Genomic DNA, 144,179 nt, shown 5'->3' with positions numbered 1-144,179 from the left:
ATAGGACAAGGGGTAACGGGTTAAAACTTAAACAGGGGAAGTTTAGATTGGATGTAAGGAAGAAATTCTTGACTGTGAGGGTGGTGAGGCACTGGGATGGGTTGCCCAAGAATGTTCTGAATGCTCCATCCCTGGCAGTGTTCAAGGCCAGGTTGGACAAAGCCTTGGTTGACATGGTTTAGTGTGAGGTGTCCCTGCCCATGGCAGGGGGGTTGGAACTAAATGATCTTAAGGTCCTTTCTCACCCTCACTATTCTATGATTCTATGATTATAATTCCAGTAAAGTCAACAGAGATACATATATATGGTATCAGGAGCAGTGCAGGGTTGTTCAAGAATAGATCTGGACATGCTTGTCCGTCCATAGTGATGTAAATTAAATCAGTATTTCTAAAGACTGGATAGCACATGGTGAGTTGAAAGTAAAATGGCTATTGACTTGGGTCTGGGGAGACTGGAGGTATTGATAGCCAAATACTATTTTATTGTTTCTGTGGGCAAGACTATTAACTTATGACCATTTTTCACTGTTACATTGTGTGAGGCTATGGACTAAAACGGTCACTTGATGCTAAATTGACATGTAACCCAGGGCACTGGCTCTGATTCTGAGACCAGTTCATAAAATCTGGCTACCTTCTCAATTTTAAAATCTTTTTGCTTCCAGTTTAGAGGGACTACATCTAAACTGTGTATTGAATTGGCCAATTAAAAAACTGAAGGTGTGAATTGTTTGTAAAGAGCCCTAATTTGCCTAGGCTAAAAGTGTATCATGAATCACTGTAATAACAGCACTACAAATGATAGCCCTTCAGTGCCCAGCTCTGCCTTGATGTTTTCCTTTTACTATGTGGATGTCTCAGGAGTATAAAGAAGTATATTGGAAGGACTGTATGGAATTTATAAGCATGTCTCATAAAGAAGATTTTGGTAACCAGAAGTTAAGGCATTCACCACAGAAAATTATCAAAGGTCTTTCCAGGTGAAAATATTCTGTTTGATGCTTTGTGCCTATGTATCTCATTTCGCCCTAGAGAATCATAGAGCATTCAGCAAACTTTGCACTGAAATAGCAGTGTCCATCAAAGAGGAGTAGTCTCTTCTAGAGTGGAATGCAACAGCTATTTACCAGGGAAAATAGCATTGCAGGTCTGTGTAGATGTGGGACCAGGGAAGAATCCTGCATGCAAGTGAAAATTCAGAGAGACTGGAAGGAGATAAAAGGAGGAAAGAAACCTGATGTTACTTAGATTGCAGAAAGTAAGATTAAAAAAAAATCTCACTTTGCGTCTTTTGCTAATATATCTGGTCTTTAATAAAAGCTGGTCACCTGAATGCAGCATCTTCAAGAACACCATACCCTGAAATGTCATTTTAAGGCTTAGGTGACGTAGAAATCAATTCAATGAATCAATCCCTGATGCAATTGCAGTCAGCGTTCTCTGATATATCCTATCCAAGTACTGATCAGGATGAATCTTTGCATACTGCTTCCATCTTTGAGAAGGCTTTATGTGAGCGCAGTGGCTTTCCTGCACAGAATAATTACCAAGACTCTTCAAATTGTGAACTGCAGGTCTTGTCCTCATAAGAAATTGCGCTGACTTAAATAAAGGGATTATTATCAAAGGCTTTAATTATATTCCTCTATGAATACTTTCCTTTTCATGTAGAAGTAGGGGTGAATGGAAGCTTTCAGACAGGATAATCTTAATGAGACATTGGTGGGAGTAGAGAGTGCTGACAGTAGGGTAGCACACTGTTAATCTGAAAAGGAGACAGACTGACTTGGACAGTCCATGAAAGATGACTGTGTCAGATAAAATGAAAAATGCATTTTCAATATAAGATTAGCAGCATGCAGGATGCAAGAGTTACTCTTGGCCTAATGACAAATTGGCAAGTGGCAAACTATTCAGACTGCTGCTTAACTACATAGAATCATAGAATGGCTAGGGTTAGAAAAGACCTTAAGATCATCTAGTTCCAACCCCCCTGCCATGGGCAAGGACACCTCACACTAAACCATGTCACCCAAGGCTCTGGTCCAACCTGGCCTTGAACACCGGCAACCCATTCCAGTGTCTCACCACCCTCACAGGAAAGAACTTCCTTATATCCAATCTAAACTTCCCCTGTTTAACCTGTTACCCCTTGTCCTATCACTACAGTACCTAATGAAGAGTCCCTTCCCAGCAGCCTTATAGGCCCCCTTCAGATACTGGAAGGCTGCTATGAGGTCTCCACGCAGCCTTCTCTTCTCCAGGCTGAACAGCCCCAACTTTCTCAGCTGTCTTCATACGGGAGGTGCTCCAGTCCCCTGATCATCCTCGTGGCCCTTCTCTGGACTTATTCCAACAGTTCCGTGTCCTTTTGATGTTGAGGACACTAGAACTGTACACAATACTTCAAGTGAGGTCTCACGAGAACAGAGTAGAGGAGCAGGAATGCTGCCAAATGCTTTACACTGCTACTTAATTTCTATTCTGCAATGAATGTATATATTATAGCTATAACTGATTCAAATGAAAAAGAATTTTACCCACATTTTTAAACACTTTTCCTTCTACTGAGAGAAATAATACTGGCATTAATATAAACGGAGCTTTAAGTAGCTCTGTGTCTGCACTGCTATGACAATGCAGGCCCCCGAAACCAGTTGCCAACCATAGCTGCTACCATTTTACAGGGTAAGCAAGTTAAAATAATTGTTTCTCCTTTAGCACCACTTTCCTGGGTTTATGCAGTTCAAACTTCAAAAGCCAAATAACTTTTGTAGCATGTTACCATATGTTAAACAACAGTGTGTGCATTTTTTAGTTAGTTCTTTGGAAAATGTGTTTCTCTAGGAATCCCTGGGAAGCCTTTGCCCACACAAAACTTTTCCTTTACAGTTCAAGATGGTAGAAAATGTTTTTTTCTGAGGACCTAGGTAGAATACCTTTGATATGTATGGTAGATGAGAATGGAGAAGCAAAAGGAAAACATTAGCTTTCCCTGAAAAGCATTAGTATAGTCCTCTGCTAGAGGGAATTTACTTGCTCTGAATTCCATATGCAAAACAGCTGTGCAACATGGGGGAGAAGGCTGGAGTTGACTGAACTGGAACTGTTCCAGTAGTTAGAAACACTTCTTGACAAACCGAATGGAAAAAAATAATCTAGTATATAAAATAGCTTTACGCGAGGAGTACAAATATCTCAGACGTTACATGACAATGACCTTGATATTACATGAGGTGTTACATGACTGTGTGGTCTAATATCACATTATGGATCCCTCCAATAGCCAGCCTTATGCTTTCAGACTTCCTCATCACTTGGCTCCAGTTGCCCTGGAATCCCTTGCTTCATATTCAGACAAACACACACACACAAACTGATCTTTCAGTTGTCTCACAGGTTCCATCATCTCCCCAGGAGCTGTCTGGGACCTCCTGGCCCATCCAGTAGCCAATCCACGTATCCTCTGGTCTCTCCACTATCCACGTTTGATACTTGCTTTTATTTGTTGCCATTTTCAGCTTACCTGCAAATAAACAAAACATTATTTTGCCATTTATTTATATAATAAGGCTAAACTTTCACAAACATCTTCTGTAGAGCCACACAAATATAGATGGGAGGCTCACAAATGCTAACTCTTGCCTCCTAGGATAACAAACTGGTCTTAATCTCTGTCCAGAGAATAGCTATAACCAAAACCACCTGAAAATCCTCCTCTGAATAAAGCTTCTTTTTGAAGAAGTTTGTGTTGTGAAATTTTTATGGTATCCCTCAGACAAATTAAACACGCATTTGTGCGTAAATAGAAAAATGTAACAAACAATGCATTGGGCAGAGTCATAGAATGATAAAATCATAGAATAGTTAGGGTTGGAAAGGACCTTAAGATCATCTAATTCCAACTCCATGGGCAGGGACACCTCACACTAAACCATGTCATCCAAGGCTCTGTCCAACCTGGCCTTGAACACTGCCAGGGATGGAACATTCACAACTTCCTTGGGCAACCTATTCCAATGCCTCACCACCTTACAGTAAAGCACTTCTTCCTTATATCCAATCTAAACTGCACCTGTTTAAGTTTAAACCCATTACCCCTTGTCCTATCACTACAGTCCCTAATGAAGACTCCCTCCCCAGCATCCCTATAGGTCCCTTTTAGATACTGGAAGGCTGCTATGAGGTCTCCACGCAGCCTTCTCCAGGCTGAACAGCTCCCACAGAGTCCTACCACAATACATGGTTCCACATGGAGTCTGCAGAGATGTGTTGCAAGCAGATTTCTTATATACACTTGCACCAGCACCAGTTGCATGAGACACTTGAGCCCAGCTGTGGGTCCAACCCCTGGCCCAGTTCTGCTGCCCAAAGGTGGCCCCTGAGCTTTGGCACTTGAGCACTCCTTTTCCAGGATGGTTACAAGACAATGATGAGGGTTTTTCTCATCTCATCACCAAGGGAAACTTCACTCCCTTGCCAGGAGTCTGTTGTGTCCCTGGAATTCCTGCTTCCAGTTTAACCCCTCCTTGTAGATGGGCCTTCTTGCTCTCCATCCCAGATCATTCATGGTCACATATTACCACTGCTGAGCAGTTACAATTACAATTTCCCCTTCGCTTGTCTTTTCCCTTTATCTTTAGAGGAAGCCTAGACATGCTTTTCACTACTTAAAATAGTAGACTTGATGAATATTCATCCATTTGAATGGTGAATATCATATCCCTATCATTTGCTCATCAGTTTGAGAGATCTAAGTCCCATAGTCGTAAAAAAAAATATTATTATATGTCCATACATATCTACAAAGATAAAGGTTTTTACCAGAAAGAATGAATCAAAGATTCCCTGGTGTTCATCAATAATGAAAAAATTACTCTGACTTTTGAAGTATTTCTTCAGCCCCAAGTACAGAGTGCTTAGATGCTTTTATCTATCTGCTGCAAATCTTGAGATTATGGAAGTGTTTCTTAGAAAAATAAAGAAGAAACATTAGATTTTAAGAGAAACAAGGGTTTTTTTTTTTGGTTTTGTTTTTTTTTTTCTAAAGAAGCTACCTCTGTGCTACGGCAGATTATTAATAGATGTCTTCTGATGGCCTGTGCTTCATGCTACCTTCTGAAACAATTGTGATCATTATACATTTTTAATAAAGTTCTTTTGATTACTCATGTGTTTTAGGAATTAATCTTGTGGAAATACGAGCAACTTCAACTAGAACTGGAGAGGAATGCAGAGCTTCTGCTCACCTAAGTGAGGACACAGAAATACCCATCACCAGCTGAGGAGCTTTTAGTTACCTTTCATATGCATTGGAGAAATATATGTACCTCCAAAAGACCAGAGTGAATTTTACTCCACTGGTTGTGTAGATACTGTTTTCTAACTCAGGTAGTTTAGTTATCACCCCAATTGTATGGGGTAAATTGGGGCTGAAAGGGTTTTAATATTAAACTGATAAGGTTTAATACTCAAAAATTGTCATATTATAGTGATATTTTACTGGAAGTTTCCTCATTTTCTTTATGCCAGCTTCCAGAGAAGCAAGTGCTTAAGCGCCCACACTGTGGTCATGGTACACGGCAGTTACCAGGACAGCAGGTATACCACTGTATATGACATGCTCTGACCTTGGGGGGTGGTTATCATTACAGCATTTACAATTAGCAGTCCTGCACTTTGCTGTTTTCAAGTTAGTCTCAAAAAGTATACAAAATAACTGTGGTATGTTGGCCGTTTGAACTCATGGTGGTGAAGGCAGCCTGAATAAGCTGCCCAGTAAATTGGCTAACTGCACTTGTGAATGCTGACCTCTAACACCTATTGCAAAAGCTTAATTTTAGTTGCAGCACCACCCCTGCTGTAGCAAGGCTTTTATAAACCCCTGCGCTGGGTTAGCTAACACTGTGCAAAATCAGCGTTTCCAGTGCACTTTGTCCTCTTCTTTTCTTCTGTAATTATTTGTTGCCACCTTCCACATTTTGTCCTCTCTCTGTGGCTGACAAATTGATTTTCATAATCTCAGCTTCAGGTTTCTCACATTTTAGTTTTTATTCATGTGAAAATGAATTTCTTAATTGCTGCCTGGTTCCAAACCAACATCACTATTTCTCTGTTTTCTACTCCTTTCTTTCCTTCCCCCACCCCATCACCTTGCCTCATGTGCTTTCACGTTGTTATTTTCAGAGTCACACTAGAACCCTTCTTTCTCGTGGAGGGCTCAGGGTGGTCTACACTGTTTTATGAGGGCAGTGTAATGTCCTGGGTATTGTACCTGCCTGTCACTGAACCCTGGAACAGAATCACAGATATTCAGACTTAGAATTTGCCAAAACTCAACATTGGTGCCTGGTAATTTTTATCTTCCAAATCCCAACTTGACAAAAGAATGAAAACTCAACAGTTTTTTTTTAAAGGAATGCAATTTTACAAAATAATATTGCCTTGAAAGCATACATTGTTTAATGCTGATAATCTCAAATTCCTTATACTTCATGATGGAAATATAATGTAAAATTGTTAAACTTTAAAACAACAGAAGGGTTTAAGTAAAATGAAAATGTACTAAATGTGAACCTGTTAAAGTGGTGTATTTAAATATCCTCAGCCACTTGAAGAATTAAAAAAGCACTGTTCCCAAATGTTATCAAAATGGACACAATCCTGAAAAAACTGCTGATTAGACATTACTTTTGATTGAAAACATAAGGTTTCATTTCATCTAGTTCTCTGTGACACATTCCAAAAATTGCTGTACTTCCATAAACAGGAACCTCTCTTACCCCGAGCAAGGAGAGTTGGTTTTGTTCTGCTGCCATCAGAATTCCTGAATGACTGAATGCAAAGATGACTTGGAGATACTAAATGAGAAGTGCTCTGTTGTAACATGTAGCATGGTTTTCTTTTTTCTTTTTAACATTTTTTTCCATCAGACAACTTTCAGCTGAATGTTCAGCATGTTTTTCTCAACAGAACAATAAGAAGCAGCTCCCAATAGTCTCTCTCTGTTTGTTTTTTCCATTTTTAAATGTTAGCACAGAGGCTTCTTGGAGCTGCATCTTCAGTTTCCTCTTTGGAAATGCACATAAAGAATGCTTTTTATGTTGCTTAGGATGGCAAAAATATAAATAAAACATATGAAGTGCTTTTAGGTAAAAAACCAAAACAAAACAAGCAAAAAAAAAAAAACAAACCCCAAACCGTGGGGAGGGACCAACCCTGTTCTGGTTCTGGTATTATTTTATTGTTTTGCTGGCAGGCAGGAAAATACTGCACTTTGGGAACTGTGGGTGAATAACTTATTCAGGAGCTCAATAACTAGAGAAGGGAAATCGAGCACTAACTAGAGAAGGGAAATTGAGCACATACTGGAACAGGCAGGGTTTTTTTGTTGGAGGGTTTGTTGTTTTTTTTTTTGCTTGGTTTTAAAGTTATAACACTTTATAGATAAATTTAGTATTCATTCCCCATATATTGAGGATTAAGGGTGCAATTTGATACAAGCATTTTACACCATGGTTTTTCTCATTTCTGATGGCCATTAATATGAACAAAAAATTTAGCATTCTTAGTTTTCATGATGAAATGAGGTTAATTTGAACTCTATTACACTTATTCGTGTGCCAGCCCATATTTGATAATTTTGAAATACACTGGCTAATTTTAGTCTCACCAAGAGGTCGGTAGAGCTCTTGAAGATAATTCTGTCCCTACAAATTTACTGAAAGGGAGAAAGGCTCCAAATAGTGCCTCTGTTGAGGCCAAATGAGAGTGAAACCAGCCATTACACATTTTCTTTGGTAGCAGGCAGGCATTTCAACGTGCATGTAATGCATATTTTCCTTATCTTGTATGTGTATTTCTTAAAGGATCATCTGGTGAGAAGAGTAATTTTACCTGAGTGACATAAAGGAAATAAGACTCAAATATTAAAGAAAGCAGGTTTCACTGAAGACAATGTGATACTTTTGTCTTCAGGAGGAACCAGTACGAATATTTCTTACTCCATTTTTTTTTTTTTACAAATTAAAACTACAGTTCAACATTGTACGCATGGCCACGAGTGGGATTCAAGTGCTGTAGAAATCAAACACTGCTCATCTGTGAATTTCATTTTGTGTGAAAATTCCGTGTGCACAAAGATAATTGCTTCTGTCAAAGGACATTTAGCTCTCAGCATTTTGAAAACATCACCTCTTAGCAGTGAGAAGTAAAGAAATTGTACAGAATGTACTTCTAAGTTGCTCTGACCATAGTATCTATTTTAGTCTATTAGTCTATTACAGATGAAGAGTCATCTGCACTTCAGACTGTAACGCTGTATAAATGTGAACGGGTATAAACATTTAAACCATAGCAGCACAGTGGTCTGCAAAGACTAGTTTAATAGATGGGGAATAAATGAGCCTTGGTGGATCTTTGTGCAGCTTTCAGGGCAGTTCATCTGTACAGACATTCACTAAGTGACTCTGCAGCTTGTGCTGCATTTTTAAATCTGCTGCAGGCACTTCAGCAGCCTAGTCTAATTGCAAGACAATGGGATTTGATATTGCAAGTGCTGAAGTACTTTAGAACCTGAATCTGATACACATTTTAACTTTACCCTTAACAAAACCTCAGAATACTTCAAAATGTGAAAAGTTTTTCTTAACAGTTTTGCCTAACTTTTAAAAATCTTCTAAGAGACTTTTTTAGCCTTTGGCACAAAAAATGCAAACCTGAATATCAAGGCTGAAAATCAAAATAAAAGGATAGAGCATGTAAAGAGCAGACATGCAAGAAACAAATAGTGAACACAAATTAATAATAAAAAAAAATAAATTTAAACTTCAATGTACCGCATGTGATTTTTCAATATATTCTCCAGGTGAACGTGCTTTAGCAGGGTTGTTGGTCCAGATTATCTCCAGAGATCCCTTCCAACCCAGCTATTCTGTGATTCTCTGATTATGTAATATAGAGTACAGACCTCTGGCCATAAGATTAGAAACAGAATTTTCAAAATGCCATTGAGTTTTGTATATCTGCCTAATGGTCTGTCAGTATCAGTATTAGGGATACAGACAGAAAACTCACAGAAATTCCCAAAACAGAGACCTTTGGAAGTATGGTCTACTAGTCTACATTGCTTTTTGTGCTACCATAAGGAGTAAATGAAAAAAAAGAAAAAGGAAAAAAAAATCCCCAAACAACCCAAACAAACAAAAAAACCCACAAAAAAAAACCACAAAAAGAAAAAAGGAAAATTCTCTAGATTTTCAGCCACTGTGAAGCATAAGCAAAAATTCTCAATAACTTCAGAAAAATTTATGTCACTCACAGCTGTCAGGTACTATAAACCTCAAAAACTAAGGGAACTGTTGTTGGGAGCTATGGTTGGGAGCTACAGTAGAGGCAGAAAATTGAAATGGAGACTATATAGGAAGGAGTAAAGGACTAGTGGAAGGAGACTGTGTGAGAAAGACTCATGGAATTTTAAACTTGGAACAGGCTAAGGACAAATAGACATGCATATATGGATATAGAGCATGAAGAGAGCCAGAAGGGTGATTATTATCTGCAAGCCCTTTAAGAACTTAGGAAACCATTGCAAAGATGGTCCTGAAACTGAGCTGTTACCTAGGAGATGTCAGCCCATGTTGGTCAGGGGAAGGAGCTCACCTAGAGAGATTAATCAGATGGCTGAATGACTTCTTTTGAGGAAGAAATGTGGAGACCTAAAAGTAGTTAAAAATTCTGAAGTTGTAATTTTACTGACATTATTACCCAAAACATGACTCACAGGGCAATGAGAGCTCAGTGGTGACATACAAGGCAAGCTCTGACCTCACCAAAATGAAGAGCAAGTACTAAGAAATATTCTCGGGCACTGCAGTAAGTCACTTGAAATTAAGATGCTACTTCTTGAGTAACAGACTAGATTTACCAAGGTTAGGCCATTTTTTGCATCTTCCTAGCTATAAAGCTAAGGAGATGACAGAAATAGAAAGAACTCCTGAACGCGTGCATGCGTTCTTCAACATGGCTTTCCATTTGTGTCTTTATGTATCTAGATTGAGACTAGGGATTAAAACTTTTATATCACTGTTCAGATAACCTTCTACAGAAAAGTTAAACAGTGATAATTTCCCTAAAAAATGCCCAGATACAATATGGGAGTTTGCAGGAGCTAAGGATTTTTCTCAATGAAAAGATTGATTGTGGCCACAGTTCTGGAGGGTGAAAGTATGAATATAGATAGACTATGCCAGTTTGTCTGGGGCAAAAAATAAGTGTGAGCACTACCTAGGTAGGTACAGGTGTAATGATAGTACTCATTCCACGTATTACCCCATAAATATTTTGTTCTTAGAACTCATGTCTAAACCAACTTTACTTTTCTAAATGCAACCTTTGTGATATCTGGAAATAGAATTTTGACTTTGAAATTAGAAGACATTCTTCATGACTAATAGGTTGGGAATAGGGTATAATTTTGTTAGTCATACAGGATCTTTTCTAGGTTTACAGACTGATGACACAAAACTTTTTTATTAGAGTTCAAGCCATCAAATATTATTGCATATACAGAGACATTTGAAATACATCTAGTAGCTTTAAAGACAGACATCAAAAGGCTGATTTTTAACATGTTTCAAATCATCTTAAAAAAACAAAGTTGGAAAAGTAACAGATGCATGTAAGATGTTTAATATTCTTGTAAAAATACCCTCTGCAAAGCAGAGGTATTGTTTAACACATATACGTGGATGTTGATGTTATTTTTGGATTTTGATCTTGATTTTAAAGGGTGCGCGAATAGATTTTTATATGAACTAAAAGGAATATCATCATTCTCTTAAATTTGATGGCTTCTAAGTGTTCCATCAGCAATTTAAAGTATAACAATGCCCATGCAACATCAAGTGTGTCCACATTACTATTTATTTAGACCAGATGAAGAATAAATCACCTAATCTTCCTTTTCGCTTCACATGGACTTGCATTGCAGAGCAGTTTGCAATAGAGAGTTTGCATTGGGGTACTCAATCTGGATTAATTTTGGATGAAGATAAACTCGATAAAATGTGCCAGTAGCACAGCTAATGCAATCCAATTGCTGATGGTCGTTCACTCTGTAGGGCCAGACAGGAACTAGAACAAGGTAAACCTTTCTTAAATATGTATGATGAAGACTTTGAGGCCTCAGCTCCTGCTCTTTCATCCTACAGACCCACCCTTAGTTTGATGCACTAATGCAGATATAGAATCTGGGTTTGATCCTCAGAAATAAGAAAATGATGCAGTCATTTCTATTTAGAAGACAACCACAAACTGCCCAGTAGAAGTTTGTGCTTCCAAGAGGCTTAAGACACAAAGGGGACTGGCTCTAGCAAAAAGTCACTGAAGGTCACCAGAAGACAACTTCAGCATGGAACACTGTTGCCCTGTTTCTGCAGAGCTGCCTGACTGTAGGCTGTAGAGCTGTGTCATTAATACTTTTATCTTAGCACATGCACAGTGATATGCATGCCTGCATGTCAATAGAGATTGATAAAAAAAAGACGTGTCTATTCTGTTTCATTGTTTAAACCACATTTTACAAATGGAATCTGGTTTTACTGAGGATTTTGTCTCCTTTGATAGGTTATTTTGTTGATCCAGACTCTAGGGTCTTGACTCATGTCTACCACCATGATGTAGACTTGTGTCAACTAGTCATCATCTACAGGATAGGCATTTGCACTCATGCTCTAGGCTCATTCTGTATTCACTGGAACTAAGTCATTTCTGGAAGATGATTCATCTCAACAATCTTAGAAAGGGATGATGTAGCTGTTTCTCTCCATTAAGTACAGCAGAAGCCTGAAGTTACAAAACATCTAGCTTATAGATGGATAAAATGGTAAAATGAGTTTTGACCCATCTCTATCCTGGCTTAAGTAAAAGTGCACTGACATAAAGCAATGAAGATCTATCCTATTCTTAATACAAGACTAACATGAAAACAAAGATTTATCCTTTTTCTTTTGGAATCATAGAATAATTAGGTTTGGAAAGGACCTCTAAAATCATCAAAAGTGCACTGACATAAAGCAATGAAGATCTATCCTATTCTTAATACAAGACTAACATGAGAACAAAGATTTATCCTTTTTCTTTTGGAATCATAGAATAATTAGGTTTGGAAAGGACCTCTAAGATCATCTAGTTCCAAACTCTCTGCCATGGGCAGGGACATCTCACACTAAACCATGTCATCCAAGGCTCTGTCCAACCTGGCCTTGAACACCGCCAGGGATGGAGCATTCACAACTTTCTTTTTCTTTTTTCAACTTTGCTTTTTTTTTCTCATACTTTTTAAGTACATGTGATTACCAAAAATTTATGTAAGATACTCTGTAGTTCTTTAGCTGAAAATTTTCCAGGAATTTATTTCTAATAAAATGTAAACCAAAGTACTCTGAATACTTGCCATGTTTTCATGATCAATTAATCGTAGGTTTACAATTTTCATGAGCATAAAGCATCACTCATTTTGCAAATAAACCTTTGTTTTAAAAAATCTACTCGTGATTTAGTAAAAAATGCTTTCAGTTTTCATAAGCTGGTGTTTTTATACCAGTGCTAAAAAACAAGCTGTGGGATTTTCAAGAAGTATGTGTATAATTCAATTAGCCTTGTAAAACATACTTCATTAAGAAAAAAATCCTTGAAGTGAAAGTGTGAATATTATATGTAGAAGATAATCTTACTAATCACTGTAGAAAAAAGAAAGTAAAGCTTAGAAAATAAAGGAGACCACAATTACCTCTTCTATGGCTAAAACAGTTCCTTTCTTTGCTCACTGGAGAGCACTGTTTCCCTATGAAGCAATTTGTTTTAGAAGTACAGCTAGGCAGAAGAGGTTTGATGTAGCAAATTATATAACATATATTATGAATACAGAGTTATGGAAGTAGAAATGTTAGTCTCCTGAAGAAAAAAAAAAATATGTTTTATGGGATTCCATTCTTCTATCCCCAAATTTATACTGATACTATTGTACTCTAAGAATGCCTGTAACTTCATCAGGTTCAAAGATGTATTGTACTAGGTAGAACATGTTTATATCTGAAAGATTAGTGGTGATTTTTCTAATACATCTGTTTACCGTAAAAGTAAAAAGAATTGTGTGACATCTAGAGTCAACACACATAAGCAGTCACCCCGGGCAGATGATAATAAAATCACCTACATCATTTGTTGCCTGAATAGGAAAGACTAACAACATATCTGTCCAGACCTTGAATCATTTCAGTTAAATATAAAATTAGATTTCCAGAACAGGATGCAAAGATAGTTACCGTGCTGCAGCTCAGAACTAGAAGTATTTTGTGATTAACACGGAGACTTACTCAGTAATTCTGAGCCTTCTCTGTTGGGTTTGAGTATCGGGGCATAAACAAAACCTTGCAAATCCTTGGATGATTTTCTTTTTACATCTCAGATTTCAAACTCTAGCCAGGGGTTAAAAATAGCCCCTTCCAGCTTCTCTTTGGTGCTCCTGCCTTTGAGATTTAGTGCTTTGTGCCAATACAGTTTCTTATCGTACAGTTTAATTTGATTTAGCAGAGTGTGACCTTAGGTCAGACTTCTCTGACTTACTTGTATAAAATCAAAGTTGCTAGCATTCAGTTTGTATGTTAATTATGGGACATGTAATTGGAATGCAGTGAAATGCATATTTTAAATCTTTATTTTAAGAAATTGCCTTTGCTGTATCAAAGCAGAAACACAGAGAGAAAATAATACCTTGCTTTCAGCTTTACCCTTTTTCTGGTGTAATAAATGCTTTATTTAGTTTTTAGGTAATCATGTATCTAAAAAGGGAGCTCTTAATCCTACACTGTTTTCTGTTACATATAGAACATACTAATTATGAACACAGAAGGAGGGCTTTCAGGTTCCTGATCCAAGGACAGCAATGAGGTCTGCTGGATGTCATAATCCACAATGAGAGCTGGAGCTCTATGCACTGAAGAGGATCTGAGCCTGTAGGTCACTGACCAAATCTCATCTGCACTCTATGACCATGTCAAATGTCTTGTTTACCTGTTATGTATAACTCATTGTACTGTATTAATTGAAATGTGCACAGAAAAGACCTGATTTGTTGAAATAGCCTTTCCATTTCAGAGCAGTAAAGCTCCATTGATTTCCAGTCAGAGGATGACATGAGCAGAACATTTAATATTTAAATCAACTGAGCATAGCACTAACCTCTCTCAGCTTCATAAGGGCCTTCACTAATAAGCAGCAAACACTTGCATGTCAGAAGCCCATCCTGCAAAGGATCACTGATCACATCAATTCAAATTCTTTTATGGGGCCATACGCAAAAGGAGATTATGACTGGCAACATGAATGATATGAAGCTGACAGGAAGCATTCTTCAATGTGTAGAAACAGGAATTGATGCTGTGTTTATTAACACTACCTTTATTTTATTGTTCTGGGCTTTGGCTTACTGAGTATCTTGAGCAATCAAGCAAGCTATGGCTTTTAAATAATTATCTGAGAACATCTCTTACTTGCATATCTGAACAGGAAAGAGAATGTAGATGTAGTCAGAACCTGCTTTAGCTTATTAACACTGTCGTATGCCATGATTTCCTCTTCACCTCACTTCATAATGAGGTTCAGGGTAGCTACCACAGTTCTGAGTGACTGTGTATGCAGGAGCACAGGTGGGGAAATGGGAGAAGAGGAAAGATATCTAGAAGCTTCAGCCTAAAACCTGTCCCAGAACAGAGCTCCAGTGTGATTGGCACCAAAACAGTACCATGGAGCTTACATGAAAGAAGAAAACAAATACTTTAGAAGCTTTGGAGCAGTCTGAGTTTGCATGGAAAAGTATCAAAAATTCTCTCTAAAGAGTCATTGAGGAATCCTCAATGGAGCATGTTCCAAGTTTGATGAACTCAGTCATGTCAAATGAATGTTAGCTTCTACCTCCAGGACTCTTTAGACCCAAGAGGATATCCAGGAAGTTGCAGCCTTGGGATGTTGTCTGGTTCTTATTAACCAGTCATTAATCTGACCACAAATGAACAGACCACTCAGGTTTCAGCTTGTGGTCTATAAAACCAATGTCAAAAGCTATCACTTGTCAAACGTCACCAGATGTCATGAATGACTATATGGATGATGACAAATGTCATCACTTGATTTGTGGCTGACTGAAACATAAACCTATTTTTGATGTGCTCAGAAATGGGATTTTCATGTTTTATGATACTAGTGTCATAATGTAGCATGCTGGTATCTTTCTAAATGGCCGCAATAAATCTCGTTCCTTCTCCAGACTCTCACTCATCTTACTGTCTGGCAACTTTGACCATTTTCCCATCCTGTTCTTTCGAATACCAAAGTCCTCCATTCCAGGATATTTTAAATAACTAAAGTAATATAATGAAGATTTGAAACATCTAAATTCTCTGTCCTGCCCTATCATTCAAGTACCTAGTGGAAAATGTCCCTCTCTTTGTTATTCCATTTCTAATAAAAAAATAAGAAGAATGTCCTCTGTTTTCTTTTTCTCTAAAAAACTTCTTTACTTTTTGACTATTCCTTTCTTCTTCTTTATTATGATAGTCTGATATAGCAAAACATTATATGAACAATTAGAATTTTTTATCAGATAGCAGATATTAGGCTCATTTCTATCCTAACTTACCCTTTCTTATCTAAGGGTAAGTTAGGATCATCTTTTTACTGAAAAAAAAATAAACTATTCTGTATTAAAAAAAAATATATGAAATCTTTACTGATTGGACTCAGAATTTATTAGATTATTGATATGCAGGTGGCTCATATTCAGGCCCTGTAGGAAGCAAGAAACAATACCAAAAAAAAAACAAAACTAGATAATAGTAATAGATAAATGCTGACAAAATTTTTATTTAAAATAAAAAAAATCATTTATATATGACTGGGGAAGGGGAGGGGAAAAAGGTTCAGTATAAATTTTGTTTCTTTCCAGATCAATCAATAATTTTTCTTCTTTTAGCTTAATATATCAAGAATAACCATTTTTTACTTCCTAGAAGTCTCCCTGGTGGTATAAAATAATCAAAGTGAAAATTTTATTTTCAGTCTCTAGTTAACATGCACAATCTTTTTACCAAGAAGACTGAACAAGTCGAAGGAGGTGATCCTGCCCCTCTGCTCTGCTCTCATGAGACCTCACCTGGAGTATTGTGTGCAGTTCTGGTGTCCTCAACATCAAAAGGACATGGAACTGTTGGAACAAGTCCAGAGAAGGGCCACGAGGATGATCAGGGGACTGGAGCACCTCCCGTATGAAGACAGGATGAGAAAGCTGGGGCTGTTCAGCCTGGAGAAGAGAAGGCTGCGTGGAGACCTCCTAGCAGCCTTCCAGTATCTGAAGGGGGCCTATAGGGATGCTGGGGAGGGACCATTCATTAGGTACTGTAGTGACAGGGCAAGGGGTAAATGGTTAAAACTTAAACAGGGGAAGTTTAGGTTGGATATAAGACAGAAATTCTTTCCTGTTAGGGTGGTGAGGCACTGGAATAGGCTGCCCAGGGAGGTTGTGAATGCTCCATCCCTGGCAGTGTTCAAGGCCCGGTTGGACGAGGCCTTGGGTGACATGGTTTAGTGTAAGGTGTCCCAGCCCACGGCAGGGGTGTTGGAACTAGATGATCTTAAGGTCCTTTACAACCCTAATGATTCTACGATTCTATGATTCTAAGTTATGCAAAATAGATAGGAATAAATTAAATATTACTGTGAAATTTTGTGTTGAATGTCTGTTTGCATTTGCCCTAGAAATCTTATGGTTTTTGGTGTGTGGTCTAAATCATACTATATTTCAGGTGGAAAATTATGCAGGCAAAACCTGTATATGCAGAGGAAAAGCAGAATCTAAAAAGATCATACAATATGAAATTCTGTGAAAAAAGCATCCTCGCATTTATCATAACCTATACCAAATCTCTGTATCTGAATGTTTTTTTCATGTGTCATTAAGATGGATATATGCACATCAAAGCTTTTATTTGCTATTCCAGTCCTCATTGAAGACATGTTTTTGTTCGAATTATTTCACTTGAAAGGTGGTTTTGGAGCTTTTTGTATCTCATTTTGCCTTCCCTTATGCATTTTTTCATCATATTTTTTTAATTCCTGGGAAAATCACTGATGCATACCTATAAAGAGTCTATTTTCAATGAAAAACAAACGTGTGAAAAAGCTAGTTCAGCACAAGCTTTCGATCTGAAATGTTTTCTATTGGGAAAATGCATTGTGCCCTCAAATGATCTAAATTTAGGAATGTTGAAATGTTTTGTAAATGGACACATATTATCAGACAGATAGTCCTCTGAATCACATAGCCATTTGCTCATGGTGCCCATGTCATCTACTAACCCATTCATGAAGACCAGTATGTTCTCTTCCATTTACTGCTGTGTAACATCCTGGTGTCAATTACAGCAATAGCTAACATACGAAATTACCATCAGGGAACCACAGGCATACTGTTTTTTTTATAGAAAAAAAGAGAATACTGCTTTTTTTCCCCGCCTCCATTTTATTTTACTTTCTGTTTCTGCTCTGTTTATCTTCTGGAAACAAGGCTATGGCATATTACCATATGCCATCTGTACACCTAATAATTTCACTAAGAAACACTAATGAGGCTGGGGATTTCTGACCCAGCAGATCATCACTATCTGTCACCTAACTGATCATCCCTTAAATATACTAGGAATTAATACAAAATCAACTAAGGTCAGCAGATGCCTTTCCATATACTTTGGAACCAAAACAAAAAAATCCGAAATTGATGGCCCATTTTGAAATGGAGAGGCTGATTAAGAAAAGAATCCCATGACAGTCACAGTGCTATTTTAATAAGCAATCTGTAAGCAGAGCAGCATTAAGAATGATATTCCAGTGATTTTCACAAGTTCAAAGCATTCAACAACTTTGAGGTACTCTTGGAATTTGATATTTCCCTTCTGTGGTTCCCACTTTGGTCTTTTATGTGTCTTAAGTTTACTAATATTGTACTTCTCTGCTTTTGAACTTCTGTGGTATAAGTGGATTATTTAAAATGGCTTTAAGCTTAAAAGGAAATTTCTTCATCCTAAGTGCCACCAGTTTTGGCAGTACAGATTGTGTAAGGGCAAAATAGAGTCATGATGAAAACTGTAGTTTAAAAACCATTTAGTTGCTGGTGGCCCATGGCTAACTACTAATTGGTCCCTTTAGGTGCTTCTCCATCTTATTTTTCACTTCAGCTCTTATTCCCATTTTTTTGTTTTCTAAATCCAACAATCTAAAAATCTTGTGATAAAGCTCTTGCTAATTTACATAGCAGAGGTTGCCATAGCAACCTGGCGGAACATTTCCACAGGCAACATACTAGTGGTGGCCTTTATCTTTATGTGAGAAATATGGTTTAAATGTTTGTGATAGTCCTGTATTAGCTCTGGTTTTAATTCAAGACATTTAATCATGCAGTGAAGTCAAAATATTTCAAATCTGATATCACAGTCCTCAGCTTGGAGAGCACTGTTGTCATAAACACACATTATGACCTCATTGCATATCAAAGCATCTAGAACCGGAGAATCACAGAGTTAAAAGCTTTAAGTTGTGTTGTGTTGGACATGTACAGCTGAGGCTTTTGAATGCTGTCAAAATGGTTTCCCAAGCATAGTTTGTGGCACCAGGTTCATTAACAACTCACCTTCTCTTCTACACTAGCAGTACTGAATGCTAGTCTGCTGCTCCCAGCTTTGGACTCCTAGCTTTGGACTCCCAGCTTTGGACTCCCAGCTTTGGACTCCCAGATATGGACTCCCAGCTGCCTCCCAGCTTTGGACTCCTCACACTAGGAAACAGAGTATTGCACAGACCAAAGAGTTTGAGCAAAATGTGGCCAAATGTCAGGTGTTATGGTGATATTAATCAGCAGGTCTAATGTCCACCTCTGATAGTGGATTCCTAATGGATCCATTAAGTAGTCTCAGAAAATGTTTGCCATAATTTGCTTTAGTGTTCTATTTTTGAAACTACAACAGCAATATTATATTCCCATAAATGCATACCTATATGAGTGATATGTTATTAATAGTTCAGAAAAGGAAGAGAATGTGCCTTTCTATTGCTGTGAAACTCTTCCTGTGACCTTCAGATTTGAGTTGTATTTTCCACTACTTTATCACATCCCAGGGAGCCTGGGAGTTGGGAATCACCGACAGTGGAAAGTGTCCCTGCCTTTCCCACCCCAGCCATGGGCTGGCCATGCTGTTGGAGGACTGTGGTATGTCATAATGTGTCTGTGGGTCCAGGTACTTAGCTGGTTACTTATCACACTTGACTCAAGTGGGGTAAGTGTAATGGGCAATACAGACTAAACAACATCCTATAGTGGATGTGGGTACTGGGATTTATTCAAGAACCAATAAGATTAGAACTTCTACTCAACTGTCTCTCACACTCACTTGCTCCCTCCTACCATTGCATTCAGTAAGTACCTTCCCTTCCCAGACAGGAGGCCACTGCTAGCCCAGGAGTGCGGGGGACGAAGTTGTGTTTCTTCATGCTGTGCTGCTATGTGCAGTTATCAGCACTGGGTGTTACTGACCAAGGTGCTGGGACATCCCCTTGGACATGTCTCATTATATCTCTCCTTCTTTAAGGTCTTTCCCATCTATCTTTGCTGCAGTGAACACCTTCACCATCTTTGGACCCCTTTCTTTTTAGCAAGCCCGTATCTTCTTTTCAGGAACCCTTCTTTCAGCCCCAAGCCTGTTTATGCCAGTCTCAGTAGCTTATGTGCAGAAGCTCAATCGCTGATTAGCCTCCTAACTGTGGCCGTTCTGTCCCATCTCTATTAGTAGGCGGATTCAGGATACATCACTTTTCTTTAGTCCAGGCATTATCAAAGTTTTCAACCAGGCAATACCCATTTTATCTAACAGGTAGCAGGCCTCGGCTTGGGAATGCAAAAGTTCATATTCAAACATTAAATTGCAGACAGATACACACCCAATTATCTGCTGTCTGTTTGCATTTACAATTTAAGTTATTTTTGCCCATTAAAGCCAGGTAAAATCTAAATACAATACTTACTTTTGCAGCATCCAAAGCATTTAAAAATTTGCTGATTTCCTCTCTTCTAGCAAAGAGCTGTGGCTTTTTCCTTGCCATATATTTCAAGACACACTGTCACGGTTTAAGCCCAAAAGCATGAAAAGAGTTTTTTTTCACAAAGGAGTTCACCTGTATAAAAGAGCTTCAATCAGAGCTCTGCAATCACGCCATCTGACAGATTTAGAGTCTGCATCACCCTCAGAAGCCATTCATTCCCTCCCGAGCTGAAAGGTTGTCAAGCTTCACATTGCTTTAGACTAAGAGTCTTATCCCAAGTTCACCGGCTAATGAACAGTTCTTTTCTTTAAAAGATAGAAACTGCTTTGCCATATGTCTTGGTTGCTGCTTATCTTAAATCATTGTGCAATCTGTCTTTCAGTGGAACTTGCATTATGTTATATTATAATTGAATGTTAAAAGCACACCCGAAATAGCCACCTGAATATGATGACTGTATGTAGCTCATTACTGCTTCTGGAATTAGATGGACACTTGGAATGAGTTTAGGGTGACTGATCTTGAGCAACTCCACTCTGAGTTTACGGTAACAATTAGACAAGACCATTGAAATAGGAAATAATTTAATCCTAAAAAGTAGGGAGATTGTTATCAATCAGACTGTGACTCCAAGATAAATCTGGTTTAAAATATGTGAATCTAAACTAAGGCAGTTACATCAGAAGAAATGCTCGGTCAAATCCGTTAGCACTACATTAAAGTTAGTACCAGTGGGACAGTATTTCCAAAGGAGATAACCTGCTAACAGATTTGTTCTCATGTCCTCTCCCTGCACACTGTCATGCATCTGCTGCATCTCAACAGCAGAGATGACATGTAGCAGCAGTGCAGTGCCTGGAGACAGTCAGACCAACACAGAAGATTTCTAACCCTGTTTCCTGTTTTCAAGCAGACTTGCTGTTGCAAAACCATCAGCTTTTGAGATGGTATTTTCTAGGTTTGAATGTTGCTCAGAAGTTATATGTGTCTTTCACTGGTGTGGGAGAGAAAGAACATTGCTGAGGCAGGACAGTGAGAACAGTGCTGGACTGGTGCATAAAGACTGGCCACAGACCTACACCATTCTGATCACTCCTCATTGCTTCATAGGTTAACCAAGAGTTTGGTGTACTATATGACACAGGCCATACCACATCCCTCAGCTCTATAGTGAATTCACTGACTTGTCCTTGCCCAATGTATAACGTGTTTTTGGGTGCATCTTCTGAAACCATCCTGTCTTACTCTGAAGATACCAGATCAAATATACACCATTTTCTATGTCAGGTATCTCAATGAGTTGGTCAGCTCAATGGGTAGCTCAACTTTTGAATATCTGCATCACCTACTGGATGTGCTCCTACTGGCACTGCCTACATAAAGACTCAGAGACCAACTTTACTTTTTGGCAATTCAGACAGAAGGCTGAAGCTACAAAGGATAAATCTGGGTCCTAAGTCAGCCCTTTTGACAGAAGAGTATTCCAAAAGTCCATATTTTGATAGTTTTTAATTTAGATGCTAACACATCTCTTGTTTAATTAATTCTAGGATGTATTTGCCAATTCTGTAGGTATTCCTTACTCCTAAGTATGTGAATTTGCATTTAAAATCCATTTTGTTTGAAAGACCCCAGCTTACCAAGTGGTTGGGCTCATTATACTTTCTAGGGAATAGCCTTTGTTTGAGATATGTAGCAATAATTGTCCAATTTAAATTGCATTTTTTGCTTTGTACAGTATTTCAGCTGTTTTTTTTTTTGATCTCAACAGAAGCATATTGAAAATGATTTCACATGGAAAAACTTGATTAAAAACTGAAGAGCAGGGTTATATAATTCAAGCAAAGGCTGTAGCTAATTTAACAGCTGTAAATTCCTAGGGGTTGTTATTTATATAAAACACTTACAACTTTTATTACACCTTTGGTGTGGCATTTAGTTAATGAATTTGGCATTTCCAAAGCACATGTTCTGCTTCTGAGTGGTGGATGCTTCATATGTCATCTGAAACAGACAAAGGATTTGTGGCTATCCAAATAAAGTCATTCCAAAATTTACAAAAGGGCTCCTTTGCGTTCAGACATCAGTAGAGATGACTACTGGGTATTGAAATAAGCACATGCCACACTGAAGTCAGAGTCTGTAATACTGTCCAGATCTAAACACTTGATGGACTTCACAAAAATTTAACTTTGTGTGTCTGTTCTTGGTATGTCCCTGCCATGCCTACTCCAGACATGAGTGCTTTTCACTGCTGAAGGAAGAGATGTCTCATAGAAAAGCCTGTAGATCAACACCAAACTAGGGCAATTTTCACTTTTTTTGTAGCTGCCTTCAGGGTATAACAAACACGAGGATTAATAAACAAGAAGTCAGCATGTTCCACAGAAACAGGAAGAATTTGATCTAAAAATGGAGACCCACAGTGTGCAATGCACATTTTTCAGAATGCTGGCAGGGAGAAGGCAAAAAATCAGCCAGGCTGTTCCCCTCCATTGTTTTAAAGCTGAATAATCTGTGGTTGCGAAGTTCAATGTGAAAAATGTATGACAGTTTAACTCACTTTTTTTTGGTGCATGGAATGAAGAGAAGAAAGACTTATTACAATTCCTCATTACAAAAATATCTATAATTTTTTTTTTCAATATAAACTGAACTTACACTATTGTCAGCATGCAATCTTTACTTACTTGCCTGAAGCTAACTGTTTCAGCTAGGCATAATACTGAATGATGAGGCTGACCATTTTAAAATACTTCATTAATTGTTTAGCCTCTGTGGATAATGGAAGAAAAAAAAACAAAACAGGCACATAATTATTATATGGGAAGGTAGTTATATAATGACATCTCAATACTTATGTTTTCATTTTAGCAACATAGAAAAGTTAGGAAAACAGAACAGTAAGAAACATAAACTCTTGCTTGCCAGGAAAAGGTATGTTTCGTATTCACTATACAGCTCTGCAGTACAGTGGAGCAAGGTGCCATTCAGGCTGCGTACTCTGTGGATGACTGGGCAATAGCTACTTTTCTTCTGGGCTTGAGGATCTGGAAAATACTCTTAGTCTTCTGCTCCTAAAACATGCACAGTGTTGGAACCTCTGGCCTGCCTAAATGCCTGCCTGCTGTCCCTCTTCTCCTCTTTTTTCCTGGTTTTGTCTTGCTTTATTCTGCCATCTTCCTACTGCTGCTGCCAGTCAGTTAATCTGGGTCAAGACAGCATCACCTATGGCACTGCTGTGCTTATCTTTATTTATGCACCACTTACTGTTCTCAAGCAGCCCTCTGAAGATACAGGATTTGTCCCATACTAAGCCTATTAGCATGAAGAAAAATGCACATGTACAATGTTCCACTTGAGCATTTTAAGATTAATGTTTTATCACTATCTCTTGGATATCTGGCTTTTATTCAAAGACAAGATTAACAGTCTGCAAGTGATTTTTCTGATGTGAAAAGGTGCTGAAGAGGAAAAAGCAAAATTGAATCTAAAATACAAACTTGCTTATTAACATGACTATAACTCAGTAAAACATCTGATTTTCAGTGTCAACTAATATGAATGGATACAGTTTCTAACAAAATGCTTTAATGAAATATGTTTTATGATATACTGTGACCCGTGCTTTTTTTGTATACCAGATCTATTTTGTTAATTTGGAAATTAGACTCATGCAGGGTCTCCTTTTCCAAGTCTCTCTTTTCCTATGGTTTGAGAGATGTCTTTCTACCCCAGTTTAAACTATTTTAAAAACATTAAAGATATATGTTTTGAGATCAGCCATATATTTTACAGTACATTTGCAAATCCAGAAGAAATAACACCTATGCTAATACTCCATGCAATTATACAGTGGCCTTTTCCACCTCCTTTTCCACTTCCTAACCTGAAAGCTGTACAACCTTTCCCCTTGCTTTGCCAGGTATCCCATCTGCTTTATAAGATTTCACACTGTTCCTGAGAAAATGTTTAACTGAATTTGGATAAAAAGCATACTTTACCCTCTCTGATGAAAATTTTAACATTTTCTATTCTGTTAATAACTGGAGCAGTAAAAGTGGAAGTTTCAGACTTCATGGGGAGTAACAAGTATTGGAAGGTAAATGCCATAGAGGTTCCTTGCTCAGCTGCTGAATGTAGCAGCTTAGGTCACACAAACTCATGAAATGGTATTTACAGTCAAAAAGTATTAGTGATGTTTTCAGTCATCTTAACACTTGGCTGATCCCTCTCTGATTAACTATAAATGAGTAAGATTAGTTCCATTAATGTTGAAATGGACAATAGCTATGGGAGCTTACACAGCTCAGTGGACTGAACCTGAAAAGAAAACTAAGGGAGAGAAAATAATTTTATTTCCATTTAATGCTTTTGCACTAAGTGCCTGACTATCGTGCCAATGGCACAAATCCTACTCTCTTTGGTGTAAGATTGTAGCACCTTGTCTCTGGGCAAGGGCAGTGCATAATTCTCCATAAGGAACACAGTCTGAAGCACGGTGGTCTACAGAGAAATTTGGACCAGTGGGCTGGGGCAAGTGGGTGATTTACTCTTTCCAGTCTTACAGCATCTGTTGTCTTGTACAGGTCTACTGCTTAGAAGATAAGGCTGATGAAACTTAGCTCCCCACATTTTGATGCCTCCTTTCAGGGAAAGCCACAGCCAGTTGTCCTTCCATTATGTTTAAATGTGAGTAAGATGCTAGAAAAATAAGAGGAAGAAAAAGTATGCACTTACATTCTAACAAATGATGGTTTCCTGTAGTTCAACAGCTTAGTGGAGGAAAGTGTAAACCAGTTTCTTTCTTGTCTCTAAAGCTTAGGGGTTTGGAGGAGATTTTGTCCTTCTGCCTGAGACATCTTCACCTTGTGACTTTCTTGATAAGAAGAGCTTCAGACCCCCACAGAGAGCTGAAGTGATCTGGAGGATGCCTGGTACAAGAATGGGTCCTCTGGGAAGGAGACACTGGGGTGGGAGAAGTTGCATTTGCAGCATGTTTGGACAACAGCAAGTGTGAGAGAATAAATGGAACTAGGAAAATTCTACAGGTTATGGAAATATAAAGCAGATAAGCAGCGGGATTGAGTATGCATATTGTAACTGATGAAAGAAGAAGGTGACTATAACAGAACTTGAAGAAAGGTTGAAGAGGGCACAGACCAAGCAGAGACATATTAGACACGTAAGAAGGAGGACCAAGTGAGACGCCGAAGCTTTCTGATGTTTATTTCTATTGGCTTCCATCTCTTCTACAGGCTCAATCACATGAACTAAGGGAATACTAACATCAAATGTAGGTACAGAAAAACACAATAATTGCAGAAAAAGGTAACATACCTGTAATGAGAAAAATGAACATTATTCAAGATTTAAAAGAAACTGTTGTGAGCAGAAAGAAGCTGTGAAGTAGAAGAGTGTAAATGAAAACAAGAGAATATTTCAAATATTTATCAGGTCTTGTGTGCCATGACCTTGGCTCCATGACAGCTAGATAATTCATTTTTAAAATATGTATTATACACTTTTTTTTAACAGAGAATACTTGCACATTCTACCATTAGTGTCCAAATACTGCCCATTGTAAACTAAAGAAGCATAAAAAGCATATATCAAACTCAAAACAGCAGTGGGTGTCAAGGGTGAGCAACCTGAGGGATGCCTCCTTTCAAATGCCAATCGCTATGAATTTGGGGCGTCCTGTTTCTGCCATGCAGTGGGAAGGAGAACACAGGTATATACAGTTTCTGTGACAAGGTTTTGGCTGGGGGAGGTGGGCTGCAGTGGTGGCTTCTGTGAGAAGCTGCCAGAAGTTTCCCCCATGTCTGATAGAGCCAATGCTAACTGTCTCCAAGACGGACTCACCCCTGGGCAAGTCCGAGCCCATCAGTGATGGTGGCAGTGCCTCTGGAGTAACATAGTTAAGAAGGGGAAAATGTTACTGCACAGGAGCAATCACAGCTGGAGAGAGGAGTGAGACAGCAGGTCAGTGAAGGAAGAGGGTAAGAAGTGCTCCAGACACCAGAGCAGAGATTCCTCTGCAGTCCGTGGTGGTCCATGATGGAGCAGATACCTACCTGCAGCCCATGGCAGACCCCATGCCAGAGCAAGGGAATGCCTGAAGGAGGCTGTGATCTTGTGGACAGCCCATGCTGGAGCAGGGTCCTAGCAGGACCTTGTGGTCTCAAGGAAGATGGAAGGGACCCATTCTGGAGCAGTTCATGAAGGAATGCAGCTCGTGGGAAGGACTCACTTTGGAGAAGTTAATGAAGAACTGTCTTCTGTGGGAGGGACCCCGTGCTGGAGCAAGAGAAGCGTGAGGAGTCCTCCCCTGAGGAGGAAGGAACAGCAAGAAACAACATGTGATGAACTGATCACAATGCCCATTCCCCATCACCCTTTGCTATGGAGGAGGAGGTAGAGAATTTGGGAGTGAAGCTGATTATGGGTAGAACGAAATGGTGGGCCAAGTGTTGTTAAATTTGGTTTTAATTTTCATTTTCCTACTCTAATTTGATTGGTAGTAAATCACACTAACTTTCCCAAGTCAAGTCTGTTTTGCCCATGACAGTAACTGGTGAGTGAACTCTCCCTGTTCTTATCTCTACCCAAGAGCCGTTAAGCTGAAGAGAGCAGTGATAGAGCAGCTTTGGTGGGCATCTGGTGTCCAGCCAGGGTCAAACCACCACCGCAGGTGCTTGCGGTTTTTTAGTTCCAGAAAGATTAAAGATTTACTCTTCATATGGCAAATATTTTAACAAGTGTGATTATATTCCCAACACAGTTGCATTCGTGTTTGTCATATTTGCATGCTAATAGCTTGTGATATTTTTGGACTTTATGGACTTCATGCAATATACTTTTTAATATACTTTACTTGTGACTAAAGGTAGTTTCTATGGTTACAAATACAGTTTCATTTTTTGTCTTTAAAAAGATAACGATTTTTCATATTGAAACAAAAGGAAGGCAAAAGCAATTTAGCAGGAATAAGAATTTCATGTCACTTCCTTTTAATTTTTTTATAGTTTAGTTAATTTTTGTACCTTATAGGATTGGTCACAAAGTTTTAGTTGGAAGAGTTTTCTTGTCATAGAAATGCAGATGGTTGAGATTTTTCAGAATATTGTAATTTTTGTAGCATTTTACTTTATTTGTTTAACTATGCCCTTTCTGATGACTTTAAATTATGAAATACAAAAAGCCATTATACTGCATGGGTGGATACATGTGGTAATTGTACTGTGTCTCACTAAAGAAAAAGAATGCTGTGCCTCAGCTGTCAGCTGGATGCAATATTGACCATGAGTCAATAGCAGGTTATCAGACTAAGATACTGGACTTTATTACAGTTCATTAAATTTTGAAAGGTGGCAGCTGTGAAAAGACATGCAGAACAACTTTCAGGGGGTTGTAAACCAGGAAGCAGCTTGACTCTTCATTCGTCCCTTCTTGAGGGCAACAAACCACAGAAAGGACCAAGCAGCTAGCAGTTGTATTCTGGGAATTTAATCAGTGGTAACAAAGTGTTGAGCCAACGGTGATGAAAGTAATGCACAGAATATTTCAGGTATGATTATACATAAAATATCTTGAAAGAAGGGGTTTTAATACCATGCATTTAATTATTTCTTTGGTGAGAGGGAAATCAGAAAGTAGATAAAAAATACCAGAAGACTGTAACTGATGAACAACTGATGGGCAACTTGTGCTGTGAAAAGAGTGTACTTGCACTGCTGGAGCTGGTGTGAGAAGGAAAAAAAATCACTCTTCCCAAGCTCTGTAGTCTCAAAAAGTGTTAAGATCGTGTTAAATGTTAAGATTGTGAAAATCAGAATTGCATGGTCTGATATGAGCTACAGGCATTTTAACCTTGTTGCAGAACAAGGCTTTATTTCACATAGTCAATGTTTGCTGGTTTTGCCAGGCACAGACTACCTTTTAGATCACTTGGCTTCTTTAGTTGATATTGCTGGAGGCTGTGAGCACAGATACACAGTTAATATTCCCTTTAATAAGTCAATTTCCTAGCAGAAAGAAATCCATATTATAAGCTCACCTGAACTGACCTCTGCTCTCAAAGCCCTTTTGGCAATAGTTGTGTATCCACAAATTCTTTGACTTTTTAGTACTGCATAAATATATGGATCAGCTGTAAATATCACTACCCCAAAGTTTATGCTTGGAGTGTAATGTCCAAAAAAAAAACAAAAAAAAAAACCACAAAAAAAAAACAAAACAAAAAAACCCCAAACCCTAACCAAACCAATAAGAATAATCCCTACCTGTAAGATGTACAATGCAATGCAATTTGTGAGAAACTAAATCTTTTCAGATGACACAAAGACTGTTGATTTTGGTACCACTTCATTGAGAGTGTGAGCTGAGGACCTGTGTATTTTATCTTGTTTTCACAGTAAGAAATATATAAAGACTCTTATCAAGTCACACATTGTCCTGTATGTAGTCTAACCACATAGCTGCATATGTTGCATGTTATCCAGGTTTTCTTGAACATTACTAAGAGTAGTGTCCAAGAGAGAGGTTTCCTTCTTATTAAAAGAGAGGTTTCCTTCTTATCCTATTCTGTTTAACACATCATAATATACTAGTTTATAATCTCGAAGGTTATATGTGCTTCCAGTATAGTATTGAGTAATCAGCTGCCATAAGGAAGCATAGACTATGAAAAATAAGACAAATTTTTCTATCTAACACTGATTATTACTAAAATATATTTTAATAAAAATTAAGTATAGTATGTAAAAATGAATATATCACGTTAATTTTGGTATATAAAATATTGAAAATATATAAGAAGTGCTTATACTATAATCAATTTCTGTTGGATTTTAACCTTATGGTCTTCAATCCTGCTTTGCTGTAATGCCTGTGCTAACTAATGGTACTTCAGCTGATAGGTATATATCTTTTACAGCAATTTTATTTATGAGCTCAGTATTGATTTTACAGTAATGAGGACCAGAGAGTTCTGAATCTGTGTGAATGGGTTTGGACTGAAATCTGTGACAAGTCTGGTGACATTTAGAATGCATTCTTTGCAAAGCATTTTAATTTGCAGTAATTCTATTAAATCTAATTAGTGCAATGTCAGGATGGCAGATGAGAGTATTACACCATGTTTGGCCTATTCACATTTTGTTAACGTTTATAAGTATTTGAGTCTCTTTTTAATATCCAGGGTATCAAATAAATATTCAAGTAGATACTAATGAGACACAACTCCCCTTCCAAACACCTCCTTTATTTTGTGAGCATCTAAATTGCTCAAAAATCTCATGTTTAGAAGTAATAAACATCAAAATATGACAAAGGCAAGCAAGAATGAAATATATGCTTGTGTTATTCTCTCATGTGATTTATCATAAGGACCATAGTTGAAATGTTTCCTATAGTTACAAAAGTATGGATAATGAGTGGTAATGATCTGTCAATAGCAAAAACCTGGTAAGTGCTGACCTGTGTTATAATGGAGATTGAATAAGTGGCCTGAAGGACCTTTTGGACCCTGAAGGTGGAAATATTTACAAGAGATAAAGTGTGCTAATTCCTAGTAATTTAAGCATGCAAGTGCATACATAATGACATATGAACTCAAAGCCCATGCAAAACTTAACAGATACGTACTAGCTGCAAGACAGGACATGAAAAGGTCTTTTTGCAATTCTTTAAACAGCTTTATAGGATTTAAGAATAGACTTCAGATCTGGGTATCTTGGCTCTGTGCCCCAGGTCTGACACATAATTTTGCTCTGCGTTTGGAGAAGTTGTTTGAATTGCCATTCATCACAGTTTTCCATCTGCAGAAGGAGATAAAAACAGCTGAGTTTTTATAGAAATCCATCCGCGGGTCCTGAAGGAGCTGGCAAATGAAGTTGCTAACCCACTGTCTGTCATATTTGAGAAATCATGGCAGTCAGGTGAAGTTCCCAACAACTGGAAAAAGGGAACTATAACCCCCATTTTCAAGAAGGGGAAAATGGATGACCCTGGGAATTACAGACCAGTCAGTTTCACCTCTGTGCCTGGCAAAATCTTGGAGCAGATTCTCCTGGAAGGCATGCTAAAGCGCATGAAAATCAACAAGGTGCTTGGTGACAGCCAGCATGGCTTCACTAAGGGGCAATCCTGCCTGACCAATTTGGTGGCCTTCTATGATGGGGCTACGGAACTGATGGACAGGGGTAGAGCAGTTGATGTCATCTACCTGGACTTGTGTAAAGCGTTCGACACTGTCCCACACGACATCCTTCTCTCTAAATTAGGGAGACATCAATTTGATGGATGGCCAACTCGGTGGATAAAGAACTGGCTGGATGGCTGCACGCAAAGAGTTGTGGTAAATGGCTCAATGTCCGGCTGGAGACCAGTAACGAGGGGTGTCCCTCAGGGATGGGTGTTGGGATCGGTCTTGTTCAACATCTTTGTCGCTGACATGGACAGTGGGATTGAGTTTGCTGATGACACCAAGCTGTGTGGTTTAGTTGATACGCTGGAGGGAAGGAATGCCATCCAGAGGGACCTTGACACTCTTGTGAGGTGGGCGGATGCCAACCTCATGAAGTTTAACCATGCCAAGTGCAAGGTCCTACACCTGGGTTGGAGCAATCCCAGGCACAGCTACAGGTTGGGCAGAGAACAGATTCAGAGCAGCCCTGCAGGGAAGGATTTGGGTGTGTTGGTCGATGACAAAATGAACATGAGCAGGCAGTGTGTTCTTGCAGCCCAGAAAGCCAACCGTATCCTGGGCTGCATCAAAAGGAACGTGACCAGCAGGTCGAAGGAGGTGATCCTGCCCCTCTACTCTGCTCCTGTGAGACCTCACTTGGAGTATTGTGTGCAGTTCTGGTGTCCTCAACATCAAAAGGACATGGAACTGTTGGAACAAGTCCAGAGGAGGGCCACGAGAATGATCAGGGGACTGGAGCACCTCCCGTATGAAGAGAGGCTGAGAAAGTTGGGGCTGTTCAGCCTGGAGAAGTCTGTGTGGAGACCTCCTAGCAGCCTTCCAGTATCTGAAGGGGTCCTATAGGGATGCTGGTAAGGGACTCTTCTTTAGGGACTGTAGCGACAGGACAGGGGTTAACGGGTTAAAACTTAAACAGGGGAAGTTTAGATTGGATATAAGACAGAAATTCTTTCCTGTTAGGGTGGTGAGGCACTGGAATCGGTTGCCCAGGGAGGTTGTGAATGCTCCGTCCCTGGCAGTGTGCAAGACCAGGTTGGATGAGGCTTTGGGTGATATTATTTAGTGTGAGGTGTCCCTGCCCATGGCAGGGGGGTTGGATCTAAATGATCTTAAGGTCCTTTCTAGCTCTCACTATTCTATGACTCTATGTTTGGTTGGTTGGTTGGTTGATTAATTTGGCTTGTTTTTTCCTATAGAGATGAAACAAATATAACCCATGATAACTTACTCAACATAAATGAAAGTTTCACAAAAAAAAAACATCATTTACCAGACCATTTAAGCCAAAAACCTTAAAGTTTTGTGGAAGTTTAAGTTCTATTTTTGTTTTGTTTTGTTTTTATTTGAAAGTACTGCCAGGAGCAGTAGCAAAAACAAATTCAAGGAAAGAAATTTCTATGCCATCATTATTACTTCACATACATGGAAGCTTTTCAAACATATGAAAAAATTACTCTGTTGAAATTAGTAACCTTTTTGGTCTCTAAAAAAAATAAAACTTGCATGGTTCCCAGGATTTCAAGCCAACTTTTGACACTTAACTTTAGGAGAATAAATCAAGAGTATAACTGATGCAAGACCATCTTGAGAGTCAAGCTGGAGAGTCAGTAGGTTCCTAACATCACATCAGACCTGAATCACGTCTTTCTCCCTACTTTAGCATTGTAGAGAAAAGAGGTAGTCTGAATCCAGACCTCAGTGTCTATTCTCTCTCTTTAAAGGGGCTGTTAAAATATTTACTCTTTTTCACAAGAGTTAATGATGCTCATTTATTTCATACAGTTTATTCCACAAACTGCAAAGCCAATCAACAGTTTCAATATCAGACAGCTCTTCTCTTTGCCTGGCTCCTTTGCTCCTGCTTTCAGGCTGACTATAGGGAAACAAGCAGATGTTTGGGACTCTTTAGTCTCCAACCACTATCAGTCCTCAGGCCAAAAGCTCTGTAGATCTGTTAATATCTTTCGCTTCTGCAGTCACAGCCTGTTTGTCCTTAGCTCTGATGTATTACATCCTTGGAGCTATCTTGTCTCTCTGAGGCAGAAATCCACCCAAGTTATTCTGAGAAATGGATACATTTTAGAGGTTGTATCAATTCAAACATGAACTTCGTTTTTTGTTTTAATTTACAGGGTCTGCATTACAAGTTTGATTTCTCAGCTTTCTGGGAAGCTCTTTAAAGCAATAATCAGCTCAACTTTAAGAAGAAAGGTAATTAGCATTACTGTACTGGGGCTTCCCACTGCATTAAAGTAAGTGAAATAAATAAGGACCATAACATGCAGTAAAATTACAAGACACATTTTTACACCATCTCCTACCCCTTCCCAAACTTGCTAATTAGTCATATAGGAAATTACTTAGAATAGACTTTCTACCTGATCACTCTGTACGTTGATATTTGCTCCCTAGTCAAGTTTAAAAGTTTTGGGGGTTTTATCTCCATCATTTCTATCGTTCTTTGCATCCCGAAGTTTACATCAGGCTTATGAATAAGGTCACCATCTATATTGCATCTTTTTATTCCTTCACTCTTTCTCCATCTTTTGCAAAGTTCCATATTGTTTCCTGCTCAGCTGTAGTTACCCAGGAAGCAGCTCTCTTTGTGCCCAAATTCACACTTCCTCTTTAAATACCTCTGCCTATCCCTATCTTTAAATCTCAATCCCTCTCTCATTTGCTTAATGATTAGGCAAAAGTCCAAGAATTTGTCTTTTATCAACTGGACAGCCACATCCCCCAGAGCAAGAGCTCCAGAACAAATAAAATTTAAGTCTCAGCCTCTGGAACCCTACCACAAGGCTGAGGAGTGGAAAGGGCTTTAGATCTTTGCAAGCTGGATGGAATTTCTGGCTGCATCCAATAAATGTTGTGGAAACTCTTTAAACTCAGGTCCTTATTTTGTTAAAGTAACTCTTTGGAAAGGAAAGGAAAAGTAAGATACACTTTTTGGGCTGCTTTTTTCACAATAAAATTAAACCTTTATTTTGCTTCATGTTTTATAGCAGTATTAGTAACAGAAGAGAGTGCATTTACTGCTGCTGTCCATTCTGAAAGCATACCTATAATTTTGAAACATGCTGGCTGTAGTGAGTGCAGACACTGCTGTCAAACTGTCAAACTGGATTACTTGTATTTGACTGATTTCATTGAAGCTACTGTAATTTAGATAGGAATGATCTATACTGATTTACTTATGCGACTTAAGTATCCAATCTAATATGTGGCCCAAGTTAAATTAGATGGCTTCTTTCAGATCTCTTCATCTGTATATTTTGAATCAAATCACATTGCCTGCAAATCTTATAAAAGGATTAAGCCTGTCTGTTTTCAGTAAAATTAGGCCTTTGAATGAAAGTAACATAAGAGCTACTGTAGCTTCCATCCAACCTGGTTTATAGGTTCACAGAGAACTTGTTTTTCCAGAGCTGACAAATGTATTTTCACAAAAAATGAATAAAGGCAAAGACAAAGAGAAAAGAAGATCTGAATCCCTCTAAGGAACAGAAATTCTTTTTTTTATAAATATAATTTCTAATAATTTTATCTAAAGAATAAAATAATCTGTTTATTTTTATTCAGAAAAAAAGTTTTTATTTCTGCAATAAATTCATCATGCGTTGTCCATTTCTTTCAGCATGTTAGGTAGATGTCTTTCCAAAGGCCTTGAAAACTTCCTTTTTGGCTTGAAGAAGGTAGAACATACTATACTGATTCCCAGCTCTGCACTGCAGTAGTTACCACTGTCTGAAAAGAAATTCCTTAGTATTCTTCTTCCTTCAGGTTACACAGATATCTTTACTTTTCTTTAACAAATTTTTGAGACATCTATAACTGCTCTAATTCTAAGAACGTAGAAGAGTTTCATAGATGGGATAAACAAAATAAACATTACCAACACCTTGGATTTTTTTTAACTAGGATTTGGGCAATTCTGGGTGCAATGAGTTCATGAAAAGCCACCCTCCCAAACTTTCCCAAACTTTTCCCAAGCAAACACTTCCCTAACAAATAAGAATCACAGTATCGTTTAGGATTGAAAAGCCTTTAAGATCATTGAGTCCTATTGTTATCTGCAAACTGCCAAGTCCAGCAAACCATGTCCCTAAGTGCAACATCTGCACATCTTTTAAATTTCTCCAGGGATGGTGACTCCTCTGCTTCCCTGGAAGCCTGTTACAACGCTTAATAACCCTTTGAGTGAAGAGTTTTTTCCTAATATCCGATCTAAACCTCCTCTAATGCAACTTGAGACCATTTTCTCTTGTCCTATCACTTGTTACTTGGGAAAAAAACTGACACCCACCTCCCTAGAACTTCCTTTCAGGTAGCTGTAGACAGCAATAAGGTCTCCCTGAGCCTTCTCCAGGCTAAACAACCCCAGTTCCCTCAGCTGATACTCACAAGACTTGTGCTCTAGACCCTTCACCAAATCCAATGCTCTTCTTTGGATGCAGTCCTGAAACACAGTATCTCTCTTGTAGTTACGGGCCCAAAACTGAACGTGGGATTTGAGGTGCAGCCTCACTAGTGCCTTCCCGAGACCTGCTGGCCACAGTATTCCTGATACAAGCCAGGATGCTCTTGGCCTTCTTGGCTGCCTGGGTACAAGATGGCTCTTTTTTGGCCAGCTACCGATCAATAGTCCCAGGGCAAGAATTTTCAGGTTCTGACTTTAAATATTAAACCTCAGAATACTGCAATTGCCTAAAGTTCAGAGTGCTATATTGTGGACAAATATGCTTAGACAGGGTTAAACTGAAAAAAAGAAGTGTTCCCTTTATGGACCTTATGATTATTTTCCAATAAAAGATGTCCCAGTCTCAGACATGCAATACCTATTGTTGTAAAGGTGGTACTGTTGGAGAAGAAAAAATACTTTTCAGTCCCAGGTGCAGCAGTGCTAATAATGTAGCACTGAAACTATTGAATTTAGCTGTTTGGCAGCATTAGAAGTTTTTCTTCAGACTGGGTTTAGGACTGAAATCCAAATCCTCACAACACTGAAAAATAATAAGATATTTGTATCTAATTGTTCAAATAGATAGTAAAGTTCACCTTGAGGTCACTTTGCAATATTGCATAGCAAAAAAAAGCAATCTAAAAAGAAAAACAGTTCACTTTAGAATAATAATCCTTCTCGCAAATAAGAATAAAAATATTGGACTTTGGGGTATATTTATTTGTTCATGCTTGTGCGGTCTAGAATTCCAATTTCTGACTAGTTTGGTCAAAAAAATATCCAGAAATTAAATTTTTTGTGTAAAATAGACATAAATAATATGGGTGGCACTTTTGTTTTAGGAAGAAAAGAAACACCAGTTTTAGGATCATTCCTTCAAAGGCTGAGAAACTGTTTTAATGCAACATTTTAACGCATATTCACCTTTTATTTTCCTGAAGTAGGATGGGAGCACTGAGCTAAAAAACATGGCTCTGCTCTCTCTGACAGATCAAGATAATTTCAAAAACTAAAATGAATTAATTTATAATTAAAAAATGAAAAATTAATGGAAAGAGCAGATGGCTATTTAATCTTTAATAATATAACAGCAACAATAAGACTACTCATGGATAACGTGTGATTGAATATCTTTAATATGTGTTCTCCATTCAAAAACTACCAATGAGAGAAGATTAATTTGTCCAAGAGACAGAACTCATGATTTTGGAATACTCTGGAATTTAAGAATATTTCGCAGAGCTGAACTGATGGTGTTTTAACAGTGCAGGGTTATTAATTTGTGAACTGCCTTCTAGTAAGAAGTACTAACAACTTTCCAAAAGTTAACTCATCAAAATTAGAGCAAAAGTAAGTGATTGCATTGTCACTTTATTTTATCATGACATAGTAGTCATCTTCACGAAGTTTGTGTGAAGTTACCAGCTTTTAATGTTCAAACTTTGCGCAGTCAGAATATTTTTCAGATTTTCCTTTTCACATCCTTAGCAATAGGTTATCCTTTTTCTTGAACTCATGTATCTGTCTAGCTATTATTCAAAGTAAACCACTTGTGTTTCTGTCCAGGGATTCACTGGAATTGCTTTTTCTTCAGAAAATATACTTTCATTGGTATTTTTTGCTTTTCTCCCATATTTAAGCATTTGATCCAGCATCTTCTACAAACATGGAATCTAAATTTTAGCTTCTACATGATGTTTTTTTTAGCCTTAAATGTTTACTGCTTGGTGCAATTTGAAGGTCCTGGATTAGGGACACCAGACATCTAAAGTCAAGTTTAGCTGTGAAACCACTATACTGAATCTCTTCACACTATTTCTCATCTCATCATATGAAATACCCATCTAATACTTCCTCTGAAGAAAACTGCTTGTGGGTTGTTAGTTTAAGAGGCAGTGAGTGGCAAATACAGAATGTGGTGGTAGATTTTTGGCCTTTGAAAGCTAGAAAAAATGATGGCAACTTTTTAATTTTACTTCTTTTTCTACCATGGAAGTGATTTTTCGAGATGCTGTAATGAAACTTGTGAGTGATTTCACATGCTTTATCTGTACATGCTGATACGTCTGCTCCCTGCTTGGCTGCCCATCCACAGTCATTAGAAGCGTAAGTGGTTACTAAAGATAATGACTCTTTCTGAAAGGAAGCTGGAGGCTTTGGAAAGTGTACCTGAGGCTACCAATGGGAATTACAGAGCAATGAGATATCTTAGCAAATGAAGTGTAAATTTATTATTTTTCCTCTAGTCACCAACAAAACCAAAGCTGTGGGTTTGCATCTTATCAGATCTAAGAGGAAGTTTAAAACTGCTTTGATTTAATTTAAAATATGTTTAATTCAGATATGCCTCCACACACATAGCTGTGGGTTTTCTTTCCAGTGCCAGTCCAACTGCTGCCCTTCAGAGAATCATGGCCAGAGGCTTAGGTTCATTACACGTGATCTCTTCATGTGCCTGAATGTGAAGTAATATGGCCTTAGAAGTTTGAGAGGATGACAAGGTTGGAGTTAAATGAAAACCTAAGCATACATTGGAAAGAATAGAGGGGTGCATCGCCTTAAAATTTATCTCCTTTTCCACTTAGAGAAAACATGACTTGGATTGTCTTCAGGGCAAACTCTGAACACCTTCCAGGGTAGTCACCTATTAGATAGGTGTAGTCAGCTGTAAGGGAAGCTGCAAAGCTGATGTGTCCCAGAGATGAAGGATCACACCTTTTAGCAGCTTAGCAGAATCAGTTGGGTATCCTCTTGAGTCTAAATAATAGTTAAATGCCAGAGGACTGCCAGGGGCTCATTAGCCACAGTGGTCCATGTGAACAGAAGCCTTCTGGACATCTCATCCTATGTGATACTTTAAAGGATGCTTCTTGATATCACACACTCAGACTTTTCCAATAAAGCTTTGTCTCTGTTCATTGATGTTTGGTTCAGGAGGCATGACATACTATGCTTTTATATCTGAGAAAAAGAAACTGCTGAAATTATACAAAAGTAGCATTGAAGAATCACCAAGTGAACAACAACAACAAAAATTTTTAATACCTTCCATTCTTTGATTATGAACATTTCCATGTGGCTGGTAAGATAATTGCCCAAAGCAGGGAAGACAGTGACTGCTATCACTCACCATATCTGCTGCAGTTGAAAGAAGTCAGACAATATTAACTAGAAATACCTAGGGGGATGAATTGGCAAGTGAATTATTAGTCTTTATTTTCTGGGCAAAAAAGGAAGACAACTCTTAGTCTAAAGAGATCAATATTGATAAATGTTGATTTCACACTAAAGTTGTTTCAGAGTTTAGGAGATCAAAGACAAGAAAAATATATTCATTAAAAATACACAGTGAAACATATAAAACTACTGAAGATAGAAAACAGAACAATATACTAAATGCAGGACAAGCAGCTAGTTATCCATTTGAAATATAGTGTTTTTTTTCCCATTATCGCATTCTCAATGGTTTAACTTTCTTCAAAGGATAATGTGTATAATATTTCACTTTTGAAAATAAAATTGCTTTCCATCTCCTTTTTGAAAAACAAGCTTATAAAATATAGAATGGAAAAAACAATGCTTCTTAATCTTCCCTATAAATAATTTGGGTTTATTTCATACTGTGAGATTTGTTTCATATGCAGTAGACTGTATAAAAAGTATCAAGTTTATGTTTCCTGTAATCATAGAATGGTTTGGGTTGGGAGGGACCATAAAGATCATCCAGTTCCAACCCCCCTGGCCTGGGCACACCTTCCACTAGACCAGGTTGTTAAAAGCCCTGACCAAATTGGCCTTGAACAGTGCCAGGGATGGGGCAGCCACAGCTTCTCTGGGAAGCCTGTATCCATGCCTAAGCACTCTCATGGCAAAGAACTTCTTCATAATGCATAATCTAAATCTCCCCTCTGTCAGCTTAAAGCCATTCCCCCTTGTTCTGTCAATACATGTGCTTGCAAAAAGTCCCTCTCCAGATTTCTTATAGCCCCCTTTAGGTACTGGCAGGCTGCTATAAGGCCTTCTCTTCTCCAGGCTGAACAAGCCCAATTCTCTCAGTCTTTCCTCACAGGAGAGGTGTTCCATCCTCCTGATCATTTTGGTGACCCTCCTCTTGACCATCTTGAACAGGTCCATGTTTTACCTGTGCTGAGGACTACAGAGCTGGACGCAGTACTCCAGGTGGAGTCTCACAAGAGCAGAGTAAAGGGAGAGAATCACCTCCTTTGACCTTCTGGCCACATTCCTTTTAATGCAGCTCAAGATATGGCTGTCTTTCTGGGCTGCAATTGCACACTGCTGGTTCATGTTGAGCTTCTTGTCAGTCAACACCCCCAAGTCCTTCTTAGGGCTGTTCTCAAACCACTTTCTGCCCAGCCAGTATTTGTGCTTGGGATTGCCCCAAACCAAGTGCAGAACCTTGCACTTGGCCTTGTCTGTTGAACTTCACAAGGTTTGTGCTTTTCCACCACTCAGGCATGTCAAGGTTCCTCTGGATGGCATCCCTTCCCTCCAGAGTGTTGACCAGTTCCTTATCCACTGAGGGGTCCATCAGTCAAATTTTCATCTCTCCATCTTAGAGACAAGGATGTCATGTGGGACAGTGTGAAATGCTTTGCACAAGTCCAGTTAGATGGCGTCAGTTGCTCTTCCCTTCTCTACCAATGCCATTAATCTAATGGCCACCAAATTTGTCAGGCACAATTTGCCCTTAGTGAAGCCACGTGGTCTGTCACCAACCACCTCCTTATTTTCCTTAAATGGTTTTGAACCTGTTCTTTCCCTATGGTGAATGGTTCTTTGTTTCCCCAGTCCCTGCCTTTGCCTTCTGCAGCTTGAGCAGTGTGGCTGATCCACTGGCTGGTGAAGACAGAGGAAAAACGTCATGGAGTACCTTGGCCTTCTCTGTGTCCCGGGTAACCAGGTCTCCTATTTCCTTATGGTGATGCCCATTTCGTCCCTCGTCTTTATCACCAACATACTTATAAAAGCTTTTATTGTTGCACTTGATGTCCCTGTCCAGATTTAATTCTATCAGGGCTTTGACCTTCCTAACCTGTTCCCTGTCTGCTCAGACAACTTCTCTGTGTTCCTCCCAGGCTGCCTGTCCTTGCTTTCGCACTCTGTAGGCTTCCTTTTTATGTTGGAGTCAGTCCAGGAGCTCCTTCTTCATCCCTGCAGGCCTACTGGTGTTTTTGCCTGACTTCCTCTTTGTCAGAATGCAGCTCTATTAGGATGAATCTTTTATGTATTAATATGCAATTATTGCTGAAAACAGCCACTTTTCTCTCTCCTCCCTCCTAAAAGGAGGCTAATCATAAGAGCTCATTGCTATTATTTTGAATCTGTCTTTTTAAAAAATTTTCCTCCCTCCCCAGGAGAAGAGCTTTTTGGGGGCCTGATAAAAAAATGCATTTAATCTTTTTACTGAAAGTTACCCAAGAAAAATGTTATAAAGAGAAGAGGATAAACAAATGTTTCAATTCTGTGCACTTGTATCTGACAGGTCTTACTGTAGAGGTTAATGGTGGGGCAAAATGTCTACTCATGCATGACTGTTCAGACAAACTGCCATATTCAGACAAAGAAAGTTTGAGTAGAGACTTGAGAGTATGCCTAAGATGAAGGCACCATATCACTGTTTTCAGGTATCAGTAGTGAATGTAGACTTATTCAATTATCTAAAGCAGACTAATACGGCAAATGGTAGGGTAAACTCGCTTGGTGAAACACCTTGTTTCTCACCTTGATTTTTTCTATTCCTGATGATGCAACATGCCTCAGAGGTGGTGAATCCCTATTACACAACTGAACAGTAAAAAAAAACCAAAACCTTAAAAGCTGCAAGTACACATCTGAACTTCTCTTATTTGCAAGGTTTCAGAAGATTTACTTGGACAGCAGATACTTCATTCAACGTACAGCAACACCAGATAAAAAACACTTTTGCTGTTTTTCTGATCATAGAATCATAGAATAGTTAGGGTTGGAAAGGACCTTAAGATCATCTAGGTCCAACACCCCTGCCATGGGCAGGGACACCTCACACTAAACCATGTCACCCAAGGCTCTGTCCAACCTGTCCTTGAATACCCCAGGGATGGAGCATTCACAACTTCCTTGGGCAATCCATTCCAGCGCCTCACCACCCTCACAGTAAAGGACTTCTTCCTTATATCTAACCTGAACTTCCCCTGTTTAAGTTTGGGAAATTGTTTTTAATTGTTTTTCATTTTAGTACTATCTGTCATTCTCTTCCCTTGAAATTAATAGCCTCTTACCACCATCTAAGATGAAATGATTTCTTTCTGATTATTTCTTGAAATGCCCTCACTGAATTTGTATTGCTATTGCTCCCTTTTCAAAGATGACTGTTCTTCTTTTTAATAAAAATTAGAACTTATATCTGAGCTGGTTTGCATTTGTCTGACATAGCCTGACCTTTCACATATATTGTATATAGGGAAAACTCTTTACCTCAGATGTACTTACAGAGTTGCTGCTGATCTGTTGGACTTTGGGTAGCAATTTGAAGAGCTGACTAAATACAGCACCCTTATAGTTTCTGCCATGTGTGTACTTCAACCAGTTGATATGATTTGCTCAGGATATTGTTAAGGACAGTACAGACACTAGTATGTGAGATACCTGCTATCCTTGCATTCAGGTAGCCACCAGTAAGACTCCAAAGAAAACTGGTGTAGTGATTAATTAATTAATCGAATGAAGGGCACTTGTACTGCTCTTTGATATTCTTCCAATGTATTTGGTAAAGATATGTACATACTAAATGTTCATACTCCATGATCTGCCAAGGTATAATATTCTTAAACAGTCCACATCTCAGCTGTTCCTGCTGTTGTATCTCCTGCAGGTTGTACTTAGAATCATAGAATCATAGAACAGTTGAGGTTGGAAAGGACCTTAAGATCATCTAGTTCCAGCCCCCCTGCCATGGGTAGGGACACCTCACACTAAACCATGTCACCCAAGGCTCTGGTCCAACCTGGCCTTGAACACCACCAGGGATGGAGCATTCACAACTTCCCTGGGCAACCCATTCCAGTGCCTCACCACCCTCACAATAAAGAACTTCTTCCTTATATCCAATCTAAACTTCCCCTGTTTAAGTTTTAACCCGTTACCCCCTGTCCTATCACTACAGTCCCTAATGAAGAGTCCCTCCCCAGCATCCTTATAGGCCCTCAGACACTGGAAGGCTGCTAGGAGGTCTATTTGATCATGAAACTGTTAGTGCATGTTAGGATTTTTCCATATGGCTTCTTGCCAGAACTGTAATTTGGTATCATTGATTCAGGTTATTTTCCAGACTATTTTTATTTTGCTATTTTGTCAAATTTCACTGTTTGTGTTAATTTTGCCCCCACTAGCAGATGCATTTTTTTTCCTATTTAAAGACATTTTTAACTAATATTAACCTTCTTTCATTCAATTATTGAAGAAAATATAAAAGAAAGGTGACATATGTGGTACAAGTAGATGTAAAAAGAAATTCTGGCCTTTGAGACTGCCAGTTGCTCAAATGAAGGAAAAACTGTTAAAATATCTGCCTGCTTCAGAATAGATTTAATGGACATGGAAAAATAATTCTAAATGTTCAGTGCAGAAGTTAGAGCTGCCTTGGAGTACTTGTAACTTTTGCAACTTCTTTTTACAATCTACATTAACCTTTTGTAATGAATACATTTATCTAATTGTGTCTTGTAAATTCCCGGCCCATACCGTGCTCGTTGGTTTGTTGGTTTCCTTTCCTGTTTGGTCTCATTTTTGTAATGCACTACGGAAATAACCTGTGTAGGTTGAACAAAATACATTATTTGCCAATTTTGCTCCGCATTTATCCTCATTATTTGCAATATAGATTTATTCTTAGTGTGTGTTAGATTCTTATATCTCTGGAACTGCATTTATTGGAATAGGTTACTGACAATTATAAAATTAAGTAATGAAAATAATACTCACTAAATGAGTATAAAACCAAGATATTGTTGCACAGGATTAACAAAATCAGTGTTTACTGTAATATTTCAAGTTATCATATTTTTAACCTTTTCCTTAAAAAAAATGTATTTTTTTTTTTGTGAGGTGTTGCAAAGAAATATATTGGTCAATGTTATTTATTTTTATTTTTATTGTTTCTTGAGAACTGTTGAAAAATTTATTTCTTTCCTTTTCCTGCAAACTTTCTGTCTGATCTGGGTTGAAATAAATATTTACTTATTTCTCTGGATCTTTTTCCGATAATTGGATTATGAGTTTAAAATCACTAACAACAACCCAGAGTCTATGCAAACCTATGGAGGAATTTTCAAGGAGCCTGATGCTGTTCAGAGCATCATTTGGTTCCTAGTCACCACTCAGAAACATTTTTTTTCTGTCTTTATCAATATGAGCATATTGAGATTTAAATAAATTTTCATGTCATATATTTGTGTTGTGGTACCAGATTGGAGCCCACTTAGGGTTGAGTAGGTTTTCAATAAACCTAAACCAAAAAAGATGTCCAAGGCTGTGTTAAAGATGCAAAATTCTACATATCTCTTTTTTGACTTTTAACTAATATTGTGCATAATTTTAAGAGCTTCCAAAGATGAGGCTAATTTTTCAGTTTTCAAGTATAAGCATACTGGGTCTAGCTGGGATGAAGTTAATTTTCTTCATAGCCTGTATGATGCTGTGTTTTGTATTTGTGAGTAAAATAGAGTTAATAACACACAAGTGGTGACTCTTGCTGAGTCTGCTTGAACAGTGTCAAGGCTTCCTCTTTTCCCACCCTACTCCTGTAGTGAATGGGCCAGGTGGGCAAGAACATGGGAGCAGATACAGCCAGAACAACTGACCCCAATGACCAAAGGGATATCCCATTCATATGGTGCTGTGCTTACTAATGAAAGTTCACAGAAAGGAAGATGAAGCAGGACATTTAGGGGTTATGGTCTTTGACTTCTCAAGCAGCCATTACAGACACTGAGGCCCTGCTTTCCTGGAGATGGCCAAGCATCTGGCCTAATAATGATAAGTAGTCAATGAATTCCTTGGGTTTACTTTGCTTCTGCACATAGCTTTCCTTCACCTGTTAAACTGTCTTTATCTCAACTCATGATTTTTCTTGCTTTTTCTGTTCTATTTTCTCTCCCATCTCCTTGGGAGAGTGAACAATTGGTTTGGTGGGGATTTATCTGCCAGCTGGCATCAGACCACCACAATAACCTAATGAATATCAGTGAATAAAGCTGTAATGCCCATATACAGCATGTACAGAAATCAGATTATTTAATGGATACTGAAATTCCAAAGTCTGTCATGCCCAGGCAGAGCTTATCTTCTGGCCTTCCTGACCAAATAAATAATATAAAATTACTGACACCCTCCCCCCCCCCCCCAACTATATCAATACCTATTGAAACTCTCAGCAATGACAATTACAATAACTACAAGAAAAATATGAAAAATAGCCTATTTCCTAATTTGAGCTGAGTTAATAGTGAAGTTTTAAGGTTAAATTTACTTTTCTGATATCTTTTCCAGGGATTATATGACAGGTATTTTCCCCATGGTTTGATTTTTGCTGTCATTTTTGCATTTTTAAATATCTTGCCTATTGAACTGATTTTTTTTCCTTTGTTGCTTACTAATTTTAGCCAAGATTTTACTTCACTTAAGTAGAAATCCAGTCAATAGGCAATGGAAAAGAAAGTTCATGAAAAATAATGCTGCCAGCTTAAAAAAAAAAACAAACACCAAAACCACCAATATTCAGCTTCCTAAAGCATTCTTATGCAGCTGTTTCTTATACAGCAGTTGGAATACAACTTCTATTTGTTGATATTGCAATATTGGTTGAATTGTAATTACAAAGCTTTCCATAGCAGCCTTGCTGAACACATGCATAGATAAATATCATAAAGAATTTATACTGAGGTGTTAGAAGAGATTTGTGAATCCCATTAAAAGAAATAGCCTAAATCATCCACAATAACATTGTATTAATTATTAACAGAGCTAATCAGTAATCTGAAATTGCTCACATCAAATATTAATCATAGAGGTAGATTAATTCGTAGTTTGTGACAGGCATACTATCCCTACTTTTTAATACCTTTAGAGTGTTATTATTTACCTGCCAAAAGTGATTTCAGTATTTCTTCATAAAAACATGCTTCAAAATATTCACTTCAGAGATTGTGTCTTACTTAAAAAAACCTACTCATCAGCTATCATGCAATATTATGGGAAAGGCAATAAACTTCATTTAAGATAAAGATCTGTGATTTCCAAATTCAGGCTTCATGCAAGCTGACAGACACAACTGTCTTTCTGACATTCGTAACAGACTTTACACATACGTTCTCCATTCAGTTGAGCCTCTGTTTCTTAGGGTGTACGTGATACTCCTGCTTTATCTGACAAACGAGATGGGCTCAGCCATCTGGGCTGAATATATCTAATCTGGCAGTGTCTTTTTGAAAGTCTAGGAAAGCAGGGTTTACCAACTTTCATGTGACTGTTTGTGAAAATGCAGGGCAATGGCATGGTACTACCTTGGAGTCATATCTTTCTTAAATCCCACCTGAGTTGTCACTGATGAGGCAAAGTCATAAGTTCAGGGAACAAAACCAGAATTTTTTTGTTGTTGCTTGGTAGAAGTAGGACTAGTGAAGGAATATATCTTGATATCCACATAAGAATTGCTAGATTTTTCTCATTCTAATGAATTTGCTGAGCCTGTGGGTATCAAACATATATCAACATTAGTATCAAACATATATCAACATTAATATTTAAATACATAAAAATATCCTTGTGGCATGCCTGTAATAGCAACTTTAACATGTATAATTCTACTCATAAATTATAAATATGGCATATATTAAATTGAAATTAACCATATGTATCAGACTCTAAGAAACAACTCTGGTTCTTGTGGCTTTATAGGTTAATTCAACAGAAGATAAATATTGTAATAATTATTGTGAGCATAATCTAATGGCCACTGAAATGAATAGGAGCATTTAAATTATTTTCAATGGCTTTTGGAGCCGCTAGGAATCCTGCAACTAAGCATGTCTGTGCTCTATTTGGTGGTGCTACAAGCTTCATAAAATCATAGAATCGTTAGTGTTGGAAAGGACCCCAACATCATCTAGTTCCAACCCCCCTGCTGTGGGCAGGGACACCTCACACTAAACCATGCCACACAAGGCTCTGTCCAACCTGGCCTTGAATACCGCCAGGGATGGAGCATTCACAACTTCTGTAGGCATCCCATTCCAGTGCCTCACCACCCTAACAGGAAAGAATTTCCTCCTTATATCCAATCTAAACTTCCCCTGTTTAAGTTTGAACCCCTTACCCCTTGTCCTATCACTACAGTCCCTAATGAAGAGTCCCTCTCCAGCATCCCTATAGGCCCCCTTCAGATACTGGAAGGCTGCTATGAGGTCTCCACGCAGACTTCTCTTCTCCAGGCTGAACAGCCCCAACTTTCTCAGCCTGTCTTCATACGGGAGGTGCTCCAGCCCCCTCATCATCCTCATGGCCCTCCTCTGGACTTGTTCCAACAGTTCCATGTCCTTTTGATGTTGAGGACACCAGAACTGCACGCAATACTCCAGGTGAGGTCTCACGAGAGCAGAGGGGCAGGATCACCTCCTTTGACCTGCTGGTCACGCTCCTTTTGATGCAGCCCAGGATACGGTTGGCTTTCTGGGCTGCAAGTGCACACTGTTGGCTCATGTTCATTTTCTCATTGACCAACATCCCCAAGTCCTTTACGAGCAAACTTACCTATTTTCTCAGGCTTCTAAATGATTTGTTTTCATTCAGTATAGCACACAGTTGAAAAAGTGGAGTAATTGAATATAGGTAAAATGCTAATAACATTGGAATCTACATATTTCTAAAATTCATAATGTTTCCTCTTACACAACACTTCATGAAAGAAAACAAAACAATGATCATGACAGGTATACTATTGCAGATCTAAATTTGCAAACTTTTTCATCAATTCTATGATATTTTAAAACCATAAATGTGGCAGGTCACATTTCAGAAATAAAATTAATAGTATTAACAGGCTAAAACAAAACTCCACAAGCTCTGTGCTTAAGATGAGTTTACAAATGTGAAATATATGAACATTGATCACATTTGATTTAAAGAATGTTACAATAATGTGGTAATTAGTTTCTGTAAAGTTTTTAATAGATCTGTGCCTTATAATCCTGTATAGGCTAGAGTAAATAAATAAATAAATAAATAATGCATATAAATATATATATTACACAAATGTGCATATATATATATTATGTGTAATTTTATACGCATAGTATAAAATTACTTTTTGCAGTTTAATTATACTGTTCTTTCAGGACAGGAAAACAATCCTCAAATTAAAGCAAATTATTAAAACAAATGTAAGGCAACTTTGACTCTAACGTGGTCTAAGGCAACAAGCTACTGTGCTTTGTCTGACCCCTGTATGGACTGCTCTGTGATTTATGAATTAAGGGGTAAAAACTGAGGTGCAGTGGCTAGGAATTGTCAAGCAGTCATGCAAAAGGACCTGAACAAATACTCAGAAGCTGAAAGAAATGGGGCAATATCTTTGTATCCTCTTCCACTGTTTTCCTCTGGCTTTTGTTTACATGCATGTTCTTAAATAAAGCACATCAGGGGTTGACATGAATAATTCATTCAAGGTGATATTGATATGAATGTATTTATATTGCTAGTAATCATATATGAATGAATTTCTTCAGCTGCTATCTATGTGTGGTGTCTGTCAAATCAAATTGCATAATCAGAGAAAAATTGGAACAATTATGTAAAACATGCTGAGAATAATGAAGGTAAATAGAATAATAAAAAAATCTCGGTAGCAACAGAGCATCTAAGGTAGAATTTAAAAAAAAAGTAGCTGTCAAACACCCACAGGTAACTATTGTAGAGCACTAAATGTTTTATCAACTTCAAGACAGCACTAAAACACGTCAAGTAGAAGCTGAAGAAACTAATTTTCTAGAACTGCAAGGGCAGAAATTTTTGGCGTCAACAGTAGAGGCAGCAATTCAGATTAACACAGAATATGTTTACACAGAGTTTAAGATATTGCCAGTAGTTAAGAGAAAATGTCTTGTTGGTTCTTTCTTGCATAAGAAATGTTGGTTCCATCTCTTGCTGGTCTGTTGGAATTTTGGAACAGTTTCAAATTCACAAATGAACAGAAAAGAAGGACTGATACAGTCTGGCTATAAACAGACACTACTCTGTAGCTACCAGGGTGACATCTGAGCACCTTTCCTTTAAGCATTTTAAATGCACTTGTCTTAAACCAGTGTTGTTCCCTTACTAGTTCTGGGCACTTCTTATAAACATTTAATTTAAATAAATAACACAATACAGTGGAAAAGTCAAAGAAGCAAAATACTTCTAATGCTAAGACTTTACAATATGTCCTAGAGGATTTCCAGATCATCACAAAAGTCATTCTTCAGCATGCTTGGTCTCCTTTCTCTTCGAGCCCCTGTCCATTGAATAGAAGGGTCTGTAAAAGCTAAGAATCAGCTGTCATAGCTGAATACATCTCTCCTATTTCATCACTTCGTCCCAGGCTGGATGTGGACTTCTGTAGCACTTCAATAGTTGCATTGTTTCTAGGTGGTTTGAATTTTCTTGCTGTGTTAATTGGCTTCCAAGCTTCCTGACTCTTGCAGCTCTGTCATTTTGTAAGTTTGCTCTGCAGTCTGTACAAGACAAATAGGCTCCTTTGGGAACTCGGGTACCTCATATGTATGTGATTTCTTCAGACGTAGTTCAGAGAAGTCTATGCAGGCAAGAGAGGTACTAGAAGCTGTAGACAGAGCCGAGTACCTGGCCCTCATCTGAATTTTTCTCGAAGAAATCTGCAGACTACCTGGATGGTTATTGATTGTAAATGATATCCAAAAAGAGGAATAACTTCTGCCAAATTAGAAAAAAAGAAAATGCCTCCTTTACACACAAGAAGCAAAATACTTTAGATGAGGAACAAGGACCACGTGTGCTACATTAACAGAGAGCACTCAAAGCATCAGGATGTAGAAATTAATTTCTCTGGCCACAAGAAACATTTGTAAAATTTACAGAAACTAGAATGGTTCAGAAAGTCTGACTGACAGAAACCCTACATAAATGTTCAGGATTCTGAGGGAAGAGAGTTATTTGGGGATTTGGAGCATGTAGTTCTTAAATCTTTTATTTGAAAACAAAAACCCAACAAAACAACAACAACAACAAAATCCTGAACAAATCCCGAACAGTATAGTAGATTTGATACTATAAGAGATTGCTCTAATTAATGCACAGCAATTAGTTCCTCTCAACTTTCCTCTGTATTTGTAAATATCCTTTTTAGTGAAGAAAAAACCACTTTTTAAACTCAAAATACTTTGCTTTCAAAATTTTTAACTATCTTAATGTAGTGTAATAAAAAAAACCCAAACAAACCTTTAATAACAACAAAGCATTTTGGATTCTCCAGATCCTACAGTTGTTTTTTTGGTGCTTTCTTTTTTTGTTTTTTTTTTTTTTGGTTGGTTTTTAATTTGTCAGTATCATAAAAATATCAGTTATTTCTACATTTCCACCTCTGTGGCACCATTGCCTAGTGTTGCTAGTAATAAACCTGTTTTCCTTTCATAACGTGATATCTTAACTTTCTACCCTGGTAACTATATATCCTGTTCACAGCAGATCACCCTCTCTTTCCTACCCAAGTCACAGAATTGACTACTTAATTAATTCATTAATAATTCCTATCTGACTAATTTCATAACTTAATTAATTTTCTTCTAGCTTAATTAATCTTTATTTCAATGGCTTGTCTGATGATCAGATTAATCGCTGGGCTAACTTTGAGTGACTTTACCTACTGGTCTAATTTTCCTCAATTAAAAATACTCTTAATTCATTTTTTAACTATGTAATCTGTGTAATTCACTCCTAAAAAGTTTATTTGCTTCCCTGAGTTTTACCCACCAAACTGAATTTTTAAAATCTGTTTATAGCTCTAGTCACACTTTGCAGAATTTAGAATAGAGAAAAATAGGACAGTAAACAAACCTTGGGGGATGAAGAACCTTTCCCTTTGCTGACAACCAAATAAAATATCTATGATCACATGGTATTTTATGTATAAACACACTATCTATCATTACCTAACATGTGCTGTCCTGCATATGAACTGAAGTCACAAACCTCATCTAAGTCTGAGGCTTTAGGTGCAGCACTGCTGGTTTAATTTATCCTGAATATGGAGGTAGGATCACAATTTCATAGTTAAGTGACATTTATTTTTAAAACTGCAAAGGAAGAAAAATACATGACATTCCTTCAAAGTCTGTCTCTGTTTCAGCTGTACAACATTTGGACATCTTACCCTAATAACAAACCCATGTTTTCTGCAGATAGGGTTAACAACTCCTTGTTTTTTTCAATATTGTTGGTAGAGAAAAAATGATTACCATCCTCTTTCTGCCAGCATTTTACATAGTATACTGTTTATCATATCTACACTCAACCATCTCTTTTTTAAGGCTAAAGGAACCCATCAGCTTTAACCTTTCTTCTCAGGCAAGCCATGATTCCTAATTTTTTTTTAGCATTCTTTCTTATTTCCTATGAATCCTTTCCAGCTTGCTATCATCAGTCCTATCATTTGTTCTATAAACTCTTTCATAATGCAACTCACTAAATAAAACACTAATGGGACAAAGACAGACATCTATGGGATGTCATGTTCAGTGAACTCACAGTATGGTGATGAATAATTAAAAAGCATTCTTTGACTGTAGCTTTTAGATGTACACCTACTACATCTAAATCAAATTTCTTAGTTTTCTAATGAGGCTATTGCACAGCAGTCATCAAAGTTCTAAATTTGTTATATCTACAGCTTTTCCCTTTATATACCGTGGCACTTATCTTGGTCCAAGAAATAAAACATACTGATTTACAGCATATGGTTTTGACAACTCCAGGTTGTCTGGTTTATAAAAAACATTTTTTCTTCAAGCTATTTCCAGACTTATTGCATTTGAATGTTTTCCAGTATCTCCCCACATATTTTCTTAGATTGCTCAGATTTTCCTCCCATCCTATTACATGATTTTTAAATGAAAGATGCTACAAGTATTTTTCTCACAATTCTACTTTCCACATGTTTGCAAAAGATTGGTCTTAGTGTTTAAAATATTATTCTGGCCAGTTTCATTAATACTTTACATTGAAAGCTGCAAAGCCAGCTTTCACTTACACAGAAACATAGACTTAATGTAATTTAGATTGGAAGTAGCTTTCAGAAGTCTTCTGTCAGTTCCAGATTGTTTGATCTTGTTCATGGCCTTATCTAGTTGAATTTTGATTATCTCCAAGTTTAGCCTGTTCTGACTTTGGACTACCCTCATACTGACCATTTTTTACTAAAATCTAATTGAGTTTTTCATACTGGAAAACATATCTGTTACCTCTCACCTTGCTGTGCACCTCTGAGAAGAGTTAGACTCCAATTTGGTTACTCTCCCATGATGTAGCTGCAGATAGGAGCTACCCAAAAACTGATTGCAGTTCATTGACTTCTAATTCAATAAGTACATAATTGTCTTATTCTTCCATTTCCTAATTAGCTTGCCAATTGATCTTGACAGTTTCTGAATTTTCAGCTATATTATGTAGCTTAACATAATCTTTATTCTTGATTTATATCTCATAGGGAGCTGTTATGCATCTCTGAGTATCTCCTAGTTTCAGTAGATCTATTTTATTTTTCCATTTTTCATTCACTTATTTTTTGCTGTCCTGCAGGTGGAACTTTCACCTTTTTACTTTATTCCCAGTTAAGGTTTGCTAAAATACAGTCCATTACCATTTTCCTCTCATGCACTTTTTTCAGTATCATCATGCCCTGATTAGCAGTCCTGTACTTCTCTTGTGTTGAACAAACACATTGTATAGGACTGACTCTCACTGAACAAGATGTAGTCCCATAGGTTTAAATTGTGGATTTAAACTAACAATAGTGTGTGTATTAAAACTAACATAGTAGAATACAGCAATCGTAGAATACAACTGTTTTAACTTGCTAACGTGTAGAGAGAAAGGAATGTTTGGCTGACAAGGGAAGGAACATCATGGGACTGATAACAACTAAGGAGACAGTAAATAAGACCAAGGATGCCAACCTTCAAGGTAGCAGAGTGGAACAGCACTAGGACCTTGTGAACATGCATAAGCACTGAGGTCATTCTGTAAACACAGTAAGACTATCATCAACCACCAGAGACCCCCACTCCGCAAGAAAGCGCATGCTTAATTAGGAAGCAAGTAATTATTGTCGGAAAAATCTCATGAATATGTAAATAGTTTCCTGGAAACACTGTAAATATGCATGAGTATGCTAAAAATATAGCTGCTGCAGGCAAGTAATGGGTTCCCCCACCTTTGTGAAACTATTTGAGTGTGAGCCCAGCACTGCAATAAAGAATGTCTGGTTTCTAAAACTCCAAATTGAATCTTAGAGAGTTTCTCCAACTGACTTTTACAGTAACTCTCCCTTCTTACTCAGTGACATGTGCTCCTTAACAGGATCTTCCAAAAAACTTCCTGCTTATTCTGTAAACTTCCAGGTCTGTTAACACTGATTGAGATTTTACTGCTCAGGCACTGGCACTGAAAACTATTAATTTCAGATGGACTTTTCTGTTGTGCTTTTGTTTGACATGAAAATAAATTCAGTGGGACTGCACTATTAGTGTGGCTGCTATAAATAAGGATGACAAAATCTTGACCTGTTAATGACAGTAGACATTTCAACATACAGATCAGCTAAACGCCATAACAACGTTTTGACATCTCTTTTAAAGACAGATTTGTGTACAAGAAGCCCCAGACTTTGGATATTTATTCTTTGATGTGACAGGTTATGCCACGTATGTAGAAACATCTGTTTCTACTGAGTTCTATCTTCCCTTGCTTGCTAACTTGTATTCAGCTGTCTGGAAGCTTCCAATCTGCATTCTTTTGTTTTATTGTTAGGTTACTCTTCAGTCACAGGTTATCTTTTTCTTCTATCTTTATACAACAGTAACACCAAGATATTTTTGAAAGTGACTTATTTCTAGGTGCAGTGTAATGAAGATGTAAGTACGAATGACTCATATGCTCTGTTCCTTTATACTTTGAAAGATATTCATTCTGCATCATATGTTATAACAAATAAATATATTTTGGAAATACATCCAGCAAGACAACAAGATATGTTTACATATTTTCAGAGAAGGATGTCAGACCTCAGGCTCTTTTCCATAGCATTTTTAGATTACTTTGATCTAATTAACTTCGACAAATCTAAGTTTTGCATTTACTAAACTGATGTCGTATGGAATTTAACATTTATAGTACATAATGTTTTATATTTTACTATAAAGTGAGCCACAGAAGGTCCCAAAATAATGAAATTACTTCTCCTTAAAGTATAATTAATTTTCCAGAGTAGGCAATTATCAATGTTTTGCTTCTAGAACTGTAATAAAAAATTACATATGCCTCATTTTCAGTCCTTTTAAATATCTAAATGAATGGACAGCTCTCTGATTTTATTAAACAAAATATATTTCAGCTGCCTTCTGTGGAATATTCTTAAATTCTTTTACTGGCTACCAGGTCTCAGGCAGTTCTTTTCAGTCTGTATTTCCATTCTAATCCTGTAATGAGTTATGACTGGGCAGATATAATATTTAACCCATGCATTTGATTTGCAGAATCAAAGCTTAATGAGAGATAGGTGGGAATGGTTCCTCTTTCTCACAGAAATTGCCAGTATTCCTCATGTCCTCACATGCCTTTTTGAGTAGATCATCTGAAATTCTTAAGCAGGAAGACAAAGCAGAGAAAGATCAGAATAGGTAAAACAACAGTGTCAAGGCACACTGTTGGGGTCTGAGAGCACACATTCAAATAATGAAGTGCTATGAAATGAAAACACAGGCAACACCCCCCAGCAACAACAATAAACCTCCCCAAAACCGCATAAAACTCAATAGCCAGCTCTTCAATCCCCCTCAATTTTTGCACAGTTTCCTATGAAAAGACTGGTTTGCTGCAGAGACACTTAGACATATCATCCTATTTTACATTATCTACAGATTGATGACTAGAATTTCCATGATTATTTTATGTAGCGTATTGCAAAACCAGAAAAACAAATCAGGAAGAAACCACAAATGTTTTAAATTAAAATTTATATCTAACAACATTTTTTTTGCTGCAATCAGAGATAGATGTTTAAGCTAACGTAACTCCAGAGGTTTGAATTCTGTGGAGCAGCTGAACAGAGGCACAGTTGAATTTCGTCTTTCGAAGTTGCATAATATTGTCTGTATTTTCATATCAAAACATAGAAGGGAAACTAGAAGTAATAGTTGCTAGGTTTCTCTGGTCAGAAAAAGCAATGGTTGTAACATATACTTAAACCCAAAAGTTTTCTGAGCTACTTGCATCTAATTACCTGTTGAGACTGAGATGCACAGCTGACAAAGGTTATAAAGTAATGGTAGTTACTGTACAAGGCAGTTCTGTTTGTTAGGAATCATTCAGGTTACTTTAAGAACATGGACATACCAACAGCAAAAATATTTGGATAGAGAGATAAAAACACAGACAAAAACTTAAGAATAATTCAAGATAACTGTAAGAGACTTAAAACCCCAACACCCTCACAGAAACTGAATTGCCATATATGATAGCATAACCCTAAATTAGAAAGTATGACTATTATTATATAATAATTATATAATAGCCATTATTATACAATAATTCTTATATGATTATTTTTATGTTATTATTCTAGTAATCCAGAAGCTTCAGCCAACCTAGTTAATACAAAGACACTCTCCTCTCCTAATGTCTGCCATTTAATTTAAGGCTAGTTAGACATCTTCCTTCAGCCCCATAAGCCAACGGAGAGACTCAGCAATCTCCAGAGTTTAATGCACTCTACCTGTCATCAAACTGAACCTTAAAATGAGCTGAAGGTGGTGAGCTTAGAATAGATGCTTATACTTTGGGCAGATAAAATTAAGAAAGAATGGAATGAAACAGAACAGAACAGAATAATAGATAGTTCAGTTGGAAGTTATCTACAATGATCATCTAGTCCAACTGCCTGACCAGTCCAAGTGTTAAAGCATGTTATTAAGGACATTGTCCAACTACCTCAACTGACAGGCTTGAGGAATTGACCACCTCTCTAGGAAACATGTTGCAGTGTTTGACCAGCCTCTGAGTAAAAAAATGCTTCCTAATGTCCAGTCTTAACCTCCCTTGGCAGAGCTTGGAACCATCCCCATGTATCCTATCACTGGATCCCAGGGAGAAAAGATCAGCACTTCCCTCTGCACTTTACCACCTCAGGAAACTGTAGAAAGCAATGAGGCTGCCTCTCAGCCTCCTTTTCTCCAAACTAGACAAGCCCAAAGTCCTTAGTCTCTCTGCATAAGACGTTCCTTCCAGCCCTTTCATCATCTTTGTTGACACCCTCTGGATGCATTTAAGTGTCTTCACATCCTTCTTAAATGGTGGGGCCCAGAAGTGCACACAGTATTCAAGGTGGGGCTGCACTAACACTAAATACAGGGGGATAGTCACTTCTTGAGTGGCTGGCTATGCTGTATCTGATGCCCCCCTAGATGTGGTTTGCTCTCTTGGCCGACAGGGTTCACTGCTGTCTCCTATTGAACCTGCTGCCAGTCAACATCTTCAGAGCTCTTTCTGCAGGGCTGCTCTCAGCCACTTCTCCCCCAGTTTATACTTGTGCCTGGCCTTAGTCTCTCCTAGGTGAAGAATCTAGCATTTGGACTTGTAAATTCATCCCATTAATAATAGCCCAATGCTCCAATATATCTAGATGCTTGTGCAAGACTTCTTGTCCCAGGAAGAATCCCACTCCACTAAAATATATGAACAGAGGGACAGTTTTCCCTTTACGGGTTTGTAATCTAAATGAACAAGATAAACAACAAATGAAAGCAGAAGGGAATGTTATGTCCCCTGCATAAACATTAGCAACTGACTGATAATGAGAATTCTGCCCTTCTGTGTCAGGTGTTATGACTCAGGTGCAACCTCTCAGCAGAGCCACTGACATTGAGACTAGTAAGTGGTTTTAAACTTACATCTTCTCCATTTTAAAACACTGTTTGGCATACATTTGAAGAATATCCTATTGTCATATCAGCATTACAGAAAAAAAAAAATGTGTGAAAGAGAATGCCAGGAGTTAAACAAAGTGGTTAAGTGGATGATTTTGGAAGATTTGTTTTGCCATTTCAATTCAAAAATATTCAGAAGGGCTTTTCTGAGGGCTAAAAATACCCAGATCTATTATTTTAATCTTCATTTTTAAGAAGGGAATTACTGAAAAAGGTGGCTGTAGTCAATATGATTAGCTACACACAAGAATGTGGTCACAATAACACATCAGAGAGGAAAAGATTTTGTTAAGATGTGTATAATGAAGCTTGGGCTGGATATCTTTACTGTGTTACATTCTACTGACTCCCTAATTAACAGATGCTTTAAAGGGCTAACGGAGAAACAAGGAAAATAACCCTAGAGCCCTGTGTTATCAGTACTCTCCTGCTGGCTAATTTAAAGCTGGCCTGGTTTATGTCTGTGTCACTACTGTGCCTACAGAGCGGGATACTCTAAATAGGCATGTGACTGATGCCGTGTTACAATGTGCTCCTTTGGCCAGGAGTCGGGTAGTATAACTCAGCTTAGGTTGACTGACTTAAAGAATTGTATAGTATTGAATATGGCATTAAGTGAAATTAAATTATCAGGCGTAAAGGCTAAACCCATTACGCCTTAGTACAGGCCACACTGGAGTTGAGTACACATAATGAGTAGGTATGTGAGCACTTTTGTGACTGGAAAGAGGTACTTGCAAAGTGACCAGGCAGTGATTTCTGCAACTGAGAGACATATAACAGCTGAATCATACAGTATGTTACAAGAAACATACAGCTGTTCCACCTGTGCTACATAAAATGAATTCCTTCTTAAAGGCAGGATATGAGATTAGAATTTCTGATGACTTCTTTATATAATTTCAGAGCAGGATGTTCAAGTGTTACCCTTCAGAATGACTAAGAACAACCATTGCTATTTCCTGTGGAGCGTTACATTTAAGGACTTTTTTTAGGCTGACAGAGAGGTTCATATAATTTGAAACATTTCTAAGGTGCGTATGTTTTTTTATGCATCTTAGAGCACAGAGTCTCAGAGCTTGCAGGCTGTTAATAAACAGGCTATTTGTTAAAGTCAGTCTAACATTATAATGCCTCTCGTGTCATGATGTTGCTGTATATTTGCAAGATCATGATACTTTTGCTGAATTATTTATATTTAAAAATTTAAAACCTTTTATGACCACCTCGCCAGTAAAAAAATGGATGATTATTAAAAACCCCCACATACCTATAGCTATTAAACCCAACATTTCTGTTATTTATAAATTGTTTATTTAGTATTAGCAAAAGTTTAATACTGTCTTTAAGAAATAAACTTCCCCAAGTAGTCTTCCTGATTTCTTTATTCTCCTCTGTCAACTATTAATATTATTAATATTATGGTTATCAGTGCAGAATGGGCTTTTCATAAGGCTTCTAAAACTGCTATTTTCCTATCCAAGTGGAAAGGGCCTGGGGAGAGCACAAACTGGTTATACTTTCCAATATTTTTGTTGGATTTTGTCCGACTTTTTGGTGAGCTAAAAAGAAATATGCTTGCATAGACAGGAACTTTTAGTTAATTACTTTATTCACAATTTACATGAAATTCTATTCACTTATTCAGATATTGAGAAAAAGAAATCATAAAAGGTTAAACATTTAAGTAAAGATCTTTCCTTTTCATTCCCAATGCTCACTTTCAGCCAGACACTTTTGTCAGCCCCAGCTTCCCTTACTTTCAGTCGCTTCATCCCAGTTCTTTTGGGGAGGCAAAGGAGATTGAAGTCACAAGTATATTCGCTTCTTTCTGCCACTGACTCTTTCTTCTCCTTCATCACTGATCCATTTATCTTAGCATCTCTGCATGGGTCACCCACGGCTGCAGTCCCTGAGGCATGTCCCTGTCTGGATCACATGTGAGCTGGATGTGGCTGTGACCTGCATCCAGCAACTGATGGCCTTTCCCACACAGGTCAACACTGCATCCCACTTTGACTTTAACCCTGACATTTATTGCCCGATACAAGGAGTTCATCCATCTCATATTTAGAGCTCTTTAACATGGCTGCCAGAAGCTGGAAAGGTTTATTTGACAAAAGGTAAATCTCTGATGGGTCTGTTCTCTAAGACTCTCTCAGAGTCTCCTGTGCCATTCCTATAATCAAGATATGAGGTAAAATGGACCTTCCTCTGCCCCAAAGTGGCAACTCCTATGTAGAACTAAAAATCATGATGCAATTCTCCAACCCTTTTTAAAGAAAAACAAATGCTACTTGGACAGACTGTAATTTTTTTTCCTACCTAGATCTTTAACATTGTTTTTCTTACGTTCTCTGAATATTTTCTGCACTGTTTTTTCTTTTTGAAATTTCATAAACTCCTTATTGATACATAGCTGTAAAATAACAACAGTAAACAACAGACTTGATTTTAGTAGAAAGACTTCAGATGGATTAAAAATAACTTCTTTCAAACATATTAGAGACATAGAAAACCTGATTCTCAATAATGGGTCTTAAAATACTTGTTTGTGGAATGAAACATGAAACAGAATATGATTAAGGAATCTTCTTTAGGCATTTCAGTAAAATTATTTCAGTGTATTAAAGTTATGCCAAGAGCTCAGACACTGATTTTGGTGAACATCTATGGTTACACACATAACCCCATACAGATCCAGTTTCTGCTGGAGAAAACATTTTCATTTAACTCTTTTTAACACAGGAAGTGTCTTCCATGAGGAAGATAGATATAATGAGAGGGTGAATCTAAAATGCTATTCAGGTTAATAACAACACCGCAGTAAAAGTAAGGCCACCAAATACTGAAAAAGCAAATTTTCAAAGTGTGTACAACATTCTTGTTATACCAGTGAAATAAATGCACCAATCTCATTAAACTGTCTAGACTTCCAATCCGAATTGAAAGTTTATTCAAAACCTAAAAAAAATAAAGATTTATATAATTTTTAAAAGTTCATTTTGTTCACAGGGGGTTGCGGGCTACCCAGCTTAGTGGATAATTGTTTTCCTGGGGTTTTCAGATGCCAACAGAATAAATATGCATTTAATCAATTATAGACCAGTGTACAAAGAAAATACTAATATCAAAAAGACAAATACTAGTAGAAACACAAATAGATTTTTCCCTTGGATATCGTAACTGATTTTTGTTTAAGATATAATTGACATTAAAATATAAAGCTGCTACTTAATCAAAAGCACTTTTTAATGTCCTAATAATAGAAACTAATTTCTAGCATTTTGTGGATTTGTTCATAACTAAGTTTATAACACTAAAATTTGCCTCCAGTATGTGAGAGGAAAAATCAGAGCACTAGAGTCAAGATGACAGTTTTTTTTTCTCTTTTCTGTTAAGAAAGCAAAAATGACTGTTTGAAAGCATACCAAGTACTTCCAAAATCAAAAGATTTTTACAGTTTTTTATTTAACACATATGTACTATGTTTGTTTAGGTTCATAGGCAAACAAAACAACATTCACTGTTTCTTTTGCTCATTCTTGCTCTCTCACCCTCAATCTTCTGCTTTTCCTTCAAATATGAATACTGAGGAGTAGTTGTTTAATGACAAGTTCCTACGTACCTTAATGGGATCAATGCCTGGTGCTTTGTGCCTTTCCTGATAGTTGTGTTTTAAGCATAAATGGATTATCTAAATCCAATAGATTAACACTGGAAGAGCTTCTCCTTCCTGATGAAGAGAAATATGACATTATCTCCAATATATTTTATCTCTACACCCACTCTACAGTGATCCAGCATTCAGACACAGATAGGGCTTCAGCTAGTGGAGAAACACATTGTTCTATTATTAGGACAACTGCAGGTAGCTTAAGATCTAAAATGCACTTTATGTATTGAAAGAGAAAACAGAACTGATGGAGAAATGTTCAGAGGCTGATCAGTTCATGTACACCAACAGGAGGAAGTGAGGAAGAAAATGCTTGTTTACTGGAAGTTGTAGTGGGTTAGCCCCTGCTGGCAGCCAAACACCCACCCAACTGCTTGCTCACTCCAGCCCCGCCAGCAGGATGGGGGAGAGAATAGGAAGGATGAGGGTGAGAAAATCACGAATCAAAATAAAAAACAGGGGAATACTTTACAAGTACTGTACTGTTGTGGGTAAAACAGACTTGGGGATTTTGATTGAATTCATTGCCAGTTAGCCTAAGTATTGAATTACTGGTTTGGGTATTGTGAAGCAAACAAGCTAGAAAGACAAACATTTAAATCACTTGAGAAAAAAACACCTTTATTCCCCTTTTTCTGGCCTCCACTTCAGACTCCTCTCCTCCTTCCTTCCCAATGGCCATCCAGTTCACTACTTTGCTCCAGACACCTACCTCCTTGTTATTATGGCAGGATAAACTCAGTACCTTCACACAGACAACAGTTGTACAGATGGTTGGGCTCAGGCATGGATCCTTCCTGGGCCACAGTCCCTGCTGGGCAGTATCTGCTCCGGTGTCAGATTATACACAGGCTGCAGTCCCTTCAGGGTGCCTTCTGCACCATGGAACTCTTCTTTCTCCTCTGACATTGGTGTTCTCGCTGTTGTTTCATGTTGTTGTCCCCACCTCCCATCATGGTGTTTTCCTCTATTTCTTAGATATTTTTTCTCAGAGGCACCATCAGTTTTGCTGATAGGCACAACCATGTCCTGTGGTGGATCCATTGCAGAGCCGGACAGAACTGGCTCTTTTTGCCTGCGACAGTCCCTGGTTTCTTCTCACAGACATCAGCCCTGCAACCCCCCCCATTACCAAAGTATTGTCATGGGCACTCAATAACAAAGTCTATAAAAATATATGGTTAGAAAGATGTGATCATATGATGTTCAGATCAAGAGATTTGACTGGCATTTTTACAAATAAATAAATAAATAAATAAATACATTGAAAACTGACCCCCCTCCATAGATTGAAGCAAAAAATGGTGCTTGATGTGCCAAATAATGTGTGATGAGCAATGGAAGGAAATAAAGTTGTACGAGGACTGCTGTACCATCAGCAAAAACTTCTAAATGAAAGATGGGTGATTCATACAAGTAAGATGGAGAAATATAATTTATTTAAATTTGTAGAGCGTTTATTGTAGTGTTAAGATGTTCCATCACTTCATACATCTGAGGCGATGGGAGAGGAAGAATCAGAAAACCAGATTAATGATGTTCAAACTGAGAAAGAGGCACTAATTATTTCTGGATAGTAAGCTATCTACTCCACTCTGGATGTGTGCCACAGCATAGAATTATTTGGAATGTATATTTAAAACCAGATAAAAGATTTTGAGTGCTGCTATTTAATGACATTCTTAAATCCACTTTTTATAGCTGTGAATATGATATACCTTTCCACTGCTATGAGTTACTCATTCTTATAACATTATTTATTACATTTACAGTTTGTTGCAATTTTTTAAAGTAAAATTTGGACACTAGTTACATACAATATACCAACAGAGTACTGAGATACATGTACAAATTTCTATTTATGAGCATTTTGTAGTGCATTCTATTTTTTTTCATGGTTAGTCATGCCCATTTTGTATAACTTTTCTCCTCTCAAATTCCATTTTTGTGCATCACTCTCAGTGTAAATCTGGGTATATGAAATTTGGCCCTCTGGACTTCCAACTGCTTCACCAGGGCCAAAATTCTGCCCCTCACTTTATTGCAAAGACTGTTAACAAGGCCAGAATGTTTAGGCTTTAAAAAGACTGAGCTGAAATTTTATCACTAAAAAAATAAATAAATAAATAAAGTGAATATATGGGGTTCTTTAAGTTTATTACATCTTTAAGTGTGAATTCGGGGAAATTGTGAGAAATAAAGCTTCTAAATAATAAAATATTGACACATCTTTATTTGCCACTCATGTTTTGATTCTCCCTAGGAAGTTCCGTCTCCCCAGATTGTTACCTTCAACTATTGTTATCTGTTCAAAGGAGTCTATCTCACCGCAAACTATAAGAAAATGATAAATTAAAGTTTGTAGGATCAGTGTGTTTCCTGGATAAAAGCTTGGTGAACAAAGGGTAATGCTACAAAGTGGGTACAAGCTAGCATTTTGAGTATGTGCGTAGGCTGTCTCAGGTAAATGAATCATTATGCTGAAATTCAATAACACAGAGGTAGGTCAGTGACCTGCTATCACATACAGCACATAACAGAGAAAATGAGTATTTTTAAATGAAATCATTTGATTAGTGAAGCAGTAACCTGTAGATAAATGGGGTACAAGAAAGGTGTATGGGACTTTTCAATTAGCAAGTATTCATTACAAAGCCATCTTGCTACTCAATAATAAAAACTGAATTGTAAGAGCAAAATATATTTTTAATTTTCATACTACTTGTTTTTTTTTTTTTTTGCATGAGAGTATAGTATTTGTGAAATTATGGAGCCAGGTGCATAGTTTGACAGGATTTAATGTGTAGCATTACTAGGAAACTTCACTACAAAGCTTTGAACAAAAACAATCTGACCCACACTGTGGCGCCCCTTCCAATCATCATTTACATTCACAGTAGGGCAAATGTGAACATCCACTTTAGGCACACAAGCAGTACACAGATTTGATTCACCCAACACTTCTGTTGACTGATATTGATCCAAACCAGAATGAAATCTGTGGAAACAGTTGTACTTACTTCAGGGTACATTTGGTCAGCTTCTGAGCTTCTGACTGCTGCCTTCCAAACAAGAAGGCTGTTTTGTGCTAATGGCAGTCCACCAGTTAGGATTGTTTCCTGCGCATCTAGAGAAGGTTGTGCTCCACAGTGTCCTGGGCTGGAATGTGTGTAATCAGGCCAGAGGAGGGGTGTGATCTAATTGGAGCATATCAAGCACAGAATGTCCCTCTCTGCTACTGGCCCATATGTCACATGCCTGTTCCTTCACAACAGCCAAAACACATAGGGGTAAAACACCACTGGTGATGACTTTCAGCCTAGCTGCAAGTACATTTTGCCCCTTTGACACTTTTTGGAGACCCTGGGACAATGCCCCTCCTCAAACATCTAAAGTTTGCTGTATTTTATTTGGGGCACCACACAAACTCCACTATTTCAATGTGCCATGTTAAACATTGTGGAATTTGGGCACCCAAGAATTGAACGTGCCATTATCCCTTTACCTCCTAAACCACCTTATTCTAGCTGCTGTTCAAGACATGATAGTGCATCAGTCTGGGCTCCTGTGAATTGCTATTACTTGTGTTCCCAAAATTCTGCACAGAATGATAAATCTTTGCTTCTGAGTCCTCAGAAAACTGAGGTCCATTCCCACAAAAAAAAAAACATATAGCTGTCCCATTCACATTGGTGTTGGAGGAATTTAAGCACTAATACGTGTTTGTGCAGCAAGACATGAAAATTTCAGATCTCATTGAAATCAGAAAAAATACCCTAAGAACTTAATTCTAATAAATGTTTCATGGAAATGTCATCCTCCCTGTGACACGAAGGTGCTAAGGAGATGAAGCTAATCTTCTATAGATGTTCAACTCTGAAATGGCAGCAGACTTAAAATTGGATTGTTTTTGGTGAGGTGTGAGGAATTACTGCAAAATATTGTGTATGTGCTGTACAGAAAATGTTAGTGAAAGGTAAATTGTAAAACCAGACAAATATTACAGACAGTGAAATCACTTCAGAAAGTTGATACAGATAAAACGTGTCATTACCATCTAGGATCTTTCCAATAGGTCTTTCCCTCCCATAGCTCTCAACACTGTCCAATTTCAAGTCTCCTGAGAGTGATTTCAGGCTCTTTGCTTCATTTCAAAATTCAGCTTGAGAAATGTTCTCTACAGGGGACTTCATAGAGATCTGAAAAAAGCTCTTATCTGTACAAGCAATCACTCACAAAAATAGCATAACCATTTAAAAAATGTGGTAGAAACAAACGGATACAGCTAAAGCAAGAATTTAATTGTCCCCTAAAGGTTAATGTATGTTCAGAACTGGTGAAAGGAGAAAAAAAAACCTCAAGCCCTAGTTTTCCCAGTCTTTTAACTAGGACACTTCTACCTATGATATCGTAAAATTCTTAACCTGTTAGAGTCTAGTTGTAGTAATGCTGCTTTAATAATATGGCTTAAGTCTTGAGCTTGTAGAAAAGAGCCATTATTTTCTAGGGGACTTAAATGATTGAATTTTGGATTTTTTTTTCTGTCCTTCAAAATAGCTAAATAAGAAAGATGGAAGTTTCTGATAAAATTAAAAAAACAAAACAACACAAAACCAAACCAAACCACCCAATAAAATAATAATTTTGTGTTTAAAAAGAAAACGAATATCTATTATTCATTACCTGTTTTAATTTAAGAAATCTGTAAGAAATTTTTCACTTGACTTACTTCTATCATGATCCATGTTATATACAATAAATTAATGAAGGATAAGATTTTACAGAGTCTTTGTCTTATGTGTCTTTGGTAGAAAGGAAATTATATCCTCATCCCTCTCTCCTACCCTTAAAATCCTATATTAAAAATGCCTTGAAGTGTTATTCACTTGAGCTCAGGGAGAGCCATGCTGCTGACCCTGTGCAAGCTACAGAAAGGTAGTCTGCACCTTGCCCACTGGTTTCCCAATTCTCGTTTAAAGTTTGAAGATGTAGAGCTGGAATACAGAGCAGGTAAAAGCTGAGAGCTGGCCCATGAAGTCCATACACAAGCACCACATAGACTTTCATTGAGAAAATTATTTGAATATTATGTCCAATATAGTTAGAAAAAATCCCAGCTGTGTTTAATTACTGCTGAAGTTGTAGCCTCAGTGTATCTGGAACTGTTTGTTGGCATGAAGGCCAAATGGCATGGAGCAGCTGCGTACACAGTATTAAGTTCCATAGTACTAATTCCTACAATGTGCCCACTGCTTGTTCATGCTGACTCCAAACCCTGCCTGAGATCTTACTTCGCAAGATTGCTAGCTAAGATGTGTCAAACTATGTCAGGGATCATTCCAGCAGTGCAGATCAAACTCCATTGTCTGGAAACATTCCCTGACATAGTTTACTACAAGTGAATAGACATATCCACTTAGGCTTTGTTAAAATACTTTTTTCCCCTGTTTAAAAGACATCATTAGGTGAAGTATTTCCTTTTCATGTTTCTACTAAGTAGCAAAGGGCCATTGAATTAATAGTATTCTTGCAACATTTATTTTAATGCCATTTTGGATAATAAGAATACTATGTGAAAAAATCATTGCCTAATATTTTTTAAAAAGGATAATTGAATATTTGTTACTGTGTTTTATGCAAAACCAATATAATTTTCTGATTAAGTCTTACAATTGTAAAATAAAGCTAATGATGTATAGAGTGATATTTTTGCAGAATAACGATGTTATACTGTTCTCTTGTGTAAATATCCATGCTGCATCACATAAAAAAGGTATGATTTAGGTGAAAATAATGTCTTTCTATAAGTAATTACACAGAAGCCTAAGGAAGACATTATTAGGCTGAGTTCAACTGCAAAATAGGCTTTTGTACCACTGGTAAGTATCCATGATGTCCCTACCACTGGGATTTTCTGTTGTTTGGGTTTTTTGTAAACTTAGACACCTAATTTTTTTTAACTTAGATACCTAATCGTCCTCCCTGATTAACTCCAGTAACGGGCTAGGACTGGGCAATTTGAACAGAAAACCAACTAGAAATGGACTGAAACAGAAGAACAGAAACCACTAGTAGCATCACTTGAAGTTTCTTTCATATGAAGACAGGAAACAACTGAGTAAAAAGTAGCAGGGTACAATGACTCAGAGTTCTTGTGGAGTTTGGGCTGGGAGTCATGGCACAGGTCTCCATAGTATGACTTCAAAAGGACCTCATGCTGTAATTAACTATGAACGATGTGTAACACAGAACAAGAGAAATAACTGTATTCTTTGTAGGTATTTGCTGGAAATTAGTATAAAAAATGAAGCTTCAGGTCCTGATGCTAGCACTGTGGTATGAAACTGATATATTTACAAGAATACTATCACTCTAGTCATTTATGTGCTAGTGTTAATACTGATCACTCAAAGACCATGCAGTTTAGTAAGGGGAAAAGTTTGAAAGTTTATTTTCATTTTAAGAAACAAACATTCTCTATTTATGCTGCCATAGTTCTGCTCAGTGCCTTCTTGTTAAGGGAATTAAAAAAAATCTAACACCTTAGGTATCCTCTCCATTTCTGTTCTAAATACATTTTCAGTGGGAAAATGTGATGTTTGCAACAGAGACAGATTAAGAATATTGTATTCTTTGCTTTAGTGATTACTTCCAATCTAAAACAAATTTTCTGCAGCCATTAAAAACAAGTACTATCTGTCTTTGTTTCTTTTATCATGCCCTCCAAATATCTTTTAATTGCATTTCATCTAACTTGGAATGCCAGAATTAAAAGTGTCCCCCTTTAGAAGAGCAGGACTAACCTCTCACATTAATAGAGCTTGATTTTTGTTGAAATTTCTGTCTTTCAACAAACTACCCAAACAGATTTGGCAACTAAAAGGAAGAATAGTGAACAGATGTTACCACTGCAGGCCACTGTGCAAGGGTACCTCCCAGGCTGACATTTACCAAATAACTGCAATTATTAATACATCCAAATATATAGATGTGTGGACATTAATTTATTATGAAAAGACACAGAAAAAAAAGTGACTTAAATTGTTGAAAAATTACCTATGTTCAAGTTACTTTCCTTCCTTGAGTCTTCTTACATTAACAAGCCACTTCCTGTTCAGCATGATCCAACAATTCTGATCTCTGCATATCTGCACTGTTGCAGCATCTGTGAGCCCTAGTGTCGGACGTTGGCATTGACAGTGCTGTTTGCTGCACAATAAGAGCAAGAAGTGCTCTCGTGGTATTACAATATTGTAAATGTATATGCTTCAATGCCCATGAATGTCTTATAATTGTAATAGCTGCTAGAAGCCTTCGTAGGAGAAAAAGTTTTAGGCTTTATAAGTTTTATGTTTTAAAAGTTGGATTCTTTTAGTGTGCAGATGCCAAAAAGAGGCAAGAAGAATATCCTGGGTTCAGCAGTGGCAGTCATTTTTCTCCTTCTTGGTAGCTGGTGCAGTGCTGTGTTTTGACTTTTGGCCTGATGCTTTGGTCTGGACAAGGACTTTGTGAGCTTCATGCTCTGCCAGGGAGGAGGGGAAGCCGGAAGGAAGCAGAGACAGGACACCTGACCCAAACTAGCCAAAGAGGTATTCCATACCACAGCACGTCATGCCCAGGATGTAACTAGGAGTTAGCTGGAAGGGCTGGGAGTCTGCAGGGTTGGAGGAGGTATGGGTCGGTGCTTGGTCAGGCTGGGGGGGCGAGTTATCGGTCGGCTGGTGCTGAGATGTTGTATTCTCTTCCCTTGTTATTTCCTTTATCATTATCGTTATTGGTGGTAGCAGTAGTGATTTGTGTTATACCTTAGTTACTGAACTGTTCTTATCTCAACCCGTGGGAGTTGCATTCTTTTCAATTCTCCTCTCCGTCCCTTCGGGAGCAGGGGGAGGGAAAGAAGGGGGGGAGTGAGCGAATGAGTTGCCTGACTGGGTTTAAACCATGACAAAGAATCAAACAAAGTGTTCATAGAAAAGAATCAGTGTAAAATAAAGTTTTCACCTGCAATACTTGATTCTGGCTTTAGTCACTAGCCTCCAAATCAACCTGCAGGTGTTTATTTCTGGCGAGAATTAGCTTTCAAAATTTGCTAAATTAAAAAAAAAAAACAAAACAACATAGAACATATGCATATGCATTATTTTCTTTCTGTTAAGTTTACATCAGCTGTATTCTATACATTTCTTATACATAGCACTTGATTTTCTGAATTTATTCGCTTCCCTCTCATACAGAATTCTCAGTAAAAATTTTAACTCAGTACATGTTTATTTGGGGTAAACTGCTTGAACCCTCTTGGTCCACAGCTCACGATTGTTGTAATGTTAATGGAGCTAATGAAAATGGGAATAATGGTGCTTTTTAGTACAATTCAAGCTTATTAGTACCTGGTATAATATAGAGCGCCCTAAAGGCTACTGTAATTTGTGCCTGTCGGGGGCTTACAGGAGGTCTTCTAGCATCTAGAAGACAGGAAAAAGCAGAGTAATTAACACAGCTGCTCTACTCAGGAACCCTTTCATGTAGCAACTTCACATGGTAGCCAGTTAAGTCAATTTTAGTGTCGTTTCTTCTATGCAAGCCATAGAGCATACTTGGTGCAGATCATAATTTAACACTACAGATCCTTTCCCTTAATATTCACAGGCAGGAATTTCTTTCAGCTTGCACTAAAGGAAATGGTTCTGTGTGTGAGGCAGAAAAGATTGTGTTCCAAGCCACCTACTTCAATTATACTCTGAGTGTTTGGAGACAAAATTAGTTACCCAGCGTATTGTCGTATTCTAGCATTCATATCTTTCAGAGAGGTCTCAGTGCCTACGAATAGTTGATAAATTAATAAGTTAATGATGTCTTCAGTTAGCTATGGTATTACATCATTATGAATTTGTGAATCTGGATTCCTCTTTCTCTTAATTTAAACTTAATTTTTCCCCATGGGCAAAAAAATGAAAACAAATATCAAACCACTAAATCATAATTATTCTGTAAATGAAGTGAATGAAGGTTAATTGGAACTTCTTTTCACAAAATATAATGTAGTATCTCCTTACAAGACACAGTATGAATCAGTTTGTTAAGTTACTTAAAATGGGACTTAATGTGATACGCATTGAAGAAAGCAATGAGAAAAGCTACCTCATCTTTGCTAAATACTCTCCCCTCAGACTGAAGTTTCCCTTTACACACCTGCATGAATAAAGAAAGTATTTCAAAGAAAGTATTTCAGCCTGAAAAGCTGGGTGTCATCTTCTCAACTAAGCTACAGTAAGATTGCCAGCTGAGGCAGAGGGATGTTTAAGATGTGCCTGCCCACTGACAGCTGCTGCTGATTATTTCTTTTTAGATAAAATGCTGTTTTATCTAAAATGTATTTATATAAAGCAGTTACAGTATCCCTCTAGGAATGCGGAGGTCTTGAATAATTTCTCTGCTTAAGTCTCAGGCAGATCAAACCTGGAATGTCCTACTCAAAAGACGATACAATACTGTAGAGGGAGGACAGACTGGGAGTGGAGTAGGAAAGAAGACTTGCCCTAACAACCTATACCAGAGGAAAAGCAGGAGCCTGAATTCTGTTATCTGATGACCAGGACATTTATCTTCAAAAGGGAAGGAAGTCACACACTCCCTGGGTTGCTCTGATTTTTCTGTTTATCTTTTCTCTGGTCCATTTTTTCTTTTTTTTTTTTTCTTTGACAAAATAGTATTTGCAAGCAGTCCTGGGAATAAATACCAAATCCTAGATTTTTTCTCCTTCTCTCTTTTTGCAGTTTAACCCTGGTAAGCAACTCAGCCCCCATAGCCACTCACACACACAATGTGATGGGGGAGAGAATGTGAAGGGTAAATGTGAGAATACTCATGGGCTGAGTTAAAGCAGTTTAACAGGTAAATCAAAAGCTTTATGCACAAGCAGAGCAAAACAAAGAATTCATTCACCACTTCCCATGAACAGGCAGGTGTTCAGCCATCTCCAGGAAATCAGAGCTCCATCATGCATAACAGTTGCTTGGGAAAACAACCATCACCAAGCCGATTGTGCCTCTTCCTTCTCCCAGCTTTTCATGCTAAGCATGACACCACATGGTGTGGAATACTTCTCTGGTCAGTTGGGATCAGCTGTCCCAGCTGTGTTGCCTCCCAGCTTCTTGTGCACCCCCAGTCTACTGATGGGTGGGTGAGGAGCAGAAAAGGCCTTGTAAGCACTTCTCAGCAGTAACTAAAGCATTGGTGTGTTATGAACCTTATTTTCTCCACAAATCTAAAACACAGCACTATGCAAGCTGCTATGAAGAAAATTGACTGTCCTAGTCAAAACCAGAGCACCTCCAGCCAACCTAACTACTAATGAGCAGGAATCATAGTTAGGGTTGGAAATAGAATAGTTAGGGTTGGAAAGGACCTTAACACCATCTAGTTTCAACCCCACTGCCATAAGCAGGGACACCACCCACTAAACCATATCACCCAAGGCCTCGTCCAACCTGGTCTTGAACACTGCCAGAGATGGAGCATTCAGAACCTCCAGGGGCAACCTATTCCAGTGCCTCACCACCCTAACAGGAAAGAATTTCCTTCTTATATCCAATCTAAACTTCCCCTGTTTAAGTTTTAACCCCTTACCCCCTGTCCTGTCACTACAGTCCCCAATGAAGAGTCCCTCCCCAGCATCCCTATAGGCCCCCTTCAGATACTGGCAGGCTGCTAGGAGGTCTCCACACAGACTTCTCTCCTCCAGGCTGAACAGCCCCAACTTCCTCAGCCAGTTTTCATACAGGAGGTGCTCCCTGATCATCCTTGTGGCCCTCCTCTGGACTTGTTCCAACAGTTCCATGTCCTTTTTATGTTGAGGACACCAGAACTGTACACAATACTCCAAGTGAGGTCTCACAAGAGCAGCGTAGAGGGGCAGGATCACCTCCTTCGACCTGCTGGTCACGCTCCTTTTGATGCAGCCCAGGATACGGCTGGCTTTCTGGGCTGTGAGCACACACTGCCTGCTCATGTTCATTTTCTCATTGATCAACACCCCCAAGTCCTTCCCCGCAGGGCTGCTCTGAATCTGTTCTCTGCCCAACCTGTAGCTGTGCCTCTGATTGCTCCGACCCAGGTGTAGGGCCTTGCACTTGGCATGTTTAAACTTGAGGAAGACTCATTGTTTGATATCACATGTAGCCTGGAACGTCTTAGCAATATCAGCCGAGGCTCTTCTGATAAACCTGGCAGCCCAGATTTTTGCTGTTATTAATGGAATTCACCTTTCTTGAAAGATGATGGCCACAGATATACACAGGTTTTCAGATATGGTCTTTTCTTTTACTAATGCCTATTGATACTTTGATACTTGGTCCCCTGTACTTGGATTTTCCCTACCTGGCTATCATACTGGGGATCAGTCATACTGATTAGCATAGGAGGCGTTTCTCTTGTGCTTTAATGCAATGATCCTTAAGTGCCAAGAAAAGCTCTTGTGAAATAAGAACTCACTCCTCTAAACAAGATAACAAGGTTTTCTTGAGGGACAAAGTCAATAAAGCAAAAGCAACAGCGCTGGGAGCACGACTGTAGCCAGAGGCGTGAGTGATTAGCATTTGTTACAGGTTTATATACTTTCAGTATTACATTAGTTATGTACATATTCATAATTCCCGCATATGGGCGGAGAATATTATAACTAACTCCCAGAACTTATGATCATAAATCCCCTCCCCTTGGCATCTGCGCACTGCTCTGCGTTGATTGTGGGCAGGGGTCTTGAGGATGAAGTAAACAGTCTTCCTCTTGTGAGTAGGGGTCTTCAAGATGAAGTAAGCAGTCTTCCTCACAGTGTACTTTTCACCTTTGGCACAGATGGACGCCCCAGTAATCACATAACTAGCTGAAACCAGCTATATCTGTAATTCTTCTGGTAACTAGGAAAGATTTAAAACAGTGTGACTTTCCTGCAAAATTTATTGCAAGATAGGCAGACAAGGAGTATCCAAAGCTAGCAGATGTTTGGGAGGCTCTCCCTCTAAACTAACTGATAAGTAGAAGGATGGTCTGAAATAACTCATGCATGTTTAGTGGGGCCACTAAATCCTGTTATCTCACCACAGACTTACAACACAAACATTGTTCTTTAAAACTAAAGATATTTAGAAGACTAGTGTGAAACAATTAACTCATGTTTAGTGCAGCCATTACATTCCACAGACTTACAACATAAACATTGTTCTCTTTCTACAACCTAAGTTAAGCTAAAAAGTACCTTAACTCTTATGTTTTTCAGGCACTAGCTTTTTATATCAAGCCGCCCCCCCCCCATCTTTTACCCTTACAAATTCTTTTGCTATGTGACTCTGTTTTGCTCAAGAGTTCTGGTCCTTTTTAACTCGTTGCCTAATCTTGTGTCTTTAGCAAGCTTTGTTTCTGTGTTTCTGTTATTGTAAACTCCTACAGTTATATCCACATAACCACACCTATGATTTGCGAAAGCCAATACATTTATGTGTTTATCACACTCTTTTTAACGCTCTTTACATCTGTGACATTGTAAATTCTAATGATTTATTTAATCTCATTTCTATTTTTTCATTCTTTAAAATTATCCACGTTTTAGTGTCTCATTTATCCTGAACTATATTGACTATGTTTTCTATTATCTTCTTTAATGGGCAAATTAATTTAATCAGGATATTCCTATTTTAAGTCACTCTACTTTGGTAAACAGTTTAGTTTTATATTTATGATTTATCAGGCAATAAAATAATGTGGCTTGGTTTTCTGTGTGCTTTAGGCTTGGTTGGTTGTTTAGCTGGCTTGGACTTTCTTACTATAATACTTTTATTTACTGTATTGAAGTACTAAGAAGCAGTATGCATGGAAAATGCCTAGAATATTTGAAGACCTCTTTCTAAACAGAATACACTGTTCTCAAATAAAAATCACTGAGTAAAGGCAAAACAATGAAGTCCGGAAAGATGGAGCTGAGAATTCTGCCAGTGCTTTGGAGAGTCTTTTTCCCTACCATACACAACAACACTACTGAGCCTGGGAGCTGGAGCATGTATGTTTAAACACACATCTACTGGATAAATAAAATATCCAGATTACAAGTATTTGTCTATCTTTTAGCAGTTTGTTCCAAGGTTCAATCAAATTACTCTTAAAATGTTACCTCTCATATCCACTAATTGTATCTATAGTCAGCTCACATTTTTTTTATTAATACAGCTTACATGTATTCTAGAACAGTTGTTTTTTTTTTTTAAATCAGCCTTACAAAGGCTTTTACAGGCCCTCTGTTAAGAATTCTGAAATAAAAGCAAGAGATATTAAAAGCAGTTTTAGCACCAGCAAATCTTTGAGGATAAGAAGTTACACTTTCTACCAAGACAGAATTATTTATTGCACAGCCTTTTGATTTCTTCCTTTTTTTTTTTCTTAATTGTTTCTGTAGGCTGACCAAAACCTCCTTGTGTTTCTCTGAGGTTTATTAATCATTGTTTGACACTGTTGTTTTCCTGTAACTCTAAACAGAAAAATTCCTTCTCATCATGATTAAGTTCTTGCTGTTTATTTGCTGTGGAGTTGTAGAATGCCTTTTACAATTTTTCTGCTGTCTAAATAAAAGTGTGACTTTCTTCACGGAATGAAGAAAAACAGCAGACAAATAAACTCCATCTGGACCAAGAGTCTTTACATATTATAGAATCATAGAATAGTTTGGGTTGGTAGGGGCATTTTAAGATCATCTAGTTCAAGACCTCCGCCATGGGCAGGGACACCTTCCACTAGACCAAGTTGTCTGAAGCCCCATCCAACCTGGCTTTGCCCCAGGGATGGGGCAGCCACAGCTTCTCTGGGCAAAAAGTTCCAGTGTCTCACCAACTTCACTGTAAAAAGTTTCTTCCTTATATCCAATGTAAATTTACCCTTTTTCAGTTTAAAACCACTGCCCCTTGTCCGATCACTACAGACTCTGGCAAAAGGTCTCTCCCCATCTTTCTTATAAGCCCTTTGGAAGCTCATATGTACTGAGAGGCCACAGTAAGGTCTCTCTGGAGCCCTCTCCAGGCTGAACAAGCCCAACTCTCTCAGCCTGTCTCCATAGGACAGGTGCTTCAGCCCTTTGGTGATTTTTGTTGCCTTTCTCTGGACTCACCTCAACAGGTCCATGTCCTTGCACTGTAAGCTTCATAGCTGGACAGTGTGCTGCACGTGGGGTCTCATGAGAGCAGAGTGGAGGGGAAGAATCACCTCCCTTCACCTACTGGTCACATTTATCGCGGTGCAGTTCAGGATATCTGGATATGGGTGGCTTTCTGGGCTGCATGTGCACATTACCTGCTCATGTCCAATTTTTCATTCACCAAGATTAGATTTAAAAATCCTCAACTCAAATATAATTTCAGATTTCACTTACAAATTTTTTGGGTTTGTCTTTCTTTGAGAGGAGACTAAACATGTCTGGCAAAGAATGGATCAGAATTTGTGGTAAGAAAATTATTTGTACAAGTCTAAAAATATTCTTACTTGGACTTTCTTTCAAATAATTACATTTTATAGTAGAGAAAAATTGTGACCTGTAGAGAACTGGAGAGGAGATGTTTGATGCAAGTGCCATTTTCAGGATTATGTTACAGTACTGGCAGAAAAAATAATAGCAGAACACTTTTATTTTTGAGCACATAAGGGAAAGCTGCATTTCAGGTTAAAAAGTTTGAGCTAAGAAAATTGTAACTCACAGACTTGAAGGAGAACCTCTTTATCTTTGGTTATGCTTTTTCTCAGTCAGGCCTACTAAAGAAGAAACATCAAATCATATATAGGTGAGGATTTGCTGTTAAATCAGAATGAGGAAAAGCATATATCTGTGTCAGCATTTTGATGACCATAATGTTTCTTATCCATTACTCATTCCAAATTCACTGGAAGAATCTGAATATGGTGAATTCCTCAGACAAAGAAGAGCTATTGCACTGAGACTGTGTAATACTCAAATAATGAAACTGTATCAGGTATCTTCAGGTGTCTAAAACCCTTATCAGACATCAATAATGTACGTCTCTCAGGTTTTCATTTTTGATTGGTGCCGTCCTCTCATGTGCTTTAATCACACACTCACATTTACTAACTGTAATGGTACTAGCAAGCTTGATATTTTTTCTCCTTTTGTAAGTAAGCACATGTAGCATTTCAATGGCCATGTCATTGTACCTAATTAGGATACTGATAAATCAAGACTTACCAGGTTTGAAGTAATGAAGACATTTCACTGTTAAATGCCATCAAAAAGTAGCTTACGTGTTCACTTTCCCTTGTGGATGGTACCAGTTGTGCATTCCATTGCAAGTCCACATACCCAGGATCCAATTCTGCTTCCCACTTCCTTTGGGTCCACCTTCAGACACATTCTAACACCTCTGCCTTAATGCGTCCCTAAAGAACACTACAAAAGCCCTTATTTGCCTTAGGCATCTTGCATTCATCAGTGATTACAGTTGTGCTACTTCTCCACTCCACAAATGCCTTTCAACCCTACCAACCATAGCTTATACATGTCAACAGAACTAAAACAAATCCTGGCATTACTCTCATGTTAAATTATAAAGCTTTCAAGAGCATCTTCTGTTGAAATATCTCCTGGGCTAAACCAGAAGGACATTTTAGATTCACTCATGTTCTCTTATCTACAGCACTGCTGTGTTATTTTAAATATGAAGTGATATCCCCCGGTATCAATACAGGCTGGGCAATAAAGGAATTGAGAGAAGCCCTAAGGAGAAGGACTTGAAGTACTGGTGGAAGAAAAGGTGGAAATGACCTGGCAGTGTGCCATTGCAGCCCAGAAAGCCACCTATATCCTGGGCTGCATCAAAAGGAGCATGACCAACAGGTGGAAGGAGGTGATCCTGCCCCTCTACTCTGCTCTCGCGAGACCTCGCTTGGAGTATTGTGTTCAGCTCTGGGGCCCCCAGCATTAGAATGACGTTGGAGTGGGTCGAGAGGAGGACCTCAAAAATGATCAGAGTCCTGGAGCACCTCTCCTATGAAGAAAGACTGAGAGAGTTGGGCTTGTTTGGCCTGGAGAAGAGAAGGCCCTAGGAAGAACTTATGGCAGCCTTCCAGTACCTAAAGGGGGCCTAGAAGAAAGATGGGGACAGACTTTAGCAGAGCCTGTAATGATAGTATAAGGGGTAATGATATAACACTAAAAAACAACAGGTTCAGACTAGATGTTAGGAAGACATTCTTTACTGTGAGGGTGGTGAAACACTGGAACAGGTTGACCTGAGATGTGGTAGATGCCTCAACACTGGAGATATTCAAGGCCAGTCTCAGTGTGGTTCTGAGCAACTTGATCTAGTTGCAGATGTCCCTGCTCATTGCACAGGGGGTTGGACTAGATGATCATTAAAGGTCCCTTCGAACCTAAACTACTCTATGCTTCTATGATTCTATAATAAAACTGGTTAATAATTAAGCCATACTGAGATTCCATCCTTGCTATACAATTGCCAGTGTTAGTGCATTATCTCCACAAAGAAAAATATTTTAATATTCTAATCAAATACATTTTAAAAAGCAATGTAAAAACACCCTGTTACTATTTCACACTTGTTACATACTAATCCGACAAGATACGTATTTATAGCACCCCTCTAAGAACAAATCCACAAAAGCACTGAAATCAGTATAACCTCTTTGATTGAATTTTGGGCTTTGGAGCAAGTCCTAAATGAATTGCTGATAGAGAGGTAGAGGTGAGGAGAAAAAAAAAAAATATTATTCTCTACCTCAAGACTATTTATCAAGACTGTTAAATGTAGTGCTCAGACTGCTTCACTACAATAGTAACAAAATGTCACTGTCAAATAATAATGAATTATGTGACCAACTTGTTCCATAGCAAAGCTTGCAACAGTGTACATGATCAAGTGAGTCACACTGATTGTCTGATTTCCTTGTTGTGAAACTAGTTTCTTTGAACTTACACCAAAGAATGGCATTTGCCTAATATCTGTACAGAGTAAGACTCTTAATTCATCATGTAAACAGGACATATTTTGGAAGCAAACAAATAACAATAAAGCAGATACATGTGTAAGTAGACTACATAGAAGTAAATCAGCGGGTATTTCTAGTGGAACTGAAATTCACATTAATTTGGACAAAATATTCCAAAATATTTCAACTGAAATGTATAATGTTACTTTGTTGATGCATTTTATGATGCCTTATATTTTTCTTATATAGTTACCTATAATACCTCAGAAAAGCAAGATGAAATAATAGATTAAAATAAAACAAACAAAAAGCTAGATAAAAAATTTAATTATTTCCCATCAGAAATGATGGAAAAATAGCAATTTCTAAGAAATGCTTTGATTCTCTATAATTCTACTGTTTTATAAAACTTTGACTAGCTTTAGTCTGCAGCTGTTTATCTTTGGGAAATCTGTGTATTATTGAATTTTGTATACTTTACAAGGGTATTAAAAATAAATGTAGTTCACTTCTAAGAGGGAACTGACTTGGTCTTGAGCTCTTAAAATGTGTGTTTATCTGGCTAGTGTGCCTATTATATCACCTTAAGACCAATTTATAGCTAGATCACCTTGCATTAAAACACTTTATGACAGCATATAATTTGGTTATTTATAAGCATTATACAAAGTCAATGTAATGAAAATACTGCAGTGCTTTTCCCATAGGTTTTAGAACAACATATATTATTCACACTTTATAGAAAGATAGCTAGGTGGATAGTTAGTTTTTAAATAAATCTAAATCAGCACCTTCCTTAGAGTAAGTATAAAATTTTGTCTAGACAGGATGATCTAGCTCTGCATTATAATTTTGCTCTAGATTTTGAATGGGCTGTGTTCATGAACATTTAAATGTGGGTACATTTAAATGCTTTTTTTTCCTCATTTTCAGAATCTCACTCCTGACTCCTAAGTTATTTAAACACCTGCCATACTGTGGGACACTTGGTCTCTTTTGGCTTTCTGAAACAACACTGCTCTCAGTCTTAAGAACAATTTTTTTAGTGTGTGTCCAGACCGTTTTTTAGTGTTTCTCAGCCATTGTAGACTGGTCACACAGGTACAGAAGTCTGTGGTAGACTGAAGTACTCAACCTGTGTTTTTCATTGGCTAGTAGGTTTTTCTACATTTTCTTTAGACCTAAACTTCCCAATAATGTTATTCACTGCTCATAAACTTTTTACCGTTTAGGGAAAATGGAAAACAGGGATCCAGTAAGGTAAGCACAGACAAAATTAGGGGAGTCCCTGTCTGTGGCATTTCCTGACATGGACTCAAGTTGATGCAGAGTCAAATCCTCGTTTATTACCACCAAGCCCTTTTTATCCCCTTGTTCCTCACTTTCCCGACCTGCACATACATACAACGTTCAATCTCATTGGCCACTGTGAAACTCTCCAGGTAAATAGTCCAATCACAATGTTGCAGACCCTCTCACAACCCCCACATCCTCTGGCCTACAACTGAGATTCCTGCCACAACTACATCCTGGCCCATCCTTCCAAGGCTTGCTTGTTTACCTTCCCTGTTCTTCAATGTTCCAACTCATCACCCCAGGGCTTGTCAAGCACCAAGGCCTCAGAGCTCATTCACAAACTCTTTTTCATGCAAATCTTATTGCATTCACTCCCCACACCTGTCCTAAAACCTTATCATATTGGTGGTCTTAGCAGTGTTAGATTTATGGGCTCGATGATCTGACAGGCCTTTTCCAACTGAAATGATTCTATGATCTACTTTCACTCAGTGTGTTAAATCTTGCAAGTCTCTATAATCCTTCTGGAATTTTTTGGTATGTCAAATACATAAATATATAAAATCAGAAATAGTGTCTGTTCTGGTTTGGGCTGGAAGAGAGTTAATTTTCTTCCTAGTAGCTAGTGCAGTGCCGTATTTTGGCTTTAGTCTGAGAACAATGCTGATAACACACCAATGTTTTAGTTGTTGCTCAGTAGCACTTACCCTGATCAAGGACTTTTCAGTCTCATGATCTGCCACTGAGGAGGGGCACAGGAAGCAGGGTGGGAGCAGAGCCAGGGCACCTGACCCAAACTAGCCATAGGGGTATTCCATACCACAGCACCTCATGCCCAGTATATAAACTGGGGAGAGTTACCTGGAAGGGACCGATTGCTGCTTGGGTCAGGCTGGGCTTCACTTGGGGTTCTTTGGTTTTATCCTCTCTCTCACTCTCTTTTCTCTGTTATTATTGTTGTTGCTGCTGCTATCACAGTATTTTATTTTTATTTCAATTAAACTGTTCTCATCTTAACCCACAACAGATAGCTCGTTTTTTTCCAGTTCTCTTTCCCATCCCCCTGGGGCAGGACACCAGCTGCCCATCAAGCCACTCTATCACTCCCCTTCCTCAACTGGACAGAGGAACTAAATATAAGAAAAGGCTCATGGATTGAGACAAGGTTAGAGAGAGATCACTCAGCATTTACCATCATGGGCAAAACAGAACTGACTTGGAGAAATTAGTTTAATTTATTACCAATCAAATCAGACTAGGATAATGAGAAATAAAAACAAATATTAAAAACAACTTCCCCCTTCTCCCCACCCTTCCCTTCTTCCTGGGTTCAATTTCATTGCTTACTTCTCTACCTCCTCCCTCTGAGCAACACAGGGAGATGAGGAACGGGGTTTGTGTCCAAGTTCCTGTTCTCCAGACATATACAGCTTTTAGCTTTTATTTTTAACTTGAGCTATGCTTGCTAGCATATATGGAGCTAAGCCATGCCAGACGTTTTTGCTGTTTCTTTCTTATTGCTGTTTCAATACGTTCCTGTTGGGAAAACCATGGTTGTTCTTTTAGTTGTTGACCAGGTCATTGGTCTGTCAGTTCCTCTGACACCTTCTTTTGAGAGTGTATACAGACTGGAGAGAGGTAAAAAGAGCTTGTTAACCCAGCAGAAGTGACCCAGCAGCATGTGACCCAATGTGCATGTTGTGAGGATGATGAGAACTGAAATAGTGGTAGAAAAAAACGGAGAGTGTCAGTAGGGCCAGCTGTGCCTGTTTCATTCACTAAGGCTCTTTGCCATTGATTCAGAGCTGCTGCAGGGCTTCAGACAGCTCAGTTTCCTGAAAGTCAGTGCCAAGTATTGAAAGGTTGGTGTATTATATTGTACTATTGAAAGAATTTTACTCTATGAAGTTTGTAAAGGACCTAGTATTCTGCTGAATACTCAAAAATGCAGGGGGAATCTGTGTTGAGACCATTTTCATGTTTGTAGTTCCCTGTGCAGCATAACTAATGGAATCCTGTACTTTATAGATTTTTCTGCTTTATATTTCTAGCCCAGCATGGTAATTAGATGTTTCTGCTAATGGTGTTTCCTGTATCTTATCTTTTCCTCCTCTAATACTTTATAAACCCCTCCTCATGATTTCTTCTCAAACTTATTCCTATATAATAGATTACTCTTAGGTCACTGCAGACTTCTGCTCACTAAAACCACCACACAATATCCCTTAGCCCAACTGTAAGAAAACCCCTACTGTGGGAAACTATCTAGCGTTTCCAGAAATCTCTTAGGATGAGATGACTAGAGACAGACATGACTATTTCTTTTTAGGGAGAAGCCAGGTTCTCTTTATTGACTATAAATGTATTCTAGACCACCAGCTTAAGATTTCAGTGTACAATTTCACATTTCTAAATTTGGTGAGAAGGAGCACACTGTGGCTTGAGAATATACATATTGTCTGCTGAATACATTTGCTTTCATTAATTTTGTACATCTCATTGTCTTTGGTGAGATTCTTCAGTGCTCTGCAAAGCAAGCAACCATCTCTTTTGTTACAGGCTCCTGTGGGCCTGTTTATGACTGAGTTCATGAGGTGCAGCTTGACCACCCAGGCACAGGTTTTTAAGGAGATAAAGGAAGTGATCAAGAGTTCCAGTTCTGTCAGATGGCATTTTTGTAGTTTGGAATAATAGCTGTGATAATTTAATATTCCCTTCAACAAAAAGATAAAAAGAACATGGAACAAACATTTCTTAATGGGATTCTTGAAATTAAAATAATACAATCATAGAATAGTTAGGTTTGGAAGGGACCTTAAGATCATCAAGTTCCAACCCCCCTGCCATGGACAGGGACACCTCACACCAAACCATGTCACTCAAAAAAAGCACAGAAATATCATAGTGCATAGCACAATGCTGTAAACTATACGAAACAGATGAAAAATTACTCTGTATTGCAGATGAATAACCTCTAATGAAGGGAAAGTAGGTAATTCTATTTGGCTGACTGGATGAATAAGGTGGTAGAAGTCTAGTTGCCAGATATAATTTTACCTGACACTTCTGTTTTGTTATAAAATCACTGCTGTGGAGACCAGTTCCCTGTCTGCCAGCCAGATTTTTTTAAAGTTAAATTGAAGTGACTGACTCTGTTGCACATAGCTGTAGGCTGCATTTCTACTTCCTACTAAAGGACTGAGAAGTAGAGCACTACCATGGCAAATCAGCAGATTGATTACACTGGCAAAGAAGTTGCTAGACTGTCATTTGTTCTTGGGCCATTCCCTCTTAAGTAAGTTGAAGGATTTAATCTGGATTTCAGCTTCATTTGATACTGTAGTTTATCTGTATGAAATTGATGCAATGAGTCACAATTCTCAATCTTTCAATATTTAAATCAAATAATAATTTTTTTTTCCCTGTGATTTTATGACCTGAAGATCAAAGAGCAACAGCAAGTAACCTACACCGCTATTAATATGAAGGCACATACTCATTAGGTCTATTACCATTACTGACAATGAATTCTAATGCACCTACGACCACAGTATTTTTATGATAAAATTTCTTTCTAATTTTGGCTCCAGGTATAATCTGATTATTTATTAACTCTGGTATTGATCTAAAGTTCATAGCAGTAGTAAGCGGAATATTTTCACCGGTGTGATAAGTATCTGATATCAACAACTGTGGCTCCACTGACTTCCCTGAAGTCAGGGGGAATCATCTGGCAGAGGATGTGCTCATCAACTTTTATAGGCACTGAATGAGTGACACATTCTGCAGCTGACAATAAGCAAATGGTCAATAAGGAAGACAATATTAACTATGAGATCACATTTTGGTACTTAGAGATTAAATATGCTCCCAGTCTTTTCTCTGGTTCAACTGTTCCAGATGCTATGAACATTCTTATCAAAACCTCTTTACATCAGAGCAGGCCTGAAAATCTAAACTATGTGAAAGTACTTAACTCTATCCATAAATTCGAGTACCTGAAGTCCACTGGGAGTGGCAGAAGCTATCTCATTAATGATAGAAGGACAACAAATAAAGATTAAAAAAAAAGCATAGAGGTATTATCATAGTGCTTGGCAATGTAAGTATCAATAGCAACAGAAAACACAAAGGGTCATAAGCATTAGAAGCAGGGAAACTCAAATTTGTAGCTTTAGGAGATAATACGATCCAAGATTCAGAAGGGAAACACCTATGAACTGTAGGGTCAGGAAAATTCCTGAAGCAATTGAGACTATCAAGTTACGCATAGGTTGAAGGAACAATGATCTTTATAGGCAGAGAAACAATATCAGAATCATAGAATCATAGAATAGTGACGGTTAGAAAGGACCTTAAGGTCATCTAGTTCCAACCCCACTGCCATGGGCAGGGACACCACCCACTAAACCATATCACCCAAGGCTTCGTCCAACCTGGTCTTGAACACTGCCAGGGATGGAGCATTCAGAACCTCCAGGGGCAACCTATTCCAGTGCCTCACCACCCTCACAGTCAAGAATTTCCTCCTAATATCCAATCTAAACTTCCCCTGTTTAAGTTTTAACCTGTTACCCCTTGTCCTATCACTACAGTCCCTAATGAAGAGTCCCTTCCCAGCATCCCTATAGGCCCCCTTCAGATACTGGAAGGCTGCTAGGAGGTCTCCACGTAGCCTTCTCTTCTCCAGGCTGAACAGCCCCAACTTTCTCAGCCTGTCTTCATATGGAAGGTGCTCCAGTCCCCTGAATATCCTTGTGGCCCTTCTGTGGACTTGTTCCAACAGTTCCATGTCCTTTTTATGTTGAGGACACCAGAACTGTACACAATACTCCAAGTGAGGTCTCACAAGAGCAGAGTAGAGGGGCAGGATCACCTCCTTTGACCTGCTGGTCACGCTCCCTTCGATGCAGCCCAGGATAAGGTTGGCTTTCTGGGCTGCGAGAGCACACTGCCTGCTCATGTTCATTTTCTCATTGACCAACACCCCCAAGTCCTTCCCCGCAGGGCTGCTCTGAAGGTGTTCTTTGCCCAACCTGTAGCTGTGCCTGGGATTGCTCCAACCCAGGTGTAGGACCTTGCACTTGGCATGGTTAAACTTCATAAGGTTGGCATCAGCCCACCTCACAAGCATGTCAAAGTCCCTCTGGATGGCATTGCTTCCCTCCAGGGTATCAACCAAACCACACAGCTTGGTGTCATCGGCAAACTTGCTGAGGGTGCACTCAATCCCACTGTCCATGTCAGCGACAAATATGTTAAACAAGACCGGTCCCAACACCGATCCCTAAGGGACACCACTCATTACTGGTCTCCAGCTGGACACTGAGCCATTGACCACAACTCTTTGTGTGCAGCCATCCAGCCAGTTCTTTGTCCACCAAGTGGTCCACGTATCACATTCATGTCCCTCCAATTTAGAGACAAGGATGTCATGTGGCACAGTGTCAAAGGCTTTACACAAGTCCAGGTAGATGACATCAACTGCTCTACCCCTGTCCATCAGTTCTGTAGCCCCATCATAGAAGGCCACCAAATTGGTCAGGGAGGATTTCCCCTTAGTGAAGCCATGCTGGCTGTCACCAAGCACCTTGTTGTTTTTCATGTGCCTTAGCATGCCTTCCAGGAGAATGTGCTCCAAGATTTTGCCAGGCACAGAGGTGAGACTGACTGGTCTGTAATTCCCTGGGTCATCCATTTTCCCCTTCTTGAAAATGGGGGTTATATTTCCCTTTTTCCAGTCATTGGGAACTTCACCTGACTGCCATGATTTCTCAAATATGACGGCCAGCGGCTTAGCAACTTCATTCGCGAGCTCCATCAGGACCCATGAACTTGTGCACATTCAGATTTTTAAGATGGTCTCAAACCAGATCCTCTTCTACAGTGGGCGCAAGGTCTTCATTCTCACAGTCCCTGCATCTGCCTTCCAAGTCGTGGGTGGTTTGGTCAGAGCCTTTGCCAGTGAAGACCAAGGCAAAGAAGTAATTCAGAACCTCAGCCTTCTCCAAATCCTGTATAGCTATTTCTCCCAAGAGCTTCCTGAGGGGGCCTACGTTCTCCCTAGTCTATTTTTTACTTGCTATGTACCTGTAGAATCCCTTCCTGTTATCCTTAATATCCATAGCCATGTTTAATTCTAAGTGGGCCTTAGCTTTCCTAACCTGGTCCCTAGCTTCTCGGACAACATCCCTGTACTCTTCGCGTGCCACCTGTCTTTGCTTCCACCTTCTATAAGCTTCTTTTTTCAATTGAATTTTCCTCAGCAACTCCTTATCCATCCAAGGAGGTCTCCTGGCCCTCCTGCTGCACTTCCTTCTAGTTGGGATGCAACACTCCTGAGCTTATAGCAGGTGATCCTTGAATATCAATCAAGACTCCTGGCCCCCCCCGCCTTCTAGGGCTATATCCCATGGAACCTTCCTAAGCAGGTTCCTGAAGAGGCCAAAGTCTGCTCTTTTGAAGTCCAGGGCAGTGAGCTTGCTGCACACTCTTCTCACTGTCCTGAAGATCTCAAATTCGAGCATCTCATGATCGCTGCATCCAAGGTTGCCCTTGAGTGTCACGTTTCCAACGAGCCCTTCCCTGTTGGTGAGCACGAGGTCAAGCACGGCACCTCTCCTTGTCGGCTCCTCTGTTACTTGCAGAAGGAAGTTATCTTCCACACAATCAAGGAACCTCCTGGATTGCTTGTGCCAGGCCATACTGTCCTCCCAACAGATGTCAGGGTGGTTGAAGTCACCCATGAGAACAAGGGCCTGTGAGCGTGTTCGCCTGCCAGGCCTGTCTTTTCTAAAGAGCCTGTAACCTTCCATTCCAACACTCCTGTCATAGGAGCCATCCCACCATGTTTCTGCGATGCCTATTATATCATACCCCCGTAGATGTGCACACATCTCTAATTCGTCTTGTTTGTTCCGCATGCTACAGGCATTTGTATAGAGGCATCTGAGCCGAGCTCCAGATGAAGCTGGCTCATTGGCTGGAGCTGCTGGAATATCTCTACATTGCTCCGAGCATTTATTATAGGTTCTGGCAACTGACTGGGTGTGTTGGAATGGAATGATGCCCCCCTCCCCCAACACATCTAGTTTAAAGCCTCCTTGACCAGTCTGGCAAGCCTCCTACCAAAACTGCTCTTTCCCTTCTTTATCAGATCAGCTCCACCAGCCACTAGACCTGGCCTACAAACTTGGGTCCCATGTTCAAGACACCCAAACCCCTGACTATGACACCACCCTTTGAACCATTTATTAACCTGGCCAATCCTCCTAGCTTTTTTTAGGTCCTCCCCTGTATCCTGGAGAATTGATGAAAAAACTATTTGAGCTCCAGAGCCCCTAACCACCTCTCCCAGGGCTCTGTAGTCCTTCTTTATGTTCCCCAGGCTACTACTTTCTATATCCCTAGCCCCCACATGGATCACCAGAAGTGGGTAATAGTCTGTGGGACTTACTAGAGCAGGCAGCCTCTCTGCCACATCCCTGATCCGTGCCCCTGGTAGGCAACACTCCTCCCTTGAGACCGGCTCAGGCCGACAAACAAGTGCTTCTGCCCCTTTCAAAGTAGAGTCCCCTACTACTACGCTCCGCCGCTTTTTCCTGGCAGCACCAGTAGAGATCTTCTTTACCCGTGCATCAGCCGGCTGTTTCTGGCTCGAGTGCGTTTCCTCATTAGCCCCCTGCAGGACAGCAAAGCGGTTCTGTGTGGGGACAACAGATTTAGGAGGAAGCCCCTTGCTTTTGGTTGTCCTTTTTTTGTTTGTTTACTTTTTTTTTTGTTTTTTTTTTTTTTTGTCACTAATTCCCAGCTTCTCAGGTTAATGGCCTCCTTCTTTCCTTCATGAGCTAGAGGGGAATCTTGAGGCCCCTGCACAGCTTGGGCCGGGAGCAAGCATTCCTGCTTCCTCTCAGCTTCCCTGACATCTTGCAGTCTATTAACAGCATCCCGCAGCTCAGCCCCTGCTGCAGGACCTCCACCAGGGAGCACCGAGTGCAGCCCTGCCCGTTGTGCACCCTCCCCTCACCAGACCAGTGCAGGCACTCTCTACACCACGAGCCCTGCACTGCAGCCTCCCCTCTCACCGGCTCTGTCTGGGTGCCTACGCTGGCCACCGCCGGGGCAGCCAGAGCAGAGCTCCCGGACCGGGCCCTGATCATACGACGGGCGCTCACCATCCCGCCCGCCTGCCCGCTCAAACTGCCTCGCCGCGGTCCATAGTCGCTCGCGCTCCCTGGGGCAGGTTTTCACCCAGTCAGGGCTGGTGCCGCTGCTCCTGGCTCCGCCCCCTGTGAGTCAGCTGCTGGCGTCAGCTGAGCTGCCGGCTCCTGGGCAGGTCCTGTCGAGGACTTGAGGCTCCCTCGGTGGCTCTTGGCGCTCGGAGTTGAGGCTCCTGGACGCTGATCTGCCCCCCGCTCCGGTGTTGAAGGCGTCCTCTCTCGAGCTACTCACCTCAGCAATCATAGAGTAGATAGGGTTGGAAAGGACCTTAAAATCATCCACTTCCAACCCCCCTGCCATGGGCAGGGACACCTCACACTAAACTATGCCACCCAAGGCTTCGTCCAACCTGGCCTTGAACATGTTAAAATTTTCCTTTCTTTGGGACTTTGGGTATATATTTTAATATATGCTTGTTGTGTGATATCTGTATTATTGGACATATCTCAAGGCACCTAATTAGCGTAAGATTCAGATGGACGCAGGAATGTTCAGTGATGGGCAATAGCAGCAGTGGGGGACTAGTTTATGAGAAATGCTAAGTACTATAGCTTGGCAAAGAGTAGGTAGCGGGGAGCATGCTAGCAGACTATTACTGAAGGATGCAGTCAAACAGGAGCACAGTCGAATTTTATAGCATAATAAAAAGAGGCGTAAAAAGAAGCAGAGGAATGAAATTGTGAAACTAAAGTTTAGACTGAATAGTGAAAGAAGAGTTCTTGACAGAAAGATTTCTTTTCCTTGGGAATGGTCTCACAAAAGAAGCAATAGAAAGTCTATAGCTAGGAAAATTTAAATGAAAGGGGACAAAATGCTAGTGCATATGCAATAGAGAACAGTTTGGCAAAGAAACAGACTGAATAGGTTAAGAGTTACATAATTCATGTTCATATTCTAAATTACATTGGCATAAATAAGTGACTGTTCTGCGTCAATCTGCAAAATCAGTTCTGTAAAACAATCTGATCAGAATCTATTCACAGAATCTATTGTTTAAACGAAGGTGGTTTGCTAAGATTTCAATGGCTATCTATTACCTTCTGCACTTTTCTTGTCATAAAATCAACTTTAAACTCCTCCAGCAGACACATGGAAAAACAACACCAAAATACTGTGTTTCTGCACATGGGGTATCCATACCTTTCCACTGTGGCAGATATTCCTTACGTAGATTTTTTTGAGATATAATTATCTGACCTGTGAGAAAATTAACTCAGGGTTTACAAAAATCTTTACTGTGGCTATTTCCATGAAAATTCTTTATCACTTTTCCACAACAGTCACAGAGCTGGTATGTGCAAGACATCTGATTGTGAGTCATAAAGATGTACTTTGCAAAATGAAAACATGGTTTTGGAAGATGACTAGCTGAGCCATCAAATCCAGTCTGCTTCCCACAATTGCAAACAACTGTAAAAAGATACATTCAGGAAAATGCACAAAACATCTGGCCCAGACTACCTCCTTGCCACTCAAAAAATACTTCCCAAAACCATGATAGACTTCAGGCCTAGATATGAAGAGAAAGTGGTAGGAATGGATAAGGTAGCAGTAGGGCATGATCAGTGTGATGCTATAACCAAGATTCCATTAGATTCATGTGAGGAGAGTACAGGTAAGTTCACTTTGTAGCTTTAAATTTTCCTTGGTAACAAAAATGCATATATCCGTAGACTGGAATGCATTTACTTTAACTAGGTAACTGGTAATGCTAATCTCTTTCTCTCATAGTTTCTTTCTTATCTTTTCATATATTGCAAATCAATGTTCTTCATTTTAGCACCTTCATGTATCTTGTAGTGTCTTTTAGTATCTTCATGCATTTTAGATCTTTTAATATCTACATGTATTTAGTATCTCCATTTTAGATGGAAAGCTGAACTATCCAAATTCACATATAGAAGTTCAAAAGTATTGCCAGGAACAAAATTAGGTCACTTAGGTCAGTTTTCAAGCACTGTAAATTTGTATAGTCCCACAGAGACAGAAGAGGTGTAATGAAGTTGCAATAATTTACATCAAGTGAGAATGAGCTTCATGTCTCAGTTCTAGTCCCTGTTCACTAGCACATGTTGCCTCACTTAAAGACAGCTCTCCTATTCTTCCCAGTATGCACAGCCTCTATGGAAGTATGTAAAATCATATGGTAGTGCTGTCTGAGCTACATTTGTTTTGTGGACAGAGAACTGTAGTCTTCAGGGCTGACAATGCTTATATAACATCAACATTCACAACAGCAAGTCCCTCCTGCTCCCTCTTCTGCCATTTCACTCCTCATTACTCCCTTACTTGGATGGGCAATTCTACTGTGGTTTGGGTGGTTTATTTTTTCGGTGTTCTAGGTATCCGGAATGGTTGCGTGGACACAGTGCCAATGACATGTCCTGTGAGGCTGCATAATTATGGAGGAAACACCTGGAGCAACCTCTGTTTCCTTTAGTACCTTAAAAATAATTGTGGGAATACACAACAGCCAGAATGGTATGGCATGTCTAACTGGCTGAAACCTTCAGAACAGGTATTCCTCTTGAAAACATCCTATTTTTCCTTTTATGAATGTTAAAAATTTTGCTAAGTAGGAAGACAGATGTTAATTTGTATGAAAAATACTTGGCAGTTGTCTGTGACTAGTTTTGATTGTTGCTTGAAGAAATAGAGACAAACCTGCCTTTCTTGCTGCAGGCAACGATAGCACAAGGTTCTTAAGTAATGTCTAGGTAGCAAACAAATCTTATTGTTATTTCATCTTCTAACAACATGTTATCTTTCTGGAATAATTTATTTTTAAGTCTTATAGCTCACTTAATAAGACACAAAAAGATGTACAAAGTCATGTATTCAGGATAAAATGATGCCTTCTTTAGAATGATGGGTCTACAGGAAACACAAATACTGAGTACTGTCAAGATGGTACATTATGATAATTCTTGTGTTTAATTCCAAAGTGTAAATTTTGTTGCTTGTAAGTTTTCATAACTAATAAAAAGTTAGATTATGGTACAGAAGAGGGTGGACAAAATGTATGTCCCAGCTAGTCACCTTTAGAGATATGGTTTGATTTTGCTATAGTTCTTGACATAGAAATACATTTCATACCCCAGGGTATGATCTTTATCAAGAATTTTTATGTTAATAAAATAGTAATATTTCAAATTAGAAGTAAGACTTTTCTTCCTTTTTACTATCACAACTTTCCCATTATAGTTATCTGCACTAAATCCTAGAAGTGAATTGTGCTGCTATAGGAAAACAATTTATCCAGTGATAATGTGCCATCTAGCACAATTGATTGGCAGCTTTCATGCCATTATTTCAAGGACAGCAAGTTGTCTTGTTCTTGATATGGATGGCATCCAGCCAGGTACTGGCTGGTACCCCCAGAAAGGGACTGAAAAACTAAAAATTGGTACACTGTATTCTTTATATTTTTATTCTGATCTGGTTAGGAAGACATGTGGAGAACAGCCACAGCGGGAACAAGAGTTGCTAAGAATGAGCATCCAAGTAAGCAAGGACCACAACTCAGCAGAAATCTGATGGGACTGGGTGACACCAGCAATATGAAAATGGTATGTGGAACCATTTAGACTGACTAATTTGGTCTGTAGTCAAGTCATCAAAGATCATTGCAAAGATATGGCTGTTCCTTGACTTTTTGTGAATGAATCTAGTGGAGTTGGTAACATTTTCCATTGCACAAGTAACTACCTGAGATGTTAAAACCAATAGTGGAACTGGCACTAAAGTAGGATAAAACAGTTTTAGAGTGTGACCTAATTTTTAAAATGGTGTTAATCCAAATCACCTTTAAAGTGAATGGCTGATGTTGGTGATTGGCGGGAACTTTCTACCAGTTTAGGAATTAGAACTTGGTGACCCAGGTCCAGTGACTGCGATCTTGCACAGCCATATTGTTTAGACTTTCAGCAATTTACTAGTATTAAATTAAGTTTATGATTAAAACACAATCTTAATTTTTATTAGCAAATTAATGAATGAGTATAAACTACACATCTTTTCCAGCATGACAGGTCATGCAGGAATATCAATCCCAAAAAAAAACATCAGAGAAGGAATCGGGCCTACATCAGGATCTTTTGAACATTCCCCAGGCACTTACATTTTTAACACAAGCCATCTTCTGCCTATAGGATAGTTCAGTAGGGGTGGATTAGGGGGCAAAAATCAGTCTTTTCCTGAAATTTTAGAAAGCTGCTTCTGCTAGACAAGTGTAACTTCTCAAGAAGACCAGATTGGTGTCTTGCTCCCCTTTTCAATGGCTACTGAACATGAAAAGACACAGTTTGGCCCAAACACAAGAAAAGCTTTATTCTTTCCTTTCTTGTAATATTTACAACTTATATATTAAAAAAAAAAAACACAAAAAATACAAACACCAAAATAACTCCACAGAAGAGTTTCTGATTGCTGTCATGGAGATTTAATGGATTATTCCGGTGTGGAAAGCAAAATACCAAGGTTAAGCTCAGGATCTGCTGGTAGCTAAGAAACTGTGACAGAAGCATCTCTAATAGTGGCACCTATTCAAACAAACAGATCCCAAACGTATGTAAAATATGCTCCGCTTTGTTATCCCCACCTGATAAAAATAAACAGCAATCCAGTTTCGGTGAAGGCATCTGTACTGTCATAATGGTAAAACTACTTCAAATAATAGCACACACTTTTACCAACTGTATTTTCAAGCTTAAATTATCTTTCCATCAGAAATTTTGTTCCATAAGCTCAACTTATTTTTCAAGCTTAAATTCTCTTTCTTTAAGAAATGTGTTGCATAAGCTCAAATAACTTTTATCATGTTTTGCCAAGCGCATCAGCCAGTTTGCTAGGCTCAGAGCCAAAAATCAGTTTATACATAATATGTTTTTTAATTTAAGTAACATTAATTAATAAAGTGATAAACTTTCAGATGTATCTTCATGTATCTACATGGAAATCTACTCATGAGCACATATTGTGAAATACTTACAAGTTTACAAGTTAAAACTTTACAAGTCAATGGGAAAAACAAATCTAGGATATTGGAATATCTCTAAAGAACAGCTCATTAAAAGCACAGTTGGTTAGGGTACGGTTGAAGATACGGTATTTCTGCAGTGAATTTAAATTCATTCACCAGAAGGTGCCAGCCTTGGTCCATAAAACCAAGAATCTAGTAACTGCATTTCAGTGAATTCTATTATAGGGGTTCAGTGGAAACTAAAACCATAGAGTTCTACTGTCAAAGAAGGCACCAGCTAATGATCTCTGAAGGTAAAACACACAAAAAAATTGAGAACAAACATAATACCACATAACAAATATAGGAAAAAGAGTAATCATTCTTTACTGATTTACAGTGATGTAAATAGTAATATTTTCCTCATGAAGGAAAAGACAAAGGAAATGGTAGCTTTTAGTTTGTACTTAGGGTATTTCTCTCTTCAGCTTGTATTTTTTCAAAAATATTTTGATGTGGTATAAGTATGGATCATTACAGCTAAGAGGGTTTAGACTGTGAAGTACTGAGTTTCCTCTGTTGAAATTGATTTTTGTCCTTGGACATGTCATCAGAGACACATCCAACTATCCACAGCAGTATCTGTAAAGTGACTTTTTTTCCTAATGCTATCGATCCTCTTCTTATTTTATATTAAATCAAAGATTAAATTAAAGCCTGAAAGATCATAAAGCAGCATTCCTGCACACCACTTTTATATACAGTATTTGTAACATTTTGCAGTGGTATAACTTCAAGAGCAATTGTTTGCTTTGACAGTGGCTTTCCTGCTTTTGCAGGACTCAGACTTCTCCCGTGTTTGAAAAAATCTTTCCATGCATCATGGGAAATCAGTCTGCTTAATGCATGAATCTCTAAGCTGTTTCTTACACTCCTACTTCAAAGTACTCTGCTACCTTAGTGAAGCATGTAGTGAAAATACCTAGGTACACAGATGTCTGAAATTTCCTGTGGTTTGGAGTCTCTCACATAGGCTGTTGTAGAGTCTGACAAAGGCTGAGAGTTGCACCATGGAGTAACAGCTTCATCCTGAATTCATTCCAGTAATTAGACTATCATAGCTACCACACGTCATTTCCCTGATTAAGCAGGAGAACAAGGAGCTATGAAGAGAAAAATACATTCAGCATGTTTTCTCAGAAACATTGAATAAACCATGACAAAATTCATCCGTTTCTGTACTCTAGCAGTTAAACAAATGAGATGTTATGAAAATAACATGAAAAACTCCCAAACCCCAAATACATATCTGAATGCTCATGAACAGAAGAGATGGAGGCGGGGCGTGAAAAGTAGTTTAACTTGAGAACAGAGTGATACTGAGAGAAATGTATTTTTCCCCAGAGCTTTGTGACATCACGTGGTTAAATACTTTCCTGGATAAACATCTTGGGTCAGGTCATTTCACAACTTTGATAGGAGACATCTAAAGAGCAGCAGGTCATACTTCACTTTGTTAGTGCTGAACTAATGGCCTCAGCATGGTATTAGGGGACACAAAATGACTGGAGGGGCTCTCTTTCAAATAAGTTGTAAAACTGAAGTCCTCAATGCTTAGATTTCTGAAAGGATCTTAAGAACGGACTAAACAAATTCTTTCCCAACAATTTCATTTGTAAATTGCACATGTTCGTCTGTGCAAACCCCTGGGTCTGTTTGTTAGTTTACTCCAATAATTTCTGACAAATACTGCTGGAAAATTTTACTTAAATTTGACAGAGCAGGATAGGTCTCCAAATCCCCATGCATTTCATAATTGTAGGTTTCTAGGAAAGGAAGACAGATCCCATCAGCGCCTGAACAAAGCCGAAGCACAGGGAAAAAGCATGTCTGTGTTACTAGACAACAGAAAATCAACTTTTCAGGCAAGAGGTTTTTCCTGCAAGGTTGCTGTTGTGTCAATAATGCATGTCTTGTCACCAGAGCTTTTGCTCTTGAAAAAGTCATAACAGTTCTTGCTTCTGAAGAATCTCTGGCACCTAATAAGAAGTGAGTTTCAGCAGCAGCCTTATTAAAATTCACTTACAAAATAAATCAACCACAAAACACAAATCCATAGGAACCTAAACTTCATTAATTCCACTTTCAATAGAACTATTTGTTTGCTTACCATAATTTCCCAGCAACTCCCCTGAAACTGCACATAGAATTTTCTCTCCCCCTACATCCTTGTAGCTTTGATACATTTAATCAAAGTTTATATAGCTCTTGTAAATTCTGCAGAAATAAATGATCTGCACATTAATACTTTTGTTTTGCTATTTGCCATTGATTTCAATGGGACGATTCAGGAAGGAAGATACTATTCATTACCAGACTAGAGGTGGGATTCATTGCTCCAAACTTTGTGCATTTACAGTGGAGGCATCCACATCTGAGCTAATTATCTAAACTCCCTTTATAGTCAAAAGAAAGAAACAGGCACTTCCAAAGTGTGATTCATCCCCTCCCAAGGTTGACATCTAAAACAGGCTAGATGAATCACCCTCTAGAAGTGCGCTTACTCTCCTCTAAATATAAAGGAAGTTTGGACAGCTATCACACATACAGATTTCTGCTGTTGCAGGAGTCTAGTATTAAGTGATGTAGCAGAATTTTACACATCTAATTGTGATCTGAATTGTGCCAGTATTACTGTGGAGTCCCTAAACTGAAAGTAACAGCGTGGAGTAATGATTATTAATCTCAAAAATACTTAGCTCCCATATGTACTTTTTGAGAGAGATTTAATTGTAAATAATTGTGATTAAAGAAACAGCAGTTTTTTTGTCTTAGAACAATTATTTATCCTACATGGAATGCATGAGACATCATGGTATTTCCTATATGAAGGAATAATTAGTTAATTGGGTATTGGACCCTGTATATTGGGGAAATAATATTTAGGGGTTTATTCTTTGCTTTCCTAGCTGGTTTGCTATGACTCATAAGATTCAAATCCATGTATTTTTAGTAAAGCTGGAACTAGTATACAAGTCTTTGGTATACTATGAAATACTTTGATTTCCCCCATGTATTTTTCCTGTAAATAGAAATCCACTACCTAGAGAACAATAGAGATCCCCACACAAACATTTGCCTAAGTATTATTTTTAGTCTGTTTGAAAAAGCACTGAAAAGTATCACTATATCCTACTGAAACTCTGGGAAACAATCCATTTTGAAGTGATAAAGTTCCAGTAAAAATTTTAAACCCTTATCTTCCACTTAACTGTCTAAGTGCCCATTTCACAGCAGTAAGCAGGCAGATGGTTCTTTCTGCCACAGCATTCATTTTCTGGTTTTATCTCCCATACTGAAACATTTTTTTGACTCAAAAAGCTTAATTAATGCAATGCATTGTATGTAATTAAAAGTCTACTCAGTAGTGCTTTTATTTTTATTCTGGCTTTGCTTTCAGTGGTTATCTTTGATTTACTTATATTTTACCATATCTTTCATATATTTATTTTAAATTTTATATATATATGTATCTTATAACTTACAAAACATGCACCAGCATTACAGAAACGCTAATATCATGAGAATAATTTGGACAAGATCTCCATGAGAATTGTGTAAATATGTAGAAGGTATTACTGTCCCAGGGAGTATCACTCTTGTAATAAAATGACAAGTGTTTGGGAGAATGTTCATGTAGGTCTTTTTGCTTCTCTTTGTCAAGTATAGCTTGGAGAAAGGGATATGAGTGCAGTTAGAACTTGCATCTCTCAAAAGGTTTTGCACCATGCAGCACAACTTTAGGCCAGAATAATGCATCACTGCGCTTTTGCTCTCCTAGGATTAATGAAACAGATGTATTTTACAGCAACTTTAATTTACCTGAATATTCACATCCCTGAATCCCCTTTTTTCAACTGCCAGATTCCTGTAGACTGAGTGTGTTTATGTAGGCACAAAAAAAAACCACAAAACCCAAACAACTGTGCCTTATATGAAAGAGTAAAAAAACCTACAACACTGAAGATGATGCTGTACTATAATACATCTGAACAGACAGAAAAATCAGCAGATACATGAGCATCTCATTAGACCATCCTTCTAACACACTGTCTGAACAGAATAACCTGAACATGATTGTGCATAATCCTATTCATAGAATCGTAGAATCATACGGATGTGTACCTCCTGCATCATTATAATTTCAAATAACCTACTGCAAAACAAAAGAACTTAACACAAGCAAAGGGCAGCAATAGAATCTGATACCGCAGTAGTGTTACCTCATTTACTTTCAGTGTGGCAGTAAGTACAGGAGATGATGCTCTCTCTTATGAGTTTGCATGCTCCGTCCCTGGCAGTGTTCAAGGCCTGGTTGGACAGAGCCTTGGGTGACATGGTTTAGTGTGAGTTGTCCCTGCCCATGGCAGGGGGGTTGGAACTAGATGATCTTAAGGTCCTTTCCAACCCGAACTATTCTATGATTCTATGTTTTAACTGTGCTGGGGAGGCGTAGGTCTGGTTTCCTGTGAGCCTTTAGTACTATTTCCTGATTGCATAAAGACCCAGATTCCATCACTGGGGTTGCTAAAGGTGTACCCTAAGCTGTGACAAGCAATCAATCACATGAACTGTATCCACTGATTAGGACCCAGAGATTTCCCAGAGCTGATGATCTCAGTCTTTAGGTGGAGGATGTGAGGTTTATTGCATGGACTGAAGACACTGGTACGGGAAAGAGCCTGAAATTTTCCCACTGACACATTCATCCTTTTTCACCACATGCATCAGATTTGTTTAATGTTTGTTGGTAGCTGCTACAGAGGTGAGGCTTCTGCTCATTGTCCCAAGCTCCACCCAGTAGCAATGCCGACTGTATGTTCATAATAGGCATACAATCACACAGTACATATATGCACAGCTGGCAGCACAGACTAATGAAAACAGAAAATGCATCACTTACATGAGCACATACAGTGGCAATGGACTGATCCTTTGCTTTGCTCTCTGGCTAAGAAAGGTGAATATACATTATTGGGAAAATGTGTACACATGTAATAGGTGGATGTCTCCAGCAGCTAGACTCAAGACAATCTGTCCAGGATCAGTCCCTAGATCCCAGTCGCGCCAGTTGTTGGCGCCTGCACATAGAAGCCCCCAAGGCTGCAGCCCCGCTCTGGTTGCTGACAGACCAGAACCCTTTGCATGCAGCAGCACAAGTACAGACACAGAGATGGATCCTCCAAGCCGCTGGGCTCAGACACGGGTGCTCCCCTAGCAGGGCTGCCCTGGCCACCCTGCCCCATACATGCATACACATGTGCACAAAGCAGTCTCTCCATCAATCCCCAGACCACACAGTCTCTCTGGGAGCTGGTCGTGACCTCCTGGTCCAGTGGCCAGCTCAAAAACCCTGTGGTCTCTTCAGGGTTTAGCTTTAATACCTGCTTTCAAAGCTCTTACCCTACTCAACTGACTAGTCCTGCTGGTTATTCAAAGCCGATAACATGCAGACTCCAGTGTGCTGCAGTGTCGTGGTTTAAAACCAGGCAGGGGGCTCATTCACTCACTCTCCCCCTTCTTTCCCTCCCCCTAGTCTCGGGGGGACAGAGAGGAGAATCGAAAAGAATGCAACTCCCACAGGTTGAGATAAGAACAGTTTAGTAACTAAGGTATAACACAAATCACTACTGCTACCACCAATAATAATAATGATAAAGGAAATAATAAGGGAAGAAAATACAACATCTCACCACCAGCCAACCGATAACTCACCCCCCAGGCCCGACCAAGCACTGATCCATACCTCCTCCAGCCCCACAGTCTCCCAGCCCTTCCGGCTAACTCCAAGTTACATCCTGGGCATGGCGTGCTGTGGTATGGAATACCTCTTTGGCTAGCTTGGGTCAGGTGTCCTGTCTCTGCTAGTCTCCCAGCCCTTCCAGCTAACTCCCAGTTACCTCCTGGGCATGATGTGCTGTGGTATGGAATACCTCTTTAGCTAGCTTGGGTCAGGTGTCCTGTCTCTGCTTCCTCCCAGCTTCCCCTCCTCCCTGGCAGAGCCTGAGGCTCACAAAGTCCTTGGCCAAACCAAAACATCGCTATCAGCTCTATTCCCAGGCCGAAAGTCAAAACACTGCACTGCACCAGCTACCAAGGAGGAGAAAAATGACTGCTACTGCTGAACCCAGGACATGAGTCAGGCCCCAGGCACACACATGCATGCAGAATAGAGAGTACCTCACCCAGAAAAAGAGTTAGAAATGAAGTTTAACGAGACAGGACAGACTGTGCCGACCAGGTGCAGGGCATGGCCAGACCAGCATGCAGACCAGCAAGCTGTTTACAGGTGTTATAAAAACCTAGCCAATCTGTTTAAATTGATTTTTATTATAATTAATATTGAGAGACAATAAGCAAGCAGTGCTGGGTGCGCCGGGGAGTCTCCACTCCGTCCAAGACGCATATGGGGAATTTCTGGGGATAGTCTCTTATACTTTTTGGTTTCCCGGGCTTCTTGGGTTTCAGCCAATCCTGTTGTCTTCTTTTCCCGGGCTTCTTCAGCCAATCCTGTTCTTCTTTTCCTGGGCTTCTCCACCTGTTGTTGGGGTCTTGGCTCCGGGTGAATAATATTATGTCTATCACAGGTCTGACCGCCATCTTAGCCCCCATAAATTCCACTCCTTATGCGTTTATTTGTTCAGTGCACAGATATCACAACATTCTGTAACAGGACATATCTCTAAGTTACCTACCCCCCCCTTTTCTAAGAACATTCATGCAATTTAAACAATGAACAAAACATTTCTTTGCACAATATTGCGGTTGACCCAGGGGAATTGTCCCCTTGTTTCTTCTTCCTCTTCACTGTGGTATTGACAGGGACATTTATCATATCCTTTGCACATAGCACAATAATCACAAGGGATTCCATCTCCACACAAAGTGTAATGATCACTAGGACCCCTGAGTTGCTGACAAGAATCACTCTGATGTAACTCACACAGGCAACTGATACTTTTTATCCCCTTACACCTACGTTGTCTCACTCCTTTTCTGTCCCACTTTATTTTAATCCCTCCCTTTCCACACGGTTGGTTTCTCCCTTAAGCATCCCATAATAAATCTTGCACAATCCCAGAGTGCTGTTCTCCTGCATCCTATAATGAGTCACATCCAGCAGGGCCTGTGGGGCTGGTGCTTTCCAAGGTAGCCCTGGGGGGGTCCAGTTCAGGGGCTTTTGTCTCTGGGGCTTGCCCACTGCCCCCTAGGTGGGGGATGAGCTTTACATGCCCAAACAATATTATTAACTTATTTTTTTTTTTAAACTCAGGGTAAGGTACAGCACCTTTAAAATAAATCCAGATAGAAACTATGTTCCAGAACTCTGAGGGTAGTGTTAGTCTGTATTTCTCCTACTATTCTGTTCATCATCTCTTCTGTGGTTGGCAGATATAGCAAGGACATCAAAGTAAAGAGCAGCATTTCAAAGTATAAAGGACAACAAAATATATGATACAAAGAAACTCCAGCCACCCATAGAAATGTGTAATATGTACTTAAGCACTTTTATGAGGTAGGTGCCAGCACTCGTGATTCACACACTTCTGGTGGTGTGGGATCCTTTTCATGATTACTGCTTTCACTTCACCCACATTTCATGCAAGGACTGGGTTCACATTGCATAGAAAGTATAGTATTAAACACAGATGAAGGACACTTTCTGAACACCAAAAGAGGCAGTCTTTAACAACAGTAGGCGCAGCATCACAGAAAGTTGTAGGACATACGAAGCCATGATTACAGGTTTGACAAATCTTCTGAAGTAAGAGACTGAATGTCGAGCAAGTATCTTCATCTGACTCCAGCTAGGTACAGATTACACTCTAGGGGAAAAAAGACCAGTCCTGTTAACCTGATAGTGAAACAGAAAAACAGAGTTACAAAAGGGAAAGGTTAACCTTTGCATGAAGCATTGTTGCACTCTTCACTCAGCCTGCACCCTGGCCTTGGAGAAGGTTAATCCAGGTATTTTTTTATGTTCTGGTTTCACAGTTCAGTGCTGAATGTTTGTGATCAAAGGAACACTCCACCAAACTGAGCTAATCAAAGAAAAAAACAGAGAAAAAAAAACCAAAAAAACTAATCCAAACCACACACACACCACATTTAGAAATTTAGAATATACAATCAAAGAGAAGGCAACCTAACCTATGCATTAAATTCCATGACTACTGTAATTTTTTTTAGAAGCTGTTCTGGATAAGATCACAATTTCTCAGTCATAAAAGAATTTGATTCTCTATTTTATTATTAGATAGTCTGCTGGCTTACATGCTAAGACAGTGTCGTGGTTTAAACCCAGTCAGGTAACTCGTTCACTCACTTCCCCCCCCTTCTTGCCCTCCCCCTACTCCCGGAGGAACGGGGAGGAGGATAGAAAGAGTTAGCAGATATATCTATTCTGATGACAGCACCTTTACATTCAGTTTGAAAAATAGTTTAAGGTGTCAGTGTGATGCCCAAGAGACCCTTTTTTTGTTGACTCAAAACAACTTCAAAGATAGAAGGAGCTGACAACTCGTTATCACTTGGGCAGACGCATCAGGGGAGAGCAGGGATCCTGCTCCACCCAGGTTGTGGATGCTGTCCCATGGTGTCTGCCCTGACACCATGAAGATAACTGCCCCGGCAACGAACTGCCCAGAGACAGCGACAGACACTGCGGCTCCTGCCAGGGCACAAAGTGAGCTGGGACTGGGGCTCACCAGAGCCCCTGCGGATGAGTCTGCACCAGTGGGAGGGGTCCAACAGGGCCTGACCCTAGAAAAGGGCAAACCTGTGCTTCAGCCATGTGGTGGGTACTCTCCACCCTGGGCCTCAGTGGAGTCACTGACCACAAGGACCATGAGGACTACAAGGTCTACAACTGGAAGGACTACAACTGGAAGAATTTCCGCCTGCTGACAGAGAAGACATCACTGGACTCCAAGGGATGGTGATTCTATTTTGTTTTCTTTCCGTCTTTCTTTCCTTTTCTTTCTCCTTTTCTTCTTCTACTTCATATCTTTTATAAGAACCTGCCAAGGCTTTTTTTCCTCCTGACTCAGTTTTGGGGAAGTTTAGAAGAGTTTTTCTCCCACGACAGTCAGAGTGTGGTCAAAGATCAGGGACCCCTGGGCCCTCCCAGTGGGATGGGAACAATCAGAAAATGTGCCATAGTTACTCTGAAAAAAACTGCAAGATCCACCAAGATCCTCACTGCAATGGTGTGTACTTACATAACAGTGTTTGTTCAAATCTTTAGTAGCTCAGGTAAAGTTTTTTGAACATAAGACATCTATAGCTGCTTAATGATAACAGTATAAATTATACCAATTATGAGATGCAGACCTTTAACAGAAATATAAAGTGAAAATTCATACCTTGAAGGGCATTATATAGCTAGGTATTGGTGGATGGGACTGTGCATAGAGCTTTTTCATGGATGAGTGCAGAGGCACTCTAGGTCAGGCACACACGTACAGAGTACTAGACTGCTGCCAGAGATTTCTCTTCGCTGACTGCTTAGAAATGCCATGCTCCAGGGTACATTTCATTCCACGTACCATGTGAGGAAACATGAGGTAGAAATCCAGCAAGTATCCTCAGTCTGTGACTTGACAAGAACAGAAGTAGACATTTAACTAACTCTTCCATTCTGTAAATCCCCCTGAATTTAGAAGCTTGTACTCGTTTTTACACATCTACCCTGTTAAAATCATCTTGATGCTCAGTGCTGAGAAACCAGTGAAGGCTCGTTGTACTTTATGCCTACACTTAACGTTTTTGGAATCATTGTGTCTTTCAGAAAACTGCATCTGTTGCATTTGGCCGAGCATATTGAACACTTCAGAGTACTTGTTTTAAATGCTGACCCCTATTTAGTTTTTGATTTAATTTATTTGTGTACCTGGAAACCTCTGCAGAAATGACTGACTATACATTGTTTCACTGTAAAATCGTATTCCATTTGGAGCACAAAAGGCAACTTGGAACAAATTTACACTAACATGATGTATTAATTACAGGAGACTCATTTAATATCAAAGGTATTATTATTCACACTTCAAAAATGTTCTTTGACATGCAGACTTTTTAGATTGTTTCATTATAAGGATGTTTTACTACAGGATTTGTGGTTAATTCTGTTTGTCTATATCCTATAACATAAACCTAACCTTTGGGAATGGGTACATAATTTCTCCTGATAACACCAGAAACGAATGGGACTCAATTCTTTTCTTCTGAGGTAATCTGTACTTCCTTGTTTAGGACAAATCAGAGCATTGCATGTACAGGCATGTAGTACTGCGGATAAGTAGCACTTAGAAGCAAATTAAGGCACAAAACCTGAGGTAATTTACAGTGCTTTTTTGGTAATTATTTAAGTGACTGTCTTTACCAATGATTTTCCCTTGAGATTCTGTGCATGTAGCCTGGATAATGGGTAAAAGCATTTTTTCTATGTGTCATGTAACTTCCTCTCTAATGTCTACTGTGCAGAGCAATGGTAGCTCTACCAGGTTGATATTTTTAAAGCTAATGAACCACTGATTAGTATCTGAGTGACTGATACTAAGATACACTCTCTTCAACTGTTTTTATAGTGATGAATTAATTAATATAATTGCAAATTCCATCTCCTATGAAATCCGTGCCTTTCCTGCTGGCTTCAATACACTGAGTAACTGCTGAACGTGTAGATCGAATATGAATATGGTATGCCAATGTTCAAATAATACAAATATTATACAAAAGATATGTTCATAGGTGTGCTTTAAACGCAAAAGTGAATTAAAAATATTAGAAGGTGAAAACTGGTAACAGGATTCCATGTGCATGAAATGTGGAAGGCCTAGAGGAATAATGTATTTCTCTAAAGGTATCTCCAAAGAAATAACATGTCTTTCAACATTATTGAATGGAGACAATTTGTAACTTCCTCTTCCCTTCAGAAATGCTGTTTAAGGAATCACAATTTTTCAACCATTAGTACTTTTTGCACTACCATTAAGCTTTTCTCTATCTCATTGAACAAATCATGTAATACCCTTTTATGCTGACCTGTACAAAGCAGGTCTGGAGACTGTTAACATGACACAAAATTTGAGTCCCTCGCCTTCCCTTCACTTTCCAAAAGTACAGATAATTTATTCCTAAATTAGTGTTGCATTATCCCCAGATCTACAAATTTCTGAGTGAAATATTGTAGCATGAAACTAAGTACATGCAGATGGAAAACAAGTAAAAAATTCTCAAGACACGAATAGTACAGGTACCTAGCATTGGGAATCGTTTTTAAAATATCTGGAGGGTAGGAGAATTCTATAATTTTTATCCGTTATAATCTTCTTGGTTTATTTTTTCGAGGAAGAAAAAAAACTGGTTTCATAGGTCACAGATAATGTTTTGTATTACTAGTGTGTTTCTGAAAAGATTTGTTTTTCCTAATTCTAATATTGTATTACTTACTAGACAAAGGCATACGCGCATCTCACTCTGAGTAAAATACCAAAATATTGCAGAAAATATTGAACAACATTTTTTAATTATTCTGGGGTTTTGGATTAGTTCTACAGCTTTTCCCAAGCCTCTGATTTCCTTTATTTTATTGCTAATTTTACTGCACTTTAAAACTGTATTTAGCTATGATACTAGAGAATATATCACCATGAGCTACACAGTTCCATTTCTGTCTCCTCTGATTCTAAGATTAACTGAAACATTACAGATGATTGATTTTGGTATTTTTCAAAGAGAACTTGACAGTATCTGGCTGAAATTGGATGTCCTTTATTCAAAGCCATTCTGAGCAACAGCAAGAGTCTGTCTACAGGAAAAATCCTAAGGAATTACCTCATCAAAATTCTCTCTCATGAATTTATTATGAGCTCTAAATCACTTAAGAGTATTTTCTTGCTTTAGTTCTTGGATTCTGGTTCTGAGAAACTAAATACAAATCTAATCTAATTCTAAAGAACCATGTTGTGATTTTAAAGAGTTTTTTAAAAGATAACTAATATAGAGTTAAAAAATAATTTAACAGATGGTGGAGATTTTCCGTAATTTAATTTAAAAATGAGGTCTTTAAATTTATTCTCTTGTTCCTAAAAGCATAAATTTTGAATATTTGGAAATTTGAAGACCTTTAGGCTTTTCGCTGCATCCACTAAAATATTTATTAGGATAAACAATATTTGTGGAGAAAGATACATTAGGTACACATATTTCTGTGCTTAAAAAAATAACTACCTTAGAACAGAACTTTAAAGTAAGAAAATATTCACAAATATGTGGTCTTCTACAGATTCCCTCTTCTATCAGAAAACTGACAAACCCAGCCTCAGTAATTGTTGGTCTACATTGGGAATAGAGAGTGAAATAAAAATCTGTTGGCACACATTGTATTCATGAAGGTGAGAAGCAAAAAAATCAATTGGTAGATAAGTCCTGTGACATCGAACTTTATTGTGGTTGAACGAATGCCCTCACCAGTGCAGAGTCTTCAGGAGAAAGCCATTTTAAGATCATTATAACAGAGGCTTCATTTTACTCCCATCTTTCTAAAGAGGATAAAAAAAAAATAATAAATTAAAAACATCAATTTTGTTGAATACAAACACAGCCATGAAAAGCCAAGAAGCTAGTTGTTCCTTCATGTGTGTTAATTAAATATTAATCTTATTATTTAGCTCACTGAAAAGCCAGTGAACATGCGTTGCTTAACCTTCTGCAATATAGTTTAGCTTAATTCCTTTCCTCTTCTCTCTTACAAGATCTGTCATTAGGCTATTTTTCTTTCATGTAAAACACTGCTCTTCAAATAGGATTATGTTAATTATGCACAAAACAAAAATTAATAAGACTGCCAAGAAGCCTGCCATAACTTCTTTCCTTCTTAATTCTCCCCCCTTCCCAATACTCCGTTAATGTTTTCCATTCCCCCCTAATGAATTCTTCAGTGAATTTTTTCCAAGATCTTTGGTATTTTTTTTTTTGCGTGACAAAAATTAGCAAAACAATCCCTACTCCTTTCTACAAAAAGCCTGATCATTAATGTATCTAATTAAGTTGAGCTTAATATTTTACTGTGCAAATTTATCCCCTGAAGCTTTTTCAGAACCACAGCCTCAGTTTATGATTCATATGAATTAGAATACAGGACTTCTCACAAAGGTCAGATATCTAAATGAAATACATAAATAATATGTAGCAGCACTCCTTGATGTACTGGGTCTGGCTGCGATGGAATTAAATTCCCTCACAGCAGCCCACACAGTGCTGTGCATTTGTAGCTAAAACGTGGTTGATAACACACTAGTGTTTTGGCTATTGTTGAGGAGGGCTTCAATAGCATCAAGTCATTCTCTCCAACCCTTGCCTTGAAGGACAGTGGGCTGGGTGCCTGGGAGAGCCTGGGAGGTGACACAGCTGGGACTGCTGACCCAAACTGACCAAAGGGACATACCATATCATATGATGTCACGCTCAGCAAAAAAAGCTGAGGGAAAGGAGGAGGAGGGGGGTGTTTGGGTTTATGGCATTTATCATCCAAAGCAATCAGTACACATGCTGAGAACTTGCTTCCCAGGGAGTACGTGGGCATCTGCCTGCCCATGGAATGTAGTGAACAAATTCCTCTTTGCTTTGCTTCTGCACACAGCATTTACTTTACTTAGGAAACGGCCTTTATCTCAACCTACTATTTTCTTCATGTTATTTTTTCCCCCTGTTCTCTTGATGATGGCAAGTTGGAGAGTAGGGGTCTGATAGGCAGCCAAGGTCAAGACACCACACGCAGGAGAAGATTAACTCCTGGACATAACAGAGTCTTGCTAAATTTATGACCTCAATGAATTTAGTCTAAATCATGCCCTGAGTTCTATGCAAAGTCTGCCCCATGGATATACTACCCTTTTGTCCTGTATCTGTATCTGGGTAGAATACCAACTTCCAAATAAAAGAAACATAAAGCAAAACTGCAGAGTTGCAAGCTTCTTGATTCAGGAGTAAAATCTAATCTTTGCACAAATTAGTAATAGGGAATTTCACTGGAGATTTCAATAGATGCATCTGCTCAGAACCAATTGAAATAAATCAAAATAAGCTCGATTTTGATCACATTATATTTAAGTAAAAGTGAATAATTTCAATGGCATTAGAATTTCATGGGATTTATATTGAATGTCTAGAAAAAGCATTGAATAAAAGGTTTGTGATCTGTGCAAGAGTCAAGTTAATTTTAAAGCAAAAACAATCTGGGATAAATTTGTCTCTAATAGGATTACAAAAAGAATCGCTATGGTTGTCTGTGTCTTAAAGTACCACATCAAATTTTATTTCTGATGTTCAATTTTCAAAAAGCCAGTTTTATATTTTTTTAAGGAATTGTGAGTTACATCAGAGTGATTCTTGTCAGCAACTCAGGGGTCCTAGTGATCATTACACTTTGTGTGGAGATGGAATCCCTTGTGATCATTGTGCTATGTGCAAAGGGTATGATAAATGTCCCTGTCAATACCACAGTGAGGAGGAAGAAGAAACAAGGGGACAATTCCCCTGGATCAACCGCAATATTGTGCAAAGAAATGTTTTGTTCATTGTTTAAATTGCATGAATGTTCTTAGAAAAGGGGGGGGTAGGTAACTTAGAGATATGTCCTGTTACAGAATGTTGTGATATCTGTGCACTGAACAAATAAACGCATAAGGAGTGGAATTTATGGGGGCTAAGATGGCGGTCAGACCTGTGATAGACATAATATTATTCACCCGGAGCCAAGACCCCAACAACAAGTGGAGAAGCCCAGGAAAAGAAGAACAGGATTGGCTGAAGAAGCCCGGGAAAAGAAGACAACAGGATTGGCTGAAGAAGCCCGGGAAAAGAAGACAACAGGATTGGCAGAAACCCAAGAAGCCCGGGAAACCAAAAAGTATAAGAGACTATCCCCAGAAATTCCCCATATGCGTCTTGGACGGAGTGGAGACTTCCCGGCGCACCCAGCGCTGCTTGCTTATTGTCTCTCAATATTAATTATAATAAAAATCAATTGGCTAGGTTTTTATAACAGAATAAATAGATAAATTTAGGTAAACATAATAGTGGTACTTTTTTGTGCAATCTGATTAGAACATGAACTTACACACTATCTTCCTTATTATTAATGAGGAATAATTGAAATAAATTTCTTTCCACAACTCCTGAATCTTTGAAGGATCTATGGATTTTGAAAGTGGAAAAGTGTAATATTGAGATGGAGTTTGTTCTTTTGTTCCTTTATTATAACATTATAATGTTAGCCAAAATTTGTTCTTCACATCTGCGGTGGTGGATCAACTAGTTGGTGTCTTAGATACAAGGAAAGAATATGTCACTTATGAGACACAACAGTATTTGCAGAAAACTGCTAAAGCATTCTCAGTCCTATTTCTTTAAATACCAACAACAAAACCAAGCCTGAAAAACACCCTTACATGTTGTTAGTTTATTTTAAAAAGAAATTAGCAGCAACTCTGTATACCAGATTTTACATTAACCAAAGAGATCTCTAATTCCTTACTCTAATTCCTTTCCAGTAAAATAGTCTTTTTACATGTTATAAAAATACCATCATGAATGAAACGCAAACATAACCAAAAGTCTGAAAGAAACAGTCTTTGACAAATTTGAAAACTTTACCTTATTTTCATACTGGGCACACTTCACATAAGGAAGAGGATTGTTTCTTTTTCAGTAGACTTGATCCATGGTACTTCAAGATATACAACAGTGCTGGGGAGGGTGACTGCAATGCTTGCAGTTGTTAACTGCCAAGATCTTACAGGCGAGCAAAACTACTTTGTGCCTTCTCATGCCTTGAGGCAGTGCAGGGAGGAAGGATGCATCAGTTTTCCTGACCAGTGTCAGATGTTTTCAGCCCTCATAAAAGACTGAAGACACTAAACTATATCCAGCATAAATTAGTAAACACATTTTGGTATGCTTGGGAACATGAAAGTTAAAAGAATTTCTAGCCTGTTCCTCTATTTTTGCAGGCAGTACCACAGATATACCGAGTCAAATATAATGAGAAACTACAAAATGATAACTTGCTAGAACATTTTGTCCTGATGCCTTTAGGCTAGAAGTATTTCTATACTTTTTGCATGCAGATAAGTACCTTTCTGCAGCAATTTTGAACTAACATGTTGAGTTCAAATCTTTTCTGAATTGCTAGGACAATCAGACGCTGTTTCAATTATGTATCACCCATTACCCTGAGGAGTTAAAAGTCACTGTTTTGTGTTGTTTTTTTTTTTTCAGAAGGTTTGAGACAAAACAGAAAAATCTTCAAGAAATGCTGAAGGGACCATGAATGTGAAAACTACTAGTCTGATCTTTAAGCAAGTCTAAACTTGTGTTTCAGTCTCTTTCATCAGTATTTCTGAAACCCCCACAACATGGAATTTAAAACTGACTTTGTTTTTTCCTACACTCAGTGAGTCAGCAGCTGTATCACTTTATGTCATTGTTTGATCCTTTGTTTCCACACTGCTTTCTAAACAATTCAGGCTGAAACTGCATTCTGCCACTACCATACTTAATTTTTCTTTTTCATTCTCCATCCCTAAGCACTGAATAACTGCAATTTTAATTTCAAGTTCTAGTTGCATTTTACTTCTTATAAAACTTAAAACATATTCTCTTGAAAGAGTGTCATATTTTCATATTCCTTATTTATGCTGAAAACAAGCTTCACCAAATATTTTTTTGGTTGTTGAGGTGTTTCCTGATTTGATGCACCAGGTGAGCTGTGCGTCGAAATACCCCACATAAACAATTCTTTTGTTAATGTCCTTTATTTTGTGTGTTTATTCCAGTTTACTTGTGCATAGTGTGTCCTTGAGTGGATAAAGCATAAATAAGCGTCATTATTGCAGTTATGGCCTATATCAGCTTTCATGTATAGACAAGACATATATAAAACATATTTTTACTTTTTATTTTTCTACTTCAGCCTTCTCACTCACAACATTGAGTTCAAGGCATTCGATGCACTCCCTGGCATACAGCAACCCCACCACCTCTTTTTCCTTGCCTGCCCCTTCTGAAGAGCCCGTAGCCATCCAATGCAGCACTCCAATCATGCATATCATCCCACCACTTTTCTATGATGGCGATTATGTCCCTGCTGCACAATGGCTTCCGGCTCCTATTTGTTGCCCATGCTGCAGGCTTGGCATTTAAGTTGCTTTGTGGATCTAGACTCCAACAGTGGCTTGCTACGTCATGGCACATGCCTAGTGAGCCTGGTGATATCCCCTTCCCCCCTTATCATAATGAATACCAGGAGTTGACAACACAAATGTAGTACTATTTTTACCCTATGTCTTAACTGCCAGTGGGAGGATAATATATTCTGCAAATGAACTTATTGTCATCTAAGATCCAGAATCTGGCTTTTATTAACAAAAATACAGCTTTGTATTATATAAGAATATATATTTTTTATTTGGTTGGTTGGGTTTTTTTAGTCTTTGCCAAAAAAAAAGGATCACCTAACTAGCTCATATCTTAAGACTTTGGTTGGCTGAACAGCAATATTTTTATAATGCAGTGGTCCACTTGAAAAATAAATTTTGAACTTTTCAAAATCTGCCAAAACAGTGCTGTAACCAAACATACTGTTATGCTTAAGTCCTTGCAAGGTATATTTTGTGTAAAAAGGAAGTGAAAATTCATTTTTGGCATCTCATAGCGCATGAATCTTCTTCTGGTGTTTCTATTTTCTTCGGTAGTTTTCAGGAAGTATACCCACATGTTGAGGGTACAGAGATCAGGTGGTAAAATGACTTATTAGAATTTACACAGTTTTTATTTACAGAACATGTAGTTCTGAGTTCGAATGCCATCAATATCCTATTAACTTATGTCCTGAACCAAAATGAACTAAAATGTAGATTCAAATAACAATCATTAATTTGCCACATATACTGTCACTAAAAAAAAAAATTGTTGTGGCTATTTCTTTTGTCTACCATTGTGTGGTAATCAGAAAAAAAAAGTGTGATTCTCCTATAATGTTTTATTTTTTGTGTTTTTTTTTCCCTTTTTTTGAATACCTCATTTTTATGTATGTCAAACTGACAAAACTGTGAACTTCCAGTTTAATAAGCAAAGAAAGCACATTGAAGTGCAATTGATCTTTTTAAGCAAATTTTAATGCCTTTCCTCCCTAGTTGTTTTACATTTCTAGTAGGAAGGGAAAAAGGAAATACAAGGTGAATGAACAGATAAACCATAAAGAACAAATTAGTCTCTTCCTTAACAAACCACAGACTGTCCTATACAGAACCATCACTTCTTTCCAGAGTACTTAATCCAAAACTGAACACATTAGCCAGCTTCAGATTGTAATGGAAGCACTGTTTTTTCCCATCCTGGATTATCAGCCTTTCACACTGCATTGTTTTGCAGGTTTTAAGCATAAGATTGGTGAGCTAAAACTCTGAAACAATAGAAGACAAAAAATAAAAAGTTCTGGCAAAACTGCATAAATCAGATTTGAAAGCTGTAAATTCCTTGTTGTTCTCTCAGTTTTTTACTAGGTATTTCATAAATACAGAATTTATGAACTGGAAGTTCAGCATATGATTAAAGTTAATATCTCTTTCAAACCATGAATACCCAGAGTGTATCTCTGGAGAGTTAGAAACGTCATGAAAGCAACTGGGAAAAAGTTTCAAACTGACAAAAGTACCAATATCATAATCTCGGAGTGTCTCAAGGATTTAACAAAATCATACAAATGTCATCAAAATTAAAGACACTCATAACTTCAACATTAAAAAAGAAACAGAAAGAATGTATGAAAAAGATCAAACTACAGTTACATTATTGCAGGTGCACGAGGAGCAGGATATATAGGGCAAATACATGAGGCAGGTATAATGAACATTCCTGGGAGAATTTTATTAATATGATGCTGTTACTACAAAGTGCAATATATTTAGGAAGGGTCAAATTCTTATATACATTCATTAGATACCTTGAATGAACTGTCTTTTATTAAAGGCTGCATGCAGGCATAGCTGATATTATATAATTGGAAAGTGTTATATACAGAAGATGACTTTTGTTGGTCTGAAAGTCTTAAGGCCACAGATGACTGGGGGCTGGAAAGATTTCAGGAAAGTGAGCAGTCAAAACGCACTTGCTCTGTTCTTGTTCTTTCTCGAGCACTTTCTGTTGCCCTGTTTAAGGTAAACTTTGGGACTGATATATCACTGATCTGGCATGATCATTCTAATCTTCTTATCAAAGTATAATATTCTTAAAACTTTTACAGGCTTCAATCAATACTTTTCCTCTACTAAAGTAAATTTTTTAGACCAAAACAAAACATGTAAGTACACATGGTTTTGGGGGCAACTGAGCTTTTATCTAATATTCTGCACTGAATTCACTCTCTCCTCTGATACTATTAATTGATCTGCTGCTTTCTCCATGATTAAAACATACACTTGCATTTAAAATCATCTGTCATTTTCTATGTTGAGAAGAATACTCCTGGCTCTCAGAAATGTTAGTATTTCAGTCTAACTGTGTAAACTTTAATTTCATTACTTGAGCCATTTTAGCCAACAGGGATGAAATTCAGATTGCTTCACAGTATATAGCTGGCTACTACCTGAAATGGTTAGAAATTGCACTGTGAAAATAGCTGCGTCTCACTGATCAGCATCAAAAGCAGATCAGAAAGATTTGAGCATACATACACGCATAACAGTGGCCTAAATGTCACTGTTCTATTTTCCTGTAGATTCTGCAGAGAGCTGTTCCTTTTATGGTAGTTAAGGATTTCTCTCATCTTTGCTACACCAAGCAAGTTGTAATGTAGATTTAGGCTGCTCTAACTCTACATAAAGGAAATATTTGTGCATAGAAACAGTACCAGGACTGAGGCAATGTCACCTTTGAACATGCAGTTCTATCCTCCAAGGGAAATGGCTTTGACCCCAGGATTTGGCCCAGAGATTACATCATTGTATTTAACTAATCTTGACATTTAGCAGTCTGTTGGCAGACCCTATTTGACTCTTTCAGTTAGTATTTCTGTCCAAATGATTGCTTGTCACAACTGGACATGATTTTTCTCTCTCCAAACAGTTTTAAGCAGTTTGAAATAATCACCTATTCACCAAAGTCACCTAAGCAGGAAAACATCTGTAGTGCTGCATCAGATTGTGCAACCAAACCGATGTGCACAGCTCAGAAGCTTACATATTTAAAATGTATAAGCATTTCTCAGTTGTATTGTTATAAGTATATACCATAAATATCTGTTTTAGTTAAAATAGTATATTTTCAAAACATATTTAAAGACTGTATTTCTTTCTGTGGTAATCACATATCGTACACCAAATTTTTGCGGTGAAACATCACATAGGGCATAAAATACTCTAGGTAGCTGTTTGTTGCAAAACTGGTGTTTGTTTTGTAACAGCAAAACTCTCAGAACAGGAGACAGTGGTAGAGAGAGGATTTTATATATAAAATGAGTTTAGGATTGCTAGATTTTTGATAGCGCTCATGGTATTTATTTGTCAATGTTTGAAAGCTTAAAAAGGTCTTTCTAAAGAGATGCCTTACTGTTGTTTTTTTTTTTTGTTATTATAAATTATTCAGGTGTATTGTCTGATAAAATTAAAGACATCATTGTCTGGAATCTAGTTTGTTAGGTATAGTGCATAAGTACATGAATTCTGTTCTTGGATAGTGGTAGGAATGTGCTGTAATGGTGCTCTAAACCTGGGCCTTTCATTTTAAATAGATTTCTGCTTTTTCATGTTTCTACCATACGCAGTTAATGAATCATTATGTGTAAGAAATGCATGTTGTTCTGCTACCGCTAAAATCAGGTTTCTGCAATGCCAGGTTTGTATTGCTTTAAATGACCATGTGTGAGTTGTTAATAGCCAGGAGGTCTTCAGTGCTGTGGTTGTGCGACAGCTGTTATTATGGCATGCCTGTACTGCTCTACATTACATTCTGAGTCTTCACTTGCCAGTGTTTCTGCTACCAATAACAATATGTATTTCTCTACATTGTATCACTAAGTAAGTATTGAAAATATCTCATTCTGCATAGAATAAGTGCTTACTACTGTGATTCTGCCATAAGCAAAAGTAAAACAATTGTCATGGTTTAAGCACAGCTGTTAAATCTGACCCCCCCACCCCCCACCCCCCCGCTTCTTCCCCCGGCTCCTGGAGGGGTGGGGAGGAGAAATGAAAGAATGTAACTCCCACGGGTTGAGGTAAGAACAGTCCAGTAACTAAGGTATAATACAAATCACTGCTGCTACCACCAATAATAATAAGGGAAATAACAAGGGAAGAGAATACAACTGCTCCCCACCTGCCAACTGATACCCAGCCTGACTGAGCAGTGATCTAGCCCTTCTGGGTAACTGCCCCCAGTTTATATGGTGGGCATGATGTGCTGTGGTATGGAATACTTCTTTGGTTAGTTTGGGTCAGGTGTCCTGTCTCTGCTTCCTCACGGTTTCCCGTCCTCCCTGGCAGATCATGAGACTCAGAAAGTCCTTGGTCAGAGTAAACGTTACTGAGCAGCAACTAAAAGCATCAGTGTTATCAGCACTGTTCCCAGGCTGAAAGTCAAAAACACAGCACCGCACCAGCTACTAAGAAGGAGAAAATGACTGCTACTGCTGAACCCAGGCCAACAATGTATTCTCAGATCTGGTAAATTAGAAAAAGATGCTGTCACAGCTGAAATAAGTAAGACAAAGATGTTGGAGGGTCAGGAAAAGCTCCAAGGGCAAGCCTGGCAAGCTTCAGGCCCTAGGCAATGAAAACTCAGTATAAAATTGATGTCTTGTTAGTAATGCCAATAGTATTACAGGGCTATGTGGTTATAATGCCTGCAAGTGCACTTGGAATATAAAATCCTATTGCATTCTACAGAGAAGTAGCCAGTATAAGCAGTGGAGCCTTGCAGACAATCTCATTCTAAAGTAGACCTCTTAGCAATGAATGGGTCAGCCTAGCTATTTTCTAGGCCATAATGGAGGTTACTCATGTAGCTCACATGTAGACACAAATAGGAGGCTAAATTCAGGTGTTTCAAAAGTAGCTTCAACTTTTCTGATGCACCTGAATAGTCTGACTTCTAGATTAATGTTAAGTTCGCTATCATTCTCCTCCAAGCCTAAGGCTTCTACATGGTTCAGCTTTAAAAAGAACAATGAGGAAAGGAGGTACTTGAGATTCACTAAAATACAGGGAACCTTCCGAGGACATGAGTAATGCAGAACTAAGGCCCTTTAGATTATTATCTTCTGAATATTCTAACCAATAGATGGGCAAAGGAGGGAAAGCTGCAACAAACAATGTCAGTTGAAATTAGGTATTGGATCCCATATGAAACATTGGCTTCCTAAGCACTCCATATGAAGACCAGACATGGGCACTTACATGACAAGTATGCCTCTATAAGTGCTCTTACTTCATCTTGTACAGTGCAGAGCAGCCCTGAGAAGTAAGCAGATGTGACTGTCCCCTGGGACTTTCAATATATAAACCACAGGTAAACTTGGTTCGGTCTTTGATTTCTTGCACAATTTCATACAGGAATTCAGTCCTTGAATAGAGGCTTCCCTATGGGCTTAGTAACTGAAGAGTTTTTGCATAGTATTAAACCTAAAGCATATAGTTTTATAGAGGGAGGGTTAGCCATCGCACCCAAGTCATATTTCTTCTTAAACTAGACTGTCTTTCTACTGAAAATTGCCTGTGAGTCTTTCCTTCTAAGTACCTTAATTGAGAGACTGAAACTAAGGAGAGTAAGCCCCTCCCTTGACATATGCCCCTTACCAGTGTTTAGAGAACTAATCACAGGCTTTAGAACTTTACAGAGTTATAACATACATATAAAATATATTCTATTTGTTAGTATAAAAGGGTATCCAGGATTTCTTGCATTTTTAAAAAACTGTTATTTCTTAAAAAAAAAAAAAAGAAAAAGGATTTTTCTCTGAAAAAAAGATATTTCTTTGGCTTAGGCATTGCACCTCTGTGCCTGGCAAAATCTTGGAGCAGATTCTCATGAAAGGCATGCTAAGGCACATGAAAAACAACAGGGTGGCCGGTGACAGCCAGCAAGGCTTCACTAAGGGGCAATCCTGCCTGACCAATTTGGTGGCCTTCTATGAGGGGGCTACAGAACTGATGGACAGCGGTAGAGCAGCTGATGTCATCTACCTGGACTTGTGCAAAGCATTCGACCCTGTCCCACACAACATCCTTGCCTCTAAATTGAAGGGACATGAATGTGATATGTGGACCACTTGGTGGATAAAGAACTGGCTGGATGGCAGCACGCAAAGAGTTGTGGTCAATGGCTCAATGTCCAGCTGGAGACCAGGAACGAGTGGTGTCCCTCAGGGATCGGTGTTGGAACTGGTCTTTTTCAACATCTTTGTTGCTGACATGGACAGTGGGATTGAGTGCGCCCTCAACAAGTTTGCCGATGACACCAAGCTGTACGGTTTGGTTGATATGCTGGAGGGAAGGAATGCCATCCAGAAGTACCTTGACACGCTTGTGAGGTGGGCTGATGCCAACCTCATGAAGTTTAACCATGCCAAGTGCAAGGTCCTACACCTGGGTGGGAGCAATCCCAGGCACAGCTACAGGTTGGGCAGAGAAGAGACAGAGCAGCCCCGTGGAAGGAAGGACTTGGGGGTGTTGGTCAATGAGAAACTCAATGTGAACCGACAGTGTGCACTTGCAGCCCAGAAAGCCAACCGTATCCTGGGCTGCATCAAAAGGAATGTGACCAGCAGGTCAAAGGAGGTGATCCTGCCCCTCTGCTCTGCTCTTGTGAGACCTCACCTGGAGTATTGTGTGCAGTTCTGGTGTCCTCAACGTAAAAGGGAGATGGAACTGTTGGAACAAGTCCAGAGAAGGGCCACGAGGACCATCAGGGGACTGGAGCACCTCCCGTATGAAGAGAGGCTGAGAAAGTTGGGGCTCTTCAGCCTGGAGAAGTCTGCGTGGAGACCCCCTAGCAGCCTTCCAGTATCAGAAGGGGGCTTATAAGGATGCTGGGGAGGGACTCTTCATTAGGGGTTGTAGTGACAGGACAAGGGGTAACAGGTTAAAACTTAAACAGGGAAAGTTTCGATTGGATATAAGGAAGAAGTTCTTTTAAGGGTTTTGAGGCACTGGAACGGGTTGCCCAGGGAAGTTGTGAATGCTCCATCCCTGGCAGTGTTCAAGGCCAGGTTGGACAGAGCCTTGGGTGACATGGTTTAGTGTGAGGTGTCCCTGCCCATGGCAGGGGGGTTGGAACTAGATGATCTTAAGGTCCTTTCCAACCCTAATTATTGTGTGATTCTATTCTAAATAGCTTTTCCCTGTGATAAGAATTTTATCATATTTCCTTTCTTAAAAAAACAAGGAATAGTAGAAAAAAGTTTTGTCATTATTACCTTAATTAAAACAATGTTTCATTTTGTCATGTTGTCCATGTACCTGTTTTTCTCGTATAATTTTTTGTTTTACTGATTATTACTGATAATACATAATGAGTGTCTGTATATATTTGAAATCTAGTTTCATCTAAATTAAGAACATGGTTAAACGATCTTTTTCAATCATAGTTTCATTTTTTTAGTAAAACTAATAGTCTAATAGATATTTATCAACATATGAAGCCTGAAATTTTTTACTTTGAAAAATGAAAGCAGGAAGTAAGTAAAATAACCCTTTACTGTACTGAGCAACAGAAGCACCTGAATACATTTAATTTATCAAGAAGATGCTAGAAATTTTGTGAAATAAAAGTATTTATTAAAATTGAATGAGTTTTCATATAATTTAAATATTATTTAGTGTAGCAGTGCTGGCAAACCTTTGGGAATATCTTAAAAGGCAAATATGCGTTCACATTTCCTAGGAGATGGGGGAATAACTATCTAGAATATTAATGGAATAGAGTCCAGTTTATTAGAAATCCAAGAAAAAGGGCTACCAATTTATGACTTATCAGAGATTAACACTGTAAGCAAGTATAATTTAAGTGATCGCTTTAACAAGTGATTTATATGTGATCAGTGGTTTTGTTCCTTACAGTAACACTTGATTTTGTATTAAATGCTTTTGTGGAGGGGGGGGAGGGGAAGGGGGGAATGGGGCAGGGGGAACTGTAAAATTGTAAGGTCACAAACATGTTCACTTTCATTTATTTTATTCAAAACCAGTTTGCAAAAAAAAAAAAAATTGTTATTCTAAGTGCTTCATGCTTTTGTTTTAGTTGCCCCAGGTTATTTGAAAGACAGCCCAAGAATTATACTACACTTCACCTGAGTAATTTTGGCAAGATAAGCAAAATGGGGTTTAAGCAGCATAAATTTTCACATTTTATCTTGTGTATTTTTTTAAAGCAGGGATTTAACAATTCCAGTCACAATTTTTGGTGTTTTGGTTTTGTTTTTTTTTTTTTGTGTAGGGTTTGTTGGGTTTATTTTTCCCATTTCAAAAGTGTTCTGTTCCTCACATGCCATTCTTACTGTAGATATTAAGCTACATCCTACCTTTGTTAGAAGGATAGAAAGTATCTTTGATAAGAAAAATCACTCTTCAGTTTTAAAACTTCTCAGGCATTCAAAGAGAGTTTTTCAGTGTAGAAGGCACCGTGATTTGTACTGCTGTGCAAGACGTCTACCTCGTTTTATATACTAAAGAAATGACACATGAAAAGGATGACATATCTTCCTATTTTTTTCTTATTATTCTTGGTGTTTCTGCTCCAGGTACTAAAAATTGTTTAATCCTTGAATAGAATGAAACCATCCACTGAGAATCCTTGCTCATTCACTTGATAAATCTGATTTTAACTGGAATATAACTGAAAAACTCTATGCAGGATCAAAGGCAGTTCTTGATAAAAATAAAGACAACTACAACTCACTCATGGTCATAACATAAGAGGGGTCACAAAACCCTCTCTGTATTTACTACTTTAACTGTGTCTACTTTAGCTTTGGTAAATTGATTATTTCTTTTTGCCTTTAGGGATCTAATGCTTTTGTGGTGGATTCCTTATATTTGACAGACTTGTCTTATACTGTGTGCTATTAGGATAATGTCTTCCAGAAAACTGCAGGGTGTCCTCCATTCTGCAGTGTGTGTGCACCATAAACTAAATGAAATTTTCAGAAAAGTTCTTTCTGAGTTTTTTTTTTTCTGAACAAGGGTAGCAATTCTCAGCTTTTATTTTCCACCTGGAATATACTTGGAATCAAGAAAGTAAAAGAAAATGCCTTGTAGATAAAGGTAAAAATTTAGAGAAAAGTTTAAGCAAAAAGTAAACCATCTGGAAAGTATCTTTGGAAAATTAAACAAGTCATTCCATGTATAAGAACAAGTGTGATTCTGGTTTTCAAAGGCTTCCACACCTAATAACTAACTAGATCAAGAATCTTTCTTTCAGGTTCAAGGTGGGCCTTTTCCAACATCACTCATCTCCTCTCACTCATTTTTTCCAAAAACTTTTAAGAAACACTTGTCTTTTAACTTGCACCACTGCATCACATTTTGAAAAAGACAGAGGATGATGGTATAAATAATTATTAATAAAACTGGCTAAAAATACCTGCAGCATTTATGGAGGAATTCCCCATTAATTTTATTAACTTTTCTTTTTAAATATCATTATTTTGGAAAACATTTTTTTTTTTTTTTTAACTCACATTATCAGAACTTTCAGGAAGTTAAAATATTTATGCAAAGAGGAGCGTGATTTGAGAGAAATTTGCCAGGGGTAAACAATATTATTTTAGAAAGAGAAGACAGTTATGAAGAGAGATGAAATTTCTGCTGAATAAAGCATCTCTTCTGGCTCAACAAATAGTGTAGACATCTTGTTAGAAAAAGAAATTCACATTATAAATTATTTTTGTAAATGTTTGGGCAGTTGGAATTTAAAGATACTTTAAAAGAAAGCGTTTAAGTCATATTTTTCAATCACAAGACTATTTTCTCCCTCAGAACTTAACATTTGAGGTTTACTTGATACTAAAGAGCTCGTTATCTTTGTTTAAATTTAGTTTAAACCTCAGAACCCTAGAGATTACCTAGTTTTAATTGTCTCTAAAAATTAACATAATTTATTATGTCTACTGTGAAATGGCCAACTTATACATAAGAGTGTTCTATTAAATGCATTTCTGTTGTCAAAGTCAATTGCTTCTGGCAGTGCTATATCTGAGAAGCTACTGATCAAAAGGTAATGGGAACTGACAGGCAACATCATAAATGCTCCATTGTAAGCAGACTGTTAGACTAGGAATTAAGTGAGTGGTACTGATTGATTGTTTCTTCATTAGTGAAATCTAGCAGAAAGAACAAGGGTTTCTTGACATTCACTTGCACATTATGATGACTAAACCAGCACATTAAAGCATATTGGAGATAGTCAGCTACTCTGAAATACACAGAAGTGGGTATAAAAATCGCTTTCAAATATCATGGCACCCTAACCACAAACTGGTTAGGTGAGTGGTGTCACTGATGAGTGGAATCACTGGTGAGTGATTCCCTTACTGCAGTTATTGCTGTATCTGTACCAGTTAGTGAGCCTCAAAATAATAAATGAAATAAAAAGATCTCACAGATGAGACATCTCACTTCAGCACAATTCTTTCCACACTTTCAGTACATTGGTTTGACTAATGATTAAAGACTCAATGTATAGGTGCTGTGCTTTAGTCCTCAATTCATGAGAAAAAGGTAAGAACTCTAAATTATGGCAGTGCATGCCTGTAACTTCAGGGATCAATAGAATCATTTGAAGTGTATGTGCTTGGATGGGATGTCCTACGCATTGTGGAAACAGCAGTCTATTTTCTTCCTAGTGACAGTCTTTAACATACCTGACAGTCATTATCATGTCACACTCTCGATTCTTCTCTTCTCTTTTAAACAATTCACATTATTTCAACATTTTCTCATGTCTTTGAACAGCTCTGTTACTTTCCACTGGGCTGTTTTCAGCTCATTTAATGTACTTAAAGGCTCAGCTATTTTTCTTGAATTTTCATATCCTTTACAAACCAGTTAACATATTTCTCAGCCAGTGTCTAAATCTTTAATTACAAAACTGAATAGGAGGAAACCTGGAACAGACTCATTGACTGCCTTGCCTGATACAGCTTGCAGTTTCAGGACTATCTGTTCAATATTGTTTAATCATCTACATATCCATCTTTTAGTGTCATCTAGCTAATGTTTGCCAGAGTTCCCTATGGAAATGGTAAAGGCACTCTCATCTCCCTATTAAAATGTGACTCTTGCTACTCTTCTTTCACCTACAAGAATTTTTCTCCTATCGTGAAAAGATACTAAGTTGTTTTGATTTGTTTTGGCCTTGACAGATGCATGTTGACTGTTAAAAACTGATGGTTTACTTTTTTTGTAACAGGTTTTCTGTGTATTTTTGTATATTACAGCCGTGCTGGATCAGCTGCAATTCCCTGATTATCTTATTTTTGCTTTTCTTTTTTCCTTCTTTTTAATTAATTTAAAGACAGCATACACATTTGTCACTTTCTGATTTTCTGGAAATCCTCTCTTCTTTCACAAACTCTGTTTTTTTTTCTTGTTTAAATATTCAAGAATGCGCAGTTTCAAATGTAGGCTATATGGATGTCTATAGGTCTGCATCATCTGAGAGCTTTTAACAAACCTAAGCATTCTTACCTTCACTTAAGTTTCCACATTTATACATGTCATTAGTTGTACTAAGCTGATACTACTTATGTTAGTATAAACTAAGCAAGAAAAACTTCAAAAACATGTAATACCTGTCATCATCTATCATAATCCTTTCATTTTCCCTGAGTACCTCACAAAGCCATTCTTTGGTTGTTTTCCACTAATTTATGTATGGATTTTTTGTTGTTGTTGTTGTTGTTGTTACTGTGTTTCACAGTGGTTTATTCTGTGCCTTATTCCTTGTGATTTTGTCTGCTATGCTATAGCAGTTTGTCTTAAGCCTTAGTAATCTTACCATTTTCCAATTGCGAGTCCTTGAATTTCAGGGCATTGTAAAGTTGAATTTAGCCAGATTAAGTATATTTTATTCCATTTTGATTACGTTTTGGCTTTGCTTCACCAGATTTCTCCTTGGTGTGTTTTTTGAGAATTAGAAATCCATTTATCAAAAATCTGCTTCACAATTCATATGTAAAATGCTTTATTAGAGTTATAAAAGCAACTGTAACATGGCATATACAGCTTCTCAGTACTTGCCCTTACATCGTGTAAATTCTTAACAATGCCACGCCTACTTTCTATGGCATGATTCTTCAGATGTCATAAGAAAAATCTGCACAAAAACCAGTTTTAATTAAAAGTGAATTAATTTTTTTTTGTTGTTGTTAGTACATTCAGAAAGGACAGTAGCAGTGTTTATAAATCCATTTCCTTGACAATGAAGATGTACTTAGGTTGATCAAAATGACTTGATTAAAGAATACGTTGTTTGTTGCATGTTCATTCTTCAGTTAAAAGTTGTGCAGAAATATTCGTGTTCACAGATGAGCTGTTTTCAGACTCCATCTGTTTCCCACTGATGTTTAATAAGACTACAGACAACACAGACTGAGAAAGATCAGAGAAACCTGTGCTCCTCAAAGCTATTACCTTGTTTACTTAATTTATAAAGCCAGGCAAAACATTTCCATCCTGTTTGCATTTGTTGTATAAACACATCACTCATAAAACATAATATTCTAAAAGCAACTAACCTCTGAATATCCTTTGGCTATGTCAATAGCAAAAATCTGAAATTCATTCCTACAACTCTCAGTACATATCTAGGAAACACAGATTATGAAGTTGAACGTAGTCCTGTAATTTGAAGTGCTACTGTAAATAATAAAACCAATTCAACTTACCGAGGCCTATTCAGGAATGGGCATTTCATTCTTGAGTCACTGAAACTCATTTAATTACAACACATCTTAAATGTGGTGGTCCTTTTTAATCTTACACTGAGTACATGGACAGGGAAATACTGGCTTTCAGTCCATCCTATCTGATTGGAAAGTCTTATATTTCCTAGGCTTTTCATATTAGAGCAAAGAATCCTAATAAAGAGCACAGATATGTACTGTAAGTGAAAACCAAGGAGACTTGTACATGATGGAGTCATATAAAAGTAGCAACAGCAAAATTGACTGATACAGGCTGAGAAAAAAGGGACACAAGATTTTATTAGTAACCTGAACAAGACTCCAGATGCAGAAAACTACAGTATATTTGTCGTCTTAACAATATCCTGGTACTTGAAGATCCCAAAGAAATGCCACAGAAAGAATAGCATTGACTGTATTGTATGAAGTCTGCAAATTTAAGAAAAAAGGCCTCTCTTAATGATAGCTAAACATTTCTTTTAAAATTTTACTTAATATTGAGCCTGAACATGCACAAGCCCATGGACCTAATGAAATCCATCTGCAGATCCTGAAGGAGCTGGTGAATGAAGTTGTTAAGCCACTGTCCATCACACTTGAAAAATCATGGCAATCAGGTGAAGTTCCCGATGACTGGAAAAAGGGAAATATAACCCCCATTTTCAAGAAGGGGAAAACAGATGACCTGGGGAACTACAGTCAGTCTCACCTCTGTGCCTGGCAAAATCTTGGAGCAGAGTGTCCTGAAAAACATGCTAAGGCACATGAAAAACAACAGGGTGGCCGGTGACAGCCAGCATGGCTTCACTAAGGGGAAATCCTGCCTGACCAATTTGGTGGCCTTCTATGAGGGGGCTACAGAACTGATGGACAGGGGTAGGGCAGCTGATGTCATCTACCTGGACTTGTGCAAAGTGTTTGACCCTGTCCCACACGACATCCTTGTCTCTAAATTGGAGAGACATCAATTTGATGGATGGACCACTTGGTGGGTAAAGAACTGGCTGGATGGCCGCATGCAAAGAGTTGTGGTCAATGGCTCAATGTCCAGCTGGAGACCAGTAACGAGTGGTGTCCCTCAGGGATCGGTGTTGGAACCGGTCTTGTTCAACATCTTTGTCGCTGACATGGACAGTGGAATTGAGTGTGCCCTCAGCAAGTTTGCCGATGACACCAAGCTGTGTGGTTTGGTTCAGTTGATACGCTGGAGGGAAGGAATGCTATCCAGAGGGACCTTGACACACTTATGAGGTGGGCTGATGCCAACCTTATGAAGTTCAATGATGCCAAGTGCAAGGTCCTACACCTGGGTTGGAGCAATCCCATGCATAGATATAGGCTGGCAGAGAAAGAATTTGCAGCAGCCCTGTGGAGAAGGACTTGGGGGTGTTGGTCAATGAGAAACTGAACATGAGTCAGCAGTGTGTGCTCGCAGCCCAGAAAGCCAGTCCTTTAGCATTAGTGCAAGAAATCTTTGCTGTCTTAAAGTACACATTATTAACAAACTTATTTTAGTGGTCAGTTCAGAAATCTGTCTGAAGTGACATCATTTATTAACCAGACTTTCACAGCTTGTGATTTTCTGCAGCTTTTTGTCACAATTTCATTTTATTTCCAAGTCATGATAAATTTAACACTGGATCAAAAGGAGATTTCTCTATGGTGTGAGGATTCCCTGTTCACCATTGCTTGCTGCCATCTGTGATTTAAGAAGTTTTAATGATGTGGTATAGTGCTCTTTTCTGTTATTTTTTTTAAGGTAGCATAAATCAAAGAAAAAGAACTTAGCATTTCTTTCATGGTTAGGACCTTTAGCTGGTATGATGTTGTCGTGGTTTAAACCCAGTCAGGTAACTCGTTCACTCACTCCCCCCCTTCTTTCCCTCCCCCTACTCCCGGAGGGACGGAGAGGAGAATCGAAAAGAATGCAACTCCCACGGGTTGAGATAAGAACAGTTTAGTAACTAAGGTATAACACAGATCACTACTGCTACCACCAGCAATAATAATGATAAAGGAAATAACAAGGGAAGAGAATACAACACCTCAGCACCAGCTGACCGATAACTTGCCCCCCCAGCCCGACCAAGCACCGACCGATACCTCCTCCAACCCTGCAGTCTCCCAGCCCTTCCGGCTCACTCCCAGTTACATCCTGGCCATGAGGTGCTGTGGTATGGAATACCTCTTTGGTCAGTTTGGATCAGGTGTCCTGTCTCTGCTTCCTGCTGGCTTCCCCTCCTCCCTGGCAGAGCATGAGGCTCACAAAGTCCTTGGCCAAACCAAAACATCATTGTTATCAGCTCTGTTCCCGAGCTGAAAGTCAAAACACTGCACTGCACCAGCTACCAAGAAGGGGAAAAATGACTGCTACTGCTGAACCCACGACAGATGTATCCATATAATAGCCACAATGATGACAAATATACCTCAATGTCTCGCTAGTATGGGAAAGATGCTGGTTGCTGGATAGTAGATGCAAAATAGTCAGAAAGTCTAAACTTATATCAAAAACAGACTGGAATCTAATCTAGAAAAAATAACATATTGGGAAAAGCAAATGTGATTTTAAAAATTAGATTAGACAAAGATAGTATTTTCCCTTCCTCTATTGCTTTCAGTAATATTATATTGTATTCACTGAGTGTGGAAAAATCAGTAACATCTGAAATATTAGAATATAAGCTAATGCAATGAGTCTAAGGCAGATTATTGGAGGGGGAGAAAGAAGACTAAGAAAGCAATATTTTCTCCCTAAAAGTCTTTTTATTGTGAAACCGAATGGGATCATTTTTTAGTAGGAATTTTTCAGAAATACTCATATGCAAGCAGTTTCTGGGAGGCAACTGATTTATGAACACAACAGATATAACTCATAAACAGCAATGTATTTGTGGCATACTAGCATATGCATAATTAATGACAAACATAAACAGGATGAGACTATTGTATAAAGTGATGAGTTATTGATGTTAAAGCATAGGAGGATCATTGTGAAAAGATTTCCTCAAAACTTCATGCATCGCTTACTGGTATATTTCAGCCATGGTGGAAGGAATAAACCCCCTGAAGCAGGCAGTGATAGAAGGTATAATCCCTGTAGTGTCAAAATATCACCTAGAACCCTGTTGATGTGTGGGGTTTTATGTATTCGGTTGCTGAATGACAAAAATAATTTGAACATTCAGCAAATAAAAACATTAAATTGCAACGTTTGACTCAGCCCAAGTTAATCTGTTTAATTTTAAGGCATTTGAATAATGTAGAACTAGACTTACCTAGAGGTTAAAAACTTTAGAAACAGGACAGTTGATCTTCCACATGTGCTTATGATTTGTTGAGATCTATTTCAACTACTGACATGAATTCTCTGAATGTACATAGAGAAAATATAGGCTATAAGACTTCAGATACACTTGCTGCAGAATAATCTAGTTCAACAGACTAGGGTTATCTCCTGAGAAACAACAAAAAAGGCATTTGGAATAGGACATCCTAAGCAAAAGGAATTGGTTGACTGAGCTGGTGACTAAAAGCGATGAACTAAGTGGGGTGAGGATGACTGAACCTACAATGTACATGTCAAGAGAACCTCATTCTGTCTTCTGGAGAAAACAAACATGTATCACTAATACATGAGGTAAAGTGAATCACTAATTAATAAAAAATACAGTGAGGCCCAGAAAATAAACAAGATATTTTTATTTTACTCACGGACAGACAAAGTAATTTGAGTTAAAAAGTAAACATAGCTGCACAGAAGTATCAAGCCAGTGGCTGCAGTAGGCTAGAAAAAAAATGTTACAAGTAATCCCTTCCCTGATACGACTCTTTCTGCATGACTTAAATTTCTGATACTTCCAATGTCTTCCTTGCTTATTTTCTATCTTAAATAAGAATCCTTCTGGCAGTATGCATCTGGCTTTCAAATGTAAATCAGACTTTATTAAGGTATCCTATATCAAAGATATCATTTCTCCTTTTAGAGGTGTTCTTCAGCAGTTTGTACCAGATTGTATCATTAACAGTTCCCTTTATTTCTTTCTGATCTTCAGTACTCTCAGTGCATTAAGCAGTGGCAGCCCCTGTTCACACACACAAAAAAAAGACACCAAATCTCTTAACTGTTTGTGTTATCTGTAGTCATTTTAAGACCACTTTAAGGTTCATTTCCCTGCTCTAACAGAATACTAGATTTCACTTGAAACAGACATTTTAGATTTAAAAGAAAGGCCTGGCTCTGAGGTATTTGAGTATGAAATTCATAGTTTCTCCTGTTTGGGTCATTTTGGGCTAACATAGCTAAAATGAGTCTCTCTTACACAATTAATAGATGATTTCTTCTCTATTCAGGATTCCCATGGACAGACCCAGCACGATATATTAATATCAGAGAAGTCCTACAACTATCTCTTTGCCTTTTGGTAAATTCAGTTTATACCAAAGAATACTTCTTTTTTTTTTTTTAAATCATATTTATACTCTTCCAAAAAAATAAGAGTTGAACTGAATAGTGTATGCCTGCTAGAACACTGTTGATTTTTACTGCTGGATATAGCTCCACAGCTTTGAACAGTGAATCAAACTCCTGAGATTTCTTGCTAGGCATTTTTTTCTTCTTTCTTGGATACTCTGAATATATGTATTTGAAATATTGATCTCACCTCAGAAGAAGTTTTTGTAAGAGCCCACAGTCTTCTCATTCTTCCTCCTCATTACTAGCTATTGAACAGACAGAATCTTAAAATCATGCATTTTTGTACAGAGTAACATGACAATGCAGCTGTACAGACTATTTATGTATTTGACTATTGATAAGGAGCTTAAGTTTCAGTTTGTGGAAGTGTTTTTTAAGATAGCGTTGGGAATACAACTTGCATTATAACTGATTACACAAACCTGTACAACCAAAAATTTCTCAGGTTCCCTCTGAGAGAAGAACTTGCAAATATTCTTCGCTAAAACCTTGACTGTTTAGCTAGACAGGATAACTGGCAGATGGGGAGAATGCTGGACTAGTTAGAACACTCAGGGTGTTTTCTTGCACCCACACAGTCAATAGAATTTTATACTTGTGTAAAACATTAACTTAGAAATCACCTACTGATGTTTGCTAACGAGCATCCCTAACTGAAACAAGTACCCATCGTCTTGCATCATGCTTTATCATTTGTACCTGCTGTTGGAGATACAGCACTTACTGATTAAGTAGAAATAGATCTGAGGTTACTGCATTTTTGGGGTTCGCATGTCGCTAGTATGGATTCCTAGGGACTAAAGAATTTTTGGCTTCAGTGGGAATTTTATCTGAAAGGAATGCAGTGCTATGTCTAGTGCGCTACACTGTTGTAAGTTGCCTTGCCCCATTTGTTAACAGAATTGTAGATGTATTTTGCAGGAGAGAGAGAGAAAACAGGTGAAAGAAATTCTTGGTGGGGAGAATGTGCCTCTCCAACTTGTTGAAAGACAGGAACATTGCATTGGATCTCAGTTCAATATTTGGTGAATTACAGAGAAGTGCTACCACTCCATCCTTTCAGATACTGCTGACGTTGTAAGAATGCATTATGACTAAAACATTTAGATTGCTTTCCTCTTTGTATTTGACAGGAAGTCATAGTAGATCACATTGATGATCACACATCCAAGATAAGACCACTACTGAAAATTATGGCTTTTGGTTTTATTTTTCATGACTACAGATAGTAGTCTGTAGCATAGACTATAAATTTTTTTAAAACTTTCTGCTTTACTCTAAAGGCTATGTTATTTCAAGCTGTTTACTGGGGAAAAATAAGCAATGTTTTCTATTAAGGCATGTGCTTCAGCAGACTAATTTCTCTATTTGAGCAGGGCCACTGTAGATTTCAGACTTACAGAATTATGTAATCATTTAGGTTGTATGATCATCAAGTTCAACCATTTACCTAGCACTGCCAAGTCCACCACTAAAACATGTAATCAGTTTGCTGAGCTAACTCCTACAAGGAAAATATTTGACGCTCAGACTGTCACATGTTTCCATGGAAACCATAACCTTTAAGCAGAAGCAATTTGGAGAGGAAGCTAAGCACGGTATTTCAGCTAAGAACACAATGGTCAGAAAACCTTGCTTTGTTCGAATGCATATATATAAATATACTATCCCTTGTCTATATAGAAATGGATGTTAACATAGTTAAATTGCATCTCAGCTGAAATTAGTATAATATAGCCTATAATGCTACAACTTAGAGTTCATATGCTTAATATTCAAAATAAGTAATTTAATGGAGTTCTGAGTACACCAAAGTTAAAGAATCCAATAAAGTAGTCTGCAAAAGACCTAAGTGATAAACTGTATTCAGGAAAAATTTGAGAAATCTACAAAGAAGATAAATAAGTATACAAGGACATGTAGTTAGGGCAGAAAAAGAGAAGAGAGAAATGGGAATTGTGAGAAGAGTGGGAGAGAGAGAGATAGCCATGAGAATGGGAAATTGCTTTAAAAGGGTATTAGATATTGACATCTATTTTCCTCTATGGACTAAAATAATAACATCTTAGTGAGTTTAGGGAGAAGAAATAGAAACCTCTATGTCTGTTACATAAACACTGCTTGAAATCTATTTTCCCTCTTTTTTGGTTTGTTTTTTGTTTTTTTTTTTTTTAACTCTCTTTTGTGCAGATCATTGTAGCATGAGCAATTTCACACAGAATTTAAACAAAAATAGTTTTTGACCCACAGTGGCCCAGTGGCAAAGTGGGGCTTGTTTGAGATCGTATATACGTATTTCCACATGGACACCTCCATCTGTAAAAAATAGGTCTTTATCTTGGATACCTAGACCCCTGTCAGATATGGTCAAAAGGTATTGACAAAGCTATTCTAAGCAAAACAATCATTGTTGTTGCACCACAGCAATCAAATATAGGGGAAAAGTCAGAAGACAAAGACAGCTGTAAAAATAACTATTAGCATCAGTCAGAAGCCTGATCTTCTGCTCGCTACAAATAGGTGGGGTTGTTTTTTCTCTGCTTCTACATTTTCAATTGTCTGTTTGAGAAAAAAAAAGGCATTAGGTTTTTTGTTGTTTGTTTTTTTTTTCCCACCAAACTTATCACACAGTATCACAGTATGCTAGAGATTGGAAGGGACCTCAAAAGATCATCTAGTCCAATCCCCCTGCCGGAGCAGGAACACCTAGATAATGTTACACAGGAATGTGTCCAGGCGGGTTATTTTACTACTGTATGATGGAATATGGGGCTAGATGAGAAACACTGATTCTGTTGGGAAAATAGTTTAGGGAGACTTTTGAATCACAGAAAAATGTTTTATGGTAGAAATAGCCAAGAACTTCTGAAGTCCTCAATGTCAAAATCTCAAAATAAACTGCCTATATCCATCTTAAATTAAAATAAAAACTGTAAGCTTTGCTTAGTTACCAGGTGAATTTTCTTCCTTCCAGGTTAAGTTATTACAGATTGAGTATTTGCTAACATACTGGCCAATTACAAATCAAGTTATTCTAAATCGTGATTGAATGGTCTTATTTTCTCTTTTCAGGGAAGTGGTACATATCTCTTGTTCCCTACTTCTCATGAGAAGTGCCAATAGATTTATTACTGTCACTGTTACACAAATGCCTCTCCATGCCAATTTTCAGAGATATGTGCATATTCATCTTCACTATTTTGGTAATTTTCTTCAGTAATATGCTTCTGTGGCTAATTATGCAAGTATTCTTTAATGAAGATGTTCTGAGAAATCACTTCTTCTAGATGTCTCAGGCACAGTTTATTCCCATTGCTCATCTAGCTGACATAAAACTGGCAATGACAGAAAAAAAAAACAAAAACCAAAACGAAAAATACTGAATGAGATTTTAGTAAGAAAACTGATTTCTAGGACAGAGAAGGTTTCTAGAAGAGGGAAGTAAGGCATAAGACCTAAATGGAGAGCTGGAGGTCTTGGGGTGATTAGAGAAGGCAACCTTGGTGCTATTCATCTCATGCCAGATGTAACAATTCCAACACAAAGAGTGACTATCTGAGCACAGTGTGTTTAAAGCACTGCCAATAAAAGTCCATGAAAATCAAAAAACCTGTACCAGGCTTTTCAGAGCCCATAGCTGTTCTTTGTATATAAACATATTAAAAGAAACATACATCAAATAAAATACTATGTTTAAGAAAGATATGAATTACAAGGGAATTAGCAAAGACGTTTTCAACTAAGTGTCTTCTTTATTCAGCCAGGTCTCTGAATATTACTCAGTCCCTGCAGATAGGTAAGAATGCAATAACTGTTAAGTATATGAACAATGTGTTATATTACTTGAATGCAGACGAACAAAATAAAACCAAACCTGTATACCAGATCTTAGTATTATACTGTGCAGAATTACCACATTAGCTAGGAAAATGCACATAAAAATGTAAAACTGGAAAATACTATAGGTGGGTTTTTCTATGGAAAGCTAACATCTCTGTAACACCTGAAACAGTGTGAGAAACATCATAGACAATGTGTCTGAAAAGCTTTTATTAAAAAAGACATGTTCATTGTATTCAAAGACGATTTCCTAAGGTGGAAAAGGAACGATTCATAGGAAAATAAGCTTTTAAAAGTGAAAAGAGGAGCTCTACATAAATTGCTAGAATCTTGGCTGAATCTTCATTTTTCATTTGAATGAGTTGAGAACTTAAGGAGCATTCCTTCATACTGATGATGTAAGTCAAAAGACATATCTAGCTTTTCTTCTTGAGCATTACTTAAATATTACCAATAATATACACAGAAAGAAAAGCAAATGCAAGGTTTAAAAACTCCAAGAAAAAGTTTTCTGCTGTGTCATTACCTCATGTGTCTTTCTTCAGTTAGTATATTAAGAAAACGGAAAGGCAAAGATGATTTCTGTCTCTGTCTTGCAGAGATGTTTTCTGTTTCTGTCTTTAACTCCTCTCTCCCTTGTTGCTATCAGTGAGGAGTTAGTGCAACTGGAGAAGCATACAGAATATTTTACTTGTTCTCATAAATCATTAACAAAATTTGAGCCATGTCCCAATTTTTTGATCATTAATTTTGTTTAGAAGCAGAACAACTGAACCACTGCTTGGATTTTCAAATACGAAGTTAAAAGAAATCTAGCAGTCAGGTTTCTAATTGAGCTACTATGCAAGGACAAAGGTGAGGTCATATCCTCACAAAATTCTTCCCATGTAGGTGGTGCTAATATTTTACTCTGGCTCAGCTGCAAATGTCTCTTACCAGCTTGAGGAAATGAGGAATATGTATAAGTATGATCTCACAATTATGAACTGCTTTCACAAATTTCACTATATCTTTCTGTCCTGGTTTAAGCCCAGCCGGTAACTCAGAACCATGCAGCTGCTCACTCACTCCCCCCATTCTTCCTCCCTCCAGCTCCTGGAGGGATGGGGAGGAGAAATGAAAGAATGTAACTCCCACGGGTTGAGATAAGAACAGTCCAGTAGCTAAGGTATAACACAAACCACTGCTGCTACCACCAATAATAATAATTATAAGGGAAATAACAAGGGAAGAGAATACAACTGCTCCCCACCTGCCAACTGATACCCAGTCTGACTGAGCAGTGATCTAGCCCTTCTGGGTAACTGCCCCCAGTTTATATAGTGGGCATGATGTACTGTGGTATGGAATACCTCTTTGGTTAGTTTGGGTCAGGTGTCCTGTCTGATTCCTCACAGCTTCCCCTCCTCCCTGGCAGAGCATGAGACTCAGAAAGTCCTTGGTCAGAGTAAACATTACTGAGCAGCAACTAAAAGCATCGGTGTTATCAGCACTCTTCCCAGGCTGAAAGTCAAAAACACAGCACTGCACCAGCTACTAAGAAGGAGAAAAATGACTGCTACTGCTGAACCCAGGACACTTTCATTCTCTTCTACTTTGATGTTTTAATAATATCCTGAACATGCATTCTGATCCCTTTCTAGATTGAAACATTACAGGTAAAACCATTATATTTTTGAAGGCTCTGACGGTATTGAGAATATATTTTAAGTAGAAAACCTAAATTTTTTGCCCTTCCTTAATTACAAGTGGGGAGAGTGGAACAGGAAAGGGATAAGAGACTGTCAGTCTTAGACTATTCTGACACATGGATATTTTAAAGCAGATAGATACATGAAAAACAAAATATAAAACTCCTAAGCACAAGAAACCATGAAATGATTATATTTGTTCAAAGGCTAGAACCTTTAGAGATTATGTGTAAGAAAGTATTTGTAATGATCCATAGCTCTCAATGATCCCATTTGATCCTGTTGCTAAACAAGATCTGGGGGTTTTGTATATCATGTCAGCTCCAAAAGGAAATTTATTGATGGGACTGTAGATTTAAGAATGATTTTTGTACAAGTGCTTTTCTTCATTTTCACACTTACAGCCTTTTCTTTTAAAGAAAAAAAAATCTACACTTTACAACTGTTTTTTTTTCTATTCCTTCTGAAGTTTTCATACATGTATTTACTTCCTCATGCACGCATTCCCCAGTGCTCTTCAGCTGTATGCTGTGAAAGCTCCGCTGTCCCACAGCATTTATAGTATTTAGCAGTTTTGGTTTATTCTCCATTCTTCAGCAATTTATAGTGATCTTAAATGCAAAAAAAAATGCAAGGTCCCATGGGATATGGTGCTACAATTGCTCCTATGCCTGCTTTGATAAGGTGGGAGAAAGGTTCATGATATGGGGCTTCAGATGGTGCGAAACATCCACTTCGCACACCCCAGTGGGTACAGAGGGCTGATAAGGCTGGGAACAGCTCTGGCTTCAGCTGCTGGATACAGTTTGTTCATCCTCCTGGAGAGCAGTTTTTGCCCTTCTGCCAGCGTCTAAAATCCAGCAGTAAATTTGTGTCTGTTCAGTGATGAATGGAGGTCAAAGTCTCTTTGTTTCAATAAGGTCTAGCCTAGCTTATAAATATCAAAATTTACATAAGTGGCAATGATCTGACATTCAGATGTTTAGTTTTTTCACTTAAGACAGGACTCTTTTCATTCCTTTTGTGGATCACTCGCAATTTTTTGCAACCGACACAATGGGAGCATGTTCTGATTTTGTGTGAAGATGTGGGGGAGATTTGTACTGCTACTCATTTGCTAAAGAACTTGCCAGCTATTTCTAGTCTAGTGTATTTCTAACTCTTCAAATTCAAATTAATTCAGTTCATCCTGTCAAACAGTTCTTCCTGTCAAACAATTTAAAACATATCTTTGAGACCAGGCAGCTGCAGAACCGCAGTAGAAAAATAAATCATTTCAATTATGCTCAGACAGTTCAAGTCAGCAGTGAATAATGCAGTACTTGAGTATTTCTGCCTGTTTGATTACATGGAAAATATGTGTTCCATTGAATGATTCAGCTGGAGTCCAAAATCTGCTGCTGGCCAGCACCATACCTGCTATGTCTGATGCCCAATCACTTTCCGGAGTACAACAGTTGGTAAAACGAACAACCCAACTCATGCCATGCTCCTGGAAGCTGTATGAACCACCATATTTTGTTTTCATTTTGTGTTTACATCCTCATATGACAGCTATGCAATGTGCAAAGAGTATGCTTGGAGAGGGGAACTCAGTTAAATGAACTTTACAGTTAGGTCTGTTGCTACAGTCTTTAAAATTGACTTCCACTGAACTCAGAAAGAAAGATATTACAATCTCATAGTGACACAGAGATCCCTCCCAGTCTTTGGAGGTAAAGGTGAACAAAGAGGCTCTGTTGTCCTTTGTTTTAAAAAGAAGACATTTAATAAAGAAAGGTGTTGATGAGAGAAAACCACAAGGAAATTTAAGAGAGCAGAAAACAGTAGCATAGTGGAAAAGCCTGAATGCTCTAGGTTCAAGATACTGACTGAAAAAGACAGAAAGTTACTATAAAGTGGAAGTCTCCAATGTCAGAGTCTTATGACCAAGAAAAGAGGATTCTGACCACATTTGGTTTGTTTGTGTTGGGTTTTTGTTTGGTTTCATTTGAGTTTTTTGTTTGGTTTGGGTTGAGGGGTTTTGGTTTGGGGTTTCTTTTGGTTCTTTTTTTTTTGGTTTGGTTTTTTTGGGCTTGGGTTTGGGTGATATTTTTTTTGTTTGTTTGTTTTAAATGGGGATAAGCAAAACCAGAAGTGCTGAAATAGGCTTTTGCACTCAAAGTTTTGGTAGTAAGAGCAAGCCCATGTTTGTAAGGACACCAGAAATATCATAGTCTGACAAAGACTACAAAACCCCCTGAAAAATAAAGTGTGACACAAGATCTGATTACTTCATTGGTGTTACTGGAATTAAAATTTTACAGAGGTATTCTGTGAAACTCATATTCTTTCATGGTAAAAGACGTCAAAGAGATGAAAGGCTGACTTAAACCAAAAGTTTTTCCACAAAACAGGTAAGAAATTTGGGAAACTGCCTAATCTAGAGCCTTCTAACAGAGATTGTCTGTATCAAAGATTTAAAGAACTTTAAAACAGTATAATGCCATGAACCCCAGTGGAACTGAATAATCATGATAAAGAGCAGATTAAAAAATAGTGTTTTAATGATTTATCGTAATTGTCCAGCCATGAAAGTTCTATGAAATATATTCTCCAAAACAAATTTTCTAACAGGACTTGTGCAGTCCTTGTGCATGTATTTAAAAGATTATTATTAGTCAGATGATAAACAGAACATAGCAAAGGCATAGAAGAAGAGAACATGTCTTGTTTTTCCTGATCAAACTGACAGTTGACCTGTAGAGACAGTTATTATTGGGTGTCCAATCCCCAAATTAACATGGGATTATGTATTTTCCTTAAAGAATCTAGTTAAAAGATGAAGATTTCATTCATTAGAGGAGAGAGGAAACTAATGACAGTGGAATATATAGTAATTACCCTTCTGTCTTTAATTAAGAAGATGAAAATTGCAAATACTCTATGAAGTTGCGCGAAATTGTGCTATTAAATGCTGATCCTTTGGAAAAATTCACCCTATCCAAAACTGTCATGCATGCAAAAACTATTGTACAGGGCATGAAAATATCACCTCGCAAAATTAGAAGGTCACTTGTTGAAGGTTGCCATTGTGCAACATGCATTTTATGTGAGATACACTCCTTTTGGTTTCAGTCATTCCTAAAAACCACACAAGTTCCAACTAGTTACCTAGAACTACTAGTTTCCAACATAGCTTAACACTGATAGTGTTTAGACTTATGAAGTAATTTTTAAGTCTTGATAATTCCTAAAGCTACAGGCATCCAGACAAGTTGGCAGCCTGATCTCAAAAGACTGTACTGCAGGCAGCCACTCTAACACTACTTCTTGTTGTGCTTAATCTTTGCATAACAGCCTTGTGATTAGAGCATTTATCTCAGAAATAGAAGACTTAAGTTCTAGGCACACCTTAGCATTAAGACATTTCAGTGCACATACCAGTTAATCCGTAAATGAGTTTATAGGGCATTCTGAAAGATTATATCTAAACATACACAAAAGACACAGCCATGACATTTTAAATGAGCTGTGAAAGAGAATAACATGCAATTCCAAAAAATGCTGAGGTTCTGTAAACAAAGTATGATATTTAGCATGTAATTTTGAGACATTCTGGGAAGGAAAGAATTTTAACCACTTCGAGTATCTGAGGTGAGAAGGACTGGGTTTTATGTTTCATTTTACTCCTGCTGTAATGTTAGAAAACTTCTTCTGATAAACTCACAGTTAAAAACTTTTCTTAATTGTACTTTATCAGAGAGTAGTGTTTAACTGTGTGGCAGTCTCTAACATAGCAGGGATTCTGGGAAAAAAAATGAAGAGGAACCTTTCAGGTCAGAACTGTAGAAGGAAGAATTCTAGAGCTATGATGGGAGGAAAAAAAATTCTGTCATTCCGAAGGAAATAACTATATTCTTAGAATCTGAGTATAAATCCTACTATATTGGTTTACTCTTACAAAGATACGGATGTGAAGTAAGGATACCAAGTTTCCATTGTTAATTTCTTCTCCCAGATGGAACAACATCAGAAAAAAAGCTGTCGTCTAATAATTGAGGCCAACATGGTAGCAATATGTTAACTATGAAATTATTTCTGAAGCTACATAAAAAGCACATTACTGGTTTTCTAGCAGGTATTTAACAACAAAAAAATAATGAAACTAATAGCATACTGAAAGGTATAATCATCTGAGGATAGGTAAGACTCAAGAGAAGCTCATAAAGGCTCAAAGTTTACAAACTGGCACATTAAGGCAGTCCCAAAGAGCAAGTGAACCACCCATGAAGTGAATAGAGGTCGCTACAGGTATGGGGGCCTATGGTAATTCTGTATAGAGAGGTAAGGTATCATATTAAAGCCACATGAGGGTTTATTAGGGCCATAATAAGTACCATTTTATCTTGCTACTTTAAAGACACTGTCATTTTGCTTTAAGTACACCACAGAAGACCTAATTCAATATTTATTGTGTCACAAATAATTTATGAAACAACAGTTCCTAAGGATTTGTGTAATGTTGTAAGGTTGTAATCAAGGTCAGTTTTCTACCTTTCTTCTGCTGTTTTGTCATTCACTATTTCAACGTTCTTTTTCCCTTCAATGACATTCAAATTAACCTATAATTAGAAGTGCTAGGAGCACTCTATTCAGTTGTTTTTCATGCACAACAGTAGAAAAGAAAGAATTAGGCAGTTTCTAGCAACAAGTAAAAAAGTATTTTATTTAAGTAAATATAGGAAACAACTGAAAATATTTATAAAATATATATATATATATCTGACCTGTGGGATATGCAAAAAAGTTTCAGCTGCTGTCCAGGTAAGCCCATGTCCTGGGTTCATCAGTAGCAGTCATGTTTCCCCTTCTTGGTAGCAGGTGCAGTGCTGTGTTTTGACTTCCAGCCTGGGAACAGAGCTGGTAGCGATGTTTTGGTTTGGCCAAGGACTTTGTGAGCCTCATGCTCTGCCAGGGAGGAGGGGAAGCCAGCAGGAAGCAGAGACAGGACACCTGACCCAAACTGACCAAAGAGGTATTCCATACCACAGCACCTCATGCCCGGGAGGTAACTGGGAGTTAGCCGGAAGGGCTGGGAGACTGCAGGGTTGGAGGAGGTATCGGTCGGTGCTTGGTCGGGCTGAGGGGGAGCAAGTTATCGGTCAGCTGGTGCTGAGGTGTTGTATTCTCTTCCCTTGTTATTTCCTTTATCGTTATTATCATTGGTGGTAGCAGTAGTGATTTGTGTTATACCTTAGTTACTACACTGTTCTTATCTCAACCCGTGGGAGTTGCATTCTTTTCGATTCTCCTCTCCGTCCCTCCAAGAGCAGGGGGAGGGCAAGAAAAGGGAGGGAAGTGAGCGAACAAATTACCTGACTGGGTTTAAACCACGACAGCCCATTATCATCTGGCTGCTCTGATGTTGGGAAAATGGTGCCAGTAGCCTGGAGTTAGAGGGTAAGAAAGCCATGCAGCTGGGATGACTGTCTAGGGAAGGAGGCACTGACAAGACGGTTGGAAAAGGGAGGCAAATCCTCGGCCTCTGGAGGCAGATCCTGTCAGCTGAGAAGGAAATGTGTCCGTTCAAGAAAGATGTTGTGTCACCCAGGTAAATAGTCCACTGTGGAGAGTGGCATCCAGTACCTAAGGGAATTAGATAGAACATGCTTGGGAAAAAGGCAAACCCACTTATGGGATTGCTTTTTCTCAAGGAACAGGGTGCACTTGGTGGGTAATGTGAGAGGATAAGGAAAGCCAGTGTGTACCTCAAGGGGATTTGGTTTTGGTTGAGAATAGCCAACAACATAAATTGTTTTATGTTAATTGCCATATAACGCTGTGTATTATCACTTCTATGACAACTATATATCTATTAATGCGCTGCATGCCTTGCAGAGTGATCTCCACCACACCAGATTTGAGGGTCTGAATCTTACTCTATTTTGATAGCCTTATCAAGGATATTTCAGTAAAAATCACCCGTATTAATGGAGAATGAGCTTGGATGAAACCAGACAAGTGCAGAGGTGATGGAATCAGAACTGGCTTCAGTATGCAACAATCCAACAACAAACATCATCTTTCCTGTACTGGAAGACTGTTGTGAAAGGTGAAGCCCAAAGTCATGGGCTGAATGAACTCAACAGACGTTTTTCAGGGATAGCCCATAGACTAAGGGGGTCTATGAGAGTGATATCTGTGTGTATATATCAAAAGACAGGAAATGTGATGGTGTGTTGGAAAATGTGGGACCTTGGGCATGACATAAATGGTATGTCCCAGTTTGCCAAGTATGAGTTTGAACAGTTTGGCTGGGATAGAATTAATTTTCTTCCTGTAGTAGCTGGTAGAGTGCTGTGTTTCAGCTTTAGTCTGAGAGTAAGGCTGATAACACACTGATGTTTTAGTTGTTGTTAAGTAACGTTTACCCTGATCAAGAACTTGTTAGTCTGTCAAGCTCTGCTAGTGAGGAGGGGCACAAGAAGCCAGGAGGGAGCAGAGATAGGGCACTTGACCAAAACTAGACAGAGGGGTATTTGATATTACAGTTACTATTATTACTATAGTATTTTACTTTATTTCAACTATTAAACTGGGGGAAGCGAGCAAGCAGCTGTGGAGTAGGTAGTTGGTGGCTGAGGCTAAATCAAAATGGGATCAAAACAAAAAGAAAAAGAAAGAAATTTGTTTTTACTGTGTACTTTTGGACTGACTTTAATTATCAACCACCCATATAAAGTTCAAAGGGGCCCTGCTGTCCTTTGGAAAAGTGAACAAAGGAGAAGAGAGAAGGTGCCTTAAGAACTGTCCCAGATGACAACCACATTGAAGCACCAACATGATTACAATTGCTAAAGTAAGTTAGAACACAAGTATTCCGGTTGTTTTTAACAAAACACTTTGTGAACTATATAGTAACAGTTAAAACAGATCATAAATAAAGGGGTTTTTGCTTTATTCCAGCCACCAAGGAGCTGATCAATAAGAATTAATTGGCTGGTTGGTTGTAGGGGGTTTGGTTTTTTTTTGTTGTTTGTTTTTTTTTTTAGCTGTTGTTTAAAAATCCTTTTGTCATTCATGTTATAATTATTTTTGAGGAATGTTAACTCTGTGCTATGAATGTGTTCATAGTAACAGAACACCCTTCTGTCCTTTTAGTCCATGTGGTAAGGATGTACCTCTTTATGCTAGAAAGTTCTGTCTTCCTTTATGTTTTTTCTGTGCACAGAAGGTGGCTAAGAGTTGTGGGGAAAAAGCAATATGTAATTAAAGTCAATTCCATAACTATTCTCCCTACTCTGACCATACTACTTAGCATTGGTAGCTTGTAGTGCATCCAGTTAATATTGTGAAAGTGATGTTAACTGACCCTCAAGTCTGCTAGGAATCCTGCAATGTCTGCTATGTTTTTCACAGGAAATGAGAAAGAAATGGTAATTCCCTTAAGATTATATTTTGCCAGAGAATAGCTTGCATTTTATATTACAAGAAAAAAAAAATATTGTTTTCTATAAGACACTTACTTTTCCAAATAACAGAGGTCTGCTTCAAGTAGAAGGGAAAAGGATTTATCATAATGAAAATTATTAAGCAACTGGAATGCTGGGGTTGTTATTAGCTTCCTTCATAACAAAGAAAATGATTCTTCAGCCAATCCTGTCTCAGTGAGGCATTTGTTCAGCCTAGAGGGTTCCAGCTCCTCCATCCTCTATTCCTTTTATCAAACAACTGAGAAAACAGCTTAACCAGTTCAATCAAGTTAAAATTTGAAACTATATTTTAAGTGCAAACAGCTGTAATTGTCATGTGTTGGAATTTGCTGTGGGATTTCTATAGAAAAGAACCATTCAAAGTATATTTGCAAAGGAAGATTCTACATGAGGTGATGGTACAAATTCATATACGTAGCAATGTGCGGTACAGTATCTTGGCCCAGCCACTAGGTTTCAACTATTCCTATTTTGCTCGTTATATGAAACTTCAGATTCTTTAATCATTCATGTTCTTTAAATGTTCTTGTGATATCTTTATCATTTAAAATATTAATATAACTTTGTTTTCAATATATTTTATATGTGAATATATTTATAGATGTATATTTACAGAGAATTTATGTTTTCTCTCTGGGATAATTATACTATATTTTCCAGATAATAACATCTGCTCAATTTATTTTCTTAATGTTCATTGAGCCTTGAATTTTACATTAATATTACCATACTTTTCCAAAGTATATTGTTTCACATGACATTTTCAAAGAATAAGGAAAATCCAAAGCTACCTAACTTAAAAATGGAGGATAGATTTCATTTGTCACTTTGACAAATGAATCATTTTAAGCCCTGAATCCATTCCCTGTATGATCAACACTGCAAATCAGCATTCACTGTGTCCCTATGAATGTTTCTTCTTTGTTGCATGCAGGTTCTAAATAACATTTTACTAGAGCACATAGCTTGATGGATAAAATTTTATTTTTAGCTTCAAAAGGGCTAAGTACTTTTAGAAACAAGGAGAAAAGGTAAAGCTTTGATTTTCTAGAAAATCATTGTTAATTTGTCCATTATGAAGAATTATTGACTTGCAGTCTTCATGTTTGAAGTCGATATAGTCTCTATTTGTCTCAAGACCATATGTTGTCAAAAGCATCTAATTAGTCTGACTGACACAAATAATACTAGATAGCTAGTAAAACAATATTTTTTTGGTTTTACAATACTTTTCCATTGTCATTTTTAATATGAATACTATTTGCAAAAAGACCAGTATAAGAAAGTAAGAGACTGAGATTCAGCCAAGAAGCTGACCTATTCTAAGTTAATATTCTCATTTTCAATTTATTATGAACATATTATGCCATCACCAGTTTTGTTCTTTTGCACTCAAACTTCCTTTAAATCCTTTCTATGAATGCATTCATATTAATAATTACATGTCTGCAAACTCAGTGCAGGAAAAATGCATTCTGTTACTGTCTGCCAAAACTGACTACTCATGTACTCAGTGATTATCTAAGTCATATTATCTGTTGGCTGACAGGATGACCTTATTTCTATATAATTTCACTGCTGAGATATAATTTAATCAACTAATCTTGTTTAATGAAAAAATCTTAAATGTACTGTTAGCCTAAAACTCATTTTCTACAAACATCATTTCAAACAAGACTTAGGTCTCATAAATTATTGATGGAAAAGAATAACTGATGACATAAAAGGCCACTTAGTTCATTGAAATGTTTGTGAGGAAGTTTTCACTCTTCTAATAATTTTAATTGAAAGGAAACTCAAGAAATATAGACGGACAATAAAAAAAAGAAGGAGCTTTTCTATTCAAAAAAGTAAAAAAAAAAATAAAAAAAAATAAAAGATCAAACGTAATATAATGTGGCAGCATATTCCCCATCCTACGATAACAGTCCCTCAACCAATATTTCTACATAAACCTCTCAAAGAGGTTTTGATTTTTTCATGTCCTCCTTGCTTGTACAGCAGTATTTCTCTTCCAACTTGAAAAATTCTCTGCCTCATGTTTTCCATCCTCAAAAAAGAAATAGGTAATAAATATGCCTAGCAAATGGCTCAGATGATGTAAGCTCCTTCAACTGTTTTGTGAAACAAAGGTAGAGTGACTTAGTGTTTCTCCTGTAAGGAAGTGAGAAGCAGGGTTAATCTACCAGCTTTAACACATTGGCTGGCAAAATTTGGAAGAGCTGGCTAATATAGTGAAGTTCATTCCTTACTAACAGCCTTTTTGCCCAGCCACTTGAGAAAAAGTGAGAAGCACACACTGCCTCTCAGTCTTTTGGTAAATCAGATGGTACGTTATGTTTCAGCTGATATCTTAAATAGAATGACTTTCATGAGTATCGTTTGCTGGCTCACTCTAGGGAATATAAGAGAGAAATAAATAAAACCATTTTACAGTTTTAGTATTGCCGTCTAACAGCCTACCTGTTTTCGATATGGGAATCATCCACTTTCATAAATCCTCATAGCATTCAAAGAAAGAAACTTGACATTCCCCAGTTTAACATCTTTCTTCATCCAGAGATGGTAGCTTTGGGATAAATAGCCCTTGATGGATTTTTCCTCAATGATTATTTCTGACTGCTTTTAAAGAGCTAATAAACTTTGAAAATTCATAGATTTTTGTGGCATAAATCCCAGTATGCAAGGAAATCGTTCACTTTACTTTCTTTGAACTTGTCACCTTCTAGTGTTATCTGATGGCTCACTAACTGTTTTGTGTCTCCATGTCACACTGTTTTATGGGTATCAGAAACATTCTTTTTCCTTACACACCTTTGCAAAGCTGAAGAGTCATAGTCTGCTTAGCTGTTTCTTAGGAGAAGTTATGTATTTGATCATCCTGATGGTCTTTTTATTTTTTAAATTTGATTATGTTATTTCTGGTAAGGGGACAATATGACTGGATAGTATTAAAGAAGTGGACTCCTGTTGCTTTGAATAATATTCTAGTGGTCTTCATATTTATCTTAATTTTGTTACATAGACTTAAACCAGCTTGCACAATTGGCTCCATATATTCTGTACGAATACTTCTTGTATGAACAATAAACTATACCAAAACTGGTGAGAAGCTTGAGAAATAGACATGGTAATTTGAGTGGAGCCTTATATACTAAGAAAATTACCTAATCTGCATACTATATAAATGCCATCAATCCTAAAAAGGCAGAAGGAAGGTGGATGATCTTTTTTCAGACAGATGTCAGTGAATATGTAAAGAATTTACATGTCAAGACAAATACATACATATATCCTGCCTTTAAAATACAGGATTAGATTAATGTTGCATGATGTTTTATTTGATGACAGATAAATGGGTACAGCAACTACTAGTAGATACCTGAAAAGACTAAAATGAGAAAGAAGTGTAACAGCTTTCGAGAAAGAGAAATTTTTGCTTCAAATCTTTCTTGGTAAGTTTTAGCCTCTGCTGCATTGTTTCTTTTTTTTTCTTCCAGTGTTCATCAGTAGTGTGCCTTGAATCTGACCCTTATATCTAGCACTCAAGATATCCCAGACTGTTTGTTATCCTACCATTTCACCAATAAATCAGCCAAGGAGGTAAATTCTATACATTGAAGCATTCCCTCAATATAGGGCTCAGGCCGAGATTTCCCAGCTTCTTCTCCTAAAGTATCTGCTTTCCTTCTCCTCCTTTCAGATTCCAAATTCTAAAACCATTTTTTTTCTTTTTCCCTAAACTACATCTGGAAGAAATAGAGAAATGTCTTACTTCTCTCTTTGTGTGACAAGCTTTAAGTTATGCTTGCTTCTTATGATATCAAGTGTCAGAATGGAAATAGGAATACTGGGAAGAAGTGGAGTTTAGCACGAAGCAGATCTTTAAGCAAGAAGTAGTAGTGGCATCAGTAAACTCACCTCTAAGAGGTTAATTACTGAAGTGTTTTTTATGGACAATGCAGCCTATTTATTTATTTTTTTTTTTAAATAAATAGGGGAAGTTAATATTGGGGAGCATTTACTTTGGGAATTATAGGAGAAAATAAAGACTTGTTCAGAGAAAGGCAGCAGAAAACCTATAGGGATGTTTCTCTGGACAAACTCATTAGCCAGAGAAAATAATTTGAGTTTAGTGTGTAATTAATTTTCTGTTCCTCTCTGTGGTAGGATCCCAGAACTCAAAAAAATACATAAAAAAGCGCAAGGTACCATGGAGGGCTTTGTATAGAGATATAGAACAGCATATGCATAGTTTAGAAAATTAGAGCTATTTCTTGTTGATTTGTTGCTAAATCTAAGGACAAGTCTATGCAGAAGCTGACCTTGGTGTAAATTTCTAGGCTATGTAAGGCTTTAATTCTACCAGTACAAAGTGAAGTATGAAGACTCAGTTTGAATGAGGAAAAAAAGGTATGTTATATTCCTTCTCATTCATGCCTGTGCTTTTCCAGACTTCCATCAGGGATGCTAATTTGTGTTAATTGATGCAGGTTTTTTCCTGTTTGTGATATCAGTCGTTGTGAACCTCCTTGCCAATCAAAAAGAATCATAATAGGCTATAATGGAAACTTTTCTAAGAATAGCCAGCCACTGCTGCAGTTAATATCAGTTGCATTTTCCTATCACATATGCTTCTTCATGGTGAACTAAAAGCTAAAAAAAAAATTGCCAGGAGCATTGACATCAAGAGCAATTTCACAAATTCAGAGAGAAAAATAAACAGCGTATTGTTAGTGTATAGAACATAGTGCTGAAATGGCATGAAAAGCAAACCAAAACACAGGAGATGATTTGTAAACTTGGGCTACTTTATATGAAGAAATAACGTCACTGAAACTTTTCAAGTGATTGAATAATACATTAAAACCTAAGTTCACAGTTCAGGTAGAAATAAAAGTTCTGGTAGGATTTGGTAGCTTTTCTTGCTTGTTTTTCCCCTTTTTCCTATATATATTAGTTCTGTGTATTGGAGACAACATATTTTTCTCACTTTCTGGCAACTGGCAATTTCAAGAAGACTGTTACCTTCCAGGGAAGTTTTTAACGAACCCATGGCGTATGTGTATCCTCTGCCTAAATGGCATTGACATGGATGCCACTGTGGTATTGAAAAGCACTGTACAATTTTACAGTTCCTGCCTTCCCTGCACAGGTGCACGGTATCTCCCTGTGTGTGATATCAAATCTTTAGTTCAGTTCTGGCATGTGGCGAGTTGAAAAGAAAAATACATTCACCAAAGGGAAGATGTGTTCTCCCTTTTCCTAAAGCTCCTTTCCTGGGTTCAGGACAGATGTATCAGTTCATATCCTTAGAACTGCCATTGCAAAGACAGCCCTTGATCACAAGTCCAGTTCATAATCCTGCTCCAATAGCAGCAGCATGACCATAACACCTTATAGATATGCTTGGCCTGCCTAATGCAAGTTTTTAGTTGAAA

The sequence above is a fragment of the Pezoporus occidentalis genome, unplaced genomic scaffold, assembly GCF_034315485.1.
Source record: "Pezoporus occidentalis ecotype Australia unplaced genomic scaffold, CSIRO_AGI_Poc_V1 ctg3, whole genome shotgun sequence".
Classification (NCBI taxonomy): domain Eukaryota; kingdom Metazoa; phylum Chordata; class Aves; order Psittaciformes; family Psittacidae; genus Pezoporus; species Pezoporus occidentalis.
This window is presented reverse-complemented; position numbering follows the sequence as displayed.